The sequence below is a fragment of the Petromyzon marinus genome, chromosome 61 (genome assembly GCF_048934315.1).
Source record: "Petromyzon marinus isolate PM22_M1 ecotype Great Lakes invasive population chromosome 61, UKy_Petmar_22M1.pri1.0, whole genome shotgun sequence".
Taxonomy (NCBI): Eukaryota; Metazoa; Chordata; class Hyperoartia; order Petromyzontiformes; family Petromyzontidae; genus Petromyzon; species Petromyzon marinus.
Window position 1 is genome coordinate 2,214,165 of NC_133727.1, and position 144,179 is coordinate 2,358,343.

A 144,179-nucleotide genomic window follows, 5' to 3' on the forward strand; every position below is an offset into this window, starting at 1 on the left:
ATCCACGAAAATATTTTGTTGTTGAATTTCGTTTTTTAATTACGTTTAGTACAGCTCTATGCAGCAGACGTGAACGTAAGTAAATAATTAAGTTTATTACCTTTGCAAGTCGAAATATTAGTCTTAAAGTTCGACAAAGACGCTCTAGAATCGTTGAGCTCTGACGCGCGCGTGCTCCCTCCGTTGTCCAATTCGTATGTCGTCACAGTGACGTCACGGTGACGCATCAGCCAGCTAAAGCTCCGCCCCCACCGGAAGCGGCTTCCGCCTCCCTCTGAAGCCCCGCCCCTGTTTTTTCTCCCCGCCCCCTGAGCGCGTGGTTCATGGCGGACACAGCCAGCAGCAGGAGGCACTTGGGGCCTGCTCCACCCTCCTCATCCCCCTACCTCCTCACTCATCCCCCTACCTCCTCATCCTCCTAGCTCCTCACTCATCCTCATCCTTTCACCTCCCTCTGGGCCTCTCCTCACCCTCCCTCCTCATCCTCCCTGCAACACAACCCTCCTCCATGCAACACAACCCTCATCCTCCCTGCATCACAACCCTTCTCATCCTCCCTCCGATCTTCCTCATCAACCCTCATCCTTCTAATATCTCCTCCTCAACCCTCGTCGTCTCTCGCCTCGTCCTGCTGAGCGTCACCCACCCTGCAGCCGCTACAGTAGCAGCAGCAGCAGCCGCCGGGTGCTGGGGCCTAGGAAAGTGAGGATGAGGTTAGCATCACCATCACCACCACCATCCTCTCTCTTACGTCACCTCCATCACCCTCATCAGATCGACGATGGTTATCTACGTCATCATCATCATCATCATCTCGGCCTGGTAATTCTCGTTAGAATAGTCATTGTTTTTACCATCATCTTGAACCACCACCATCCTCGCCATCACTAACGTCACGTTAACCATCATCACCATCACTAACATTACTTCAACAATCATCACCATCACTAACATCACCTCAAACATCATCACCATCACTAACATCACCTCAAACATCATCACCAACACTAACATCACCTCAAACAACATCACCATCACTAACGTTACCTCAACAATCATCACCATCACTAACATCACCTAAAACATCACCATCATTAACGTTACCTCAACCATCATCACCATCACTAACATCACCTCAAACAACATCACCATCACTAACGTTACCTCAACCATCATCACCATCACTAACATCACCTCAACAACATCACCATCATTAACGTCACCAACACTAACATCACCTCAACCATCATCACCATCACTAACATCACCTTAACCATCAGCCATCACTAACATCACCTCAACATCACGTCAACCATCATCATCATCACTAACGTCACCTCAACAATCATCACCATCACTAACATCACCTCGACAATCACCATCACTAACGTCACGTCAACAATCATCACCATCACTAACGTCACCTCAGCAAACACCATCACTAACATCACCTCAACAACATCACCAACACTAACATCACCTCAACCATCATCACCATCACTGACATGACCTCAACAATAATCACCATCGCTAACGTCACCTCAACAACCACCATCACTAACATCACCTCAACCATCACTAACATCACCTCAACCATCATCACCATCACTAACATCACCTCAACCATCATCAACATCACTAACGTCACCTCAACAACAACCACCATCACTAACACTACCTCAACCATCATCACCATCACCAACATCACCTCAACCATCATCACCATCACTAACATCACCTCAACCATCATCACCATCACTAACATCACCTCAACCAGCACCATGACTAACGTCACCTCAACCATCATCACCATCAGTAACATCACCTCAACCATCATCACCATCACTAACATCACCTCAACAACATCACTATCACTAAAGTCACCTCAACCATCATCACCATCACTAACGTCACCTCAACCATCTCCATCACTAACATTACCTCATCAACATCACTATCACTAACGTCACGTTAACCATCATCACCATCACTAACATTACCTCAACAATCATCACCATCACTAACATCACCTCAAACATCATCACCATCACTAACATGACCAACACTAACATCACCTCAACAATCATCACCATCACTAACATCACCTCAAACATCATCACCATCACTAACATCACCTCAAACATCATCACCAACACTAACATCACCTCAAACAGCATCACCATCACTAACGTTACCTCAACAATCATCACCATCACTAACATCACCTCAAACATCATCACCATCATTAACGTTACCTCAACCATCACTAACATCACCTCAAACAACATCACCATCACTAACGTTACCTCAACCATCATCACCATCACTAACATCACCTCAACAACATCACCATCATTAACGTCACCAACACTAACATCACCTCAACCATCATCACCATCACTAACATCACCTTAACCATCAGCCATCACTAACATCACCTCAACATCACGTCAACCATCATCATCATCACTAACGTCACCTCAACAATCATCACCATCACTAACGTCACCTCAACCATCATCACCATTACTAACATTACCTCAACAACATCACTATCACTAACGTCACCTCAACCATCATCACCATCACTAACATCACCTCGACAATCACCATCACTAACGTCACGTCAACAATCATCACCATCACTAACGTCACCTCAGCAAACACCATCACTAACATCACCTCAACAACATCACCAACACTAACATCACCTCAACCATCATCACCATCACTGACATGACCTCAACAATAATCACCATCGCTAACGTCACCTCAACAACCACCATCACTAACATCACCACAACCACCATCACTAACATCACCTCAACCATCACTAACATCACCTCAACCATCATCACCATCACTAACATCACCTCAACCATCATCAACATCACTAACGTCACCTCAACAACAACCACCATCACTAACACTACCTCAACCATCATCACCATCACTAACATCACCTCAACCATCATCACCATCACTAACATCACCTCAACCATCATCACCATCACTAACATCACCTCAACCAGCACCATGACTAACGTCACCTCAACCATCATCACCATCAGTAACATCACCTCAACCATCATCACCATCACTAACATCACCTCAACAACATCACTATCACTAAAGTCACCTCAACCATCATCACCATCACTAACGTCACCTCAACCATCTCCATCACTAACATTACCTCAACAACATCACTATCACTAACGTCACCTCAACCATCATCACCATCACTAACATCACCTCAACAACATCACCATCACTAACGTCACCTCAACAATCATCACCATCACTAACATTACCTCAACAACATCACCAAGACTAACATCGCCTCAACCGTCATCACCATCACTAACATCACCTCAACCATCATCACCATCACTGACATGACCGCAACAATAATCACCATCGCTAACGTCACCTCAACAACCACCATCACTAACATCACCACAACCACCATCACTTACATCACCTCAACCATCATCACCATCACTAACATCACCTCAACCATCATCACCATCACTAACGTTACCTCAACCATCATGACCATCACTAACGTTACCTCAACCATCATCACCATCACTAACATCACCTCAACCATCATCACCATCACTAACGTCACCTCAACAACAACCACCATCATTAACATCACCTCAACCATCATCACCATCACTAACATCACCTCAACCATCATCACCATCACTAACATCACCTCAACCATCACCATCACCAACGTCACCTCAACAATCATCACCATCACTAACATCACCTCAATAATGATCACCATCACTAACATTACCTCAACAACCATCACTAACGTCACCATAATCATCACCATCACTAACGTCACCTCAACAATCATCACCATCACTAGCATGACCTCAACCATCATCACCATCACTAACATCACCTCAACAACCATCACCGTCACTAACGTCACCTCAACAACCATCACCGTCACTAACGTCACCTCAACAATCATCACCATCATTAACGTCACCTCAACCATCATCACCATCACTAACGTTACCTCAACAATCATCACCATCACTAAAGTCACCTCAACAACATCACCGTCACTAACGTCATCTCAACAACATCACCGTCACTAACGTTACCTCAACAATCATCACTAACGTCACCTCAACAACCATCACCATCACTAACGTCACCTCAACAACCATCACCGTCACTAACGTCACCTCAACAATCATTACCATCATTAACGTCACCTCAAACATCATCACCATCACTAACGTTACCTCAACAAGCATCACCATCACTAAAGTCACCTCAACAACATCACCGTCACTAACGTCATCTCAACAACATCACCGTCACTAACGTTACCTCAACAATCATCACCATCACTAACGTCACCTCAACAACCATCACCATCACTAACGTCACCTCAACAACCATCACCATCACTAACGTCACCTCAACAATCATCACCATCACTAACATTACCTCAACAACATCACCAACACTAACATCGCCTCAACCGTCATCACCATCACTAACATCACTCAACCATCATCACCATCGCTAACGTCACTTCAACCATCATCACCATCACTAACGTCACCTCAACCATCATCACCATCACTAACGTTACCTCAACCATCATCACCATCACTAACGTCACCTCAACCATCATCACCATCACTGACATGACCTCAACAATAATCACCATCGCTAACGTCACCTCAACAACCACCATCACTAACATCACCACAACCACCATCACTAACATCACCTCAACCATCATCACCATCACTAACATCACCTCAACCATCATCACCATCACTAACATCACCTCAACCATCATCACCATCACTAACGTCACCTCAACAACAACCACCATCACTAACATCACCTCAACCATCATCACCATCACTAACATCACCTCAACCATCTTCACCATCACTAACATCACCTCAACCATCACCAACGTCACCTCAACCATCATCACCATCACTAACGTTAACCATCATCACCATCACTAACGTCACCTCAACCATCATCACCATCACTGACATGACCTCAACAATAATCACCATCGCTAACGTCACCTCAACAACCACCATCACTAACATCACCACAACCACCATCACTAACATCACCTCAACCATCATCACCATCACTAACATCACCTCAACCATCATCACCATCACTAACATCACCTCAACCATCATCACCATCACTAACGTCACCTCAACAACAACCACCATCACTACCTCAACCATCATCACCATCACTAACATCATCTCAACCATCTTCACCATCACTAACATCACCTCAACCATCACCAACGTCACCTCAACAATCATCACCATCACTAACATCACCTCAATCATGATCACCATCACTAACATTACCTCAACAACCATCACTAACGTCACCATAATCATCACCATCACTAACGTCACCTCAACAATCATCACCATCACTAGCATGACCTCAACCACCATCACCGTCACTAACGTCACCTCAACAACCATCACCGTCACTAACGTCACCTCAACAATCATCACCATCATTAACGTCACCTCAACCATCATCACTAACGTTACCTCAACAATCATCACCATCACTAAAGTCACCTCAACAACATCACCGTCACTAACGTCATCTCAACAACATCACCGTCACTAACGTTACCTCAACAAACATCACCATCACTAACGTCACCTCAACAACCATCACCGTCACTAACGTCACCTCAACAACCATCACCGTCACTAACGTCACCTCAACAATCATCACCATCATTAACGTCACCTCAACCATCATCGCCATCACTAACGTTACCTCAACCATCATGACCATCACTAACGTTACCTCAACCATCATCACCATCACTAACATCACCTCAACCATCATCACCATCACTAACATCACCTCAACCATCATCGCCATCACTAACGTTACCTCAACCATCATGACCATCACTAACGTTACCTCAACCATCATCACCATCACTAACATCACCTCAACCATCATCACCATCACTAACGTCACCTCAACAACTACCACCATCACTAACATCACCTCAACCATCATCACCATCACTAACATCACCTCAACCATCATCACCATCACTAACATCACCTCAACCATCATCACCATCACTAACATCACCTCAACCATCACCGTCACCAACGTCACCTCAACAATCATCACCATCACTGACATCACCTCAATCATGATCACCATCACTAACATTACCTCAACAACCATCACTAACGTCACCATAATCATCACCATCACTAACGTCACCTCAACAATCATCACCATCACTAGCATGACCTCAACCATCATCACCATCACTAACATCACCTCAACAACCATCACCGTCACTAACGTCACCTCAACAACCATCACCGTCACTAATGTCACCTCAACAATCATCACCATCATTAACGTCACCTCAACCATCATCACCATCACTAACATTACCTCAACAATATCACCATCACTAACGTCACCTCAACAACCATCACCGTCACTAACGTTACCTCAACAATCATCACCATCACTAGCGTCACCTCAACAACCATCACCATCACTAACGTCACCTCAACAACCATCACTAACGTCACCTCAACAATCATCACCATCACTAACGTCACCTCAACCATCATCACCATCACTAACATCACCTCAACAATCACCATCACTAACGTCACGTCAACAATCATCACCATCACTAACGTCTCCTCAGCAACCACCATCACTAACATCACCTCAACAACATCACCATCACTAACGTCCCCTCAACAATCATCACCATCACTAACATTACCTCAACAACATTACCAACACTAACATCGCCTCAACCGTCATCACCATCACTAACATCACCTCAACCATCATCACCACTGCTAACATCACCTCATTCATGATCACCATCACTAATATTAGCTCAACAACCATCACTAACGTCACCACAATCATCATCACCATCATCACTAACGTCACCTCAACAACCATCACCGTCACTAACGTCACCTCAACAATCATCACCATCATTAACGTCACCTCAACCATCATCACCATCACTAACATTACCTCAACAACATCACCATCACTAACGTCACCTCAACAACCATCACCGTCACTAACGTTACCTCAACAATCATCACCATCACTAGCGTCACCTCAACAACCATCACTAACGTCACCTCAACAACCATCACCATCACTAACGTCACCTCAACAATCATCACCATCACTAACGTCACCTCAACCATCATCACCATCACTAACATCACCTCTACAATCACCATCACTAACGTCACGTCAACAATCATCACCATCACTAACGTCACCTCAGCAACCACCATCACTAACATCACTTCAACAACATCACCATCACTAACGTCACCTCAACAATCATCACCATCACTAACATTACCTCAACAACATTACCAACACTAACATCGCCTCAACCGTCATCACCATCACTAACATCACCTCAACCATCATCACCACTGCTAACATCACCTCATTCATGATCACCATCACTAATATTAGCTCAACAACCATCACTAACGTCACCACAATCATCATCACCATCATCACTAACGTCACCTCAACAACCATCACCGTCACTAACGTCACCTCAACAATCATCACCATCATTAACGTCACCTCAACCATCATCACCATCACTAACATTACCTCAACAACATCACCATCACTAACGTCACCTCAACAACCATCACCGTCACTAACGTTACCTCAACAATCATCACCATCACTAGCGTCACCTCAACAACCATCACTAACGTCACCTCAACAACCATCACCATCACTAACGTCACCTCAACAATCATCACCATCACTAACGTCACCTCAACCATCATCACCATCACTAACATCACCTCTACAATCACCATCACTAACGTCACGTCAACAATCACCATCACTAACGTCACCTCAGCAACCACCATCACTAACATCACTTCAACAACATCACCATCACTAACGTCACCTCAACAATCATCACCATCACTAACATTACCTCAACAACATTACCAACACTAACATCGCCTCAACCGTCATCACCATCACTAACATCACCTCAACCATCATCACCACTGCTAACATCACCTCAATCATGATCACCATCACTAATATTAGCTCAACAACCATCACTAACGTCACCACAATCATCATCACCATCACTAACGTCACCTCAACAATCATCACCATCACTAACGTCACCTCAACCATCATCACCATCACTAACATCACCTCAAACATCACCATCACTAACATTACCTCAACAACATCACCATCACTAACGTCACCTCAACCATCATCACCACTGCTAACATCACCTCAATCATGATCACCATCACTAATATTAGCTCAACAACCATCACTAACGTCACCACAATCATCATCATCATCACTAACGTCACCTCAACAATCATCACCATCACTAACGTCACCTCAACCATCATCACCATCACTAACATCACCTCAAACATCATCACCATCACTAACATTACCTCAACAACATCACCATCACTAACGTCACGTCAACCATCATCATCACTAACATCACCTCAACCATCATGACCATCACTAACGTCACCTCAACCATCATCACCATCACTAACATCACCTCAACAATAATCACCATCGCTAACGTCACCTCAACACCATCACCATCCTTTCACACCATCACCGTCATAAATAACATTAACTTCATAATCGTCACCACAATTACCACCTTCGTTGTTAACACCGCAACCTCCACCATCATCACCACCATCCTCACCAACGTCACCACCACCATCATCTTCATCACCATTACCACCATCAACACCAACGTTATCTCTCTCCACCATCACCATCCTCAATAATATTAACCTCCACCGCCGTCATCACCATCACCACCATCCTCACTAATGTCATCCCCCACCATCATCAGCTACACGATGGTTATCCGTGTCATCATCATCATCATCATCCCGGCCTGGTAATTCTCGTCAGAATCGTCATTGTTTTTACCACCACCACCATCATCACCATCATCGCCATCACAGAACCATTCCAACTCGGCCCAGACACCAACACAAATCGCCGTGTGATGAGCGTTCATCTTTAATGAATTGCTGTGTACTTTTATACAGTACGCAAAATACATTGTTATCACTGCCCTACAGCACTACTGTGATGACATGCAGTACACGCTGCATGTCATCAACCCAACATAGGAACGTTGGGTTACTCGGTCAGTGGCCAGGGTCAACGGCGGCACCACGTGGTGTATTCCGCAAATATGCCCGACTGTGAGGGCGGGCACAAGCCGGCGTGAGTAGGTTAAATGTTGAGTTTTATAAGGGCACCACGGGGTGACCAGCCCCTCCCCACCCAGCCCCTCCCCTCCCACCCCCCACCCAGCCCCACCCTCCCCACCCAGCCCCTCCCCACCCTCCCTACCCAGCCCCTCCCCAACCAGCCCCTCCCCACCCTCTCCTCTCCACCCAGCCCCACCCCTCCCATTTTTGGATGCAGGACGGACGGACACAATAATTCCCTGTGGGCTGGTGTAACCTGGAGGTTCCTTCCAGTATAACCACGACGGCACTATCATAGTAGACGTTATACGCTAGCACCATGACAGTAATGTAGTGATGTGTGTATACTATACTTTAGACAGTCTCACTATTTCAGTATTGTGGTGTAATAATATAATAGCCGTCAACCCCCTTATCAGTGCCCTACCTTATCACAGACCAACTCAGACCTCATTGGTCACTCCCGTGCCCCTTATAAATCTCAACGTTCGTCCTACAAAGTCCCATCACAAGGGAGAAACACAAACAATTATTTTTGTGCCCGTGTAGTGGGTAAATAACTAGGAGAGTTCTCTGAGGCAACACGTTTTTATTTAACAACTAGCGGTAAGTACTCGGCGTTGCCCGGGCGAAAAAGGCAGACACACACATGGACTTGCACACAGACATCGACCCACACACATAGAAACACATCGACTTACACGCACACACACACATACACACAAACATCGACTTTAGACACACACACATGGAGTTACACACATATCGACTCGCACACATACATTGACTCACACACACATCGACTGCATGGACTTACACACACACATGGACCGACGCGCGCACACACAAAGGGGTAACGGCCCCTTACACCTGATATGCTCAGGAGGTAGCCCCTCCGGACTAATACGCCTCTTACTGGCTAACGTACACCTCTCACGAGTGCAACTTGCATCTTCACTTGTATAAGCTTGAGCCGACCCTAACAGGGGTACGGCTCTGCCCTTTGGGCTCTTCTCTTCAGGAGGCTTCTTCAATCTTCAGGTGAGCGACGACTGCCGGGACCGTTCAGAGGTCTGGCTTTCATACAGAGCCGTGGCTTACTCCGCCCTGGCCACACCTTCCATCTCGAACCTTCCAGCAGGACCTGGGGGTGATGTCATCCCCCAGGCCCCTCCTGGGATCTGGGGTCTCCACCTCTGGTCATGCCGTTCCATAGGGGTTATCGTTGGGCCCTGTGGGCCATAGACCCTTAACACTGGGGCTCAGGCCCTTTTCTGCCCCCTATTGGCACGTGTCCGATACCACCGTTTAACAGCATGGGAGATGCACAATAATACCTCTACACCCGTATAGAAACGGCTGTACACCGTATGGACCTGAAAACTAAATTTCCCCGTACAAGCATACGGGGCAAACCTTACGGGTTGACAGGTATGCCACAGTACTGCAGTGCTATTGCGGTACTTGAGAAGTCCTGTAATAGTACTGGCATACATTGATACAATGTAACGTGTTCGATACAGTAATGCCCAGTACTTTTTGTATGCAAATAATTGTATTCTGTGTACAGTATTGCATGCGTACAAATACAAAGGTCCCTCATTTATCCTTCAGCAGACTGTTGGGGCAAGTGCTGTTAAGCGAGTAGCAGCCCCTATGAAGGCCGGCACAGTGGCACACGAGGGTGGTAGGTGCGTGCCCAGCACCACGCCCGCCCGGCCTCCTTTGTCTCCCGAGTGTGCAAAATGTACACACACCGCAACGCACCAGGGTTTTTCTCATTTGAGGCCGAGTCGACCTAGGGGAGCGAACGACAGCACCAGCTCACTGAACGGGTGAGCAAAAGGGCAGCGGAAGAACCTTCCCGTCGGAATTCCTCGCTCGTGCCGGGCGTGCGCAAGCGGAACAGCGCACGGAGTGCACAGTGAAAGCGAGGTAAGGAACGCAAACCCACAACGTCGTGGGGAAACTCGCCGGTATAATAATAATAATAATCGTGACAGTTGCATACCTGTCAACCCCCTTATCAGTGGCCTACCTTATTAAAGACCAATTTAGACCTCATTGGTCACCCCGTGCCCATTATAAATCTCAACGTTCGTCCTACAAAGTCCCATCCCAAGGGAGGAACAAAAATAGACATTTTTCATTTATTTTTGTTCCCGTATTGAAACGGCTGTACGCCGTATGGACCTGAAAACTCAATTTCCCTGGATAAGAATAATGGGGTAACACGTATGGGTTGACAGCTATGCGATTGGCGTTGTATTGCAGCGTTAGCAATTGGAGAAGGTGGTGATGGGGGGGAGACTTGGAGTGGAACCTGAGCTCTCGCTTCTCCCCTTCTGGTATAATAAACCCCCCCAAAGCTGAGGTCTTCCTCTTCACGTCCGCCGTGGGATTGCAGGGCCACGTTGGCGCGACACCTCGTCGTTTTGAAAGACCCAATGCAGAAGGTCCCTGGAGTTTTATCTTCCACGAAGCTGCTCATGGTCCACCCTAAATCGTAGCCTGTGCACAAACCATGGCAGCAGATGGGGATACCTGATGCACAAGTGGAAATGTAAAAACTCTCCAGATCGTACACCGTGTAACGGACCCAATGCGCCGATCCACAAATACGACGGAGACATCACAGCGACGATACACTCCGCTGCTCCTGGTAACGTGGTCTGCCTTGGCCACCCGAATGTGAAATAATAGTTTTTGCTCTGCATCTACATCAGTCGTATGACAAGAAGAAGATTGGTGCGACACGTAGGAGGACACGTGGGAGGACACACAGGTCACGTGGGAGGTCACGCGGGAGGACACAGGTCACGCGGGAGAACATGCGATGGGACGCGCAGGAGGACACGCGTGTCACACGGGACACTCGATACACGCAACGCTTCACTGCCGCCACCTGTCCTCCACGCAGGGCGCCATTGTCTCCCCCCCAGTTCCAATGTTTACACCCTCAAACGCTGAGCTCGATTAAGGCTGAGTCAACCTAGGGGCGACCCTTGACAGTTATTTTCTCACTAGATGCTCTGAACTCTTGTTCGACAGCCCGTGGCCTACAGCCCTGGTGTGTAGCTGCAAGGTAAGGGCCGTGTTTCTGAGTCACGTCTTCAGGTAGCCAACGTGCGCTCCCTGTCGCAGGTGGAACTCGGAGCACAGAGTCAGCTGGCAGCCACCGGGGTGGGTGGCCTCCCAAGTGTCCGGTCCGTCCGTTCACAAGACCGGGTGAATACGCAGTAGCGTGTGCGCTGTTGCACGCTTGGCCACGTGCGGTGCATACTGGTTGTGTACCGCGCGTGTGTACTGCACGTGTAGATTGTGTGTACTGCGCGTGTACTGCGTACGTGTACTCTGCGTGCATGCGTACTGCGCGTGTTACTATCCACACCGACGCTCGCGTGCTGTGTGTTTTGTCCGTTGATTCTCAACCCCAGGGATGACGAAGGTGGCGACGCCGTTCCCTTAGGCTTCGTCGTCGCGCCCCTCTCCCTGCTGGGACGAGCGACGCCGAGCTCCGGGCCAAGAGCGGCGGCCCCACACCGATTTCGAGCTCGGGTCGCGAGGAGCGCGTAAATAATAATGATAATTTCAGCTGTGTAAACGCGACGACCCTGTTGGGTGGTGGAGGGGTCAGACAACGTGTTTTTATTAATGGACATGAACCACAACAACAATAAACGTAAAGTACCACGAACATTCCCCAAATGTCAAAGCACTCGATTTCTTAACACCGATGCACCCTGGCGTTAACGATCAATCACCAGCACCACCCACTCAGTGCCCCCCCCCCTGCTCAGACGCATTTGCATAGCCACACCCACTTTTTACATCGTCACGCCCACCCAGCCACTAGCCCCGTTCAGCTAGCGCTCCATTTGCCATGTCTTAACATCAGCCTCACCCACTGCTCCGGTAGCACTGCCTATGTAAAGAGTTGAGGACGAACCCACAAGATGTTACACCCAGCGCTAAACTCCACATTCTCACAAAAGCAACCGGTGGGGAGAAGGCATGCGGGTGGATACGGGACACTGCCATTACGAACCCGCCGACCAAACTTGGACATTTGTTCGGTTGCCTTGAGCAGGCATCACCATCATTGCGACCAACGCCACCTTCAACCATTGTCACCATCGCCACGGCGAGCGGGTCAGCAGGCGTGCACCAGCGGGGCTCCCAGCGGACCCCCTTCCTCTGCGACCCCGCACCCCTCGTCCCCGCGCCCCCCGGGCCCTAGCGCGCCGACCACGCGGTGCCAGAAGAGCTTGCAGGCGCCCTCCGACCCCGCGGGGGCCACCGTGCGGCCCCGCCGGCCCCGCCGGGCGAACGAGTCTTCCCGGGCGCCGGGCCAGGTGATGTAGGTGCGCGAGCGGGTGGTGCGGCGCATGCGGAAGTAGGCGGACAGCTCGTTGTGAGGGATGTGCTCGAGGAAGAGGAGCACGAGGACGTCCTGGTTCTCCTCGAGACGGAACGCCACCACCTGCACGAGAGGCAGCGTCACTCCAGTGGGAAACAGAGCAGCAATCGTCACCCCAGCTGCCACTGGGGACCCGCTAGGCTCGACCACACAGCGACCCCCTCCCCCACTGACATGCCCGCCAGCAGACCAGGTTACAGCTGCCACTGGGGAACCCCCTAAGCTAGACTTATGGCAATCATCGCTACCGCCCCCACTGACAGTAGACTAATGCCCGCTCGCATCCGGGTGCTGAGTCGCACTGCGCCGCACAGGGACAGCTGTCAACGGGGGTGCCCCTAGGCTAGATCAAAACGGTCATCGCCCTCTACTGGCAGTAGTGAAATGCCCACTCCCATGCCAGGTGCTGAGTAACGCTCTGCAGCACAGGGACAGCTGCCACTTCGGGTGTATCCTTCAAATGTGAGGGCTCTATGAGACGCAGCAGAAGTGGCCTCGTCGGAGTCGCCGCTGCAGAATCTAGCCACATTGAGCTATCGGTGCTCATCTCCCGCTTGCAGCCCTGCAGAGCGGGTGGTGGAAATTCAACATTCCTATGGTGGAGCCCATAGGATGTGTGTGTGGTGATGTTTGGTGGCTGTGTGGTGGTGGTCGCGGTGGTGTTGAGTGGATTGGGTGTTGGTGATGAGTGGGCATTCGAGTGAATGGGTGGTTGGCGGGTGAGTGGTGGTGTTGGGTGGAAGTTGGTGATGAATGTGCGGGTGGCGGTGGGCGGTGGTTGCTGTCCATGACGTCGCCATTGCGCGCACACCTGCAGCTCCTTGGAGTACCACTCGCTGCGCAGGTAGCTCCGCATCACGACGCACAGCGTGCGCCGGCTCGCGTAGATGCCGTACATGATGTTGTCCACGATGTCCTTGCCCGGCACGAAGTCGCGGTGGTGCAGACAGAGGCGCATGCCGGTGCCCTCGAGCTGCGGTAGCAGCTGGCGCGTGACCCACTCTTCGTCGTCGCTGTTGTAGGACACGAACGCGTCGTAACGTATCGGGCCGGGCTGCCGCGCAGGCCTCCCGCGCTCCCCGAGCCAAGCGGCGAGCAGGTGGTACCCGTAGAGCAGGTGGTATCCGTAGAGCAGGTGCCAGCGCCAGAACCTGAAGACGGTGGCGGTGAGCATGACGAGGGCGACGGCGCACGAGCAGCAGGCAAAGAGCAGCGGCCCGGGAGCAGTCGCGGCACAGCCCCGACGCTTGCACGCGGCTCGAGTTTAGCAGGAAGTCGCTCAACCACGCGTTGTCACAGCCGCAGGAGAGGGGGTTGCCCACGACGTCGAGTAGCTGCAGGCGCGGCAGCACCCCGAGCTCGGCGGCAGCGCCCCGAGCTCGGCGGCGGACACCTCGCCGACGCGGTTGTTGCTCACGCGTAGCACCCGCAGGAGGCTCAGGTTGAGCCGGGACAGGAAGGCGACGTCGTCCAGGCGGACGCCGCGCAGGTGCAGCTCGTCGAGGAGCGGCACTGGCCGCAGCAGCGCCGGCTCCACGCCGCACAGCGGATTGGAGCCCAAGTCCAGGTAGCGCAGGTTGGGCGTTGGCAGGAACGTGCCGGCATCCAGCACCGACAGGTAGAGCTCCCCGGCGTGGAGCTCCTGCAGGGTGGCCAGGCCCTCCAGGAAGTTGGATGGGAAGTTGACCATGCCGTCCCTGCGCTGGCTGTTGAGGAAGAGGTGGGTGAGGCTGCGGAGGGGAGCGAACGGCGGGCTGCGGACGGCGCCCGCGGACGCGTAGTGCAGGTAGTTGTTGTTGAACTCCAGGTTGGTAAGGTTGACGAGGCCCTCGAACGCCCGCCGTCCCAGGGGCTGCAGGCCCAGCTTATTGCCGCCCAGGTCGAGGCGGCCCAGGGCGGCGAGGCCGTCGAAGGCGCCGTCCTCCACCTCCGCGATCTGGTTGTCGGCAACGTTGAGCAACAGGAGCGAGGTGAGGTTGGCGAAGTTTCCCGCCGGCAGCTTGGACAGATAATTGCTGCGCAGGTCGAGGGCCTCCAGGAGGCCCAGGTCCTCGGGGAAGATGCCGGCCACGCTCATGAGCCGATTGGCGGACATGAGCAGGCGCCGGAGGCGACGGGAACCGCGCAGGAAGCCCGAGGACACCTCGGTCATTTGGTTCTTGGAAAGGTTCAGGGTCCTCAGTTCCAGCAGCCACCGGAGGTCATCGGCGTGGAGCAAGGAGATCGAATTGAACCCTAGGTCCAAGGTGGCGACGCCGCTGCCTCCGCTCCTGACACTGACGTCGGCGTTCACGAGGTCGCAGCTACCGGCGCCGCCGACGTCGCCAACGGCGTTGTCACTGTCGCCGCCGATGAGGACGCTGGTAGCGGTGGGGCCAGGAGCGGGCAGCGGGGGGGCGAACGCGGAGGCAGGGAACGTGGAGAGGCTGTTGGCGCCCAGGTAGACCTCGCGCAGCGCCGGTAGCCCACCCAGCGCTCCGCGCTCGACCTCCTCCATGCCATTGCTCTGGAGGTCCACTCGGCACAGCCTTGAGCAGCCCTGCGAGATGGTGACAGTCGGTCAGAGGCTTGGGATTATGATGGTGGTGGAGTTGATGGTGGTGGTGGAGATGATGGTGGGGGTGAGAGGGGTGGTGGAGGTGGTGATGGTGGTGGTGAGGGTGGTGGTGGTGGAGATGATGGTGGTGGTGGTGGTAGTTAGGGTGGTGGTGCAGATGATGATGGTGGGGGTGAGAGGGGTGGTTGAGATGATGATGGTGGTGAGGGTGGTGAAGGTGGTGGTGGAGATGATGGTGGTGGTGGTGGGGGTGAGAATGGTGGTGGAGATGATGGTGGTGTTGGTGTTTGTGGTGGAGATGATGGTGGTTGCGGTGATGGTGGGGTTGAGGGAGGTGGTGGTGTTGGTGGTGGAGATTATGGTGGGGGCGAGGGTGATGCTGGTGGTCACGATTTTTATTTTGATGATAGTTGATGGTTTTGGTGGTAGAGATGATGGTAGTGGGGAGCAGTGATACAGTGGTTAGCGCCCTGTGCTACGAACACGGCTACCTGAGTTCGATTACCGCTCACGGCCAACACCAGTGACAATTATCCTAACTGGTCGTGGGCGGCCAGGCGTGGTGCTGGCCACCCACCCCCTCCGTGTGCCGTGCCGGCCTTCACAGCTGCTACTCGCTAACAGCACTTGCCCATCCAGTCTGTTACAGGGATTATGATGGTGGTGGAGTTGATGGTGGTGGTGGAGATGATGGTGGGGGTGAGAGGGGTGGTGGAGGTGATGATGGTGGTGGTGGGGGTGGTGGTGAGGGTGGTGGTGATGGAGATGATGGTGGTGGTAGTGAGGGTGGTGGTGCAGATGATGATGGTGGGGGTGAGAGGGGTGGTTGTGATGATGATGGTGGTGAGGGTGGTGAAGGTGGTGGTGGAGATGATGGTGGTGGTGGTGGTGGGGGTGAGAATGGTGGTGGAGATGATGGTGGTGTTGGTGTTTGTGGTGGAGATGATGGTGGTTGCGGTGATGGTGGGGTTGAGGGAGGTGGTGGTGTTGGTGGTGGAGATTATGGTGGGGGCGAGGGTGATGCTGGTGGTCACGATTTTTATTTTGATGATAGTTGATGGTTTTGGTGGTAGAGATGATGATAGTGGGGAGCAGTGATACAGTGGTTAGCGCCCTGTGCTACGAACATGGCTACCTGAGTTCGATTACCGCTCACGGCCAACACCAGTGACAATTATCCTAACTGGTCGTGGGCGGCCAGGCGTGGTGCTGGCCACCCACCCCCTCGTGTGCCGTGCCTGCCTTCACAGCTGCTACTCGCTAACAGCACTTGCCCATCCAGTCTGTTACAGGCTCCACGAGGGAGGGTGGGGGATCATTGGCGGTAGTGGTGGTGGTAGTGGTGGTAGTGGAGGTGGAAGTGGAGGTGGTAGTGGAGGTGGTAGTGGTGGTAGTGGAGGTGGTGGTAGTGGTGGTGGTAGTGGAGGTGGTAGTGGTGGTAGTGGAGTGTTGTATATATAGGCCTATTTCCAAAAATTAATATTAAAAATACTTCTGCCATTTTTTTAAATAATAATCGATCAAATAAATAAATAAACACCCTCAAACCCGCTACCTCCCACAAGCACCAAGCAGCTGGAGGTCGTAAAAGGCCATTAAATAATAAACTCCGGGGCAAAGGGAGGTTAGCGACTATCTGCAAAATCTCCAGATTGCCAACGGACAGTTCACAAACACATCCAGAATCACAGGCACAGACAGAGCACAGGGCAAACGGACATTATAACTGATATATATTTTTTTTATGGAAAAAGTTGAAGCTTGGCTATAAGAATAAGTCGACATGATAGACTGCAGTCTATATTGGTGGCTTCATTATTACTTATATTATTTCACCCTTATTCAACTCATATTGTTTCTTATTGTATATTTCTATCTATGTAACTTTACCAAAAGAACCACAGTACATGAGTTCCTGCAATCACGAAAACTTAAGTCCAAACTAAGCTATATCTCTGACCTCGAGAATAAAAAGCAACGATCCCCGGATACAGACGGGGGGACGAAATTAATAAACCCTAAAAAAAATACGTGGTGATGACAATGTTAAATCACAAATCTTAGGAAACATAAACCAAATAATATTTGTGCAGTATTAAACCGTGGGTTGTCCAGAAGAGATGAGGCGAAATAGGTCAAACTTACACAAGCGAGAAAAACTGTGTTCCATAGGAAAAGAGCCTCCCAACCGTCTTTGTCTTCCCGCAGCACGGGATAGCAAGGAATGTAACACCCAGAGCGAGGGAAACAACGGTAATCACAGGGAGAGACACAGATGGCTTAATAAATCACACACACACACGGACACACGTACAGAGCCACCCCCCCCTCCCCCCGACAACAGCGAGATCAAAGGAAGTTCCGGTCCTTTGTGAGGAGGCGAGCCAGAGGAAGAAATTTTGGCATAAAAAGAGAGACACTGGCCATACATAGTATCACGGCTACCAGCGGCAGAAGACGGCGACCAACTATCGAAGATGCTCAACCCCCAAAGATAACAGCCAGCCACCGACGCAGGAGATCACCACCGACGCAGAAGAAGACTCCGCAACTCATCCAGGATGACGAGGCTCGCTGGGTAGCGACACGCTACGCCGTGCGAATTCAGCGCCGTCAGAAGAAGTATCGCTCGGAAATCATTCCGCTCTGGGCATCGACTCACAAGAGCCACTGCAGTTCGAGCTAAGCTGACGAGAATTCCAGCATCATCCGTTAGAGAGGGCGGAAAGCGCCAAACGTCGACCAAGCCTGCCATCAACGAACGAAAGCATCGTTTTCTTTGCTTCTTTCGGTAAAGTCACGTAGAATGAGAATAAAATAATAAATTGATAAAATAAAATAACACAATAATATTATCACAACGTTTCGGCCAAAACACAAGCGGCCTTCATCAGTCTCGTCCCTTCACCTGATGAAGGCCGCTTGTGTTGTGGCCGAAACGTCGTGAGAATATTATTGTGTTATTTTATTTTATCAATTTATTATTTTATTCTCATTCTACGTGACTTTACCGAAAGAACCAAAGAAGATGAATCATTGCAGTCACGAAAGCTTTAAATCGAAAGAAAGCATCGTTCATTGCCAGAGAGCCGGAGCAGGACAGAGCACGCCGCAGAGCCACCAGCGCCACCAAGCAAGGGTGTCAGCAGCCAGCGGACAAGCGTTGTGCCGACTCGGCTCATCCAGCAGGGAAAAGAGCCTGACCAGCCGCCCGTGAGCAAGAGTGTCAGCGCCAGTGAGCGCGCCGTGGGTTCGACCCACACGCACACCGACCAGCACCAGCTGGGAACCAAGACAAGAGTGAGGAACTGCTGCCAGCGCACGAGCGACCGAGCATCTCCAGGACGGGCATCGTGCCGACGCAGCTCATCATCCAGCGGCGGAGAGAACCGGCAGCCAACGTCAGACGCCGAGCGATAGAGGGAACCAGCCGTCGTTCGTATACCCTCCCCCACTCACAAACCCACGACGCTCCTGGCGTCTGCTCACACAATAATTTACCAAAGAGACAATCCAACGTACCCACACACTAAGACCAATTATAAAGTGCATGAACCATCAGCTGGCCGTGAAGGCATCGCGGCTTATCAAGTGACAAGAATACGTCGTTTATAAGTACATTAATTTTTTTCTCATTTGTTTTACGTGATTTTACTTCCAATTGCATAAATTACCAATAGATTCATCGATAAAAACTAAACTTTTGAAACCTTCATCACGAATCTACACGCCCACAGAGAGAATATTGTGTTAAACCGGTTTCTTTATCATACAATCTTGTCCACGAATTAATTAAAACTTAGCCAAAGATAAGAATCTCCCGTAGGAGGGCACGCACCCTGTCGCACACCCTTATTCCAAGACATTTAGTTAATTATATAATCTTGCCGATTAATATATTGACGTATACTTTTGCCTTTGGGGTATAATAATTTGCTTTTATCGCCTTCCGTATGAATGTCGTGGCATTAATTTTTAAGGACTTTTATTTGCCGTATATGCTCGTACTACTCTGATGAAGTAATAAATTGTTCTGTTACACAGTTAACAAACGTGATCATTGAGGGTTAAATGTATAGCTCAATAAGGGGAACATCTTCTGGCGTACTGTGTTGACAATTTCTAGCATGAGAATTCGCATATTAGAGTGTTAAGGTTTTGTTTAGAAATAAAAATTGCTTAACACAGAAGTGTTTGAGTGTTTCTTTCCTGAGTTCATGCTTAATAATATTATTTATGAGAACTGTATCCTGCGATGAGATTTGAATTTGGAGACCTGACATACAACACACTAATACATAATAAGTAAATATTAAAGCGAGAATAATTTATTACACCGATTGATAATACGAACCTAGACAACAAAGCCGAGCATAATTTGGCGTACTTACAGCACACTTGCAAAACTTCATACAATTAATTGTATGATCCCGATTTATAATACTACCCTCGTCAGCGAGGCAGGGCCTAATTATCATAACGGCTCGCATTAGCATAATCACATACATTCGCATAAATTAATACGATTATCTCTCGAATTAGCATAAGTATGCGCATAATGACATCAATTAACATAACTTCACATAATTACGCATTTTTCCCAATTTCATTAAATTTTTATTCTTTTAATAAAATTTTCAAGACCCGGCATATACAACAGGAGGTGGTAGTGGAGGTGGTAGTGGTGGTGGTAGTGGTGGTAAAACAACCCCCTACCTCCTCACGTTACCGGACGGGCAACTCTGTCGTGGACAGTGCTGTGGGGGGATGTCCAATTTTGATTGGCTCCTCCCCTCATGGCATATGTGTCCACCACAGGGGCTAAACGGGGGCTCTGGACGGGTGCGAGGGGCTGGTAACCCCTCCACCTTCAATTAATTACCACTAAACCACGAGTTAAACTGAAATATGTAACTAATAAGCTTGTGCCGGAGGCCCCGGGGGGCCAGGCGTCTATGACGTCTCCTGGCCAAACCCCAATTGGCGGAGCCAGGAGATTGAATATCTACCCTCGGGGCTCCTCCAGAAACAATGAAAAGCCACTACGGGTGGCCACGTGGAATGTTGGAACGCTCACTGCGGAGGAGAGGATGCCACTCCTCTGTCGGGAGCTGGACCGGTACCGCCTGGATCTGTGTGGCATTCAGGAGGTCCGGTGGACCGGCTCTGGCTCCTGCCACCATGAGGGGTGGACAGTCCTCTACTCGGGGCAGCAGACTGCCAAACAACAGGGTGTGGCTCTTCTTTTGAACAAAAGAATGAAGGGGGCGTGGGAGCGTGGCGGTGAGGTGTGGGAAGCTGTAAGTCCCAGGCTACTTTGGGCTCGCCTTCCCATCAACCGGAGGCGAGGAATGGTGGTCGTGGTTACTTATGCCCCCACCGAAGATGAACATCCGTGGAAGGATGCAGGCAAAGCCGATGAGTCAGATGCCTTCTATGACCTCCTGTCACAGGTGATGGCTAAAGTGGCCCCTCGGGATAGAGTCATCATGTTGGGTGACTTCAATGCCCGAGTTGGTCATGATACTGGCACCTGGTCTGGAGTGATTGGAGGGCATGGGCCAGATCAGCTCAATAACAACGGTAGGAGGCTGCTAGAATTTTGTGCAGCCCATGGGCTTGTAATTACCAACACGCTGTTCCGGCATCGGCGCGTCCACACAACATCATGGATGCATGCCGGGTCCAAGCAAGAACATCTGTTGGACTACATAGTGACGGACCAGCGGATGCGAGCCCATGTCCTTGACACCAGGACCTACCGTGGAGCTGATCTGCCCTCTGACCATCGACTAGTCATCTGTAAGATGCGCCTGCCATTTTTCCACTCCGGTGGTGGGTGTACACCCAGGACCCCAGTCCAACCTAAAGTGGCCTGGTCTCAGTTATCTGATGAAAGTTGCAAGCGAGAATTTCATCATCGCTTGCGGCTGGGATTGGCATCGTCCCCGACTCCTCCTGATGTCGAGGGTACATGGGCGAGGTTTAGGACTGTGACACATGCAGCTGCAATGGCTGCTTTGGGTACACGGTCCAGACCTCCCCACACTGACCAGGTATGGGAAACTCTCTACTCTCTCCACAACTGCCCCATCACCGATTGGGAGTTGTGGGGGTGGAGTGTCCGATGGTACAAAATACCCAGGCAGGTGCTTAGTTTTGGTGGGGCTGATGGTAAGGCCCCATCTCTTAGTGGCACGCTCCAGTCTCAGCAGCAGCGTCTCCAACTCCTCCTCTGAATGAGCAGCTATTACCAAATCATCAGCATACATAACGTGGTTGAGTAATAGTGAGCCATCCCTTGACCGCACCCGGGCATCGATCAGCCTCCCATTATATCTTTACCAAATGGAGTTTCCCCCGGTACAGTTATTGAAGGGTTCACGAACTACGTGGTCAAAATAGATGTCTCAGCAGCAGCGTCTCCAACATATACACACACACTCTTGTACACACACACTCTTGTACACACACACTCTTGTACACACAACAACAACAACAACCGCCATTCGCCACTAAGTGGCGGTGACGTCACCACGACGCTTGTGCCAGGCTATGTGCACCCTGAGGCCACGTGAAGTGTCGAACGCCCGCTGGCAGGAGGTCACGGGGCAGACCCAGGTGCCACGGGTCGACTGACTGAGATGACTGGCTGATGCACCACCTGTGCCCCCTACTGTGCCAACCTGCTGTGCTTTAGCCACCCGGCGCTCCGCTCGCTGTTGTGAGCGTCGCTCCTCCGCCCTCCGTTGTTGTTGGAGGGCGACTGCCTCCAACTGCCCAGTAGCATCCTTCACGAGCCTCCTCCACAGAGGCCGATCTTGACACCGCTGGTACCAGTCATCGGCAAGTCCACTCAGCTCCACGTCCTCCTGTACCACATCACTCCATCTCTTCTCTAGCCCGTGCCGCGCCCGCTTAGCCCCCTCAATCCGGCCAAACAAAAGCTGTTTCGGCATGCGGTGGCTGGGCATGCGGGCTACATGACCCAGCCATCGCAGCCTTGCCTGCCGGAGGAGCTCACCGATGGGACCCTGCCCAGATCTTTCAAGGATTTGTGAGCTCCTCACACAATCCAGTCTGGTTAAACCCAGGATGGATCGTAGGCAGGTCAGCCTAAATGTTTCTAACCGGCGAAGATGTTCCATTAGGGGGGTCCACGTTTCGCAAGCGTAGAGAAGGGAGGGAATGATCGTGGCCGAGAAGACCTGAAGCTTAGTGCGGAGCGACAGACCAGGTAGCTTCCACACAGCGTTACGCAACCGATGAAAAGATATTTCCGCTCGACTGATTCGGAGTGAGACCTCTGCTGTTAAACTGGAGCCAGTCATAAGCACACTGCCCAGGTATGGGAAACTCTCCACTCTCTCCACAACTGCCCCATCACCGATTGGGAGTTGTAGGGGTGGAGTGTCCGATGGTACAAAATACCCAGGCAGGTGCTTAGTTTTGGTGGGGCTGATGGTAAGGCCCCATCTCTTAGTGGCACGCTCCAGTCTCAGCAGCAGCGTCTCCAACTCCTCCTCTGACTGAGCAGCTATTACCAAGTCATCAGCATACATAACGTGGTTGAGCAATAGGGAGCCATCCCTTGACCGCACCCGGGCATCGATTAGCCTCCCATTATATCTGTACCATATGGAGATTCCCCCGGTACAGCTATTGAAGGCTTCACGAACTACGTGGTCAAAATAGATGTTAAATAATGTGGGAGCCAGAGGACATCCCTGTCGCACCCCAAGGTGTACAGGGAATGGCTCTGACTCCCGGCCACGTAGTTTTACCCGGGCCCGCTCACCATCATGAAGGTCCTTAATGATCGTGAGCAGAGGGTCAGGTACTCCAAAAGCACGAAGAACGACCCAGAGCCCAGGCCTACTGATGGTATCATAGGCCTTGACCAGGTCAATAAAGCATAGATGTAGGTCTTGTTGGAATTCCCTACACCTCTGCTGTAGCAGACGGACAGAAAATATGGCATCTGTGCAGGACCGCCCTTTCCTGAAACCTTTCCTGTACACACACACTCTTGTACACACACACTCTTGTACACACACACTCTTGTACACACACACACTCTTGTACACACACACTCATGTACATACACACTCTTGTACACACACACACTCATGCACACACACACTCATGTACACACACACTCTTGTATACACACACACTCATGTACACACACACTCTTGTACACACATACACACTATTGTACACACACCCACACTCTTGTAAAGTCACCCTCGCAAACACACCCCTGTACACACACTCACCCCTGTACACACACTGTACACACACTCACCCCTGTAAACTCACTGTACACACACTCACCCCTGTACACTCACTGTACACACACTGTACACACACTCACCCCTGTACACTCACTGTACACACACTGTACACACACTCACCCCTGTACACTCACTGTACACACACTGTACACACACTCACCCCTGTACACTCACTGTACACACACTGTACACACACTCACCCCTGTACACTCACTGTACACACACTGTACACTCGCCGCCGCTTCGAGCTGGGTCCTCAGTTCCGTATCCAAACCCTCACCTGACCCCTCCCCTCACCCCTCCCCTCACTCCGCTCGCTCCTCCCCTCACCCCTCCCCTCACCCCGCTCACCCCTCCCCTCACCCACTCACTCACCCACTCACCCCCTCACCCTCTCACTCACCCCCTCACAGTCACCCTCTCTCACTCACCCCTCACACTCAACCCTCACACTGACCCCCTCACACTCACCCCCTGACCCTCTCACACTCACCCCTCACATTCACCCCTCTCACTCACCCCCTCACACTCACTCTCTCACTCATCCCCTCACACTCACCCCCTCACACTCACCCTCTCACCCTCTCACACTCACCATCTCACTCACCCCTCACACTCACCCCCTCTCACTCACCTCCTCACACTCACCCTCTCACACTCACCATCTCACTCACCCCCTCACACTCACCCCTCACCCTCTCACTCACCCCCTCATATTCACCCCCTCACACTCACCCCTCTCACTCACCCCTCACACTCACCCCCTCACACTCACCATTTCACTCACCCCCTCACACTCACCCCCTCACTCACCCCTCACACTCACCCCCTCACACTCACCCTCTCACTCACCCCCTCACATTCACCCCCTCACACTCACCCCTCACACTCACCCCCTCACATTCACCCCCTCACACTCACCCCCTCACACTCACCCTCTCACTCACCCCCTCACACTCACCCCCTCACACTCACCCCCTCACACTCACCCTCACACTCACCCCCTTTCACTCACCCCCTCTCACTCACCCTCTTACTCACCCCTCTCACTCACCCCCTCACTCACCCCTCACACTCACCCCCTCATATTCACCCCCTCTCACTCACCCCCCCTCACTCACCCTCTTACTCACCCCCTCACATTCACCCCCTCACACTCACCCCCTCACACTCACCCTCTTACTCACCCTTCTCACTCACCCCCTCTCACTCACCCCTCTCACTCACCCCCTCACACTCACCCCCTCACTCACCCCTTACGCTCACCCTCTTACTCACCTCTCACACTCACCCCTCTCACTCACCCCTGACACTCACCCCCTCTCACTCACCCCCTCACACTCACCCTCTCACACTCACCATCTCACTCACCCCCTCACATTCACCCCCTCACACTCACCCGCCCTCACTCACCCTCTTACTCACCCCCTCACACTCACCCTCTCACTCACCCCCTCTCACTCACCCTCTTACTCACCCCTCTCACTCACCCCCTCACACTCACCCCCTCACTCACCCCTCACACTCACCCCCTCATATTCACCCCCTCTCACTCACCCCCCTTCACTCACCCTCTTACTCACCCCCTCACATTCACCCCCTCACACTCACCCCCTCACACTCACCCTCTTACTCACCCCTCTCACTCACCCCCTCTCACTCACCCCTCTCACTCACCCCCTCACACTCACCCCCTCACTCACCCCTTACGCTCACCCTCTTACTCACCTCTCACACTCACCCCTCTCACTCACCCCCTCTCACTCACCCTCTTACTCACCCCTCTCACTCACCCCCTCACACTCACCCCCTCACTCACCCCTCACACTCACCCCCTCATATTCACCCCCTCTCACTCACCCCCCTTCACTCACCCTCTTACTCACCCCCTCACATTCACCCCCTCACACTCACCCCCTCACACTCACCCTCTTACTCACCCCTCTCACTCACCCCCTCTCACTCACCCCTCTCACTCACCCCCTCACACTCACCCCCTCACACTCACCCTCTCACTCACCCCTCACACTCACCCCCTCTCACTCACCCCCTCGTTCACCCTCTTACTCACCCCCTCTCACTCACCCCTCACATTCACCCCTCACACTCACCCCCTCTCACTCACCCTCTCACTCACCCCCTCACACTCACCCCCTCACACTCACCCTCTCACTCACCCCTCACACTCACCCCCTTTCACTCACCCTCTCACTCACCCTCTTACTCACCCCTCACACTCACCCCTCTCACTCACCCCCTCACTCACCCCTCACACTCACCCCTCACACTCACCCTCTCACTCACCCCTCACACTCACCCTCTTTCACTCACCTTCTCACTCACCCTCTTACTCACCCCTCTCACTCACCCCCTCTCACTCAACCCTCACACTCACCCCTCACACTCACCCCCTCTCACTCACCCCCTCGCCCCCTCACACTCACCCCCTCTCACTCACCCCCTTGCTCACCCCCCTCACACTCACCCCTCACTCCTCTCACACTCCCTCGCTCACCCCCTCCCTCACCCACCTCGCTCACTCTCTCACACTCACCCCCCTTGCTCACCCCCTCCCTCACCCCCCTTGCTCACCCCCTTACACTCACTCTCTCACCTCACTCTCACCCTCCTCACTCACCACCTCACCTCACTCTCACCCGCTCCCTCCCACTCCCACCCCCTCGTGTGCCAAGGAGCCGTCCATAAATGACGTCACGCAATTTTGAACGATTTTTGACCCCCCCCCCTCGTCACACGGCGTCACAAAAATTCAGCCCCCCCCTCAAATATGACGTCACAAAGCTCTGCCCCCCCCCCCTCAAAAAAATATAAAACATGCTTCAAATCGCTTTAAACTATTGTCATTGTAGTGCATATTTAATGTGCCGCTGCACTCTGATGTTGTAGGAGAAAACATTAAAAAGTATATGTAATTATACCCTTTGGTTCTATTCGGTAAAGTCACGTAGGTAAAAAATAAAACAACAAAAATCACGACGTTTCGGCCACAACACAAGCGGCCTTCATCAGGTGAAGGGACCAGACTGTCTCGAGGACAGCGCTGGAGTGAAACACAGCCAAGCTCAGACCGCGACCTTTAAGCTGTGTGAGAGTAATTAAGGTGCCTTGACACCTTAATTACGTTGTAATTTTTGTTTTATTTTTTACCTACGTGACTTTACCGAATAGAACCAAAGAGTATGGATCTTTGCAGTCACGAAAGCTTCAAATCTATATTTAATTAAGTAGAACGTATTCTTAGCTATTTCGGTAAAGTCACGTTGAAGGGAAACAATAAAATAATAATATATATAAAACAAGAAAAATCTTCACGATGTTTCGACCATAACACAAACGGTCGTCATCAGGTGTGTCGGTTTGCATAAATTTATTTATTTATTTGGATGTCCTAATTAAAAGAGACCTGATGGTTCAATGAGCCACTCTGTCTACAGGAAAGCTACCCATACGGATGCTTATCTGAAACCGGATTCCCACCAACATCCATCATAGAAGAATTTTCTCATCAAGACTCTGTATCATAGAGCCCAATGCATATCCGACCAGGAACACATAGGCAGTGAACTCAAGCAAGTACACCAAGCTCTTAAGGCTAATGGATACTCCGACTATACAATCCGCAAAGCTATCACTCAAACCATGAAGAAGGACCCTATTGAGGAGCCTTTCAAAACCATCACTTTACCATACATTGCGGGGATCACATAAATGAACACAAGATCCAGGTCCATTTCAACACATTACATAAAATCCGTGATCTGGTTCCATCCGTAAAAGATGTGATTCCGGACATACAGTACCCTGGTGTCTACAAACTAAGTTGCCTCTGTGGTAGTAGTTACATTGGAGAAACCAAACGCCATGTCTCGGACCGCATTCGTGAACACAAAGCAGACCTTAAACACGGTAGGACTAACACCTCGGCCGTGGCAGATCATTGTTATAATTCAGTAGGCTCACATGACATTAACTGTTCCAAGACAGAGGTTCTTTGCAAGCCATCTGGCTACCATGAGAGATTCGTTCATGAGGCTATCCACATATACAAGCACAGAGACAATTTCAACCGAGAAGATGGATTCTGGCTTATCAATCATTGGAAAGATTTGATAAACCATTTCAGGTCTTAATTGATTGTTCACGCTTACAGTGGCTTTCAGACAGCATACATTCATTTTTCGTCTCCCCCCTCCTCTTTTCAGAACATAGATGTACTAGTCCTTCTAAATAAACTGCCAAATCACTGTGCGTGACGCCGACGTTTTTTTTAATAAATAAATAAATAAACACACCGTTTAAAAACAAATACATTTTCGCAAACCGACACACCTGATGACGACCGTTTGTGTTATGGTCGAAACATCGTGAGAATTTTTATTGTTTTATGTATATTTTATTATTTTATTGTTTCCCTTCAACGTGACTTTACCGAAAGAGCTAAGGATATGAATTACTGCAGTCACGAAAGCTTTAAATCAAAATTTAAGTAGAACGTGTTATCTATATTTATTTAAAGTCGCACAATTTGATGTGACGTCACATTTATCAAACCACGCCCCCCCCTCGTCACAAATCGTCACAAATGTCTGACACCCCCCCCCCCCAGGTGCGTGAAGTCATTTATGGACGGCCCCAAATGCGTTGTACAGCAATCATAACATCGTACATGAGATGATAGCGGTTGAATTAAAAAGAATGGGGATATGTATTTAAACGTGGTGGTGTAGTTACGGTGATGGGAGAACAAGCGGGAGTGGTTAAGCAGGGATTGGGGAAGTGATAGAGGTTGGGGTTTAGGCCTGGTTGTGGCTGGCGGAGGCAATAGCAGTTGAGGTAGCGATGGGGATGGAGGTTGAGGTGATGGTGATGATAGGGGTCGGGGTAATGATAGAGGTTGGGCTAGTCCTGGTTATGGCTGGGGCAGGGGGAGTGATAGGGGTTGAGGTGATGGTGATAGGGGTTGGGGTGGTCATTGGGGGTTTGGGTAGACCTGGTCTTGACAGAGATAGGGAGGAGTCGGGGTAGTTAAAGGGATAGGCGTTGAGGTGTGATAGGTGTTGGGGTAATGATACGTGTTGCGGTAGGCCTTGTCGTGGCTGGGAGGCTGGGGCAGGGAGTATCAGTAGCTGGATTGGCTAGGGTAGAGAAGATGGGGGTTGTCTTGAGAGGGCAACGGACGCAGTTAGGAGTCAACCCGTAACTGCTGTGTCTGCCCCGTGACCTCCTGCTCCCCCTCCTGCCAGCAGCAGCGATAGCCTCCACGTGGCGAGGACCCGGAGGTCTCTCCCTCTTCCATCTTGCCGAGCGTCCACCCACATGGTCTTCCCGGGGCTCACCCCGAACGAAATACGGAGTTGACCAAGCTTGCATACCCGTCAACCCATGCGGTTTACCCCGTATTCTTGTACGGGGAAATTGAGTTTTCAGGTCCGTACGGCGTATAACCGTTACAATACGGGCAAACATTTATTTTGTCTATTTGTTTGTGTTTTTCCCTTGTAATGGGACTTTGTAGGATGAACGTTGAGATTTATAAGGGGCACGGGGTTATCAATAAGGTCTGAATTGGTCTGTAATAAGGTCGGCACTGATGAGGGGTTGACAGGTGTGTGCTCACCCCGAACAAAATACAGAGTTGACCAAGCTTGGCTGCAAGATCACCTTCCTTGGTTGACACCAAAAAAGGCCGCACCTGGACGTGTCGAGTGTCACTCGTATATGTGAATGGCCTATACAAGCACAGGGACAATTTCAACCGAGAAGATGGATTCTGGCTTAGTAACCATTGGAAAGATGTTTTAAACCATTTCCATTCTTAATTAATTGTATTTTACGTTGACCTTCAGACCGCAGCTTTTTCGCTGGCATTGACTCTTAATCACTCTTAATACCTCTCACATATAACTCCATGTTATACATGGAGTATAACAGCGCCTCGCAGCTGTCTCTCTCCCCCTCCTCTGTTCCGACCATGGATGAACTCGTCCGTCTGAACGTGACCCGTAGCTATCCGTGTTGCTAAAGTTGAGGGTAAGAATCCACCCATTTTTTCGCCATATAGCATTGTGATATATAACGACTTATTGTTGGTAGCTTAGCTGATTGGAGAATATATAGAGTTTATTGATAACATTGAGGTAATTTATATTTTAGTTTTTTATTGGTTCACTATATAGTATTCATTATATATTGTAGTGTATACCCAGTTACTGTGAATAGCCCAGATGTGTAGGCTTTGACTTCAACACAGCCATTTCTGTGACCAGTCACAAGCTAATCACTCAGTTATTTCAATGCTAAATTCTCCTAGTTATTTCAATGCTAAATTCTCCTGGTTGATTTGTACTAGGTGCCTCTGTGAATGTGTATGCTCTGACTTTAACATAGCTATTTCTGTGACCAGTCACAAGCTAATCACTCAGCTATTTCAATGCTAAATTCAATGCTAATTCCTTTGTCAAGGGGTGCCTCTGCGGATGTGTATGCTTTAACTTTAACATAGCTATTTCTGTGACCAGTCACAAGCTAATCACTCAGCTATTTCAATGCTAAATTCTATGCTAATTCCTTTGTCAAGGCGCTTTGTTTCTTCTCACACAGCTTAAAGGTCGCAATCTGAGCGTGGCTTTTTCGCTCCAGCGCTGTCCTCCAGACAATCTCGTCCCTTCACCTGATGAAGTCCGCTTGTGTTGTGGCCGAAACGTCGTGAGAATTTTATTGTGTTATTTTATTTTATCAATTTATTATTTTATTCTCATTCTACCTGACTTTACCGAAAGAACCAAAGAAGATGGATCCTTGCAGTCACGAAAGCTTTAAATCAAAATTTAAGTCGTGAATTATACCGTGGGTGGCAAATATTTCTCGGTGGATAGCAAAGTATTGAGTGATACGTATGAAAATGGTCACGAAATTGTATTTTAATGGGTAAATGCATCACCATGAGCGTGCGTTTATCAAATTGGCATGCAGCTTCACCTTTCCCTTGTGTTAAGGAACTCGGGAAAGTTGTGAGTCGCAGCTGTGCCGTCTGAGCGGGTGACCGAGCAGCGCTACCATTGGCAGCAGTAGTGTCCAAAACCACGCGGTAGCCAAAGTCAGTATCAACAATACATTTATAAACATATTGCAAAAGCAACAACACACAATAACGATGTTAAGCACAATACCGTTCGTTAAGATCTATGTTATATGTAAAAGTAATTATTATAAAAAGTAATTATAAGTATAAATAACCCGGGCGCGCAATTAAGTTTATTATTATTATACAATACTTATCACAGTATTACAGGCAAATGTACAATATTCCATATTTATGAGTTTAACAATATATAGGAATAGGTTTTACCCTTTTAACTGGCACAAAAACCAACACCAATGGAGACTAGGCTCTAAGAAAAGCCGTCTCGGGTGTGGACCAATCAAATTCAAGGACACTGCATATTATTATCAGAGTTGTTTTTTTTGTTTGCATTTTGACTGCTTGTGTTGTGGTTATTGCAGACATGATGCCTTGAATAAAGGTGTCAGTTTTTGTGCCAGTTAAAACGGGTTAAACCTATTCCTATATCTTGTTACTGCCAAAGGTCTCATAATGAGTTTAACAATGTTTATCTTTTTTTTAATTGAACATCATCACATTTTATAACGGGTCTAAGGAATGTATCCCGTTGGTAAGTTAAGGACTTCCCCCGTACATATAATATAAATATTAATAATTACAAATAATTATGAAGTATAAAATGTATAAATAATCCGGGTACAAAATTAGTCCCTCTCCACGGTTCCCCCACAGCAGCAAAGGCGCCGGAGCGCGGTTCCAAAGCGGCGCAGCCACCCCCTCCTGCTGGGACGCGCGCGGCAATGGGACTCTGTGAGCTCCTCCCGCCTCTCCTCGTCGATCTCCTCCTTCGGCCTCTCCTCGTCGCTCTCCTCCTTCGGCCTCTCCTCGTCGCGCTCCTCCTCCGGCCTCTCCTCGTCGCTCTCCTCGTTGCTCGCCCCCTCCTCCGTCTTCACCGTCGCTGGGGCGTCGTCATCTCCCAGCGAGGCAACCCCATGGCTCCCCGAAGCCTCTCCCTCCGCCTTGATGGAGACGACCGAACCCGCGGTATCCCGAGGCCGATCTGCTCCGAATTGGCTCTCTCCCACTCCCTCGATATGAGCATCCAATCCCTTGGCATCCAGAGATGGATCGTTGTCCGCGCTGATTTCCTTTGAGGCAATGGACTGGCTCTGATTGCTCTCACTCTCTCCCACTTCCATGGCGTGCAGAGGCTGACCGCTCTTGGTGTAGGTTTTGAGTGAGGCAAGGGAATGACATTCACTTGCTTCCGTTGCATCAATGGAATCGCCCTCGCACACTTCCAATGTATCAATGGATTCGCCCTCGCACACTCCCATTGTATCAATGGATTCGCCCTCGAACACTTCCAATATATCAATGGAATCGCCCTCGCACACTCTCATTGTATCAATGGAATCGCCCTCGCACACTCCCATTGTATCAATGGAATCGCCCTTGTACACTCCCATTGTATCAATGGAATCGCCCTCGCACACTTCCAATGTATCAATGGATTCGCCCTCGCACACTCCCATTGTATCAATGGATTCGCCCTCGAACACTTCCAATGTATCAATGGAATCTCCCTCGCACACTCTCATTGTATCAATGGAATCGCCCTCGCACACTCCCATTGTATCAATGGAATCGCCCTTGTACACTCCCATTGTATCAATGGAATCGCCCTCGCACACTCCAATTGTATTAACGGATTCGCCCTTGTACACTCCCATTGTATCAATGGATTCTCCCTTGTACACTCCCATTGTATCAATGGATTCACCCTTGTACACTCCCATTGTATTAACGGATTCGCCCTTGTACACTCCCAATGTATCAATGGATTCGCCCTTGTACACTCCCATTGTATCAATGGATTCGTCCTTGTACACTCCCAATGTATCAATGGATTCGCCCTTGTACATTCCCATTGTATCAATGGATTCGCCCTTGTACACTCCCAATGTATCAATGGAATCGTCCTCGCACACTCCCATTGTATCAATGGAAGCGCCCGCGCACACTTCCATTGTATCAATGGAATCGCCCTCGCACTCTCCCATTGTATCAATGGATTCATCCTTGTACACTCCCATTGTATCAATGGATTCGCCCTTGTACACTTCCATTGTATCAACGGAATCGTCCTCGCACACTTCCATTGTATCAATGGAATCACCCTCGGACACTTCCATTGTATCAAAGGAATCGCCCTCGCACACTTCCATTGTATCAATGGAATCGTCCTCGGACACTTGCATTGTATCAAAGGAATCGCCCTCGCACACTTCCATTGAATCAAAGGAATCGCCCTCGCACACTTCCATTGTATCAACGGAATCGCTCTCGTCCACTTCCATTGCCTCAATGGAATCGCTCTCGTCCACTTCCATTGCCTCGATGGAATCGCCCTCGCACACCATTTCCATTGCCTTGATGGAATCGCCGTCCCTCATTTCCATTGCCTTTGTGCTCTCAGTGTTGCTGCTGCTGCCGCTGCTCATGGTGCAATGAATTGAACAGGCACCACTGCAGCTCGTGAGGGAACCAAACATGGAAGATGAAAGGTGACCACAGTCAGGGTCGGCGTTGAACACTAGTGCCACATGATGCTCGGGTGCCGGCGCTGGGGTGGTGTTCATCCACGAGTGCTTGAGAGCACTCGCCGGCGTGCAGCGCGTGTCTGGGTTCCAGCTGCGGACAGAGAGACGAGTTGCCGTGAGACAGAGAGACAAGTAGCCATGAGGACATTCGGCATGAGGGGCGATTTCATCTTTGGCCTCGTTCGTGCGCAAAAAATGCGGTGCAGGTCTCCAATGGCATATCCGAGGCAAAAGACAATGATTTCATGTAATGACGGGATATGGGGTCGAACTAATATTAACTACAATGAAGATGTAGAAGGCACAGAGAGGTCCTCCTGCAATTGTACGTAGATCTGTGGGTCACGTTTTATCTGCCCAATGCATGGTGCCCTTACGTTTATAATAGCTCACGCTGCTTGAGGCAAGTGATGGGACCATGGCAAAGACGTGTACTGCTGGAAGGGCACATATTGAAACTGACTTGGGTTTGCTGAAGAAGTTGGCAGAAACTCAGCTGATGCGACACTTACCAAAGAATGGAGTTGATGAAGTCCAAGAACCCCAAGTCCCTGGACCCCAGAAACTGGTTGAGTGGGCAACGGTGAGTCTTGTGCTTGCGACATGCCCAGTTGAGCCTCCCACATACGTCTGTACCAGGGACAACCAAAACACGACGTGAGTGATTCAGATTATTATTATCGTTTAAAGCTGAAGCGTGTGTTGGAAAATCAATGTCTTTCACTTCGCTGTACAGTCGGCTGAGGGGTGTCACACTGCGACATCACAACTTTACGAATCACCGCGTGCAGATTGCTCACCGAAATACTCGTAACATTTTGGCGAAGCGGTGAGCATCTCGCGCGGAGGTTTGCCCAGAATCTGAAAGCAGATGGAACATTTGTTGTTATGCTACTGGAGGGGTTAAGAAGATACTTCTTCATGTATTGGCTTTATGAGTACATCCTATTGATTAATTCATTAACTATTGAGGAATAAATTGAAGGCGTATAGAGTCGAGCTGTCTATAATGTCACGTGAGCTAAAAGTGGATTCCTGCTCAAATGAACATTGAGGAAGTGCTCATCTCCCGTTTGTAGTCGCCCTGAAACAGCAGTAGAAAAACAATCCACATTCCTGTGACAGGGGTAGGTCCAGCCATATGACAACCACTGTTCACTTCCCAACATAGTGGTACCTAACACGTAGGCTTTCGCGATCAATATTATTCATAATAAATGTTTTTGGGTGAGATCGCGTTATTAATGAATTTGTCGTAACCCTCCACCACCCGACATGGCCAATCAGTAAAAAAAGTGTCACGTTGACAAAAGACAAGTAGTTCACTACCTTAGCCCACCGGTGTGTTGAAGAGTGAATCCACAACATTTACCATTTTTGAGTACGACGTTTTGCTGGTAATTACATCCAGCATCATCGGGCAATTTGGCAATTAAAAAAAATCGTTATTATGAATAGTTGTACTTATCTTATCAACCTGACAGTGATGGTGAGGCGATTCAATCCTCAACCAGGATCTTAACTAATCTCACGTTTACAGCCCTGAGACAGTGGTAAAAAGAGATATCTACATTGCTGTGGCAGGGGTGGGTCCATCCATATGACAACCACTGTTGACTTCCCCCACGTAGTACTAATTTTATCAACCCCAGAGGGATGATGGGCATGGTAACTCTAAACCTTATATTGCCGGCCGGTCACTCTACCGCTGAGCCACCAACGCGAGCTCCAACTGCAACAACAACCCGTCAAAGGCACGGTGCCAATATCCACACACACGGCAGCTACACTGAGCGACTTCGTAGGCCGACGTCACGTTACCTCCGTGATGCCCACGATCTCGTGCAAGTCGCTGTAGCATGGCAGCAGCTGTTGCCCAGTGGACAGCTCTGCGAAGATGCAGCCGGCAGACCACATGTCGAGCGGCGTGCCAACCCGTAGGTTCAGCAGAACCTCGGGGGCCCGGTACCCTTGGGTAGAAAAGAGGTGGTCGACTGCAGAGGAATGAGAAGGAAGGAGTCAATCATTCACCCTTTTACAGCTGTACATCACCCGCTGCAGTCAGCCACTTTTTAAATGCATTAATTCAGCCAACTGGGATCAGGTTGAACATTTTCAAAATGCTACGGAGCCGTGAACCCTGGTTCCTCAAAGTGCACTGTTTGTCTTCATCCAGATGTTGTTGCCACCACGAAATGGCAGCAGACACAGCGTGTGTGTGTGGTCCCGCAATCAAAAGCTACTTTGGGTCGCGTGAAATATTCAGGCAAGCCATGCGAGAGCATTGCCGGGTCAAGGTAGACGAGACCCCCGCTACCGCTAAATGGCTAACATTTATTTTTAACCTGAGACACATTTCAGATAACACGTTCTGTCGGAAGATATAAAAGAACGTTAGTACACTTTGTATCAAGATACGTGAATTGTATATTACCCAGCTCATTCTCGAAGAAACTCAATCCGAAGTCAGCCAGCTTGATTGTCCCCATCTCGTGGTCTTTGACGAGGATGTTAGCCTAAAATAAAACATGAAAACAGCTGCACATTACATTCTGTATTTAACCAGATGAGAGCCCATTGAGATGATCACTGTCTGTGTGGAACTAAGGCTGAAAGTGTCCACACATTAGCTCTGTCCACGTGGCTGTAAATGGAAGGGGGCGTGATAACTCTCGTGAGGATGATCCAACACGAACAGAATTTTAACATGAGGTTATCCATGACAAAGTTCGATAACTGTAAGACACTTCACGTGAATATTGTAATGCTGTAAAACTTTACGGACAATAGGAAAAAGTGGGTTGGGTACAATCGTTTGTTGTATGTCATACAGTTCCCAGGGATCATTGGAGCCACATGAATTAGGATTGTGGATAAGAGAAGCTCAACTGTGGTAGGTGGCTGTGACCAGAACTAAACTGGCTACCACGTGGCACTGGGGGGCCAGAGGTGCATAAGGGCATAGACTGCCTTAAAAATTGAAGGCACAGCCCTGCAATTGCTTGATAGGGCAATTGCTGGCAGAAGAGCCTCGACTGAACGTGGCTCTGGACAGCCCCTCTAGTGGGTGTTTGGCCAACGCTGCCATGCTGACTTGAAAAAGTGAGAGTACCCACATTTTACTCCACACATTCGACAGTGATGGACTCATTCGCATTGCACGGTGCACATAGGAGGGAGGGGGATGAGGGGGGGAAATTAGAAAACTTCCAACTGCCGCACCATGAGAGATCGAATCGAACCAGTGACCTCTTGTTTTACAACCTCTGTGCTCTGATCATTCCACCGCGGCAGCGTCCCTCACTCGGACCTGCCGAGCACAATTCTCAACACTCACCGCCTTGATGTCTGCATGCACCACGCCTTTCTTCTTTAGGAACTTCAGACCTTTCAACACGGACCGGGCGTAGCGCCGGACATTGGCCAGAGGCAAGGCTCCTTTCTTAAACACCTCCCAAAGGCTTCCCTTGCTAAAAACAGCACACACAGCACAGAGTGCCATGTAGTCGCATACACAGCCTCGCTTGCAAAGTCGCTGGCACATCGCGTACACGCACGACGAGGAGTGAAACTCCATGAGGGGGAGGAAAGGCATTGGAGCTGTAGTGATGCCATGCGCACTCGGTGATGGTTTAAATGGCTTAACGATACAGGGCAATGACCACAACGTGCTGCGCAGCAGGAGGATTGGCCCTTCCACGGCTGTGCGCTTTTTTTTCCATCTACGTAACCCTGCAGGCAGCCATATTTTAAAGTAAATTTTGCCAACTTGGTCGGGTTAGTTTTTGGTGACAATATTCAGAACATTACTGAAGTCCATGACCCTGGTCACAGTGTGCTTTATTGTCTTTACAAGTTGTTGCCACGAGACGGCAGCAGCCATGTCGCGTGTGTGATCCCGCGTACAGAACCTACATTCCGTCGCGCGAAATATCGAGACTCTACCACAAGAGGGCATTGCCGGGTCCTCAGAATAGACAGGACCGGCTGTGAAAGGATCAGCGAGACTGGACTGTCACCACGTGCTTTAGTAACCCATAGATGAATGCCAACTCTGAGATCACAACAAAGCAACGCCACGTGGCTTTGTCGATGATCGAGCATGAGGCTCAAGCAGGTGTCAAGCTAGTATTCGTACACAGCCTGTCAACGCGACGGTGTCGGTGGACTCAGTGTTATCCTTACCTCATGTACTCAAGGACCAAGAAATGTTCGAATTCGATGACAAATTCTTCCTCGAACCGGATGATGCTGCTGTTCTTCAGCTGCTTCAGGAAGACGGCCTCACGGTACTTGTTCTGCTTTGTCAAACTGCGCAAAGACATAAACACGAGTAAAAATAAAAACGTCGTCTACGGTGTTATCAGTTAAACCAAATGCTTATCGTGTGCCTTCCTGGTGGAGGCACGCGTGTTAGTGTTGCGGCGACACACAAGAGTTTCTGAATGCAAGTCGTCGCACGGATCGCCACTCGGTCTCACCAAACAGTGTTGTCGGACACCTTCAGTGCAACCTCCTTCATTTCCTTGAGGTCGAAACACCTGAACACTTGGCCATAGGATCCCTCACCCAACATGTTCAAGACCTCGTAGCGATTCTTGATGATCTCGGGCGCCATCTGGTCACGGGAGAGGGGTGCAGAAGAGCATGCAATCAGCGAGTGCAGGTAGCGGTCCGGATGGTTGCCAGTTGACTCTCGTTCCACAGAGTGCTATGGAGAGACTGCAAGGTCCCTATGAAAGCAACGTGGAATTTATGCAACTTTCTTCAATGCCACATGGAGGTTTGTGAGCATTTGTGTGGAGCAAAGAAACACTGATAACATCAATTAACCAGCGCTCAACCAAGTGCTCTCCCCACCTCAACTGACCTGCCAAGGGATCATGGCAGATGGTCAGGAATGATGACGGAGCAGCAATTAATTAAGAAAACGCTTCCAAGAGGGCGTCTACCGGGGGAGATGGAGCGTTGCATCAGATGGCGTGCAGACGTGAGGTGGATTTTATTGCATGTCTGGAATGTGAGAGATGGTGGAGGATTCTGGGGGGCTTAATCCAGGTGCGGATCGATCATGGCTGATCATGGTGATGTTTTTATTAGAACAAGGTGAAGGTGCTGCCTTGCAATTTGTTGCTCATGCCACTGCTGGTGCAAAGACCTGGACCAGAGTGAGCTCTGGAGAGCATCTCCTCTGTAATTTCACTCTGGTTCTCTCATTTTTATCTATTCTGGCCTCTCCCTTCATGTCTGTCTCTTGTCTATCTCCTGCCTCTCATCTCCCGATGTATCTATCTTTCATCTCTTTTTATCTCAATAGATCTCTAAATCGTATCTGTCTCTTATCGAACCACCCTGCGTCTCTATTTTCATCTCCTTTCTGTCATACCACTGTATATCTTTCTCTTGTCTGTACCTCTTATCTACTCATGTCTCTCTAATTGCATATCTTTTCATCACAATAGATCTCTGTCGCGTGTCTATATCTCAGCTAATCTCTGTGCGCCTCTGCATCTCACCAGATGTCTATCTCTTTTGTATCCCTTAGCTCATTTCCGTAAGTCTTTTTCTCTTGTTTGCATCACCTGTTTCATATCCCTTCATCCGTTTTCTCATCTGCATCTCCTCTCATCCCCCTGAGTCTGTCTTTTTTTCCTTATCCCCTTCTCACTGCGTATCTTCCTCTTGTCTCTCTCTCACCTATTGCTTTTATTTGATTTCATCTCGTGTTATTGCACTGTCTTGCACATCGCTAATGTATTATATAATCACGTATATTCACATCTCTTAGACTTATTTTATACTGTTTTTTTTCGGTAAAGTCACGTAGGTAAAAAAATCAATGAAATAAAATAAATGAAAACAACTAAATTTAGTTCTTTTCATTTTTACCGAAAAAACCAAAGAGTATGAATTCTTGCAGTCACGAAAGCTTCAAATCTAGACCTATTTTACTCGCTCTATATCTCTCATATTGCGATATATCTCTTATTCCAATGTTCCTACCTCGACCAATATCTCCTATGTACATCTCCCATTCCCCTCTTGCTTGTATCTCTATTCTATATGACTCTATCTCAAAATCAAAATGTATTGCTTGCTCCATCTCAAACCATTATCTCCACCATCACAAGAACTCAAGAGTTGGTTTAACACGAAGCTGCTACAGCACTCATAGTGAACACCAAAACCCCACTCACCTATTATGTCTATGCAGCAGTTGTGCACACGCGATACACACGCGTGTGAAATACACACGAACATACGATGGACATTAACGTGAGCCGCTACTTACACTAATATTAACATTATTCTTGGTTCTTTCGGTAAAGTCACGTAGAAGGGAAACAATAAAAATATATAACAATAAAATTCTCACGACGTTTCGACTGCAACACAAGCAATCATCATCAGTTGGGAAAACCACAAGAAATTTTGAAAAAATCGAGATATAGATCTAATTTTCTTGCTGTGGTTTTCACACCTGATGATGATTGCTTGTGTTGCAGTCGAAACGTCGTGAGAATTCAATTGTTTCATATTTTTATTATTTTATTGTTTCCCTTCTACGTGGTGACTTTACCGAAAGAACCAAGAATATGAATCCCTGCAGTCACGAAAGCTTTAAATCAAAATTTAATATTAACATTGTTTACCCTTAGAAGAGACAGCTCGCCATCCACGAAAATATTTTGTTGTTGAATTTCGTTTTTTAATTACGTTTAGTACAGCTCTATGCAGCAGACGTGAACGTAAGTAAATAATTAAGTTTATTACCTTTGCAAGTCGAAATATTCGTCTTAAAGTTCGACAAAGACGCTCTAGAATCGTTGAGCTCCGACGCGCGCGTGCTCCCTCCGTTGTCCAATTCGTATGTCGTCACAGTGACGTCACGGTGACGCATCAGCCAGCTAAAGCTCCGCCCCCACCGGAAGCGGCTTCCGCCTCCCTCTGAAGCCCCGCCCCCTTTTTTTCTCCCCGCCCCCTCAGCGCGTGGTTCATGGCGGACACAGCCAGCAGCAGGAGGCACTTGGGGCCTGCTCCACCCTCCTCATCCCCCTGCCTCCTCACTCATCCCCCTACCTCCTCATCCTCCTAGCTCCTCACTCATCCTCATCCTTTCACCTCCCTCTGGGCCTCTCCTCACCCTCCCTCCTCATCCTCCCTGCAACACAACCCTCCTCCATGCAACACAACCCTCATCCTCCCTGCATCACAACCCTCCTCATCCTCCCTCCGATCTTCCTCATCCTCCCTCCGATCTTCCTCATCAACCCTCATCCTTCTAATATCTCCTCCTCAACCCTCGTCGTCTCTCGCCTCGTCCTGCTGAGCGTCACCCACCCTGCAGCCGCTACAGTAGCAGCAGCAGCCGCCGGGTGCTGGGGCCTAGGAAAGTGAGGATGAGGGTAGCATCACCATCACCACCACCATCCTCTCTCTTACGTCACCTCCATCACCCTCATCAGATCGACGATGGTTATCTACGTCGTCATCATCATCATCTCGGCCTGGTAATTCTCGTTAGAATAGTCATTGTTTTTACCATCATCTTGAACCACCACCATCCTCGCCATCACTAACGTCACGTTAACCATCATCACCATCACTAACATTACCTCAACAATCATCACCATCACTAACATCACCTCAAACATCATCACCATCACTAACATGACCAACACTAACATCACCTCAACAATCATCACCATCACTAACATCACCTCAAACATCACCATCACTAACATCTCCTCAAACATCATCACCAACACTAACATCACCTCAAACAACATCACCATCACTAACGTTACCTCAACAATCATCACCATCACTAACATCACCTCAAACATCATCACCATCATTAACGTTACCTCAACCATCATCACCATCACTAACATCACCTCAAACAACATCACCATCACTAACGTTACCTCAACCATCATCACCATCACTAACATCACCTCAACAACATCACCATCATTAACGTCACCAACACTAACATCACCTCAACCATCATCACCATCACTAACATCACCTTAACCATCAGCCATCACTAACATCACCTCAACATCACCTCAACCATCATCACCATCACTAACGTCACCTCAACAATCATCACCATCACTAACGTCACCTCAACCATCATCACCATTACTAACATTACCTCAACAACATCACTATCACTAACGTCACCTCAACCATCATCACCATCACTAACGTCACCTCGACAATCACCATCACTAACGTCACGTCAACAATCATCACCATCACTAACGTCACCTCAGCAAACACCATCACTAACATCACCTCAACAACATCACCAACACTAACATCACCTCAACCATCATCACCATCACTGACATGACCTCAACAATAATCACCATCGCTAACGTCACCTCAACAACCACCATCACTAACATCACCACAACCACCATCACTAACATCACCTCAACCATCATCACCATCACTAACATCACCTCAACCATCATCACCATCACTAACATCACCTCAACCATCATCAACATCACTAACGTCACCTCATCAACATCACTAACGTCACCTCAACAACAACCACCATCACTAACACTACCTCAACCATCATCACCATCACTAACATCACCTCAACCATCATCACCATCACTAACATCACCTCAACCAGCACCATGACTAACGTCACCTCAACCATCATCACCATCACTAACATCACCTCAACCATCATCACCATCCTTAACATCACCTCAACAACATCACTATCACTAAAGTCACCTCAACCATCATCACCATCACTAACGTCACCTCAACCATCTCCATCACTAACATTACCTCAACAACATCACTATCACTAACGTCACCTCAACCATCATCACCATCACTAACATCACCTCAACAACATCACCATCACTAACGTCACCTCAACAATCATCACCATCACTAACATTACCTCAAAAACATCACCAACACTAACATCGCCTCAACCATCATCACCATCACTGACATGACCTCAACAATAATCACCATCGCTAACGTCACCTCAACAACCACCATCACTAACATCACCACAACCACCATCACTTACATCACCTCAACCATCATCACCATCACTAACATCACCTCAACCATCATCACCATCACTAACGTTACCTCAACCATCATGACCATCACTAACGTTACCTCAACCATCATCACCATCACTAACATCACCTCAACCATCATCACCATCACTAACGTCACCTCAACAACAACCACCATCACTAACATCACCTCAACCATCATCACCATCACTAACATCACCTCAACCATCATCACCATCACTAACATCACCTCAACCATCACCATCACCAACGTCACCTCAACAATCATCACCATCACTAACATCACGTCAATCATGATCACCATCACTAACATTACCTCAACAACCATCACTAACGTCACCATAATCATCACCATCACTAACGTCACCTCAACAATCATCACCATCACTAGCATGACCTCAACCATCATCACCATCACTAACATCACCTCAACAACCATCACCGTCACTAACGTCACCTCAACAACCATCACCGTCACTAACGTCACCTCAACAATCATCACCATCATTAACGTCACCTCAACCATCATCACCATCACTAACGTTACCTCAACAATCATCGCCATCACTAAAGTCACCTCAACAACATCACCGTCACTAACGTCATCTCAACAACAGCACCGTCACTAACGTTACCTCAACAATCATCACCATCACTAACGTCACCTCAACAACCATCACTAACGTCACCTCAACAACCATCACCATCACTAACGTCACCTCAACAATCATCACCATCACTAACATTACCTCAACAACATCACCAAAACTAACATCGCCTCAACCGTCATCACCATCACTAACATCACCTCAACCATCATCACCATCGCTAACGTCACTTCAACCATCATCACCATCACTAACGTCACCTCAACCATCATCACCATCACTAACGTTACCTCAACCATCATCACCATCACTAACGTCACCTCAACCATCATCACCATCACTGACATGACCTCAACAATAATCACCATCGCTAACGTCACCTCAACAACCACCATCACTAACATCACCACAACCACCATCACTAACATCACCTCAACCATCATCACCATCACTAACATCACCTCAACCATCATCACCATCACTAACGTTACCTCAACCATCATGACCATCACTAACGTTACCTCAACCATCATCACCATCACTAACATCACCTCAACCATCATCACCATCACTAACGTCACCTCAACAACTACCACCATCACTAACATCACCTCAACCATCATCACCATCACTAACATCACCTCAACCATCATCACTAACATCACCTCAACCATCATCACCATCACTAACATCACCTCAACCATCACCATCACCAACGTCACCTCAACAATCATCACCATCACTAACATCACCTCAATCATGATCACCATCACTAACATTACCTCAACAACCATCACTAACGTCACCATAATCATCACCATCACTAACGTCACCTCAACAATTATCACCATCACTAGCATGACCTCAACCATCATCACCATCACTAACATCACCTCAACAACCATCACCGTCACTAACGTCACCTCAACAACCATCACCGTCACTAACGTCACCTCAACAATCATCACCATCATTAATGTCACCTCAACCATCATCACCATCACTAACATTACCTCAACAACATCACCATCACTAACGTCACCTCAACAACCATCACCGTCACTAACGTTACCTCAACAATGATCACCATCACTAGCGTCACCTCAACAACCATCATCACTAACGTCACCTCAACAACCATCACCATCACTAACGTCACCTCAACAATCATCACCATCACTAACGTCACCTCAACCATCATCACCATCACTAACATCACCTCAACAATCACCATCACTAACGTCACGTCAACAATCATCACCATCACTAACGTCACCTCAGCAACCACCATCACTAACATCACCTCAACAACATCACCATCACTAACGTTACCTCAACAATCATCACCATCACTAACATTACCTCAACAACATTACCAACACTAACATCGCCTCAACCGTCATCACCATCACTAACATCACCTCAACCATCATCACCACTGCTAACATCACCTCAATCATGATCACCATCACTAATATTAGCTCAACAACCATCACTAACGTCACCACAATCATCATCACCATCACTAACGTCACCTCAACAATCATCACCATCACTAACGTCACCTCAACCATCACAAACATCACCTCAAACATCATCACCATCACTAACATTACCTCAACAACATCACCATCACTAACGTCACGTCAACCATCATCACTAACATCACCTCAACCATCATGACCATCACTAACGTCACCTCAACCATCATCACCATCACTAACATCACCTCAACAATAATCACCATCGCTAACGTCACCTCAACACCATCACCATCCTTTCACACCATCACCGTCATAAATAACATTAACTTCATAATCGTCACCACAATTACCACCTTCGTTGTTAACACCGCAACCTCCACCATCATCACCACCATCCTCACCAACGTCACCACCACCATCATCACCATTACCACCATCAACACCAACGTTATCTCTCTCCACCATCACCATCCTCAATAATATTAACCTCCACCGCCGTCATCACCATCACCACCATCCTCACTAACGTCATCCCCCACCATCATCAGCTACACGATGGTTATCCGTGTCATCATCATCATCATCCCGGCCTGGTAATTCTCTTCAGAATCGTCATTGTTTTTACCACCACCACCATCATCACCATCATCGCCATCACAGAACCATTCCAACTCGGCCCAGACACCAACACAAATCGCCGTGTGATGAGCGTTCATCTTTAATGAATTGCTGTGTACTTTTATACAGTACGCAAAATACATTGTTATCACTGCCCTACAGCACTACTGTGATGACATGCAGTACACGCTGCATGTCATCAACCCAACATAGGAACGTTGGGTTACTCGGTCAGTGGCCAGGGTCAACGGCGGCACCACGTGGTGTATTCCGCAAATATGCCCGACTGTGAGGGCGGGCACAAGCCGGCGTGAGTAGGTTAAATGTTGAGTTTTATAAGGGCACCACGGGGTGACCAGCCCCTCCCCACCCAGCCCCACCCCTCCCACCCCCCACCCAGCCCCACCCTCCCCACCCAGCCCCTCCCCACCCTCCCTACCCAGCCCCTCCCCAACCAGCCCCTCCCCACCCTCTCCTCTCCACCCAGCCCCACCCCTCCCATTTTTGGATGCAGGACGGACGGACACAATAATTCCCTGTGGGCTGGTGTAACCTGGAGGTTCCTTCCAGTATAACCACGACGTCACTATCATAGTAGACGTTATACGCTAGCACCATGACAGTAATGTAGTGATGTGTGTATACTATACTTTAGACAGTCTCACTATTTCAGTATTGTGGTGTAATAATATAATAGCCGTCAACCCCCTTATCAGTGCCCTACCTTATCACAGACCAACTCAGACCTCATTGGTCACTCCCGTGCCCCTTATAAATCTCAACGTTCGTCCTACAAAGTCCCATCACAAGGGAGAAACACAAACAATTATTTTTGTGCCCGTGTAGTGGGTAAATAACTAGGAGAGTTCTCTGAGGCAACACGTTTTTATTTAACAACTAGCGGTAAGTACTCGGCGTTGCCCGGGCGAAAAAGGCAGACACACACATGGACTTGCACACAGACATCGACCCACACACATAGAAACACATCGACTTACACGCACACACACACATATGGACTCACACAAACATCGACTTTAGACACACACACATGGAGTTACACACATATCGACTCGCACACATACATTGACTCACACACACATCGACTGCATGGACTTACACACACACATGGACCGACGCGCGCACACACAAAGGGGTAACGGCCCCTTACACCTGATATGCTCAGGAGGTAGCCCCTCCGGACTAATACGCCTCTTACTGGCTAACGTACACCTCTCACGAGTGCAACTTGCATCTTCACTTGTATAAGCTTGAGCCGACCCTAACAGGGGTACGGCTCTGCCCTTTGGGCTCTTCTCTTCAGGAGGCTTCAATCTTCAGGTGAGCGACGACTGCCGGGACCGTTCAGAGGTCCGGCTTTCATACAGAGCCGTGGCTTACTCCGCCCTGGCCACACCTTCCATCTCGAACCTTCCAGCAGGACCTGGGGGTGATGTCATCCCCCAGTCCCCTCCTGGGATCTGGGGTCTCCTCCTCTGGTCGTGCTGTTCCATAGGGGTTATCGTTGGGCCCTGTGGGCCATAGACCCTTAACACTGGGGCTCAGGCCCTTTTCTGCCCCCTATTGGCACGTGTCCGATACCACCGTTTAACAGCATGGGAGATGCACAATAATACCTCTACACCCGTATAGAAACGGCTGTACGCCGTATGGACCTGAAAACTAAATTTCCCCGTACAAGCATACGGGGCAAACCTTACGGGTTGACAGGTATGCCACAGTACTGCAGTGCTATTGCGGTACTTGAGAAGTCCTGTAATAGTACTGGCATACATTGATACAATGTAACGTGTTCGATACAGTAATGCCCAGTACTTTTTGTATGCAAATAATTGTATTCTGTGTACAGTATTGCATGCGTACAAATACAAAGGTCCCTCATTTATCCTTCAGCAGACTGTTGGGGCAAGTGCTGTTAAGCGAGTAGCAGCCCCTATGAAGGCCGGCACAGTGGCACACGAGGGTGGTAGGTGCGTGCCCAGCACCACGCCCGCCCGGCCTCCTTTGTCTCCCGAGTGTGCAAAATGTACACACACCGCAACGCACCAGGGTTTTTCTCATTTGAGGCCGAGTCGACCTAGGGGAGCGAACGACAGCACCAGCTCACTGAACGGGTGAGCAAAAGGGCAGCGGAAGAACCTTCCCGTCGGAATTCCTCGCTCGTGCCGGGCGTGCGCAAGCGGAACAGCGCACGGAGTGCACAGTGAAAGCGAGGTAAGGAACGCAAACCCACAACGTCGTGGGGAAACTCGCCGGTATAATAATAATAATCATGACAGTTGCATACCTGTCAACCCCCTTATCAGTGGCCTACCTTATTAAAGACCAATTTAGACCTCATTGGTCACCCCGTGCCCATTATAAATCTCAACGTTCGTCCTACAAAGTCCCATCCCAAGGGAGGAACAAAAATAGACATTTTTCATTTATTTTTGTTCCCGTATTGAAACGGCTGTACGCCGTATGGACCTGAAAACTCAATTTCCCTGGATAAGAATAATGGGGTAACACGTATGGGTTGACAGCTATGCGATTGGCGTTGTATTGCAGCGTTAGCAATTGGAGAAGGTGGTGATGGGGGGGAGACTTGGAGTGGAACCTGAGCTCTCGCTTCTCCCCTTCTGGTATAATAAACCCCCCCAAAGCTGAGGTCTTCCTCTTCACGTCCGCCGTGGGATTCCAGGGCCACGTTGGCGCGACACCTCGTCGTTTTGAAAGACCCAATGCAGAAGGTCCCTGGAGTTTTATCTTCCACGAAGCTGCTCATGGTCCACCCTAAATCGTAGCCTGTGCACAAACCATGGCAGCAGATGGGGATACCTGATGCACAAGTGGAAATGTAAAAACTCTCCAGATCGTACACCGTGTAACGGACCCAATGCGCCGATCCACAAATACGACGGAGACATCACAGCGACGATACACTCCGCTGCTCCTGGTAACGCGGTCTGCCTTGGCCACCCGAATGTGAAATAATAGTTGTTGCTCTGCATCTACATCAGCCGTATGACAAGAAGAAGATTGGTGCGACACGTAGGAGGACACGTGGGAGGACACACAGGTCACGTGGGAGGTCACGCGGGAGGACACACAGGTCACGCGGGAGAACATGCGATGGGACGCGCAGGAGGACACGCGTGTCACACGGGACACTCGATACACGCATCGCTCCACTGCCGCCACCTGTCCTCCACGCAGGGCGCCATTGTCTCCCCCCCAGTTCCAATGTTTACACCCTCAAACGCTGAGCTCGATTAAGGCTGAGTCAACCTAGGGGCGACCCTTGACAGTTCTTTTCTCACTAGATGCTCTGAACTCTTGTTCGACAGCCCGTGGCCTACAGCCCTGGTGTGTAGCTGCAAGGTAAGGGCCGTGTTTCTGAGTCACGTCTTCAGGTAGCCAACGTGCGCTCCCTGTCGCAGGTGGAACTCGGAGCACAGAGTCAGCTGGCAGCCACCGGGGTGGGTGGCCTCCCAAGTGTCCGGTCCGTCCGTTCACAAGACCGGGTGAATACGCAGTAGAGTGTGCGCTGTTGCACGCTTGGCCACGTGCGGTGCATACTGGTTGTGCACCGCGTGTGTGTACTGCGCGTGTACTGCGTACGTGTACTGTGTACGTGTACTGTGTGTGCGTGCGTACTGCGCGTGTTACTATCCACACCGACGCTCGCGTGCTGTGTGTTTTGTCCGTTGATTCTCAACCCCAGGGATGACGAAGGTGGCGACGCCGTTCCCTTAGGCTTCGTCGTCGCGCCCCTCTCCCTGCTGGGACGAGTGACGCCGAGCTCCGGGCCAAGAGCGGCGGCCCCACACCGATGTCGAGCTCGGGTCGCGAGGAGCGCATAAATAATAATGATAATTTCAGCTGTGTAAACGCGACGACCCTGTTGGGTGGTGGAGGGGTCAGACAATGTGTTTTTATTCATGGACATGAACCACAACAACAATAAACGTAAAGTACCACGAACATTCCCCAAATGTCAAAGCACTCGATTTCTTAACACCGATGCACCCTGGCGTTAACGATCAATCACCAGCACCACCCACTCAGACGCATTTGCATAGCCACACCCACTTTTTACATCGTCACACCCACCCAGCCACTAGCCCCGTTCAGCTAGCGCTCCATTTGCCATGTCTTAACATCAGCCTCACCCACTGCTCCGGTAGCACTGCCTATGTAAAGAGTTGAGGACGAACCCACAAGATGTTACACCCAGCGCTAAACTCCACATTCTCACAAAAGCAACAGGTGGTGGGGAGAAGGCATGCGGGTGGATACGGGACACTGCCATTACGAACCCGCCGACCAAACTTGGACATTTGTTCGGTTGCCTTGAGCAGGCATCACCATCATTGCGACCAACGCCACCTTCAACCATTGTCACCATCGCCACGGCGAGCGGGTCAGCAGGCGTGCACCAGCGGGGCTCCCAGCGGACCCCCTTCCTCTGCGACCCCGCACCCCTCGTCCCCGCGCCCCCCGGGCCCTAGCGCGCCGACCACGCGGTGCCAGAAGAGCTTGCAGGCGCCCTCCGACCCCGCGGGGGCCACCGTGCGGCCCCGCCGGCCCCGCCGGGCGAACGAGTCTTCCCGGGCGCCGGGCCAGGTGATGTAGGTGCGCGAGCGGGTGGTGCGGCGCATGCGGAAGTAGGCGGACAGCTCGTTGTGAGGGATGTGCTCGAGGAAGAGGAGCACGAGGACGTCCTGGTTCTCCTCGAGACGGAACGCCGCCACCTGCACGAGAGGCAGCGTCACTCCAGTGGGAAACAGAGCAGCAATCGTCACCCCAGCTGCCACTGGGGACCCGCTAGGCTCGACCACACAGCGACCCCCTCCCCCACTGACATGCCCGCCAGCAGACCAGGTTACAGCTGCCACTGGGGAACCCGCTAAGCTAGACTTATGGCAATCATCGCTACCGCCCCCACTGACAGTAGACTAATGCCCGCTCGCATCCGGGTGCTGAGTCGCACTGCGCCGCACAGGGACAGCTGTCAACGGGGGTGCCCCTAGGCTAGATCAAAACGGTCATCGCCCTCTACTGGCAGTAGTGAAATGCCCACTCCCATGCCAGGTGCTGAGTAACGCTCTGCAGCACAGGGACAGCTGCCACTTCGGGTGTATCCTTCAAATGTGAGGGCTCTATGAGACGCAGCAGAAGTGGCCTCGTCGGAGTCGCCGCTGCAGAATCTAGCCACATTGAGCTATCGGTGCTCATCTCCCGCTTGCAGCCCTGCAGAGCGGGTGGTGGAAATTCAACATTCCTATGGTGGAGCCCATAGGATGTGTGTGTGGTGATGTTTGGTGGCTGTGTGGTGGTGGTCGCGGTGGTGTTGAGTGGATTGGGTGTTGGTGATGAGTGGGCATTCGAGTGAATGGGTGGTTGGCGGGTGAGTGGTGGTGTTGGGTGGAAGTTGGTGATGAATGTGCGGGTGGCGGTGGGCGGTGGTTGCTGTCCATGACGTCGCCATTGCGCGCACACCTGCAGCTCCTTGGAGTACCACTCGCTGCGCAGGTAGCTCCGCATCACGACGCACAGCGTGCGCCGGCTCGCGTAGATGCCGTCCATGATGTTGTCCACGATGTCCTTGCCCGGCACGAAGTCGCGGTGGTGCAGACAGAGGCGCATGCCGGTGCCCTCGAGCTGCGGTAGCAGCTGGCGCGTGACCCACTCTTCGTCGTCGCTGTTGTAGGACACGAACGCGTCGTAACGTATCGGGCCGGGCTGCCGCGCAGGCCTCCCGCGCTCCCCGAGCCAAGCGGCGAGCAGGTGGTACCCGTAGAGCAGGTGGTATCCGTAGAGCAGGTGCCAGCGCCAGAACCTGAAGATGGTGGCGGTGAGCATGACGAGGGCGACGGCGCACGAGCAGCAGGCAAAGAGCAGCGGCCCGGGAGCAGTCGCGGCACAGCCCCGACGCTTGCACGCGGCTCGAGTTTAGCAGGAAGTCGCTCAACCACGCGTTGTCACAGCCGCAGGAGAGGGGGTTGCCCACGACGTCGAGTAGCTGCAGGCGCGGCAGCACCCCGAGCTCGGCGGCAGCGCCCCGAGCTCGGCGGCGGACACCTCGCCGACGCGGTTGTTGCTCACGCGTAGCACCCGCAGGAGGCTCAGGTTGAGCCGGGACAGGAAGGCGACGTCGTCCAGGCGGACGCCGCGCAGGTGCAGCTCGTCGAGGAGCGGCACTGGCCGCAGCAGCGCCGGCTCCACGCCGCACAGCGGATTGGAGCCCAAGTCCAGGTAGCGCAGGTTGGGCGTTGGCAGGAACGTGCCGGCATCCAGCACCGACAGGTAGAGCTCCCCGGCGTGGAGCTCCTGCAGGGTGGCCAGGCCCTCCAGGAAGTTGGATGGGAAGTTGACCATGCCGTCCCTGCGCTGGCTGTTGAGGAAGAGGTGGGTGAGGCTGCGGAGGGGAGCGAACGGCGGGCTGCGGACGGCGCCCGCGGACGCGTAGTGCAGGTAGTTGTTGTTGAACTCCAGGTTGGTAAGGTTGACGAGGCCCTCGAACGCCCGCCGTCCCAGGGGCTGCAGGCCCAGCTTATTGCCGCCCAGGTCGAGGCGGCCCAGGGCGGCGAGGCCGTCGAAGGCGCCGTCCTCCACCTCCGCGATCTGGTTGTCGGCAACGTTGAGCAACAGGAGCGAGGTGAGGTTGGCGAAGTTTCCCGCCGGCAGCTTGGACAGATAATTGCTGCGCAGGTCGAGGGCCTCCAGGAGGCCCAGGTCCTCGGGGAAGATGCCGGCCACGCTCATGAGCCGATTGGCGGACATGAGCAGGCGCCGGAGGCGACGGGAACCGCGCAGGAAGCCCGAGGACACCTCGGTCATTTGGTTCTTGGAAAGGTTCAGGGTCCTCAGTTCCAGCAGCCACCGGATGTCATCGGCGTGGAGCAAGGAGATCGAATTGAACCCTAGGTCCAAGGTGGCGACGCCGCTGCCGCCGCTCCTGACACTGACGTCGGCGTTCGCGAGGTCGCAGCTACCGGCGCCGCCGACGTCGCCAACGGCGTTGTCACTGTCGCCGCCGATGAGGACGCTGGTAGCGGTGGGGCCGGGAGCGGGCAGCGGGGGGGCGAACGCGGAGACAGGGAACGTGGAGAGGCTGTTGGCGCCCAGGTAGACCTCGCGCAGCGCCGGTAGCCCACCCAGCGCTCCGCGCTCGACCTCCTCCATGCCATTGCTCTGGAGGTCCACTCGGCACAGCCTTGAGCAGCCCTGCGAGATGGTGACAGTCGGTCAGAGGCTTGGGATTATGATGGTGGTGGAGTTGATGGTGGTGGTGGAGATGATGGTGGGGGTGAGAGGGGTGGTGGAGGTGGTGATGGTGGTGGTGAGGGTGGTGGTGGTGGAGATGATGGTGGTGGTGGTGGTAGTTAGGGTGGTGGTGCAGATGATGATGGTGGGGGTGAGAGGGGTGGTTGACATGATGATGGTGGTGAGGGTGGTGAAGGTGGTGGTGGAGATGATGGTGGTGGTGGGGGTGAGAATGGTGGTGGAGATGATGGTGGTGTTGGTGTTTGTGGTGGAGATGATGGTGGTTGCGGTGATGGTGGGGTTGAGGGAGGTGGTGGTGTTGGTGGTGGAGATTATGGTGGGGGCAAGGGTGATGCTGGTGGTCACGATTTATATTTTGATGATAGTTGATGGTTTTGGTGGTAGAGATGATGGTAGTGGGGAGCAGTGATACAGTGGTTAGCGCCCTGTGCTACGAACACGGCTACCTGAGTTCGATTACCGCTCACGGCCAACACCAGTGACAATTATCCTAACTGGTCGTGGGCGGCCAGGCGTGGTGCTGGCCACCCACCCTCTCCGTGTGCCATGCCGGCCTTCACAGCTGCTACTCGCTAACAGCACTTGCCCATCCAGTCTGTTACAGGGATTATGATGGTGGTGGAGTTGATGGTGGTGGTGGAGATGATGGTGGGGGTGAGAGGGGTGGTGGAGGTGATGATGGTGGTGGTGGGGGTGGTGGTGAGGGTGGTGGTGATGGAGATGATGGTGGTGGTAGTGAGGGTGGTGGTGCAGATGATGATGGTGGGGGTGAGAGGGGTGGTTGTGATGATGATGGTGGTGAGGGTGGTGAAGGTGGTGGTGGAGATGATGGTGGTGGTGGTGGTGGGGGTGAGAATGGTGGTGGAGATGATGGTGGTGTTGGTGTTTGTGGTGGAGATGATGGTGGTTGCGGTGATGGTGGGGTTGAGGGAGGTGGTGGTGTTGGTGGTGGAGATTATGGTGGGGGCGAGGGTGATGCTGGTGGTCACGATTTATATTTTGATGATAGTTGATGGTTTTGGTGGTAGAGATGATGGTAGTGGGGAGCAGTGATACAGTGGTTAGCGCCCTGTGCTACGAACATGGCTACCTGAGTTCGATTACCGCTCACGGCCAACACCAGTGACAATTATCCTAACTGGTCGTGGGCGGCCAGGCGTGGTGCTGGCCACCCACCCCCTCGTGTGCCGTGCCTGCCTTCACAGCTGCTACTCGCTAACAGCACTTGCCCATCCAGTCTGTTACAGGCTCCACGAGGGAGGGTGGGGGATCATTGGCGGTAGTGGTGGTGGTAGTGGTGGTAGTGGAGGTGGAAGTGGAGGTGGTAGTGGAGGTGGTAGTGGTGGTAGTGGAGGTGGTGGTAGTGGTGGTGGTAGTGGAGGTGGTAGTGGTGGTAGTGGAGTGTTGTATATATAGGCCTATTTCCAAAAATTAATATTAAAAATACTTCTGCCATTTTTTAAAATAATAATCGATCAAATAAATAAATAAACACCCTCAAACCCGCTACCTCCCACAAGCACCAAGCAGCTGGAGGTCGTAAAAGGCCATTAAATAATAAACTCCGGGGCAAAGGGAGGTTAGCGACTATCTGCAAAATCTCCAGATTGCCAACGGACAGTTCACAAACACATCCAGAATCACAGGCACAGACAGAGCACAGGGCAAACGGACATTATAACTGATATATATTTTTTTTACGGAAAAAGTTGAAGCTTGGCTATAAGAATAAGTCGACATGATAGACTGCAGTCTATATTGGTGGCTTCATTATTACTTATATTATTTCACCCTTATTCAACTCATATTGTTTCTTATTGTATATTTCTATCTATGTAACTTTACCAAAAGAACCACAGTACATGAGTTCCTGCAATCACGAAAACTTAAGTCCAAACTAAGCTATATCTCTGACCTCGAGAATAAAAAGCAACGATCCCCGGATACAGACGGGGGGACGAAATTAATAAACCCTAAAAAAAATACGTGGTGATGACAATGTTAAATCACAAATCTTAGGAAACATAAACCAAATAATATTTGTGCAGTATTAAACCGTGGGTTGTCCAGAAGAGATGAGGCGAAATAGGTCAAACTAACACAAGCGAGAAAAACTGTGTTCCATAGGAAAAGAGCCTCCCAACCGTCTTTGTCTTCCCGCAGCACGGGATAGCAAGGAATGTAACACCCAGAGCGAGGGAAACAACGGTAATCACAGGGAGAGACACAGATGGCTTAATAAATCACACACACACACGGACACACGTACAGAGCCACCCCCCCCCTCCCCCCGACAACAGCGAGATCAAAGGAAGTTCCGGTCCTTTGTGAGGAGGCGAGCCAGAGGAAGAAATTTTGGCATAAAAAGAGAGACACTGGCCATACATAGTATCACGGCTACCAGCGGCAGAAGACGGCGACCAACTATCGAAGATGCTCAACCCCCAAAGATAACAGCCAGCCACCGACGCAGGAGATCACCACCGACGCAGAAGAAGACTCCGCAACTCATCCAGGATGACGAGGCTCGCTGGGTAGCGACACGCTACGCCGTGCGAATTCAGCGCCGTCAGAAGAAGTATCGCTCGGAAATCATTCCGCTCTGGGCATCGACTCACAAGAGCCACTGCAGTTCGAGCTAAGCTGACGAGAATTCCAGCATCATCCGTTAGAGAGGGCGGAAAGCGCCAAACGTCGACCAAGCCTGCCATCAACGAACGAAAGCATCGTTTTCTTTGGTTCTTTCGGTAAAGTCACGTAGAATGAGAATAAAATAATAAATTGATAAAATAACACAATAATATTATCACGACGTTTCGGCCAAAACACAAGCGGCCTTCATCAGTCTCGACCCTTCACCTGATGAAGGCCGCTTGTGTTGTGGCCGAAACGTCGTGAGAATATTATTGTGTTATTTTATTTTATCAATTTATTATTTTATTCTCATTCTACGTGACTTTACCGAAAGAACCAAAGAAGATGAATCATTGCAGTCACGAAAGCTTTAAATCGAAAGAAAGTATCGTTCATTGCCAGAGAGCCGGAGCAGGACAGAGCACACCGCAGAGCCACCAGCGCCACCAAGCAAGGGTGTCAGCAGCCAGCGGACAAGCGTTGTGCCGACTCGGCTCATCCAGCAGGGAAAAGAGCCTGACCAGCCGCCCGTGAGCAAGAGTGTCAGCGCCAGCGAGCGCGCCGTGGGTTCGACCCACACGCACACCGACCAGCACCAGCTGGGAACCAAGACAAGAGTGAGGAACTGCTGCCAGCGCACGAGCGACCGAGCATCTCCAGGACGGGCATCGTGCCGACGCAGCTCATCATCCAGCGGCGGAGAGAACCGGCAGCCAACGTCAGACGCCGAGCGATAGAGGGATCCAGCCGTCGTTCGTATACCCTCCACCACTCACAAACCCACGACGCTCCTGGCGTCTGCTCACACAATAATTTACCAAAGAGACAATCCAACGTACCCACACATTAAGAACAATTACAAAGTGCATGAACCATCAGCTGGCCGTGAAGGCATCGCGGCTCATCGAGTGACAAGAATACGTCGTTTATAAGTACATTAATTTTTTTCTCTTATTTTGTTTTACATGATTTTACTTCCAATTGCATAAATTACCAATAGATTCATCGATACAAACTAAACTTTTGAAACCTTCGTCACGAATCTACACGCCCACAGAGATAATATTTTGTTAAACCGGTTTCTTTATCATACAATCTTGTCCACGAATTAATTAAAACTTAGCCAAAGATAAGAATCTCCCGTAGGAGGGCACGCACCCCGTCTCACACCCTTATTCCAAGACATTTAGTTAATTATATAATCTTGCCGATCAATCTATTGACGTATACTTTTGCCTTTGGGGTATAATAATTTGTTTTTATCGCCTTCCGTATGAATGTCGTGGCATTATTTTTTAAGGACTTTTATTCCTATTTGCCGTATATGCTCGTACTACTCTGATGAAGTAATAAATTGTTCTGTTACCCAGTTAACAAATGTGATCATTGAGGGTTAAATGTATAGATCAATAAGGGGAACATCTTCTGGAGTACTGTGTTGACAATTTCTAGCATGAGAATTCGCATATTAGAGTGTTAAGGTTTTGTTTAGAAATAAAAATTGCTTAACACAGAAGTGTTTGAGTGTTTCTTTCCTGAGTTCATGTATCCTGCGGTGAGATTTGAATTTGGAGACCTGACATACAACACACTAATACATAATAAGTAAATGTTAAAGCGAGAATAATTGTATTATACCGATTGATAATACGAACCTAGACAACAAAGCCGAGCCTAATTTGGCGTACTTACAGCACACTTGCATAACTTCATACAATTAATTGTATGATCCCGATTTATAATACTACCCTCGTCAGCGAGGCAGGGCCTAATTATCATAACGGCTCGCATTAGCATAATCACATACATTCGCATAAATTAATACGATTATCTCTCGAATTAGCATAAGTATGCGCATAATGACATCAATTAACATAACTTCACATAATTACGCATTTTTCCCAATTTCATTTAATTTTTATTCTTTTAATAAAATTTTCAAGACCCGGCATATACAACAGGAGGTGGTAGTGGAGGTGGTAGTGGTGGTGGTAGTGGTTGCAAAACAACCCCCTACCTCCTCGCGTTACCGGACGGGCAACTCTGTCGTGGACAGTGCTGTGGGGGGATGTCCAATTTTGATTGGCTCCTCCCCTCATGGCATATGTGTCCACCACAGGGGCTAAACGGGGGCTCTGGACGGGTGCGAGGGGCTGGTAACCCCTCCACCTTCAATTAATTACCACTAAACCACGAGTTAAACTGAAATATGTAACTAATAAGCTTGTGCCGGAGGCCCCGGGGGGCCAGGCGTCTATGACGTCTCCTGGCCAAACCCCAATTGGCGGAGCCAGGAGAATGAATATCTACCCTCGGGGCTCCTCCAGAAACAATGAAAAGCCACTACGGGTGGCCACGTGGAATGTTGGAACGCTCACTGCGGAGGAGAGGATGCCACTCCTCTGTCGGGAGCTGGACCGGTACCGCCTGGATCTGTGTGGCATTCAGGAGGTCCGGTGGACCGGCTCTGGCTCCTGCCACCATGAGGGGTGGACAGTCCTCTACTCGGGGCAGCAGACTGCCAAACAACAGGGTGTGGCTCTTCTTTTGAACAAAAGAATGAAGGGGGCGTGGGAGCGTGGCGGTGAGGTGTGGGAAGCTGTAAGTCCCAGGCTACTTTGGGCTCGCCTTCCCATCAACCGGAGGCGAGGAATGGTGGTCGTGGTTACTTATGCCCCCACCGAAGATGAACATCCGTGGAAGGATGCAGGCAAAGCCGATGAGTCAGATGCCTTCTATGACCTCCTGTCACAGGTGATGGCTAAAGTGGCCCCTCGGGATAGAGTCATCATGTTGGGTGACTTCAATGCCCGAGTTGGTCATGATACTGGCACCTGGTCTGGAGTGATTGGAGGGCATGGGCCAGATCAGCTCAATAACAACGGTAGGAGGCTGCTAGAATTTTGTGCAGCCCATGGGCTTGTAATTACCAACACGCTGTTCCGGCATCGGCGCGTCCACACAACATCATGGATGCATGCCGGGTCCAAGCAAGAACATCTGTTGGACTACATAGTGACGGACCAGCGGATGCGAGCCCATGTCCTTGACACCAGGACCTACCGTGGAGCTGATCTGCCCTCTGACCATCGACTAGTCATCTGTAAGATGCGCCTGCCATTTTTCCACTCCGGTGGTGGGTGTACACCCAGGACCCCAGTCCAACCTAAAGTGGCCTGGTCTCAGTTATCTGATGAAAGTTGCAAGCGAGAATTTCATCATCGCTTGCGGCTGGGATTGGCATCGTCCCCGACTCCTCCTGATGTCGAGGGTAAATGGGCGAGGTTTAGGACTGTGACACATGCAGCTGCAATGGCTGCTTTGGGTACACGGTCCAGACCTCCCCACACTGACCAGGTATGGGAAACTCTCTACTCTCTCCACAACTGCCCCATCACCGATCGGGAGTTGTGGGGGTGGAGTGTCCGATGGTACAAAATACCCAGGCAGGTGCTTAGTTTTGGTGGGGCTGATGGTTAGGCCCCATCTCTTAGTGGCACGCTCCAGTCTCAGCAGCAGCGTCTCCAACTCCTCCTCTGAATGAGCAGCTATTACCAAATCATCAGCATACATAACGTGGTTGAGTAATAGTGAGCCATCCCTTGACCGCACCCGGGCATCGATCAGCCTCCCATTATATCTTTACCAAATGGAGTTTCCCCCGGTACAGTTATTGAAGGCTTCACGAACTACGTGGTCAAAATAGATGTCTCAGCAGCAGCGTCTCCAACATATACACACACACTCTTGTACACACACACTCTTGTACACACACACTCTTGTACACACACACTCTTGTACACACACACACTCATGTACACACACACTCTTGTACATACATACACACTATTGTACACACACCCACACTCTTGTAAAGTCACCCTCGCAAACACACCCCTGTACACACACTCACCCCTGTACACACACTGTACACACACTCACCCCTGTACACTCACTGTACACACACTCACCCCTGTACACTCACTGTACACACACTGTACACATACTCACCCCTGTACACTCACTGTACACACACTGTACACACACTCACCCCTGTACACTCACTGTACACACACTGTACACTCGCCGCCGCTTCGAGCTGGGTCCTCAGTTCCGTATCCAAACCCTCACCTGACCCCTCCCCTCACCCCTCCCCTCACCCCTCCCCTCACCCCGCTCACCCCTCCCCTCACCCCTCCCCTCACCCCTCACTCTGCTCGCCCCTCCCCTCACCCCTCCCCTCACCCCGCTCACCCCTCCCCTCACTCACTCACTCACCCACTCACCCCCTCACCCTCTCACTCACCCCCTCACAGTCACCCTCTCTCACTCACCCCTCACACTCAACCCTCACACTGACCCCCTCACACTCACCCCCTCACCCTCTCACACTCACCCCTCACATTCACCCCTCTCACTCACCCCCTCACACTCACTCTCTCACTCACCCCTCACACTCACCCCCTCTCACTCACCTCCTCACACTCACCCTCTCACACTCACCATCTCACTCACCCCCTCACACTCACCCCTCACCCTCTCACTCACCCCCTCATATTCACCCCCTCACACTCACCCCTCTCACTCACCCCTCACACTCACCCCCTCACTCACCCCTCACATTCACCCCCTCACACTAACCCCTCTCACTCACCCCTCACACTCACCCCCTCACACTCACCCTTTCACTCACCCCCTCACACTCACCCCTCACCCCTCACCCCCTCACACTCACCCTCTCACTCACCCCCTCACACTCACCCTTTCACTCACCCCCTCACACTCACCCCCTCACTCACCCCTCACCCCTCACACTCACCCCCTCACACTCACCCTCTCACTCACCCCCTCACATTCACCCCCTCACACTCACCCCCTCTCACTCACCCTCTCACACTCACCCCCTCACTCACCCCTTACGCACACCGTCTTACTCACCTCTCACACTCACCCCTCTCACTCACCCCTCACACTCACCCCCTCTCACTCACCCCCTCACACTCACCCTCTCACACTCACCATCTCACTCACCCCCTCACATTCACCCCCTCACACTCACCCCCCCTCACTCACCCTCTTACTCACCCCCTCACACTCACCCTTTCACTCACCCCCTCACACTCACCCTTTCACTCACCCCCTCACATTCACCCCCTCACACTCACCCTCTCTCACTCACCCTCTCTCACTCCCCCCTCACACTCACTCACCCCCTCACCCTCTCACTCACCCCCTCACACTCACCCCTCTCACTCACCCCTCACACTCACCCCCTCACACTCACCCTTTCACTCACCCCCTCACACTCACCCCCTCACTCACCCCTCACCCCTCACACTCACCCCCTCACACTCACCCTCTCACTCACACTCACCCTTTCACTCACCCCCTCACACTCACCCCCTCACTCACCCCTCACCCCTCACACTCACCCCCTCACACTCACCCTCTCACTCACTCCCTCACATTCACCCCCTCACACTCACCCCCTCTCACTCACCCCCTCACACTCACCCCCTCACTCAACCTCTTACTCACCCCCTCACATTCACCCCCTCACACTCACCCCTCTCACTCACCCCCTCACGCTCACCCTCTCACTCACCCCCTCACACTCACCCTCTTACTCACCCCTCACACTCACCCCCTTTCACTCACCCCCTTACGCTCACCCTCTCACTCACCCCCTCACCATCTCACTCACCCCTCACACTCACCCCCTCATACTCACCCCCTCACTCACCCCTCACACTCACCCCCTCATATTCACCCCCTCACACTCACCCCCTCTCACTCACCCCCCCTCACTCACCCTCTTACTCACCCCCTCATATTCACCCCCTCTCACTCACCCCCTCACACTCACTCTCTCACTCACCCCTCACACTCACCCCCTCTCACTCACCTCCTCACACTCACCCTCTCACACTCACCATCTCACTCACCCCCTCACACTCACCCCTCACCCTCTCACTCACCCCCTCATATTCACCCCCTCACACTCACCCCTCTCACTCACCCCTCACACTCACCCCCTCACTCACCCCTCACATTCACCCCCTCACACTAACCCCTCTCACTCACCCCTTTCACTCACCCCCTCACACTCACCCCTCACCCCTCACCCCTCACCCCCTCACACTCACCCTCTCACTCACCCCCTCACACTCACCCTTTCACTCACCCCCTCACACTCACCCCCTCACTCACCCCTCACCCCTCACACTCACCCCCTCACACTCACCCTCTCACTCACCCCCTCACATTCACCCCCTCACTCTCACCCCCTCTCACTCACCCTCTCACACTCACCCCCTCACTCACCCCTTACGCACACCGTCTTACTCACCTCTCACACTCACCCCTCTCACTCACCCCTCACACTCACCCCCTCTCACTCACCCCCTCACACTCACCCTCTCACACTCACCATCTCACTCACCCCCTCACATTCACCCCCTCACACTCACCCCCCCTCACTCACCCTCTTACTCACCCCCTCACACTCACCCTTTCACTCACCCCCTCACACTCACCCTTTAACTCACCCCCTCACATTCACCCCCTCACACTCACCCTCTCTCACTCACCCTCTCTCACTCCCCCCTCACACTCACTCACCCCCTCACCCTCTCACTCACCCCCTCACACTCACCCCTCTCACTCACCCCTCACACTCACCCCCTCACACTCACCCTTTCACTCACCCCCTCACACTCACCCCCTCACTCACCCCTCACCCCTCACACTCACCCCCTCACACTCACCCTCTCACTCACCCCCTCACACTCACCCTTTCACTCACCCCCTCACACTCACCCCCTCACTCACCCCTCACCCCTCACACTCACCCCCTCACACTCACCCTCTCACTCACTCCCTCACATTCACCCCCTCACACTCACCCCCTCTCACTCACCCCCTCACACTCACCCCCTCACTCAACCTCTTACTCACCCCCTCACATTCACCCCCTCACACTCACCCCTCTCACTCACCCCCTCACGCTCACCCTCTCACTCACCCCCTCACACTCACCCTCTTACTCACCCCTCACACTCACCCCCTTTCACTCACCCCCTCACGCTCACCCTCTCACTCACCCCCTCACACTCACCCTCTTACTCACCCCTCACACTCACCCCCTCATACTCACCCCCTCACTCACCCCTCACACTCACCCCCTCATATTCACCCCCTCACACTCACCCCCTCTCACTCACCCCCCCTCACTCACCCTCTTACTCACCCCCTCATATTCACCCCCTCACACTCACCCCCTCACACTCACCCTCTTACTCACCCCTCTCACTCACCCCCTCTCACTCACCCCCTCTCACTCACCCCCTCACACTCACCCTCTCACTCACCCCTCACACTCACCCCCTCTCACTCACCCTCTCACTCACCCCCTCGTTCACCCTCTTACTCACCCCCTCTCACTCACCCCTCACATTCACCCCTCACACTCACCCCCTCTCACTCACCCTCTCACTCACCCCCTCACACTCACCCCCTCACACTCACCCTCTCACTCACCCCTCACACTCACCCCCTTTCACTCACCCTCTCACTCACCCTCTTACTCACCCCTCACACTCACCCCTCTCACTCACCCCCTCACTCACCCCTCACACTCACCCCTCACACTCACCCTCTCACTCACCCCTCACACTCACCCTCTTTCACTCACCTTCTCACTCACCCTCTTACTCACCCCTCTCACTCACCCCCTCTCACTCAACCCTCACACTCACCCCTCACACTCACCCCCTCTCACTCACCCCCTCACCCCCTCACACTCACCCCCTCTCACTCACCCCCTTGCTCACCCCCCTCACACTCACCCCCTCACTCCTCTCACCCTCCCTCGCTCACCCCCTCCCTCACCCACCTCGCTCACTCTCTCACACTCACCCCCCTTGCTCACCCCCTCCCTCACCCCCCTTGCTCACCCCCTTACACTCACTCCCTCACCTCACTCTCACCCTCCTCACTCACCACCTCACCTCACTCTCACCCGCTCCCTCCCACTCCCACCCCCTCGTGTGCCAAGGAGCCGTCCATAAATGACGTCACGCAATTTTGAACGATTTTTGACCCCCCCCCCTCGTCACACGGCGTCACAAAAATTCAGCCCCCCCCTCAAATATGACGTCACAAAGCTCTGTCCCCCCCCTCAAAAAAATATAAAACATGCTTCAAATCGCTTTAAACTATTGTCATTGTAGTGCATATTTAATGTGCCGCTGCACTCTGATGTTGTAGGAGAAAACATTAAAAAGTATATGTAATTATACCCTTTGGTTCTATTCGGTAAAGTCACGTAGGTAAAAAATAAAACAACAAAAATCACGACGTTTCGGCCACAACACAAGCGGCCTTCATCAGGTGAAGGGACCAGACTTTCTCGAGGACAGCGCTGGAGTGAAACACAGCCAAGCTCAGACCGCGACCTTTAAGCTGTGTGAGAGTAATTAAGGTGCCTTGACACCTTAATTACGTTGTAATTTTTGTTTTAGTTTCTACCTACGTGACTTTACCGAATAGAACCAAAGAGTATGGATCCTTGCAGTCACGAAAGCTTCAAATCTATATTTAATTAAGTAGAACGTATTCTTAGCTATTTCGGTAAAGTCACGTTGAAGGGAAACAATAAAATAATAATATATATAAAACAATAAAAATCTTCACGATGTTTCGACCATAACACAAACGGTCGTCATCAGGTGTGTCGGTTTGCATAAATTTATTTATTTATTTGGATGTCCTAATTAAAAAGAGACCTGATGGTTCAATGAGCCACTCTGTCTACAGGAAAGCTACCCATACGGATGCTTATCTGAAACCGGATTCCCACCAACATCCATCACAGAAGAATTTTCTCATCAAGACTCTGTATCATAGAGCCCAATGCATATCCGACCAGGAACACATAGGCAGTGAACTCAAGCAAGTACACCAAGCTCTTAAGGCTAATGGATACTCCGACTATACAATCCGCAAAGCTATCACTCAAACCATGAAGAAGGACCCTCTTGAGGAGCCTTTCAAAACCATCACTTTACCATACATTGCGGGGATCACAAAAAAGACCTCCAAAATCTTAAATGAACACAAGATCCAGGTCCGTTTCAACACATTACGTAAAATCCGTGATCTGGTTCCATCCGTAAAAGATGTGATTCCGGACATACAGTACCCTGGTGTCTACAAACTAAGTTGCCTCTGTGGTAGTAGTTACATTGGAGAAACCAAACGCCATGTCTCGGACCGCATTCGTGAACACAAAGCAGACCTTAAACACGGTAGGACTAACACCTCGGCCGTGGCAGATCATTGTTATAATTCAGTAGGCTCACATGACATTAACTGTTCCAAGACAGAGGTTCTTTGTAAGCCATCTGGCTACCATGAGAGATTCGTTCATGAGGCTATCCACATATACAAGCACAGAGACAATTTCAACCGAGAAGATGGATTCTGGCTTATCAATCATTGGAAAGATTTGATAAACCATTTCAGGTCTTAATTGATTGTTCACGCTTACAGTGGCTTTCAGACAGCATACATTAATTTTTCGTCTCCCCCCTCCTCTTTTCAGAACATAGATGGACTAGTCCTTCTAAATAAACTGCCAAATTGCTGCGCGTGACGCCGACGTTTTTTTTTTATAAATAAATAAATAAACACACCGTTTAAAAACAAATACATTTTCGCAAACCGACACACCTGATGACGACCGTTTGTGTTATGGTCGAAACATCATGAGAATTTGTATTGTTTTATGTATATTTTATTATTTTATTGTTTCCCTTCAACGTGACTTTACCGAAAGAGCTAAGGATATGAATTACTGCAGTCACGAAAGCTTTAAATCAAAATTTAAGTAGAACGTGTTATCTATATTTATTTAAAGTCGCACAATTTGATGTGACGTCACATTTATCAAACCACGCCCCCCCCTCGTCACAAATCGTCACAAATGTCTGACACCCCCCCCCCCCGCCAGGTGCGTGACGTCATTTATGGACGGCCCCAAATGCGTTGTACAGCAATCATAACATCGTACATGAGATGATAGCGGTTGAATTAAAAAGAATGGGGATATGTATTTAAACGTGGTGGTGTAGTTACGGTGATGGGAGAACAAGCGGGAGTGGTTAAGCAGGGATTGGGGAAGTGATAGAGGTTGGGGTTTAGGCCTGGTTGTGGCTGGCGGAGGCAATAGCAGTTGAGGTAGCGATGGGGATGGAGGTTGAGGTGATGGTGATGATAGGGGTCGGGGTAATGATAGGGGTTGGGCTAGTCCTGGTTATGGCTGGGGCAGGGGGAGTGATAGGGGTTGAGGTGATGGTGATAGGGGTTGGGGTGGTCATTGGGGGTTTGGGTAGACCTGGTCTTGACAGAGATAGGGAGGAGTCGGGGTAGTTAAAGGGATAGGCGTTGAGGTGTGATAGGTGTTGGGGTAATGATACGTGTTGCGGTAGGCCTTGTCGTGGCTGGGAGGCTGGGGCAGGGAGTATCAGTAGCTGGATTGGCTAGGGTAGAGAAGATGGGGGTTGTCTTGAGAGGGCAACGGACGCAGTTAGGAGTCAACCCGTAACTGCTGTGTCTGCCCCGTGACCTCCTGCTCCCCCTCCTGCCAGCAGCAGCGATAGCCTCCACGTGGCGGGGACCCGGAGGTCTCTCCCTCTTCCATCTTGCCGAGCGTCCACCCACATGGTCTTCCCGGGGCTCACCCCGAACGAAATACGGAGTTGACCAAGCTTGCATACCCGTCAACCCATGCGGTTTACCCCGTATTCTTGTACGGGGAAATTGAGTTTTCAGGTCTGTACGGCGTATAGCCGTTACAATACGGGCAAACATTTATTTTGTCTCTTTGTTTGTGTTTTTCCCTTGTAATGGGACTTTGTAGGATGAACGTTGAGATTTATAAGGGGCACGGGGTTATCAATAAGGTCTGAATTGGTCTGTAATAAGGTCGGCACTGATGAGGGGTTGACAGGTGTGTGCTCACCCCGAACAAAATACAGAGTTGACCAAGCTTGGCTGCAAGATCACCTTCCTTGGTTGACACCAAAAAAGGCCGCACCTGGACGTGTCGAGTGTCACTCGTATATGTGAATGGCCTATACAAGCACAGGGACAATTTCAACCGAGAAGATGGATTCTGGCTTAGTAACCATTGGAAAGATGTTTTAAACCATTTCCATTCTTAATTAATTGTATTTTACGTTGACCTTCAGACCGCAGCTCTTTCGCTGGCATTGACTCTTAATCACTCTTAATACCTCTCACATATAACTCCATGTTATACATGGAGTATAACAGCGCCTCGCAGCTGTCTCTCTCCCCCTCCTCTGTTCCGACCATGGATTAACTCGTCCGTCTGAACGGGACCCGTAGCTATCCGTGTTGCTAAAGTTGAGGGTAAGAATCCACCCATTTTTTCGCCATATAGCATTGTGATATATAACGACTTATTGTTGGTAGCTTAGCTGATTGGAGAATATATAGAGTTTATTGATAACATTGAGGTAATTTATATTTTAGTTTTTTATTGGTTCACTATATAGTATTAATTATATATTGTAGTGTATACCCAGTTACTGTGAATAGCCCAGATGTGTAGGCTTTGACTTCAACACAGCCATTTCTGTGACCAGTCACAAGCTAATCACTCAGTTATTTCAATGCTAAATTCTCCTAGTTATTTCAATGCTAAATTCTCCTGGTTGATTTGTACTAGATGCCTCTGTGAATGTGTATGCTCTGACTTTAACATAGCTATTTCTGTGACCAGTCACAAGCTAATCACTCAGCTATTTCAATGCTAAATTCAATGCTAATTCCTTTGTCAAGGGGTGCCTCTGCGGATGTGTATGCTTTAACTTTAACATAGCTATTTCTGTGACCAGTCACAAGCTAATCACTCAGCTATTTCAATGCTAAATTCTATGCTAATTCCTTTGTCAAGGCGCTTTGTTTCTTCTCACACAGCTTAAAGGTCGCGATCTGAGCGTGGCTGTTTCGCTCCAGCGCTGTCCTCCAGACAATCTCGTCCCTTCACCTGATGAAGTCCGCTTGTGTTGTGGCCGAAACGTCGTGAGAATTTTATTGTGTTATTTTATTTTATCAATTTATTATTTTATTCTCATTCTACCTGACTTTACCGAAAGAACCAAAGAAGATGAATCCTTGCAGTCACGAAAGCTTTAAATCAAAATTTAAGTCGTGAATTATACCGTGGGTGGCAAATATTTCTCGGTGGATAGCAAAGTATTGAGTGATACGTATGAAAATGGTCACGAAATTGTATTTTAATGGGTAAATGCATCACCATGAGCGTGCGTTTATCAAATTGGCATGCAGCTTCACCTTTCCCTTGTGTTAAGGAACCCGGGAAAGTTGTGAGTCGCAGCTGTGCCGTCTGAGCGGGTGACCGAGCAGCGCTACCATTGGCAGCAGCAGTGTCCAAAACCACGCGGTAGCCAAAGTCAGTATCAACAATACATTTATAAACATATTGCAAAAGCAACAACACACAATAACGATGTTAAGCACAATACCGTTGGTTAAGATCTATGTTATATGTAAAAGTAATTATTATAAAAAGTAATTATAAGTATAAATAACCCGGGCGCGCAATTAAGTTTATTATTATTATACAATACTTATCACAGTATTACAGGCAAATGTACAATATTCCATATTTATGAGTTTAACAATATATAGGAATAGGTTTTACCCTTTTAACTGGCACAAAAACCAACACCAATGGAGACTAGGCTCTAAGAAAAGCCGTCTCGGGTGTGGACCAATCAAATTCAAGGACACTGCATATTATTATCAGAGTTGTTTTTTTTGTTTGCATTTTGACTGCTTGTGTTGTGGTTATTGCAGACATGATGCCTTGAATAAAGGTGTCAGTTTTTGTGCCAGTTAAAAGGGTAAATTCTATTCCTATATCTTGTTACTGGCAAAGGTCTCATAATGAGCTTAACAATGTTTATCTTTTTTTTTAATTGAACATAATTACATTTTATAACGGGTCTAAGGAATGTATCCCATTGGTAAGTTAAGGACTTCCCCCGTACATATAATATAAATATTAATAATTACAAATAATTATGAAGTATAAAATGTATAAATAATCCGGGTACAAAATTAGTCCCTCTCCACGGTTCCCCCACAGCAGCAAAGGCGCCGGAGCGCGGTTCCAAAGCGGCGCAGCCACCCCCTCCTGCTGGGACGCGCGCGGCAATGGGACTCTGTGAGCTCCTTCCGCCTCTCCTCGTCGATCTCCTCCTTCGGCCTCTCCTCGTCGCTCTCCTCCTCCGGCCTCTCCTCGTCGCTCTCCTCCTCCGGCCTCTCCTCGTCGCGCTCCTCCTCCGGCCTCTCCTCGTCGCTGTCCTCCTCCGGCCTCTCCTCGTCGCTGTCCTCCTCCGGCCTCTCCTCGTCGCTCTCCTCGTCGCTCGCCCCCTCCTCCGTCTTCACCGTCGCTGGGGCATCGTCATCTCCCAGCGAGAAAACCCCATGGCTCCCCGAAGCCTCTCCCTCCGCCTTGATGGAGACGGCCGAACCCGCGGTATCCCGAGGCCGATCTGCTCCGAATTGGCTCTCTCCCACTCCCTCGATATGAGCATCCAATCCCTTGGCATCCAGAGATGGATCGTTGTCCGTGCTGATTTCCATTGAGGCAATGGACTGGCTCTGATTGCTCTCACTCTCTCCCACTTCCATGGCGTGCAGAGGCTGACCGCTCTTGGTGTAGGTTTTGAGTGAGGCAAGTGAATGACATTCACTCGCTTCCGTTGCATCAATGGAATCGCCCTCGCACACTTCCAATGTATCAATGGATTCGCCCTCGCACACTCCCATTGTATCAATGGATTCGCCCTCGAACACTTCCAATGTATCAATGGAATCGCCCTCGCACACTCCCATTGTATCAATGGATTCGCCCTCGCACACTCCCATTGTATCAATGGATTCGCCCTCGAACACTTCCAATGTATCAATGGAATCGCCCTCGCACACTCTCATTGTATCAATGGAATCGCCCTCGCACACTCCCATTGTATCAATGGAATCGCCCTTGTACACTCCCATTGTATCAATGGAATCGCCCTCGCACACTCCCATTGTATTAACGGATTCGCCCTTGTACACTCCCATTGTATCAATGGATTCTCCCTTGTACACTCCCATTGTATCAATGGATTCACCCTTGTACACTCCCATTGTATTAACGGATTCGCCCTTGTACACTCCCAATGTATCAATGGATTCGCCCTTGTACACTCCCATTGTATCAATGGATTCGTCCTTGTACACTCCCAATGTATCAATGGATTCGCCCTTGTACATTCCCATTGTATCAATGGATTCGCCCTTGTACACTCCCAATGTATCAATGGAATCGCCCTCGCACACTCCCATTGTGTCAATGGAAGCGCCCGCACACACTTCCATTGTATCAATGGAATCGCCCTCGCACTCTCCCATTGTATCAATGGATTCGTCCTTGTACACTCCCATTGTATCAATGGATTCGCCCTTGTACACTTCCATTGTATCAACGGAATCGTCCTCGCACACTTCCATTGTATCAATGGAATCGCCCTCGGACACTTCCATTGTATCAAAGGAATCGCCCTCGCACACTTCCATTGTATCAATGGAATCGTCCTCGGACACTTGCATTGTATCAAAGGAATCGCCCTCGCACACTTCCATTGAATCAAAGGAATCGCCCTCGCACACTTCCATTGTATCAATGGAATCGCTCTCGTCCACTTCCATTGCCTCAATGGAATCACTCTTGTCCACTTCCATTGCCTCGATGGAATCGCCCTCGCACACCATTTCCATTGCCTTGATGGAATCGCCGTCCCTCATTTCCATTGCCTTTGTGCTCTCAATGTTGCTGCTGCTGCCGCTGCTCATGGTGCAATGAATTGAACAGGCACCACTGCAGCTCGTGAGGGAACCAAACATGGAAGATGAAAGGTGACCACAGTCAGGGTCGGCGTTGAACACTAGTGCCACATGATGCTCGGGTGCCGGCGCTGGGGTGGTGTTCATCCACGAGTGCTTGAGAGCACTCGCCGGCGTGCAGCGCGTGTCTGGGTTCCAGCTGCGGACAGAGAGACGAGTTGCCGTGAGACAGAGAGACAAGTAGCCATGAGGACATTCGGCATGAGGGGCGATTTCATCTTTGGCCTCGTTCGTGCGCAAAAAATGCGGTGCAGGTCTCCAATGGCATATCCGAGGCAAAAGACAATGATTTCATGTAATGACGGGATATGGGGTCGAACTAATATTAACTACAATGAAGATATAGAAGGCACAGAGAGGTCCTCCTGCAATTGTACGTAGATCTGTGGGTCACGTTTTATCTGCCCAATGCATGGTGCCCTTACGTTTATAATAGCTCACGCTGCTTGAGGCAAGTGATGGGACCATGGCAAAGACGTGTACTGCTGGAAGGGCACATATTGAAACTGACTTGGGTTTGCTGAAGAAGTTGGCAGAAACTCAGCTGATGCGACACTTACCAAAGAATGGAGTTGATGAAGTCCAAGAACCCCAAGTCCCTGGACCCCAGAAACTGGTTGAGTGGGCAACGGTGAGTCTTGTGCTTGCGACATGCCCAGTTGAGCCTCCCACATACGTCTGTACCAGGGACAACCAAAACACGACGTGAGTGATTCAGATTATTATTATCGTTTAAAGCTGAAGCGTGTGTTGGAAAATCAATGTCTTTCACTTCGCTGTACAGTTGGCTGAGGGGTGTCACACTGCGACATCACAACTTTACGAATCACCGCGTGCAGATTGCTCACCGAAATACTCGTAACATTTTGGCGAAGCGGTGAGCATCTCGCGCGGAGGTTTGCCCAGAATCTGAAAGCAGATGGAACATTTGTTGTTATGCTACTGGAGGGGTTAAGAAGATACTTCTTCATGTATTGGCTTGATGAGTACATCCTATTGATTAATTCATTAACTATTGAGGAATAAATTGAAGGCGTATAGAGTCGAGCTGTCTATAATGTCACGTGAGCTAAAAGTGGATTCCTGCTCAAATGAACATTGAGGAAGTGCTCATCTCCCGTTTGTAGTCGCCCTGAAACAGCAGTAGAAAAACAATCCACATTCCTGTGACAGGGATAGGTCCAGCCATATGACAACCACTGTTCACTTCCCAACATAGTGGTACCTAACACGTAGGCTTTCGCGATCAATATTATTCATAATAAATGTTTTTGGGTGAGATCGCGTTATTTATAAATTTGTCGTAACCCTCCACCACCCGACATGGCCAATCAGTAAAAAAAGTGTCACGTTGACAAAAGACAAGTAGTTCACTACCTTAGCCCACCGGTGTGTTGAAGAGTGAATCCACAACATTTACCATTTTTGAGTACGACGTTTTGCTGGTAATTACATCCAGCATCATCGGGCAATTTGGCAATTTAAAAAAATCTTTATTATGAATAGTTGTACTTATCTTATCAACCTGAGAGGGATGGAGAGGCGATTCAACCCTCAACCAGGATCTTAACTAATCTCACGTTTACAGCCCTGAGACAGTGGTAAAAAGATATCTACATTGCTGTGGCAGGGGTGGGTCCATCCATATGACAACCACTGTTGACTTCCCCCACGTAGTACTAATTTTATCAACCCCAGAGGGATGATCGGCATGGTAACTCTCAACCTTACATTGCCGGCCGGTCACTCTACCGCTGAGCCACCAACGCGAGCTCCAACTGCAACAACAACCCGTCAAAGGCACGGTGCCAATATCCACACACACGGCAGCTACACTGAGCGACTTCGTAGGCCGACGTCACGTTACCTCCGTGATGCCCACGATCTCGTGCAAGTCGCTGTAGCATGGCAGCAGCTGTTGCCCAGTGGACAGCTCTGCGAAGATGCAGCCGGCAGACCACATGTCGAGCGGCGTGCCAATCCGTAGGTTCAGCAGAACCTCGGGGGCCCGGTACCCTTGGGTAGAAAAGAGGTGGTCGACTGCAGAGGAATGAGAAGGAAGGAGTCAATCATTCACCCTTTTACAGCTGTACATCACCCCCTGCAGTCAGCCACTTTTTAAATGCATTAATTCAGCCAACTGGGATCAGGTTGAACATTTTCAAAATGCTACGGAGCCGTGAACCCTGGTTCCTCAAAGTGCACTGTTTGTCTTCATCCAGATGTTGTTGCCACCACGAAATGGCAGCAGACACAGCGTGTGTGTGTGGTCCCGCAATCAAAAGCTACTTTGGGTCGCGTGAAATATTCAGGCAAGCCAGGCGAGGGCATTGCCGGGTCAAGGTAGACGAGACCCCCGCTACCGCTAAATGGCTAACATTTATTTTTAACCTGAGACACATTTCAGATAACACGTTCTGTCGGAAGATATAAAAGAACGTTAGTACACTTTGTATCAAGATACGTGAATTGTATATTACCCAGCTCATTCTCGAAGAAACTCAATCCGAAGTCAGCCAGCTTGATTGTCCCCATCTCGTGGTCTTTGACGAGGATGTTAGCCTAAAATAAAACATGAAAACAGCTGCACATTACATTCTGTATTTAACCAGATGAGAGCCCATTGAGATGATCACTGTCTGTGTGGAACTAAGGCTGAAAGTGTCCACACATTAGCTCTGTCCACGTGGCTGTAAATGGAAGGGGGCGTGATAACTCTCGTGAGGATGATCCAACACGAACAGAATTTTAACATGAGGTTATCCATGACAAAGTTCGATAACTGTAAGACACTTCGCGTGAATATTGTAATGCTGTAAAACTTTACGGACAATAGGAAAAAGTGGGTTGGGTACAATCGTTTGTTGTATGTCATACAGCTCCCAGGGATCATTGGAGCCACATGAATTAGGATTGTGGATAAGAGAAGCTCAACTGTGGTAGGTGGCTGTGACCAGAACTAAACTGGCTACCACGTGGCACTAGGGGGCCAGAGGTGCATAAGGGCATAGACTGCCTTAAAAATTGAAGGCACAGCCCTGCAATTGCTTGGTAGGGCAATTGCTGGCAGAAGAGCCTCGACTGAACGTGGCTATGGACAGCCCCTCTAGCGGGTGTTTGGCCAACGCTGCCATGCTGACTTGAAAAAGTGAGAGTACCCACATTTTACTCCACACATTCGACAGTGATGGACTCATTCGCATTGCACGGTGCACATAGGAGGGAGGGGGATGAGGGGGGGAAATTAGAAAACTTCCAACTGCCGCACCATGAGAGATCGAATCGAACCAGTGACCTCTTGTTTTACAACCTCTGTGCTCTGATCATTCCACTGCGGCAGCGTCCCTCACTCGGACCTGCCGAGCACAATTCTCAACACTCACCGCCTTGATGTCTGCATGCACCACGCCTTTCTTCTTTAGGAACTTCAGACCTTTCAACACGGACCGGGCGTAGCGCCGGACATTGGCCAGAGGCAAGGCTCCTTTCTTAAACACCTCCCAAAGGCTTCCCTTGCTAAAAACAGCACACACAGCACAGAGTGCCATGTAGTCGCATACACAGCCTCGCTTGCAAAGTCGCTGGCACATCGCGTACACGCACGACGAGGAGTGAAACTCCATGAGGGGGAGGAAAGGCATTGGAGCTGTAGTGATGCCATGCGCACTCGGTGATGGTTTAAATGGCTTAACGATACAGGGCAATGACCACAACGTGCTGCGCAGCAGGAGGATTGGCCCTTCCACGGCTGTGCGCTTTTTTTTCCATCTACGTAACCCTGCAGGCAGCCATATTTTAAAGTAAATTTTGCCAACTTGGTCGGGTTAGTTTTTGGTGACAATATTCAGAACATTACTGAAGTCCATGACCCTGGTCACAGTGTGCTTTATTGTCTTTACAAGTTGTTGCCACGAGACGGCAGCAGCCATGTCGCGTGTGTGATCCCGCGTACAGAACCTACATTCCGTCGCGCGAAATATCGAGACTCTACCACAAGAGGGCATTGCCGGGTCCTCAGAATAGACAGGACCGGCTGTGAAAGGATCAGCGAGACAGGACTGTCACCACGTGCTTAGTAACCCATAGATGAATGCCAACTCTGAGATCACAACAAAGCAACGCCACGTGGCTTTGTCGATGATCGAGCATGAGGCTCAAGCAGGTGTCAAGCTAGTATTCGTACACAGCCTGTCAACGCGACGGTGTCGGTGCACTCAGTGTTATCCTTACCTCATGTACTCAAGGACCAAGAAATGTTCGAATTCGATGACAAATTCTTCCTCGAACCGGATGATGCTGCTGTTCTTCAGCTGCTTCAGGAAGACGGCCTCACGGTACTTGTTCTGCTTTGTCAAACTGCGCAAAGACATAAACACGAGTAAAAATAAAAACGTCGTCTACGGTGTTATCAGTTAAACCAAATGCTTATCGTGTGCCTTCCTGGTGGAGGCACGCGTGTTAGTGTTGCGGCGACACACAAGAGTTTCTGAATGCAAGTCGTCGCACGGATCGCCACTCGGTCTCACCAAACAGTGTTGTCGGACACCTTCAGTGCAACCTCCTTCATTTCCTTGAGGTCGAAACACCTGAACACTTGGCCATAGGATCCCTCACCCAACATGTTCAAGACCTCGTAGCGATTCTTGATGATCTCGGGCGCCATCTGGTCACGGGAGAGGGGTGCAGAAGAGCATGCAATCAGCGAGTGCAGGTAGCGGTCCGGATGGTTGCCAGTTGACTCTCGTTCCACAGAGTGCTATGGAGAGACTGCAAGGTCCCTATGAAAGCAACGTGGAATTTATGCAACTTTCTTCAATGCCACATGGAGGTTTGTGAGCATTTGTGTGGAGCAAAGAAACACTGATGACATCAATTAACCAGCGCTCAACCAAGTGCTCTCCCCACCTCAACTGACCTGCCAAGGGATCATGGCAGATGGTCAGGAATGATGACGGAGCAGCAATTAATTAAGAAAACGCTTCCAAGAGGGCGTCTACCGGGGGAGATGGAGCGTTGCATCAGATGGCGTGCAGACGTGAGGTGGATTTTATTGCATGTCTGGAATGTGAGAGATGGTGGAGGATTCTGGGGGGCTTAATCCAGCTGCGGATAGATTATGGCTGATCATGGTGATGTTTTTATTAGAACAAGGTGAAGGTGCTGCCTTGCAATTTGTTGCTCATGCCACTGCTGGTGCAAAGACCTGGACCAGAGTGAGCTCTGGAGAGCATCTCCTCTGTAATTTCACTCTGGTTCTCTCATTTTTATCTATTCTGGCCTCTCCCTTCATCTCTGTCTCTTGTCTATCTCCTGCCTCTCATCTCCCGATGTATCTATCTTTCATCTCTTTTTATCTCAATTGATCTCTAAATCGTATCTGTCTCTTATCGAACCACCCTGCGCCTCTATTTTCATCTCCTTTCTGTCATACCACTGTATATCTTTCTCTTGACTGTACCTCTTATCTACTTATGTCTCTCTAATTGCATCTCTTTTCATCACAATAGATCTCTGTCGCGTGTCTATATCTCAGCTAATCTCTGTGCGCCTCTGCATCTCACCAGATGTCTATCTCGTTTGTATCCCTTAGCTCATTTCCGTAAGTCTTTTTCTCTTGTTTGCATCACCTGTTTCATATCCCTTCATCCGTTTTCTCATCTGCATCTCCTCTCATCTCCCTGAGTCTGTCTTGTTTTCCTTATCCCCTTCTCATTGCGTATCTTCCTCTTGTCTCTCTCTCACCTATTGCTTTTATTTGATTTCATCTCGTGTTATTGCACTGTCTTGCACATCGCTAAAGTATTATATAATCACGTATATTCACATCTCTTAGACTTATTTTATACTGTTTTTTTCGGTAAAGTCACGTAGGTAAAAAAAATCAATGAAATAAAATAAATGAAAACAACTAAATTTAGTTCTTTTCATTTTTATCGAAAAAACCAAAGAGTATGAATCCTTGCAGTCACGAAAGCTTCAAATCTAGACCTATTTTACTCGCTCTATATCTCTCATATTGCGATATATCTTATTCCAATGTTCCTACCTCGACCAATATCTCCTATGTACATGTCCCATTCCCCTCTTGCTTGTATGTCTATTCTATATGACTCTATCTCAAAATCAAAATGTATTGCTTGCTCCATCTCAAACCATTATCTCCACCATCACAAGAACTCAAGAGTTGGTTTAACACGAAGCTGCTACAGCACTCATAGTGAACACCAAAACCCCACTCACCTATTATGTCTATGCAGCAGTTGTGCACACGCGATACACACGCGTGTGAAATACACACGAACATACGATGGACATTAACGTGAGCCGCTACTTACACTAATATTAACATTATTCTTGGTTCTTTCGGTAAAGTCACGTAGAAGGGAAACAATAAAATAATAAAAATATATAACAATTAAATTCTCACGACGTTTCGACTGCAACACAAGCAATCATCATCAGTTGGGAAAACCACAACAAGAAATTTTGAAAAAATCGAGATATAGATCTAATTTTCTTGCTGTGGTTTTCACACCTGATGATGATTGCTTGTGTTGCAGTCGAAACGTCGTGAGAATTTAATTGTTTCATATTTTTATTATTTTATTGTTTCCCCTCTACGTGGTGACTTTACCGAAAGAACCAAGAATATGAATCCCTGCAGTCACGAAAGCTTTAAATCAAAATTTAATATTAACATTGTTTACCCTTAGAAGAGACAGCTCGCCATCCACGAAAATATTTTGTTGTTGAATTTCGTTTTTTAATTACGTTTAGTACAGCTCTATGCAGCAGACGTGAACGTAAGTAATAATTAAGTTTATTACCTTTGCAAGTCGAAATATTCGTCTTAAAGTTCGACAAAGACGCTCTAGAATCGTTGAGCTCCGACGCGCGCGTGCTCCCTCCGTTGTCCAATTCGTATGTCGTCACAGTGACGTCACGGTGACGCATCAGCCAGCTAAAGCTCCGCCCCCACCGGAAGCGGCATCCGCCTCCCTCTGAAGCCCCGCCCCCTTTTTTATCCCCGCCCCCTGAGCGCGTGGTTCATGGCGGACACAGCCAGCAGCAGGAGGCACTTGGGGCCTGCTCCACCCTCCTCATACTCCGACCTCCTCACTCATCCCCCTACCTCCTCATCCTACCTCCTCACTCATCCTCATCCTTTCACCTCCCTCTGGGCCTCTCCTCACCCTCCCTCCTCATCCTCCCTACAACACAACCCTCCTCCATGCAACACAACCCTCATCCTCCCTGCATCACAACCCTCCTCATCCTCCCTCCGAGCTTCCTCATCAACCCTCATCCTTCTAATATCTCCTCCTCAACCCTCGTCGTCTCTCGCCTCGTCCTGCTGAGCGTCACCCACCCTGCAGCCGCTACAGTAGCAGCAGCAGCCGCCGGGTGCTGGGGCCTAGGAAAGTTAGGATGAGGTTAGCATCACCATCACCACCACCATCCTCTCTCTTACGTCACCTCCATCACCCTCATCAGATCGACGATGGTTATCTACGTCATCATCATCATCATCTCGGCCTGGTAATTCTCGTTAGAATAGTCATTGTTTTTACCATCATCTTGAACCACCACCATCCTCGCCATCACTAACGTCACGTTAACCATCATCACCATCACTAACATTACCTCAACAATCATCACCATCACTAACATCACCTCAAACATCATCACCATCACTAACATGACCAACACTAACATCACCTCAACAATCATCACCATCACTAACATCACCTCAAACATCACCATCACTAACATCTCAAACATCATCACCAACACTAACATCACCTCAAACAACATCACCATCACTAACGTTACCTCAACAATCATCACCATCACTAACATCACCTCAAACATCATCACCATCATTAACGTTACCTCAACCATCATCACCATCACTAACATCACCTCAAACAACATCACCATCACTAACGTTACCTCAACCATCATCACTAACATCACCTCAACAACATCACCATCATTAACGTCACCAACACTAACATCACCTCAACCATCATCACCATCACTAACATCACCTTAACCATCAGCCATCACTAACATCACCTCAACATCACCTCAACCATCATCACCATCACTAACGTCACCTCAACAATCATCACCATCACTAACGTCACCTCAACCATCATCACCATTACTAACATTACCTCAACAACATCACTATCACTAACGTCACCTCAACCATCATCACCATCACTAACGTCACCTCGACAATCACCATCACTAACGTCACGTCAACAATCATCACCATCACTAACATCACCTCAGCAAACACCATCACTAACATCACCTCAACAACATCACCAACACTAACATCACCTCAACCATCATCACCATCACTGACATGACCTCAACAATAATCACCATCGCTAACGTCACCTCAACAACCACCATCACTAACATCACCACAACCACCATCACTAACATCACCTCAACCATCATCACCATCACTAACATCACCTCAACCATCATCACTAACATCACCTCAACCATCATCAACATCACTAACGTCACCTCATCAACATCACTAACGTCACCTCAACAACAACCACCATCACTAACACTACCTCAACCATCATCACCATCACTAACATCACCTCAACCATCATCACCATCACTAACATCACCTCAACCATCATCACCATCACTAACATCACCTCAACCAGCACCATGACTAACGTCACCTCAACCATCATCACCATCACTAACATCACCTCAACCATCATCACCATCCTTAACATCACCTCAACAACATCACTATCACTAAAGTCACCTCAACCATCATCACCATCACTAACGTCACCTCAACCATCTCCATCACTAACATTACCTCAACAACATCACTATCACTAACGTCACCTCAACCATCATCACCATCACTAACATCACCTCAACAACATCACCATCACTAACGTCACCTCAACAATCATCACCATCACTAACATTACCTCAACAACATCACCAACACTAACATCGCCTCAACCATCATCACCATCACTGACATGACCTCAACAATAATCACCATCGCTAACGTCACCTCAACAACCACCATCACTAACATCACCACAACCACCATCACTTACATCACCTCAACCATCATCACCATCACTAACATCACCTCAACCATCATCACCATCACTAACGTTACCTCAACCATCATGACCATCACTAACGTTACCTCAACTATCATCACCATCACTAACATCACCTCAACCATCATCACCATCACTAACGTCACCTCAACAACAACCACCATCACTAACATCACCTCAACCATCATCACCATCACTAACATCACCTCAACCATCATCACCATCACTAACATCACCTCAACCATCACCATCACCAACGTCACCTCAACAATCATCACCTCAATCATGATCACCATCACTAACATTACCTCAACAACCATCACTAACGTCACCATAATCATCACCATCACTAACGTCACCTCAACAATCATCACCATCACTAGCATGACCTCAACCATCATCACCATCACTAACATCACCTCAACAACCATCACCGTCACTAACGTCACCTCAACAACCATCACCGTCACTAACGTCACCTCAACAATCATCACCATCATTAACGTCACCTCAACCATCATCACCATCACTAACGTTACCTCAACAATCATCACCATCACTAAAGTCACCTCAACAACATCACCGTCACTAACGTCATCTCAACAACATCACCGTCACTAACGTTACCTCAACAATCATCACTAACGTCACCTCAACAACCATCACCATCACTAACGTCACCTCAACAACCATCACCATCACTAACGTCACCTCAACAATCATCACCATCACTAACATTACCTCAACAACATCACCAACACTAACATCGCCTCAACCGTCATCACCATCACTAACATCACCTCAACCATCATCACCATCGCTAACGTCACTTCAACCATCATCACCATCACTAACGTCACCTCAACCATCATCACCATCACTAATGTTACCTCAACCATCATCACCATCACTAACGTCACCTCAACCATCATCACCATCACTGACATGACCTCAACAATAATCACCATCGCTAACGTCACCTCAACAACCACCATCACTAACATCACCACAACCACCATCACTAACATCACCTCAACCATCATCACCATCACTAACATCACCTCAACCATCATCACCATCACTAACGTTACCTCAACCATCATGACCATCACTAACGTTACCTCAACCATCATCACCATCACTAACATCACCTCAACCATCATCACCATCACTAACGTCACCTCAACAACTACCACCATCACCAATGTCACCTCAACAATCATCACCATCACTAACATCACCTCAATCATGATCACCATCACTAACATTACCTCAACAACCATCACTAACGTCACCATAATCATCACCATCACTAACGTCACCTCAACAATCATCACCATCACTAGCATGACCTCAACCATCATCACCATCACTAACATCACCTCAACAACCATCACCGTCACTAACGTCACCTCAACAACCATCACCGTCACTAACGTCACCTCAACAATCATCACCATCATTAACGTCACCTCAACCATCATCACCATCACTAACATTACCTCAACAACATCACCATCACTAACGTCACCTCAACAACCATCACCGTCACTAACGTTACCTCAACAATCATCACCATCACTAGCGTCACCTCAACAACCATCATCACTAACGTCACCTCAACAACCATCACCATCACTAACGTCACCTCAGCAACCACCATCACTAACATCACCTCAACAACATCACCATCACTAACGTTACCTCAACAATCATCACTAACATTACCTCAACAACATTACCAACACTAACATCGCCTCAACCGTCATCACCATCACTAACATCACCTCAACCATCATCACCACTGCTAACATCACCTCAATCATGATCACCATCACTAATATTAGCTCAGCAACCATCACTAACGTCACCACAATCATCATCACCATCACTAACGTCACCTCAACAATCATCACCATCACTAACGTCACCTCAACCATCACTAACATCACCTCAAACATCATCACCATCACTAACATTACCTCAACAACATCACCATCACTAACGTCACGTCAACCATCATCACTAACATCACCTCAACCATCATGACCATCACTAACGTCACCTCAACCATCATCACCATCACTAACATCACCTCAACAATAATCACCATCGCTAACGTCACCTCAACACCATCACCATCCTTTCACACCATCACCGTCATAAATAACATTAACTTCATAATCGTCACCACAATTACCACCTTCGTTGTTAACACCGCAACCTCCACCATCATCACCACCATCCTCACCAACGTCACCACCACCATCATCACCATTACCACCATCAACACCAACGTTATCTCTCTCCACCATCACCATCCTCAATAATATTAACCTCCACCGCCGTCATCACCATCACCACCATCCTCACTAACGTCATCCCCCACCATCAGCTACACGATGGTTATCCGTGTCATCATCATCATCATCCCGGCCTGGTAATTCTCGTCAGAATCGTCATTGTTTTTACCACCACCACCATCATCACCATCATCGCCATCACAGAACCATTCCAACTCGGCCCAGACACCAACACAAATCGCCGTGTGATGAGCGTTCATCTTTAATGAATTGCTGTGTACTTTTATACAGTACGCAAAATACATTGTTATCACTGCCCTACAGCACTACTGTGATGACATGCAGTACACGCTGCATGTCATCAACCCAACGTAGGAACGTTGGGTTACTCGGTCAGTGGCCAGGGTCAACGGCGGCATCACGTGGTGTATTCCGCAAATATGCCCGACTGTGAGGGCGGGCACAAGCCGGCGTGAGTAGGTTAAACGTTGAGTTTTATAAGGGCACCACGGGGTGACCAGCCCCTCCCCACCCAGCCCCACCCCTCCCACCCCCCACCCAGCCCCACCCTCCCCACCCAGCCCCTCCCCACCCTCCCTACCCAGCCCCTCCCCAACCAGCCCCTCCCCACCCTCTCCTCTCCACCCAGCCCCACCCCTCCCATTTTTGGATGCAGGACGGACGGACACAATAATTCCCTGTGGGCTGGTGTAAGCTGGAGGTTCCTTCCAGTATAACCACGACGGCACTATCATAGTAGACGTTATACGCTAGCACCATGACAGTAATGTAGTGATGTGTGTATACTATACTTTAGACAGTCTCACTATTTCAGTATTGTGGTGTAATAATATAATAGCCGTCAACCCCCTTATCAGTGCCCTACCTTATCACAGACCAACTCAGACCTCATTGGTCACTCCCGTGCCCCTTATAAATCTCAACGTTCGTCCTACAAAGTCCCATCACAAGGGAGAAACACAAACAATTATTTTTGTGCCCGTGTAGTGGGTAAATAACTAGGAGAGTTCTCTGAGGCAACACGTTTTTATTTAACAACTAACGGTAAGTACCCGGCATTGCCCGGGCGAAAAAGGCAGACACACACATGGACTTGCACACAGACATCGACCCACACACATAGAAACACATCGACTTACACGCACACACACACATGGACTCACACAGACATCGACTTTAGACACACACACATGGAGTTACACACATATCGACTCGCACACATACATTGACTCACACACACATCGACTACATGGACTTACACACACACATGGATCGACGCGCGCACACACAAAGGGGTAACGGCCCCTTACACCCGATATGCTCAGGAGGTAGCCCCTCCGGACTAATACGCCTCTTACTGGCTAACGTACACCTCTCACGAGTGCAACTTGCATCTTCACTTGTATAAGCTTGAGCCGACCCTAACAGGGGTACGGCTCTGCCCTTTGGGCTCTTCTCTTCAGGAGGCTTCTTCAATCTTCAGGTGAGCGACGACTGCCGGGACCGTTCAGAGGTCCGGCTTTCATACAGAGCCGTGGCTTACTACGCCCCGGCCACACCTTCCATCTCGAACCTTCCAGCAGGACCTGGGGGTGATGTCATCCCCCAGCCCCCTCCTGGGATCTGGGGTCTGCACCTCTGGTCATGCTCTGGTCATGCCGTTCCATAGGGGTTATCGTTGGGCCCTGTGGGCCATAGACCCTTAACACTGGGGCTCAGGCCCTTTTCTGCCCCCTATTGGCACGTGTCCGATACCACCGTTTAACAGCATGGGAGATGTACAATAATACCTCTACACCCGTATAGAAACGGCTGTACGCCGTATGGACCTGAAAACTAAATTTCCCTGTACAAGCATACGGGGCAAACCTTACGGGTTGACAGGTATGCCACAGTACTGCAGTGCTATTGCAGTACTTGAGAAGTCCTGTAATAGTACTGGCATACATTGATACAATGTAACGTGTTCGATACAGTAATGCCCAGTACTTTTTGTATGCAAATAATTGTATTCTGTGTACAGTATTGCATGCGTACAAATACAAAGGTCCCTCATTTATCCTTCAGCAGACTGTTGGGGCAAGTGCTGTTAAGCGAGTAGCAGCCCCTATGAAGGCCGGCACAGTGGCACACGAGGGTGGTAGGTGCGTGCCCAGCACCACGCCCGCCCGGCCTTCTTTGTCTCCCGAGTGTGCAAAATGTACACACACCGCAAAGCACCAGGGTTTTTCTCATTTGAGGCCGAGTCGACCTAGGGGAGCGAACGACAGCACCAGCTCACTGAACGGGTGAGCAAAAGGGCAGCGGAAGAACCTTCCCGTCGGAATTCCTCGCTCGTGCCGGGCGTGCGCAAGCGGAACAGCGCACGGAGTGCACAGTGAAAGCGAGGTAAGGAACGCAAACCCACAACGTCGTGGGGAAACTCGCCGGTATAATAATAATAATCGTGACAGTTGCATACCTGTCAACCCCCTTATCAGTGGCCTACCTTATTAAAGACCAATTTAGACCTCATTGGTCACCCCGTGCCCATTATAAATCTCAACGTTCGTCCTACAAAGTCCCATCCCAAGGGCGGAACAAAAATAGACATTTTTCATTTATTTTTGTTCCCGTATTGAAACGGCTGTATGCCGTATGGACCTGAAAACTCAATTTCCCTGGATAAGAATAATGGGGTAACACGTATGGGTTGACAGCTATGCGATTGGCGTTGTATTGCAGCGTTAGCAATTGGAGAAGGTGGTGATGGGGGGGAGACTTGGAGTGGAACCTGAGCTCTCGCTTCTCCCCTTCTGGTATAATAAACCCCCCCAAAGCTGAGGTCTTCCTCTTCACGTCCGCCGTGGGATTGCAGGGCCACGTTGGCGCGACACCTCGTCGTTTTGAAAGACCCAATGCTGAAGGTCCCTGGGGTTTTATCTTCCACGAAGCTGCTCATGGGCCACCCTAAATCGTAGCCTGTGCACAAACCATGGCAGCAGATGGGGATACCTGATGCACAAGTGGAAATGTAAAAACTCTCCAGATCGTACACCGTGTAACGGACCCAATGCGCCGATCCACAAATACGAAGGAGACATCACAGCGACGATACACTCCGCTGCTCCTGGTAACGCGGTCTGCCTTGGCCACCCGAATGTGAAATAATAGTTGTTGCTCTGCATCTACATCAGCCGTATGACAAAAAGAAGATTGGTGCGACACGTAGGAGGACACGTGGGAGGACACACAGGTCACGCGGGAGAACATGCGATGGGACGCGCAGGAGGACACGCGTGTCACACGGGACACTCGATACACGCATCGCTTCACTGCCGCCACCTGTCCTCCACGCAGGGCGCCATTGTCTCCCCCCCAGTTCCAATGTTTACACCCTCAAACGCTGAGCTCGATTAAGGCTGAGTCAACCTAGGGGCGACCCTTGACAGTTCTTTTCTCACTAGATGCTCTGAACTCTTGTTCGACAGCCCGTGGCCTACAGCCCTGGTGTGTAGCTGCAAGGTAAGGGCCGTGTTTCTGAGTCACGTCTTCAGGTAGCCAACGTGCGCTCCCTGTCGCAGGTGGAACTCGGAGCACAGAGTCAGCTGGCAGCCACCGGGGTGGGTGGCCTCCCAAGTGTCCGGTCCGTCCGTTCACAAGACCGGGTGAATACGCAGTAGCGTGTGCGCTGTTGCACGCTTGGCCACGTGCGGTGCATACTGGTTGTGCACCGCGCGTGTGTACTGCACCTGTAGATTGTGTGTACTGCGCGTGTACTGCGTACGTGTACTCTGCGTGCATGCGTACTGCGCGTGTTACTATCCACACCGACGCTCGCGTGCTGTGTGTTTTGTCCGTTGATTCTCAACCCCAGGGATGACGAAGGTGGCGACGCCGTTCTCTTAGATTTCGTCGTCGCGCCCCTCTCCCTGCTGGGATGAGTGACGCCGAGCTCCGGGCCAAGAGCGGCGGCCCCACACCGATGTCGAGCTCGGGTCGCGAGAAGCGCATAAATAATAATGATGCTTTCAGCTGTGTAAACGCGACGACCCTGTTGGGTGGTGGAGGGGTCAGACAATGCGTTTTTATTAATGGACATGAACCACAACAACAATAAACGTAAAGTACCACGAACATTCCCCAAATGTCAAAGCACTCGATTTCTTAACACCGATGCACCCTGGCGTTAACGATCAATCACCAGCACCACCCACTCAGTGCCCCCCCCCTGCTCAGACGCATTTGCATAGCCACACCCACTTTTTACATCGTCACACCCACCCAGCCACTAGCCCCGTTCAGCTAGCGCTCCATTTGCCATGTCTTAACATCAGCCTCACCCACTGCTCCGGTAGCACTGCCTATGTAAAGAGTTGAGGACGAACCCACAAGATGTTACACCCAGCGCTAAACTCCACATTCTCACAAAAGCAACAGGCGGTGGGGAGAAGGCATGCGGGTGGATACGGGACACTGCCATTACGAACCCGCCGACCAAACTTGGACATTTGTTCGGTTGCCTTGAGCAGGCATCACCATCATTGCGACCAACGCCACCTTCAACCATTGTCACCATCGCCACGGCGAGCGGGTCAGCAGGCGTGCACCAGCGGGGCTCCCAGCGGACCCCCTTCCTCTGCGACCCCGCACCCCTCGTCCCCGCGCCCCCCGGGCCCTAGCGCGCCGACCACGCGGTGCCAGAAGAGCTTGCAGGCGCTCTCCGACCCCGCGGGGGCCACCGTGCGGCCCCGCCGGCCCCGCCGGGCGAACAAGTCTTCCCGGGCGCCGGGCCAGGTGATGTAGGTGCGCGAGCGGATGGTGCGGCGCATGCGGAAGTAGGCGGACAGCTCGTTGTGAGGGATGTGCTCGAGGAAGAGGAGCACGAGGACGTCCTGGTTCTCCTCGAGACGGAACGCCGCCACCTGCACGAGAGGCAGCGTCACTCCAGTGGGAAACAGAGCAGCAATCGTCACCCCAGCTGCCACTGGGGACCCGCTAGGCTCGACCACACAGCGACCCCCTCCCCCACTGACAAATGCCCGCCAGCAGACCAGGTTACAGCTGCCACTGGGGAACCCCCTAAGCTAGACTTATGGCAATCATCGCTACCGCCCCCACTGACAGTAGACTAATGCCCGCTCGCATCCGGGTGCTGAGTCGCACTGCACCGCACAGGGACAGCTGTCAACGGGGGTGCCCCTAGGCTAGATCAAAACGGTCATCGCCCTCTACTGGCAGTAGTGAAATGCCCACTCCCATGCCAGGTGCTGAGTAACGCTCTGCAGCACAGGGACAGCTGCCACTTGGGGTGTATCCTTCAAATGTGAGGGCTCTATGAGACGCAGCAGAAGTGGCCTCGTCGGAGTCGCCGCTGCAGAATCTAGCCACATTGAGCTATCGGTGCTCATCTCCCGTTTGCAGCCCTGCAGAGCGGGTGGTGGAAATTCAACATTCCTATGGTGGAGCCCATAGGATGTGTGTGTGGTGATGTTTGGTGGCTGTGTGGTGGTGGTCGCGGTGGTGTTGAGTGGATTGGGTGTTGGTGATGAGTGGGCATTCGAGTGAATGGGTGGTTGGCCGGTGAGTGGTGGTGTTGGGTGGAAGTTGGTGATGAGTGTGCGGGTGGCGGTGGGCGGTGGTTGCCGTCCATGACGTCGCCATTGCTCGCACACCTGCAGCTCCTTGGAGTACCACTCGCTGCGCAGGTAGCTCCGCGTCACGACGCACAGCGTGCGCCGACTCGCGTAGATGCCGTCCATGATGTTGTCCACGATGTCCTTGCCCGGCACGAAGTCGCGGTGGTGCAGACAGAGGCGCATGCCGGTGCCCTCGAGCTGCGGTAGCAGCTGGCGCGTGACGCACTCTTCGTCGTCGCTGTTGTAGGACACGAACGCGTCGTAACGTATCGGGCCGGGCTGCCGCGCAGGCCTCCCGCGCTCCCCGAGCCAAGCGGCGAGCAGGTGGTACCCGTAGAGCAGGTGGTACCCGTAGAGCAGGTGCCAGCGCCAGAACCTGAAGACGGTGGCGGTGAGCATGACGAGGGCGACGGCGCACGAGCAGCAGGCAAAGAGCAGCGGCCCGGAGCGGTCGCGGCACAGCCCCGGCGCTTGCACGCGGCTCGAGTTTAGCAGGAAGTCGCTCAACCACGCGTTGTCACAGCCGCAGGAGAGGGGGTTGCCCACGACGTCGAGCAGCTGCAGGCGCGGCAGCGCCCCGAGCTCGGCGGCAGCGCCCCGAGCTCGGCGGCGGACACCTCGCCGACGCGGTTGTTGCTCACGCGTAGCACCCGCAGGAGGCTCAGGTTGAGCCGGGACAGGAAGGCGACGTCGTCCAGGCGGACGCGCGCAGGTGCAGCTCGTCGAGGAGCGGCACTGGCCGCAGCAGCGCCGGCTCCACGCCGCACAGCGGATTGGAGCCCAAGTCCAGGTAGCGCAGGTTGGGCGTTGGCAGGAACGTGCCGGCATCCAGCACCGACAGGTAGAGCTCCCCGGCGTGGAGCTCCTGCAGGGTGGCCAGGCCCTCCAGGAAGTTGGATGGGAAGTTGACCATGCCGTCCCTGCGCTGGCTGTTGAGGAAGAGGTGGGTGAGGCTGCGGAGGGGAGCGAACGGCGGGCTGCGGACGGCGCCCGCGGACGCGTAGTGCAGGTAGTTGTTGTTGAACTCCAGGTTGGTAAGGTTGACGAGGCCCTCGAACGCCCGCGGTCCCAGGGGCTGCAGGCCCAGCTTATTGCCGCCCAGGTCGAGGCGGCCCAGGGCGGCGAGGCCGTCGAACGCGCCGTCCTCCACCTCCGCGATCTGGTTGTCGGCAACGTTGAGCAACAGGAGCGAGGTGAAGTTAGCGAAGTTTCCCGCCGGCAGCTTGGACAGATAATTGCTGCGCAGGTCGAGGGCCTCCAGGAGGCCCAGGTCCTCGGGGAAGATGCCGGCCACGCTCATGAGCCGATTGGCGGACATGAGCAGGCGCCGGAGGCGACGGGAACCGCGCAGGAAGCCCAAGGACACCTCGGTCATTTGGTTCTTGGAAAGGTTCAGGGTCCTCAGTTCCAGCAGCCACCGGAGGTCATCGGCGTGGAGCAAGGAGATCGAATTGAACCCTAGGTCCAAGGTGGCGACGCCGCTGCCGCCGCTCCTGACACTGACGTCGGCGTTCGCGAGGTCGCAGCTACCGGCGCCGCCGACGTCGCCAACGGCGTTGTCACTGTCGCCGCCGATGACGACGCTGGTAGCGGTGGGGCCGGGAGCGGGCAGCGGGGGGGCGAACGCGGAGGCAGGGAACGTGGAGAGGCTGTTGGCGCCCAGGTAGACCTCGCGCAGCGCCGGTAGCCCACCCAGCGCTCCGCGCTCGACCTCCTCCATGCCATTGCTCTGGAGGTCCACTCGGCACAGCCTTGAGCAGCCCTGCGAGATGGTGACAGTCGGTCAGAGGCTTGGGATTATGATGGTGGTGGAGTTGATGGTGGTGGTGGAGATGATGGTGGGGGTGAGAGGGGTGGTGGAGGTGGTGATGGTGGTGGTGGTGGTGAGGGTGGTGGTGGTGGAGATGATGGTGGTGGTGGTGGTAGGGTGGTGGTGCAGATGATGATGGTGGGGGTGAGAGGGGTGGTTGAGATGATGATGGTGGTGAGGGTGGTGAAGGTGGTGGTGGAGATGGTGGTGGTGGTGGTGGGGGTGAGAATGGTGGTGGAGATGATGGTGGTGTTGGTGTTTGTGGTGGAGATGATGGTGGTTGCGGTGATGGTGGGGTTGAGGGAGGTGGTGGTGTTGGTGGTGGAGAGTATGGTGGGGGCGAGGGTGATGCTGGTGGTCACGATTTTTATTTTGATGATAGTTGATGGTTTTGGTGGTAGAGATGATGGTAGTGGGGAGCAGTGATACAGTGGTTAGCGCCCTGTGCTACGAACACGGCTACCTGAGTTCGATTACCGCTCACGGCCAACACCAGTGACAATTATCCTAACTGGTCGTGGGCGGCCAGGCGTGGTGCTGGCCACCCACCCCCTCCGTGTGCCGTGCCGGCCTTCACAGCTGCTACTCGCTAACAGCACTTGCCCATCCAGTCTGTTACAGGGATTATGATGGTGGTGGAGTTGATTGTGGTGGTGGAGATGATGGTGGGGGTGAGAGGGGTGGTGGAGGTGATGATGGTGGTGGTGGGGGTGGTGGTGAGGGTGGTGGTGGTGGAGATGATGGTGGTGGTAGTGAGGGTGGTGGTGCAGATGATGATGGTGGGGGTGAGAGGGGTGGTTGAGATGATGATGGTGGTGAGGGTGGTGAAGGTGGTGGTGGAGATGATGGTGGTGGTGGTGGTGGGGGTGAGAATGGTGGTGGAGATGATGGTGGTGTTGGTGTTTGTGGTGGAGATGATGGTGGTTGCGGTGATGGTGGGGTTGAGGGAGGTGGTGGTGTTGGTGGTGGAGATTATGGTGGGGGCGAGGGTGATGCTGGTGGTCACGATTTTTATTTTGATGATAGTTGATGGTTTTGGTGGTAGAGATGATGGTAGTGGGGAGCAGTGATACAGTGGTTAGCGCCCTGTGCTACGAACACGGCTACCTGAGTTCGATTACCGCTCACGGCCAACACCAGTGACAATTATCCTAACTGGTCGTGGGCGGCCAGGCGTGGTGCTGGCCACCCACCCCCTCGTGTGCCGTGCCTGCCTTCACAGCTGCTACTCGCTAACAGCACTTGCCCATCCAGTCTGTTACAGGCTCCACGAGGGAGGGTGGGGGATCATTGGCGGTAGTGGTGGTGGTAGTGGTGGTAGTGGAGGTGGAAGTGGAGGTGGTAGTGGAGGTGGTAGTGGTGGTAGTGGTGGTGGTAGTGGAGGTGGTAGTGGTGGTAGTGGAGTGTTGTATATATAGGCCTATTTCCAAAAATTAATATTAAAAATAATTCTGCCATTTTTTTAAATAATAATCGATCAAATAAATAAATAAACACCCTCAAACCCGCTACCTCCCACAAGCACCAAGCAGCTGGAGGTCGTAAAAGGCCATTAAATAATAAACTCCGGGGCAAAGGGAGGTTAGCGACTATCTGCAAAATCTCCAGATTGCCAACGGACAGTTCACAAACACATCCAGAATCACAGGCACAGACAGAGCACAGGGCAAACGGACATTATAACTGATATATATATTTTTTTACGGAAAAAGTTGAAGCTTGGCTATAAGAATAAGTCGACATGATAGACTGCAGTCTATATTGGTGGCTTCATTATTACTTATATTATTTCACCCTTATTCAACTCATTGTTTCTTATTGTATATTTCTATCTATGTAACTTTACCAAAAGAACCACAGTACATGAGTTCCTGCAATCACGAAAACTTAAGTCCAAACTAAGCTAAATCTCTGACCTCGAAAATAAAAAGCAACGATCCCCGGATACAGACGGGGGGACGAAATTAATAAACCCTAAAAAAATACGTGGTGATGACAATGTTAAATCACAAATCTTAGGAAACATAAACCAAATAATATTTGTGCAGTATTAAACCGTGGGTTGTCCAGAAGAGATGAGGCGAAATAGGTCAAACTTACACAAGCGAGATAAACTGTGTTCCATAGGAAAAGAGCCTCCCAACCGTCTTTGTCTTCCCGCAGCACGGGATAGCAAGGAATGTAACACCCAGAGCGAGGGAAACAACGGTAATCACAGGGAGAGACACAGATGGCTTAATAAATCACACACACACACGGACACACGTACAGAGCCCCCCCCCCCCCTCCCCCCGACAACAGCGAGATCAAAGGAAGTTCCGGTCCTTTGTGAGGAGGCGAGCCAGAGGAAGAAATTTTGGCATAAAAAGAGAGACACTGGCCATACATAGTATCACGGCTACCAGCGGCAGAAGACGGTGACCAACTATCGAAGATGCTCAACCCCCAAAGATAACAGCCAGCCACCGACGCAGGAGATCACCACCGACGCAGAAGAAGACTCCGCAACTCATCCAGGATGACGAGACTCGCTGGGTAGCGACACGCTACGCCGTGCGAATTCAGCGCCGTCAGAAGAAGTATCGCTCGGAAATCATTCCGCTCTGGGCATCGACTCACAAGAGCCACTGCAGTTCGAGCTAAGCTGACGAGAATTCCAGCATCATCCGTTAGAGAGGGCGGAAAGCGCCAAACGTCAACCAAGCCTGCCATCAACGAACGAAAGCATCGTTTTCTTTGGTTCTTTCGGTAAAGTCACGTAGAATGAGAATAAAATAATAAATTGATAAAATAAAATAACACAATAATATTCTCACGACGTTTCGGCCAAAACACAAGCGGCCTTCATCAGTCTCGTCCCTTCACCTGATGAAGGCCGCTTGTGTTGTGGCCGAAACGTCGTGAGAATATTATTGTGTTATTTTATTTTATCAATTTATTATTTTATTCTCATTCTACGTGACTTTACCGAAAGAACCAAAGAAGATGAATCATTGCAGTCACGAAAGCTTTAAATCGAAAGAAAGCATCGTTCATTGCCAGAGAGCCGGAGCAGGACAGAGCACGCCGCAGAGCCACCAGCGCCACCAAGCAAGGGTGTCGGCAGCCAGCGGACAAGCGTTGTGCCGACTCGGCTCATCCAGCAGGGAAAAGAGCTTGACCAGCCGCCCGTGAGCAAGAGTGTCAGCGCCAGCGAGCGCGCCGTGGGTTCGACCCACACGCACACCGACCAGCACCAGCTGGGAACCAAGACAAGAGTGAGGAACTGCTGCCAGCGCACGAGCGACCGAGCATCTCCAGGACGGGCATCGTGCCGACGCAGCTCATCATCCAGCGGCGGAGAGAACCGGCAGCCAACGTCAGACGCCGAGCGATAGAGGGATCCAGCCGTCGTTCGTATACCCTCCACCACTCACAAACCCACGACGCTCCTGGCGTCTGCTCACACAATAATTTACCAAAGAGACAATCCAACGTACCCACACATTAAGAACAATTATAAAGTGCATGAACCATCAGCTGGCCGTGAAGGCATCGCGGCTCATCGAGTGACAAGAATACGTCGTTTATAAGTACATTAATTTTTTTCTCTTATTTTGTTTTACGTGATTTTACTTCCAATTGCATAAATTACCAATAGATTCATCGATACAAACTAAACTTTTGAAACCTTCGTCACGAATCTACACGCCCACAGAGATAATATTTTGTTAAACCGGTTTCTTTATCATACAATCTTGTCCACGAATTAATTAAAACTTAGCCAAAGATAAGAATCTCCCGTAGGAGGGCACGCACCCCGTCTCACACCCTTATTCCAAGACATTTAGTTAATTATATAATCTTGCCGATCAATCTATTGACGTATACTTTTGCCTTTGGGGTATAATAATTTGCTTTTATCGCCTTCCGTATGAATGTCGTGGCATTATTTTTTAAGGACTTTTATTCCTATTTGCCGTATATGCTCGTACTACTCTGATGAAGTAATAAATTGTTCTGTTACCCAGTTAACAAACGTGATCATTGAGGGTTAAATGTATAGATCAATAAGGGGAACATCTTCTGGAGTACTGTGTTGACAATTTCTAGCATGAGAATTCGCATATTAGAGTGTTAAGGTTTTGTTTAGAAATAAAAATTGCTTAACACAGAAGTGTTTGAGTGTTTCTTTCCTGAGTTCATGTATCCTGCGGTGAGATTTGAATTTGGAGACCTGACATACAACACACTAATACATAATAAGTAAATGTTAAAGCGAGAATAATTGTATTATACCGATTGATAATACGAACCTAGACAACAAAGCCGAGCCTAATTTGGCGTACTTACAGCACACTTGCATAACTTCATACAATTAATTGTATGATCCCGATTTATAATACTACCCTCGTCAGCGAGGCAGGGCCTAATTATCATAACGGCTCGCATTAGCATAATCAAAAACATTCGCATAAATTAATACGATTATCTCTCGAATTAGCATAAGTATGCGCATAATGACATCAATTAACATAACTTCACATAATTACGCATTTTTCCCAATTTCATTTACTTTTTATTCTTTTAATAAAATTTTCAAGACCCGGCATATACAACAGGAGGTGGTAGTGGAGGTGGTAGTGGTGGTGGTAGTGGTGGTAAAACAACCCCCTACCTCCTCGCGTTACCGGACGGGCAACTCTGTCGTGGACAGTGCTGTGGGGGGATGTCCAATTTTGATTGGCTCCTCCCCTCATGGCATATGTGTCCACCACAGGGGCTAAACGGGGGCTCTGGACGGGTGCGAGGGGCTGGTAACCCCTCCACCTTCAATTAATTACCACTAAACCACGAGTTAAACTGAAATATGTAACTAATAAGCTTGTGCCGGAGGCCCCGGGGGGCCAGGCGTCTATGACGTCTCCTGGCCAAACCCCAATTGGCGGAGCCAGGAGATTGAATATCTACCCTCGGGGCTCCTCCAGAAACAATGAAAAGCCACTACGGGTGGCCACGTGGAATGTTGGAACGCTCACTGCGGAGGAGAGGATGCCACTCCTCTGTCGGGAGCTGGACCGGTACCGCCTGGATCTGTGTGGCATTCAGGAGGTCCGGTGGACCGGCTCTGGCTCCTGCCACCATGAGGGGTGGACAGTCCTCTACTCGGGGCAGCAGACTGCCAAACAACAGGGTGTGGCTCTTCTTTTGAACAAAAGAATGAAGGGGGCGTGGGAGCGTGGCGGTGAGGTGTGGGAAGCTGTAAGTCCCAGGCTACTTTGGGCTCGCCTTCCCATCAACCGGAGGCGAGGAATGGTGGTCGTGGTTACTTATGCCCCCACCGAAGATGAACATCTGTGGAAGGATGCAGGCAAAGCCGATGAGTCAGATGCCTTCTATGACCTCCTGTCACAGGTGCTGGCTAAAGTGGCCCCTCGGGATAGAGTCATCATGTTGGGTGACTTCAATGCCCGAGTTGGTCATGATACTGACACCTGGTCTGGAGTGATTGGAGGGCATGGGCCAGATCAGCTCAATAACAACGGTAGGAGGCTGCTAGAATTTTGTGCAGCCCATGGGCTTGTAATTACCAACACGCTGTTCCGGCATCGGCGCGTCCACACAACATCATGGATGCATGCCGGGTCCAAGCAAGAACATCTGTTGGACTACATAGTGACGGACCAGCGGATGCGAGCCCATGTCCTTGACACCAGGACCTACCGTGGAGCTGATCTGCCCTCTGACCATCGACAAGTCATCTGTAAGATGCGCCTGCCATTTTTCCACTCCGGTGGTGGGTGTACACCCAGGACCCCAGTCCAACCTAAAGTGGCCTGGTCTCAGTTATCTGATGAAAGTTGCAAGCGAGAATTTCATCATCGCTTGCGGCTGGGATTGGCATCGTCCCCGACTCCTCCTGATGTCGAGGGTAAATGGGCGAGGTTTAGGACTGTGACACATGCAGCTGCAATGGCTGCTTTGGGTACACGGTCCAGACCTCCCCACACTGACCAGGTATGGGAAACTCTCTACTCTCTCCACAACTGCCCCATCACCGATTGGGAGTTGTGGGGGTGGAGTGTCCGATGGTACAAAATATCCAGGCAGGTGCTTAGTTTTGGTGGGGCTGATGGTAAGGCCTCATCTCTTAGTGGCACGCTCCAGTCTCAGCAGCAGCGTCTCCAACTCCTCCTCTGAATGAGCAGCTATTACCAAATCATCAGCATACATAACGTGGTTGAGTAATAGTGAGCCATCCCTTGACCGCACCCGGGCATCGATCAGCCTCCCATTATATCTTTACCAAATGGAGTTTCCCCCGGTACAGTTATTGAAGGCTTCACGAACTACGTGGTCAAAATAGATGTCTCAGCAGCAGCGTCTCCAACATACACACACACACTCTTGTACACACACACTCTTGTACACACACACTCTTGTACACACACACACACTCTTGTACACACACACTCATGTACACACACACTCTTGTACACACACACACTCATGCACACACAGTCATATTCACACACACTCTTGTATACACACACACACTCATGTACACACACACTCTTGTACACACATACACACTATTGTACACACACCCACACTCTTGTAAAGTCACCCTCGCAAACACACCCCTGTACACACACTCACCCCTGTACACTCACCCCTGCACACTCACCCCTGTACACACACTCACCCCTGCACACTCACTGTACACACACTCACCCCTGTACACACACTGTACACACACTCACCCCTGTACACTCACTGTACACACACTCACCCCTGTACACTCACTGTACACACTCACCCCTGTACACTCACTGTACACACACTGTACACACACTCACCCCTGTACACTCACTGTACACACAATGTACACACACTCACCCCTGTACACTCACTGTACACACACTGTACACTCGCCGCCGCTTCGAGCTGGGTCCTCAGTTCCGTATCCAAACCCTCACCTGACCCCTCCCCTCACCCCTCCCCTCACTCCGCTCGCTCCTCCCCTCACCCCTCCCCTCACCCCGCTCACCCCTCCCCTCACCCACTCACTCACCCACTCACCCCCTCACCCTCTCACTCACCCCCTCACAGTCACCCTCTCTCACTCACCCCTCACACTCAACCCTCACACTGACCCCCTCACACTCACCCCCTCACCCTCTCACACTCACCCCTCACATTCACCCCTCTCACTCACCCCCTCACACTCACTCTCTCACTCATCCCCTCTCACTCACCCCCTCACACTCACTCTCTCACTCATCCCCTCACACTCACCCCCTCACACTCACCCTCTCACCCTCTCACACTCACCATCTCACTCACCCCTCACACTCACCCCCTCTCACTCACCTCCTCACACTCACCCTCTCACACTCACCATCTCACTCTCCCCCTCACACTCACCCCTCACCCTCTCACTCACCCCCTCATATTCACCCCCTCACACTCACCCCTCTCACTCACCCCTCACACTCACCCCCTCACACTCACCCTTTCACTCACCCCCTCACACTCACCCCCTCACTCACCCCTCACACTCACCCCCTCACACTCCCCCTCTCACTCACCCCCTCACATTCACCCCCTCACACTCACCCCTCACACTCACCCCCTCACATTCACCCCCTCACACTCAGCCCCTCACACTCACCCTCTCACTCACCCCCTCACACTCACCCCCTCACACTCACCCCCTCACACTCACCCTCACACTCACCCCCTTTCACTCACCCCCTCTCACTCACCCTCTTACTCACCCCTCTCACTCACCCCCTCACACTCACCCCCTCACTCACCCCTCACACTCACCCCCTCATATTCACCCCCTCTCACTCACCCCCCCTCACTCACCCTCTTACTCACCCCCTCACATTCACCCCCTCACACTCACCCCCTCACACTCACCCTCTTACTCACCCCTCTCACTCACCCCCTCTCACTCACCCCTCTCACTCACCCCCTCACACTCACCCCCTCACTCACCCCTTACGCTCACCCTCTTATTCACCTCTTACACTCACCCCTCTCACTCACCCCTCACACTCACCCCCTCTCACTCACCCCCTCACACTCACCCTCTCACACTCACCATCTCACTCACCCCCTCACATTCACCCCCTCACACTCACCCACCCTCACTCACCCTCTTACTCACCCCCTCACACTCACCCTCTCACTCACCCCCTCTCACTCACCCTCTTACTCACCCCTCTCACTCACCCCCTCACACTCACCCCCTCACTCACCCCTCACACTCACCCCCTCATATTCACCCCCTCTCACTCACCCCCCCTCACTCACCCTCTTACTCACCCCCTCACATTCACCCCCTCACACTCACCCCCTCACACTCACCCTCTTACTCACCCCTCTCACTCACCCCCTCTCACTCACCCCTCTCACTCACCCCCTCACACTCACCCCCTCACTCACCCCTTACGCTCTCCCTCTTACTCACCTCTCACACTCACCCCTCTCACTCACCCCTCACACTCACCCCCTCTCACTCACCCCCTCACACTCACCCTCTCACACTCACCATCTCACTCACCCCCTCACATTCACCCCCTCACACTCACCCCCCTCACTCACCCTCTTACTCACCCCCTCACACTCACCCTATCACTCACCCCCTCACATTCACCCCCTCACATTCACCCTCTCTCACTCACCCTCTCTCACTCCCCCCTCACAGTCACTCACCCCTCACCCTCTCACTCACCCCCTCACATTCACCCCCTCACACTAACCCCTCTCACTCACCCCTCACACTCACACTCACCCTTTCACTCACCCCCTCACACTCACCCCTCACCCCTCACACTCACCCCCTCACACTCACCCTCTCACTCACCCCCTCACACTCACCCTTTCACTCACCCCCTCACACTCACCCCCTCAATCACCCCCTCACTCACCCCTTACGCACACCCTCTTACCTCTCACACTCACCCCTCTCACTCACCCCTCACACTCACCCCCTCTCACTCACCCCCTCACACTCACCCTCTCACACTCACCATCTCACTCACCCCCTCACATTCACCCCCTCACACTCACCCCCCCTCACTCACCCTCTTACTCACCCCCTCACACTCACCCTTTCACTCACCCCCTCACATTCACCCCCTCACACTCACCCTCTCTCACTCACCCTCTCTCACTCCCCCCTCACACTCACTCACCCCCTCACCCTCTCACTCACCCCCTCACACTCACCCCTCTCACCCCTCACACTCACCCCCGCACACTCACCCTTTCACTCACCCCCTCACACTCACCCCCTCACTCACCCCTCACCCCTCACACTCACCCCCTCACACTCACCCTCTCACTCACCCCCTCACACTCACCCTTTCACTCACCCCCTCACACTCACCCCCTCACTCACCCCTCACCCCTCACACTCACCCCCTCACACTCACCCTCTCACTCACTCCCTCACATTCACCCCCTCACACTCACCCCCTCTCACTCACCCCCTCACACTCACCCCCTCACTCACCCCCTTACTCACCCCCTCACATTCACCCCCTCACACTCACCCCTCTCACTCACCCCCTCACGCTCACCCTCTCACTCACCCCCTCACACTCACCCCCTTTCACTCACCCCCTCAAGCTCACCCTCTCACTCACCCCCTCACACTCACCCTCTTACTCACACTCACCCCCTCACACTCACCCCCTCACTCACCCCTCACACTCACCCCCTCATATTCACCCCCTCACACTCACCCCCTCTCACTCACCCCCCCCTCACTCACCCTCTTACTCACCCCCTCATATTCACCCCCTCACACTCACCCCTTCACACTCACCCTCTTACTCACCCCGCTCACTCACCCCCTCTCACTCACCCCCTCTCACTCACCCCCTCTCACTCACCCCCTCACACTCACCCTCTCACTCACCCCTCACACTCACCCCCTCTCACTCACCCTCTCACTCACCCCCTCGTTCACCCTCTCACTCACCCCCTCTCACTCACCCCTCACATTCACCCCTCACACTCACCCCCTCTCACTCACCCTCTCACTCACCCCCTCACACTCACCCCCTCACACTCACCCTCTCACTCACCCCTCACACTCACCCCCTTTCACTCACCCTCTCACTCACCCTCTTACTCACCCCTCACACTCACCCCTCTTACTCACCCCCTCACTCACCCCTCACACTCACCCCTCACACTCACCCTCTCACTCACCCCTCACACTCACCTTCTTTCACTCACCTTCTCACTCACCCTTTTACTCACACCTCTCACTCACCCCCTCTCACTCAACCCTCACACTCACCCCTCACACTCACCCCCTCTCACTCACCCCCTCTCACTCACCCTCTCATTCACCCCCTCACACTCACCCTCTCACTCACCCCTCACACTCACCCCCTCACCCCCTCACACTCACCCCCTCTCACTCACCCCCTTGCTCACCCCCCTCACACTCACCCCCTCACTCCTCTCACCCTCCCTCGCTCACCCCCTCCCTCACCCACCTCGCTCACTCTCTCACACTCACCCCCCTTGCTCACCCCCTCCCTCACCCCCCTTGCTCACCCCCTTACACTCACTCCCTCACCTCACTCTCACCCTCCTCACTCACCACCTCACCTCACTCTCACCCGCTCCCTCCCACTCCCACCCCCTCGTGTACCAAGGAGCCGTCCATAAATGACGTCACGCAATTTTGAACGATTTTTGACCCCCCCCCTCGTCACACGGCGTCACAAAAATTCAGCCCCCCCTCAAATATGACGTCACAAAGCTCTGCACCCCCCCCCTCAAAAAAATATAAAACATGCTTCAAATCGCTTTAAACTATTGTCATTGTAGTGCGTATTTAATGTGCCGCTGCACTCTGATGTTGTAGGATAAAACATTAAAAAGTATATTTAATTATACCCTTTGGTTCTATTCGGTAAAGTCACGTAGGTAAAAAATAAAACAACAAAAATCACGACGTTTCGGACACAACACAAGCGGCCTTCATCAGGTGAAGGGACCAGACTGTCTCGAGGACAACGCTGGAGTGAAACACAGCCAAGCTCAGACCGCGACCTTTAAGCTGTGTGAGCTGTGTGAGAGTAATTAAGGTGCCTTGACACCTTAATTACGTCGTGATTTTTATTTTATTTTTTACCTACGTGACTTTACCGCATAGAACCAAAGAGTATGGATCCTTGCAGTGACGAAAGCTTCAAATCTATATTTAATTAAGTAGAACGTATTCTTAGCTATTTCGGTAAAGTCACGTTGAAGGGAAACAATAAAATAATAATATATATAAAACAATAAAAATCCTCACGATGTTTCGACCATAACACAAACGGTCGTCATCAGGTGTGTCGGTTTGCATACATTTATTTATTTATTTGGATGTCCTAATTAAAAAGAGACCTGATGGTTCAATGAGCCACTCTGTCTACAGGAAAGCTACCCATACGGATGCTTATCTGAAACCGGATTCCCACCAACATCCATCACAGAAGAATTTTCTCATCAAGACTCTGTATCACAGAGCCCAATGCATATCCGACCAGGAACACATAGGCAGTGAACTCAAGCAAGTACACCAAGCTCTTAAGGCTAATGGATACTCCGACTATATAATCCGCAAAGCTATCACTCAAACCATGAAGAAGGACCCTCTTGAGGAGCCTTTCAAAACCATCACTTTACCATACATTGCGGGGATCACAAAAAAGACCTCCAAAATCATAAATAAACACAAGATCCAGGTCTGTTTCAACACATTACATAAAATCCGTGATCTGGTTCCATTTGTAAAAGATGTGATTCTGGACATACAGTACCCTGGTGTCTACAAACTAAGTTGCCTCTGTGGTAGTAGTTACATTGGAGAAACCAAACGCCATGTCTCGGACCGCATTCGTGAACACAAAGCAGACCTTAAACACGGTAGGACCAACACCTCGGCCGTGGCAGATCATTGTTATAATTCAGTAGGCTCACATGACATTGACTGTTCCAAGACAGAGGTTCTTTGTAAGCCATCTGGCTACCATGAGAGATTCGTTCATGAGGCTATCCACATATACAAGCACAGAGACAATTTCAACCGAGAAGATGGATTCTGGCTTAGCAATCATTGGAAAGATTTGATAAACCATTTCAGGTGTTAATTGATTGTTCACGCTTACAGTGGCTTTCAGACAGCATACATTAATTTTTTGTCTCACCCCTCCTCTTTTCAGAACATAGATGGACTAGTCCTTCTGAATCAACTGCCAAATCGCTGCGCGTGGCGCCGACGTTTTTTTAAATAAATAAATAAATACACCGTTTAAAAACAAATACATTTACGCAAACCGACACACCTGATGACGACCGTTTGTGTTATGGTCGAAACGTCGTGAGAATTTTTAGTGTTTTATATATATTTAATTATTTTATTGTTTCCCTTCAACGTGACTTTACCGAAAGAGCTAAGAATATGAATCACTGCAGTCACGAAAGCTTTAAATCAAAATTTAAGTAGAACGTGTTATCTATATTTATTTAAAGTTGCACAATTTGATGTGACGTCACATTTATCAAACCACGCCCCCCCCTCGTCACAAATCGTCACAAATGTCTGACACCACCCCCCCCCAGGTGCGTGACGTCATTTATGGACGGCCCCAAATGCGTTGTACAGCAATCATAACATCGTACATGAGATGATAGCGGTTGAATTAAAAAGAGTGGGGATATGTATTTAAACGTGGTGGTGTATTTACGGTGATGGGAGAACAAGTGGGAGTGGTTAAGCAGGGATTGGGGAAGTGATAGAGGTTGGGGTTTAGGCCTGGTTGTGGCTGGCGGAGGCAATAGCAGTTGAGGTAGCGATGGGGATGGAGGTTGAGGTGATGGTGATGATAGGGGTCGGGGTAATGATAGGGGTTGGGCTAGTCCTGGTTATGGCTGGGGCAGGGGGAGTGATAGGGGTTGAGGTGATGGTGATCGGGGTTGGGGTGGTCATTGGGGGTTTGGGTAGACCTGGTCTTGACCGAGATAGGGAGGAGTCGGAGTAGTTAAAGGGATAGGCGTTGAGGTGTGATAGGTGTTGGGGTAATGATACGTGTTGCGGTAGGCCTTGTCGTGGCTGGGAGGCTGGGGCAGGGAGTATCAGTAACTGGTTTGGCTAGGGTAGAAAAGATGGGGGTTGTCTTGAGAGGGCAACAGAAGCAGTTTGGAGTCAACCGTAACTGCTGTGTCTGCCCCGTAACCTCCTGCTCCCCCTCCTGCCAGCAGCAGCGATAGCCTCCACGTGGCGGGGACCCGGAGATCTCTCCCTCTTCCATCTTGCCGAGCGTCCACCCACATGGTCTTCCCGGGGCTCACCCTGAACGAAATACGGAGTTGGCCAAGCTTGCATACCCGTCAACCCATGCGGTTTACCCCGTATTCTTGTACGGGGAAATTTAGTTTTCAGGTCCATACGGCGTATAGCCATTACAATACGGGCAAACATTTATTTTGTCTATTTGTTTGTGTTTCTCCCTTGTAATGGGACTTTGTAGGATGAACGTTGATATTTAAAAGGGGCACGGGGCTACCAATAAGGTCTGAATTGGTCTGTAATAAGGTCGGCACTGATGAGCGGTTGACAGGTGTGTGCTCACCCCGAACAAAATACAGAGTTGTCCAAGCTTGGCCGCAAGATCACCTTCCTTGGTTGACACCAAAAAAGGCCGCACCTGGACGTGTCGAGTGTCAGTCGTATATGTGAATGGCCTATACAAGCACAGAGACAATTTCAACCGAGAAGATGGATTCTGGCTTAGTAACCATTGGAAAGATGTTTTAAACCATTTCCATTCTTAATTAATTGTATTTTATGATGACCTTCAGACCGCAGCTCTTTCGCTGGCATTGACTCTTAATACCTCTCACACCACGGTTAATGGTATGGTTTTACAACATGGAGTATAATAGCGCCTCGCAGCTGTCTCTCTCCCCCTCCTCTGTTCCGACCATGGACGAACTCGTCCGTCTGAACGGGGCCCGTAGCTATCCGTGTTGCTAAAGTTGAGGGTAAGAATCCACCCATTTTTTCGCAATATAGCATTGTGATATATAACGACTTATTGTTGGTACCTTAGCTGATTGGAGAATATATAGAGTTTATTGATAACATTGAGGTAATTTATATTTTAGTTTTTTATTGGTTCACTATATAGTATTCATTATATATTGTAGTGTATACCCAGTTACTGTGAATAGCTCAGATGTGTAGGCTTTGACTTCAACATAGCCATTTCTGTGACCAGTCACAAGCTAATCACTCAGTTATTTCAATGCTAAATTCGCCTAGTTATTTCAATGCTAAATTCTCCTGTTTGATTTGTACTAGGTGCCTCTGTGAATGTGTATGCTCTGACTTTAACATAGCTATTTCTGTGACCAGTCACAAGCTAATCACTCAGCTATTTCAATGCTAAATTCAATGCTAATTCCTTTGTCAAGGGGTACCTCTGCGGATGTGTATGCTTTAACTTTAACATAGCTATTTCTGTGACCAGTCACAAGCTAATCACTCAGCTATTTCAATGCTAAATTCTATGCTAATTCCTTTGTCAAGGCGCTTTGTTTATTCTCACACAGCTTAAAGGTCGCGATCTGAGCGAGGCTTTTTCGCTCCAGCGCTGTCCTCCAGACAGTCTGGTCCCTTCACCTGATGAAGGCCGCTTGTGTTGTGGCCAAAACGTCGTGAGAATTTTATTGTGTTATTTTATTTTATCAATTTATTATTTTATTCTCATTCTACCTGACTTTACCGAAAGAACCAAAGAAGATAAATCCTTGCAGTCACGAAAGCTTTAAATCAAAATTTAAGTCGTGAATTATACCGTGGGTGGCAAGTATTTCTCGGTGGATAGCAAAGTATTCAGTGATACGTATGAATATGGTCACGAAATTGTATTTTAATGGGTAAATGCATCACCATGAGCGTGCGTTTATCAAATTGGCATGCAGCTTCACCTATCCCCTGTGTTAAGGAACCCGGGAAAGTTGTGAGTCGCAGCTGTGCCGTCTGAGCGGGTGACCGAGCAGCGCTACCATTGGCAGCAGCAGTGTCCAAAACCACGCGGTAGCCAAAGTTAGTATCAACAATGCATTTATAAACATATTGCAAAAGCAACAACACAATAACGATGTTAAGCACAATACCGTTCGTTAAGATCTATGTTATATGTACACGTAATTATTATAAAAAGTAATTATAAGTATAAATAACCCGGGCGCGCAATTAAGTTTCTTATTATTATACAATACTTATCACAGTATTACAGGCAAATGTACAATATTCCATATTTATGAGTTTAACAATATATAGGAATAGGTTTTACCCTTTTAACTGGCACAAAAACCAACACCAATGGAGACTAGACTCTAAGAAAAGCCGTCTCGGGTGTGGACCAATCAAATTCAAGGACACTGCATATTATTATCATAGTTGTTTTTTTTTGTTTGCATTTTGACTGCTTGTGTTGTGGTTATTGCAGACATGATGCCTTGAATAAAGGTGTCAGTTTTTGTGCCAGTTAAAAGGGTAAAACCTATTCCTATATCTTGTTACTGGCAAAGGAGGTCTCATAATGAGTTTAACAATGTTTATCTTTTTTTAATTGAACATCATCACATTTTATAACGGGTCTGAGGAATGTATCCCGTTCATAAGTTAAGGACTTCCCCCATATATATAATATAAATATTAATAATTACAAATAATTATGAACTATAAAATGTATAAATAATCCGGGTACAAAATTAGTCCCTCTCCACGGTTCCCCCACAGCAGCAAAGGCGCCGGAGCGCGGTTCCAAAGCGGCGCAGCCACCCCCTCCTGCTGGGGCACGCGCGGCAATGGGACTCTGTGAGCTCCTTCCGCCTCTCCTCGTCGCTCTCCTCCTTCGGCCTCTCCTCGTCGCTCTCCTCCTCCGGCCTCTCCTCGTCGCTCTCCTCGTCGCTCGCCCCCTCCTCCGTCTTCACCGTCGCTGGGGCGTCGTCATCTCCCAGCGAGGCAACTCCATGGCTCCCCGAAGCCTCTCCCTCCGCCTTGATGGAGACGGCCGAACCCGCGGTATCCCGAGGCCGATCTGCTCCGAATTGGCTCTCTCCCACTCCCTCGATATGAGCATCCAATCCCTTGGCATCCAGAGATGGATCGTTGTCCGCGCTGATTTCCTTTGAGGCAATGGACTGGCTCTGATTGCTCTCACTCTCTCCCACTTCCATGGCGTGCAGAGGCTGACCGCTCTTGGTGTAGGTTTTGAGTGAGGCAAGGGAATGACATTCACTTGCTTCCGTTGCATCAATGGAATCGCCCTCGCACACTTCCAATGTATCAATGGATTCGCCCTCGCACACTCCCATTGTATCAATGGATTCGCCCTCGAACACTTCCAATGTATCAATGGAATCGCCCTCGCACACTCTCATTGTATCAATGGAATCGCCCTCGCACACTCCCATTGTATCAATGGAATCGCCCTTGTACACTCCCATTGTATCAATGGAATCGCCCTCGCACACTTCCAATGTATCAATGGATTCGCCCTCGCACACTCCCATTGTATCAATGGATTCGCCCTCGAACACTTCCAATGTATCAATGGAATCTCCCTCGCACACTCTCATTGTATCAATGGAATCGCCCTCGCACACTCCCATTATATCAATGGAATCGCCCTTGTACACTCCCATTGTATCAATGGAATCGCCCTCGCACACTCCCATTGTATTAACGGATTCGCCCTTGTACACTCCCATTGTATCAATGGATTCACCCTTGTACACTCCCATTGTATTAACGGATTCGCCCTTGTACACTCCCAATGTATCAATGGATTCGCCCTTGTACACTCCCATTGTATCAATGGATTCGTCCTTGTACACTCCCAATGTATCAATGGATTCGCCCTTGTACATTCCCATTGTATCAATGGATTCGCCCTTGTACACTCCCAATGTATCCATGGAATCGTCCTCGCACACTCCCATTGTATCAATGGAAGCGCCCGCGCACACTTCCATTGTATCAATGGAATCGCCCTCGCACTCTCCCATTGTATCAATGGATTCATCATTGTACACTCCCATTGTATCAATGGATTCGCCCTTGTACACTTCCATTGTATCAACGGAATCGTCCTCGCACACTTCCATTGTATCAATGGAATCGCCCTCGGACACTTCCATTGTATCAAAGGAATCGCCATCGCACACTTCCATTGTATCAATGGAATCGTCCTCGGACACTTGCATTGTATCAAAGGAATCGCCCTCGCACACTTCCATTGAATCAAAGGAATCGCCCTCGCACACTTCCATTGTATCAACGGAATCGCTCTCGTCCACTTCCATTGCCTCAATGGAATCGCTCTCGTCCACTTCCATTGCCTCGATGGAATCGCCCTCGCACACCATTTCCATTGCCTTGATGGAATCGCCGTCCCTCATTTCCATTGCCTTTGTGCTCTCAATGTTGCTGCTGCTGCCGCTGCTCATGGTGCAATGAATTGAACAGGCACCACTGCAGCTCGTGAGGGAACCAAACATGGAAGATGAAAGGTGACCACAGTCAGGGTCGGCGTTGAACACTAGTGCCACATGATGCTCGGGTGCTGGCGCTGGGGTGGTGTTCATCCACGAGTGCTTGAGAGCACTCGCCGGCGTGCAGCGCGTGTCTGGGTTCCAGCTGCGGGCAGAGAGACGAGTAGCCGTGAGACAGAGAGACAAGTAGCCATGAGGACATTCGGCTTTAGGGGCGATTTCATCTTTGGCCTCGTTCGTGCGCAAAAAATGCGGTGCAGGTCTCCAATGGCATATCCGAGGCAAAAAACAATGATTTCATGTAATGACGGGATATGGGGTCGAACTAATATTAACTACAATGAAGATATAGAAGGCACAGAGAGGTCCTCCTGCAATTGTCCGTAGATCTGTAGGTCACGTTTTATCTGCCCAATGCATGGTGCCCTTACGTTTATAATAGCTCACGCTGCTTGAGGCAAGTGATGGGACCATGGCAAAGACGTGTACTGCTGGAAGGGCACATATTGAAACTGACTTGGGTTTGCTGAAGAAGTTGGCGGAAACTCAGCTGATGCGACACTTACCAAAGAATGGAGTTGATGAAGTCCAAGAACCCCAAGTCCCTGGACCCCAGAAACTGGTTGAGTGGGCAACGGTGAGTCTTGTGCTTGCGACATGCCCAGTTGAGCCTCCCACATACGTCTGTACCAGGGACAACCAAAACACGACGTGAGTGATTCAGATTATTATTATCGTTTAAAGCTGAAGCGTGTGTTGGAAAATCAATGTATTTCACTTCGCTGTACAGTCGGCTGAGGGGTGTCACACTGCGACATCACAACTTTACGAATCACCGCGTGCAGTTTGCTTACCGAAATACTCGTAATATTTTGGCGAAGCGATGAGCATCTCGCGCGGAGGTTTGCCCAGAATCTGAAAGCAGATGGAACATTTGTTGTTATGCTACTGGAGGGGTTAAGAGGATACTTCTTCATGTATTTGCTTGATGAGTACATCCTATTGATTCATTCATTAACTATTGAGGAATAAATTGAAGGCGTATAGAGTCGAGCTGTCTATAATGTCACGTGAGCTAAAAGTGGATTCCTGCTCAAATGAACATTGAGGAAGTGCTCATCTGCCGTTTGTAGTCGCCCTAAAACAGCAGTAGAAAAACAATCCACATTCCTGTGACAGGGATAGGTCCAGCCATATGACAACCACTGTTCACTTCCCAACATAGTGGTACCTAACACGTAGGCTTTCGCGATCAATATTATTCATAATAAATGTTTTTGGGTGAGATCGCGTTATTTATAAATGTGTCGTAACCCTCCACCACCAGACATGGCCAATCAGTAAAAAAAGTGTCACGTTGACAAAAGACAAATAGTTCACTACCTTAGCCCACCGGTGTGTTGAAGAGTGAATCCACAACATTTACATTTTTGAGTACGACGTTTTGCTGGTAATTACATCCAGCATCATCGGGCAATTTGGCAATTTAAAAAAATCTTTATTATGAATAGTTTTACGTATCTTATCAACCTGAGAGGGATGGTGAGGCGATTCAACCCTCAACCAGGATCTTAACTAATCTCACGTTTACAGCCCTTAGACAGTGGTAAAAAAGATATCTACATTGCTGTGGCAGGGGTGGGTCCATCCATATGACAACCACTGTTGACTTCCCCCACGTAGTACTCATTTTATCAACCTCAGAGGGATGATGGGCATGGTAACTCTCAACCTTACATTGCCGGCCGGTCACTCTACCGCTGAGCCACCAACGCGAGCTCCAACTGCAACAACAACCCGTCAAAGGCACAGTGCCAATATCCACACACACAGCAGCTACACTGAGCGACTTCGTAGGCCGACGTCACGTTACCTCCGTGATGCCCACGATCTCGTGCAAGTCGCTGTAGCATGGCAGCAGCTTTTGCCCAGTGGACAGCTCTGCGAAGATGCAGCCGGCAGACCACATGTCGAGCGGCGTGCCAACCCGTAGGTTCAGCAGAACCTCGGGGGCCTGGTACCCTTGGGTAGAAAAGAGGTGGTCGACTGCAGAGGAATAAGAGGGAAGGAGTCAATCATTCACCCTTTTACAGCTGTACATCACCCCCTGCAGTCAGCCACTTTTTAAATGCATTAATTCAGCCAACTGGGATCAGGTTGAACATTTTCAAAATGCTACGGAGCCATGAACAATGGTTCCTCAAAGTGCACTGTTTGTCTTCATCCAGATGTTGTTGCCACCACGAAATGGCAGCAGACACAGCGTGTGTGTGTGGTCCCGCAATCAAAAGCTACTTTGGGTCGCGTGAAATATTCGGGCAAGCCATGCGAGGGCATTGCCGGGTCAAGGTAGACGAGACCCCCGCTACCGCTAAATGGCTAACATTTATTTTTAACCTGAGACACATTTCAGATAACACGTTCTGTCGGAAGATATAAAAGAACGTTAGTACACTTTGTATCAAGATACGTGAATTGTATATTACCCTGCTCATTCTCGAAGAAACTCAATCCGAAGTCAGCCAGCTTGATTGTCCCCATCTCGTGGTCTTTGACGAGGATGTTAGCCTAAAATAAAACATGAAAACAGCTGCACATTACATTCTGTATTTAACCAGATGAGAGCCCATTGAGATGATCACTGTCTGTGTGGAACTAAGGCTGAAAGTGTCCACACATTAGCTCTGTCCACGTGGCTGTAAGTGGAAGGGGGCGTGATAACTCTCGTGAGGATGATCCAACACGAACAGAATTTTTACATGAGGTTATCCATGACAAAGTTCGATAACTGTAAGACACTTCGCGTGAATATTGTAATGCTGTAAAACTTTACGGACAATAGGAAAAAGTGGGTTGGGTACAATCGTTTGTTGTGTGTCATACAGCTCCCAGGGATCATTGGAGCCACATGAATTAGGATTGTGGATAAGAGAAGCTCCACTGTGGTAGGTGGCTGTGACCAGAACTAAACTGGCTACCACGTGGCACTGGGGGGCCAGAGGCGCATAAGGGCATAGACTGCTTTAAAAATGAAGGCACAGCCCTGCAATTGCTTGGTAGGGCAATTGCTGGCAGAAGAGCCTCGACTGAAGGTGGCTCTGGACAGCCCCTCTAGCGGGTGTTTGGCCAACGCTGCCATGCTGACTTGAAAAAGTGAGAGTACCCACATTTTACTCCACACATTCGACAGTGATGGACTCATTCGTATTGCACGGTGCACATAGGAGGGAGGGGGATGAGGGGGGGAAATTATAAAACTTCCAACTGCCGCACCATGAGAGATCGAATCGAACCAGTGGCCTCTTGTTTTACAACCTCTGTGCTCTGATCATTCCACCGCGGCAGCGTCCCTCACTCGGATCTGCCGAGCACAATTCTCAACACTCACCGCCTTGATGTCTGCATGCACCACGCCTTTCTTCTTTAGGAACTTCAGACCTTTCAACACGGACCGGGCGTAGCGCCGGACATTGTCCAGAGGCAAGGCACCTTTCTTAAACACCTCCCAAAGGCTCCCCTTGCTAAAAACAGCACACACAGCACAGAGTGCCATGTAGTCGCATACACAGCCTCGCTTGCAAAGTCGCTGGCACATCGCGTACACGCACGACGAGGAGTGAAACTCCATGAGGGGGAGGAAAGGCATTGGAGCTGTAGTGATGCCATGCGCACTCGGTGATGGTTTAAATGGCTTAACGATACAGGGCGATGACCACAACGTGCTGCGCAGCAGGAGGATTGGCCCTTCCACGGCTGTGCGCTTTTTTTCCATCTACGTAACCCTGCAGGCAGCCATATTTTAAAGTAAATTTTGCCAACTTGGTCGGGTTAGTTTTTGGTGACAATATTCAGAACATTACTGAAGTCCATGACCCTGGTCACAGTGTGCTTTATTCTCTTTACAAGTTGTTGCCACGAGACGGCAGCAGCCATGTCGCGTGTGTGATCCCGCGTACAGAACCTACATTCCGTCGCGCGAAATATCGAGACTCTACCACAAGAGGGCATTGCCGGGTCCTCATAATAGACAGGACCGTCTGTGAAAGGATCAGCGAGACTGGACTGTTACCACGTGCTTAGTAACCCATAGATGAATGCCCACTCTGAGATCACAACAAAGCAACGCCACGTGGCTTTGTCGATGATCGAGCATGAGGCTCAAGCAGGTGTCAAGCTAGTATTCGTACACAGCCTGTCAACGCGACGGTGTCAGTGGACTCGGTGTTATCCTTACCTCATGTACTCAAGGACCAAGAAATGTTCGAATTCGATGACAAAATCTTCCTCGAACCGGATGATGCTGCTGTTCTTCAGCTGCTTCAGGAAGACGGCCTCACGGTACTTGTTCTGCTTTGTCAAACTGCGCAAAGACATAAACACGAGTAAAAATAAAAACGTCGTCTACGGTGTTATCAGTTAAACCAAATGCTTATCGTGTGCCTTCCTGGTGGAGGCACGCGTGTTAGTGTTGCGGCGACACACAAGAGTTTATGAATGCAAGTTGTCGCACGGATCGCCACTCGGTCTCACCAAACAGTGTTGTCGGACACCTTCAGTGCAACCTCCTTCATTTCCTTGAGGTCGAAACACCTGAACACTTGGCCATAGGATCCCTCACCCAACATGTTCAAGACCTCGTAGCGATTCTTGATGATCTCGGGCGCCATCTGGTCACGGGAGAGGGGTGCAGAAGAGCATGCAATCAGCGAGTGCAGGTAGCGGTCCGGATGGTTGCCAGTTGACTCTCGTTCCACAGAGTGCTATGGAGAGACTGCAAGGTCCCTATGAAAGCAACGTGGAATTTATGCAACTTTACTCAATGCCACATGGAGGTTTGTGAGCATTTGTGTGGAGCAAAGAAACACTGATGACATCAATTAACCAGCGCTCAACCAAGTGCTCTCCCCACCTCAACTGACCTGCCAAGGGATCATAGCAGATGGTCAGGAATGATGACGGAGCAGCAATTAATTAAGAAAACGCTTCCAAGAGGCCGTCTACCGGGGGAGATGGAGCGTTGCATCAGATGGCGTGCAGACGTGAGGTGGATTTTATTGCATGTCTGGAATGTGAGAGATGGTGGAGGATTCTGGGGGGCTTAATCCAGCTGCAGATCGATCATGGCTGATCATGGTGATGTTTTTATTAGAACAAGGTGAAGGTGCTGCCTTGCAATTTGTTGCTCATGCCACTGCTGGTGCAAAGACCTGGACCAGAGTGAGCTCTGGAGAGCGTCTCCTCTGTAATTTCACTCTGGTTCTCTCATTTTTATCTTTTCTCGCCTCTCCCTTCATCTCTGTCTCTTGTCTATCTCCTGCCTCTCATCTCCCGATGTATCTATCTTTCATCTCTTTTTATCTCAATAGATCTCTAAATCGTATCTGTCTCTTATCGAACCACCATGGTCTCTATTTATTTTCATCTCCTTTCTGTCATACCACTGTATATCTTTCTCTTGTCTGTACCTCTTATCTACTCATGTCTCTCTAATTGCATCTCTTTTCATCGCAATAGATCTCTGTCGCGTGTCTATATCTCAGCTAATCTCTGTGCGCCTCTGCATCTCACCAGATGTCTATCTCGTTTGTATCCCTTAGCTCATTTCCGTAAGTCTTTTTCTCTTGTTTGCATCACCTGTTTCATATCCCTTCATCCGTTTTCTCATCTGCATCTCCTCTCATCTCCCTGAGTCTGTCTTTTTTTTCCTTATCCCCTTCTCACTGCGTATCTTCCTCTTGTCTCTCTCTCACCTATTGCTTTTATTTGATTTCATCTCGTGTTATTGCACTGTCTTGCACATCGCTAATGTATTATATAATCACGTATATTCACATCTCTTAGACTTATTTTATACTGTTTTTTTCGGTAAAGTCACGTAGGTAAAAAAATCAATGAAATAAAAGAATGAAAACAACTAAATTTAGTTATTTTAATTTTTACCGAAAAAACCAAAGAGTATGAATCCTTGCAGTCACGAAAGCTTCAAATCTAGACCTATTTTACTCGCTCTATATCTCTCATATTGCGATATATCTCTTATTCCAATGTTCCTACCTCGACCAATATCTCCTATGTACATCTCCCATTCCCCTCTTGCTTGTATCTCTATTCTATATGACTCTATCTCAAAATCAAAATGTATTGCTTGCTCCATCTCAAACCATTATCTCCACCATCACAAGAACTCAAGAGTTGGTTTAACACGAAGCTGCTACAGCACTCATAGTGAACACCAAAACCCCACTCACCTATTATGTCTATGCAGCAGTTGTGCACACGCGATACACACGCGTGTGAAATACACACGAACATACGATGGACATTAACGTGAGCCGCTACTTACACTAATATTAAGATTATTCTTGGTTCTTGCGGTAAAGTCACGTAGAAGGGAAACAATAAAATAATAAAAATATATAACAATAAAATTCTCACGACGTTTCGACTGCAACACAAGCAATCATCATCAGTTGGGAAAACCACAACAAGAAATTTTGAAAAAATCGAGATATAGATCTAATTTTCTTGCTGTGGTTTTCACACCTGATGATGATTGCTTGTGTTGCAGTCGAAACGTCTTGAGAATTTAATTGTTTAATATTTTTATTATTTTATTGTTTCCCTTCTACGTGGTGACTTTACCGAAAGAACCAAGAATATGAATCCCTGCAGTCACGAAAGCTTTAAATCAAAATTTAATATTAACATTGTTTACCCTTAGAAGAGACAGTTCGCCATCCACGAAAATATTTTTTTGTTGAATTTCGTTTTTTAATTACATTTAGTACAGCTCTATGCAGCAGACGTAAACGTAAGTAAATAATTAAGTTTATTACCTTTGCAAGTCGAAATATTCGTCTTAAAGTTCGACAAAGACGCTCTAGAATCGTTGAGCTCCGACGCGCGCGTGCTCCCTCCGTTGTCCAATTCGTATGTCGTCACAGCGACGTCACGGTGACGCATCAGCCAGCTAAAGCTCCGCCCCCACCGGAAGCGGCATCCGCCTCCCTCTGGAGCCCCGCCCCCTTTTTTCTCCCCGCCCCCTGAGCGCGTGGTTCATGGCGGACACAGCCAGCAGCAGGAGGCACTTGGGGCCTGCTCCACCCTCCTCATACTCCGCCCTCCTCACTCATCCCCCTACCTCCTCATCCTCCTAGCTCCTCACTCATCCTCATCCTTTCACCTCCCTCTGGGCCTCTCCTCACCCTCCCTCCTCATCCTCCCTGCAACACAACCCTCCTCCATGCAACACAACCCTCATCCTCCCTGCAACACAACCCTCCTCATCCTCCCTCCGAGCTTCCTCAACAACCCTCATCCTTCTAATATCTCCTCCTCAACCCTCGTCGTCTCTCGCCTCGTCCTGCTGAGCGTCACCCACCCTGCAGCTGCTACAGTAGCAGCAGCCGCCGGGTGCTGGGGCCTAGGAAAGTGAGGATGAGGTTAGCATCACCATCACCACCACCATCCTCTCTCTTACGTCACCTCCATCACCCTCATCAGATCGACGATGGTTATCTACGTCATCATCATCATCATCTCGACCTGGTAATTCTCGTTAGAATAGTCATTGTTTTTACCATCATCTTGAACCACCACCATCCTCGCCATCACTAACGTCACGTCAACAATCATCACCATCACTAACATCACCTCAAACATCATCACCATCACTAACATGACCAACACTAACATCACCTCAACAGTCATCACCATCACTAACGTCACCTTAACCATCATCACCATCACTAACATTACCTCAACAATCACCACCATCACTAACATCACCTCAAACATCATCACCAACACTAACATCACCTCAACCATCATCACCATCACTAACATCACCTCAACAACATCACCATCATTAACGTCACCAACACTAACATCACCTCAACCATCATAACCATCACTAACATCACCTTAACCATCAGCCATCACTAACATCACCTCAACATCATCTCAACTATCATCACCATCACTAACGTCACCTCAACAATCATCACCATCACTAACGTCACCTCAACCATCATCACCATCACTAACATTACCTCAACAACATCACTATCACTAACGTCACCTCAACCATCATCACCATCACTAACATCACCTCGACAATCACCATCACTAACGTCACGTCAACAATCATCACCATCACTAACGTCACCTCAGCAAACACCATCACTAACATCACCTCAACAACATCACCATCACTAACGTCACCTCAACAATCATCACCATCACTAACATCACCTCAACCATCATCACCATCACTGACATGACCTCAACAATAATCACCATCGCTAACGTCACCTCAACAACCACCATCACTAACATCACCACAACCACCATCACTAACATCACCTCAACCATCATCACCATCACTAACATCACCTCAACCATCATCACCATCACTAACATCACCTCAACTATCATCAACATCACTAACGTCACCTCAACAACAACCACCATCACTAACACTACCTCAACCATCATCACCATCACTAACATCACCTCAACCATCATCACCATCACTAACATCACCTCAACCATCATCACCATCACTAACATCACTTCAACCATCATCATGACTAACGTCACCTCAACCATCATCACCATCACTAACGTCACCTCAACCATCATCACCATCACTAACGTCACCTCAACCATCTCCATCACTAACATTACCTCAACAACATCACTATCACTAACGTCACCTCAACCATCATCACCATCACTAACATCACCTCAACAATCACCATCACTAATGTCACGTCAACAATCATCACCATCACTAACATCACCTCAACAACATCACTAACGTCACCTCAACAATCATCACCATCACTAACATTACCTCAACAACATCACCAACACTAACATCGCCTCAACCGTCATCACTATCACTAACATCACCTCAACCATCATCACCATCACTAACATCACCTCAACCATCATCACCATCACTGACATGACCTCAACAATAATCACCATCGCTAACGTCACCTCAACAACCACCATCACTAACATCACCACAACCACCATCACTAACATCATCTCAACCATCATCACCATCACTAACATCACCTCAACCAACATCACCATCACTAACGTTACCTCAACCATCATGACCATCACTAACGTTACCTCAACCATCATCACCATCACTAACGTCACCTCAACAACAACCACCATCACTAACATCACCTCAACCATCATCACCATCACTAACATCACCTCAACCATCATCACCATCACTAACATCACCTCAACCATCATCACCATCACTAACATCACCTCAACCATCACCATCACCAACGTTACCTCAACAATCATCACCATCACTAACATCACCTCAATCATGATCACCATCGCTAACATTACCTCAACAACCATCACTAACGTCACCATAATCATCACCATCACAAACGTCACCTCAACAATCATCACCATCACTAGCATGACCTCAACCATCATCACCATCACTAACATGACCTCAACAACCATCACCGTCACTAACGTCACCTCAACAACCATCACCGTCACTAACGTCACCTCAACAATCATCACCATCATTAACGTCACCTCAACCATCATCACCATCACTAACATTACCTCAACAACATCACCATCACTAACATCACCTCAACCATCATCACCGTCACTAACTTCACCTCAACAATCATCACCATCATTAACGTCACCTCAACAACCATCACCATCACAAACGTCACCTCAACAACCATCACCATCACTAACGTCACCTCAACAATCATCACCATCACTAACGTCACCTCAACCATCATCACCATCACTAACATTACCTCAACAACATCACTATCACTAACGTCACCTCAACCATCATCACCATCACTAACATCACCTCAACAATCACCATCACTAACGTCACGTCAACAATCATCACCATCACTAACGTCACCTCAGCAACCACCATCACTAACATCACCTCAACAACATCACCATCACTAACGTCACCTCAACAATCATCACCATCACTAACATTACCTCAACCATCATCACCATCACTGACATGACCTCAACAATAATCACCATCGCTAACGTCACCTCAACAACCACCATCACTAACATCACCACAACCACCATCACTAACATCACCTCAACCATCATCACCATCACTAACATCACCTCAACCATCATCACCATCGCTAACATCACCTCAACCATCATCAACATCACTAACGTCACCTCAACAACAACCACCATCACTAACACTACCTCAACCATCATCACCATCACTAACATCACCTCAACCATCATCACCATCACTAACATCACCTCAACCATCATCACCATCACTAACATCACCTCAACCATCACCATGACTAACATCACCTCAACCATCATCACCATCACTAACATCACCTCAACAACATCACTATCACTAAAGTCACCTCATCCATCATCACCATCACTAACGTCACCTCAACTATCTCCATCACTAACATTACCTCAACAACATCACTATTACTAACGTCACCTCAACCATCATCACCATCACTAACATCACCTCAACAATCACCATCACTAATGTCACGTCAACAATCATCACCATCACTAACGTAACCTTAGCAACCACCATCACTAACATCACCTCAACAACATCACCATCACTAACGTCACCTCAACAATCATCACTAACATTACCTCAACAACATCACCAACACTAACATCGCCTCAACCATCATCACCATCACTAACGTTACCTCAACCATCATGACCATCACTAACGTTACCTCAACCATCACCATCACTAACGTCACCTCAACAACAACCACCATCACTAACCTCACCACAACCACCATCACTAACATCACCTCAACCATCATCACCATCACTGACATCACCTCAACCATCATCACCATCACTAACGTTACCTCAACCATCATGACCATCACTAACGTTACCTCAACCATCATCACCATCACTAACATCACCTCAACCATCATCACCATCACTAACATCACCTCAACCATCATCACCATCACTAACATCACCTCAACCATCACCAACGTCACCTGAACAATCATCACCATCACTAACATCACCTCAATCATGATCACCATCACTAACATTACCTCAACAACCATCACTAACGTCACCATAATCATCACCATCACTAACGTCACCTCAACAATCATCACCATCACTAGCATGACCTCAACCATCATCACCATCACTAACATCACCTCAACAACCATCACCGTCACTAACGTCACCTCAACAACCATCACCGTCACTAACGTCACCTCAACAATCATCACCATCATTAACGTCACCTCAACCATCATCACCATCACTAACATTACCTCAACAACATCACCATCACTAACGTCACCTCAACAACCATCACCATCACTAACGTCACCTCAACAACCATCACCATCACTAACGTCACCTCAACCATCATCACCATCACTAACATTACCTCAACAACATCACTATCACTAACGTCACCTCAACCATCATCACCATCACTAACATCACCTCAACAATCACCATCACTAACGTCACGTCAACAATAATCACCATCACTAACGTCACCTCAGCAACCACCATCACTAACATCACCTCAACAACATCACCATCACTAACGTCACCTCAACAATCATCACCATCACTAACATTACCTCAACAACATTACCAACACTAACATCGCCTCAACCGTCATCACCATCACTAACATCACCTCAACCATCATCACCACTACTAACATCACCTCAATCATGATCACCATCACTAATATTATCTCAACAACCATCACTAACGTCACCACAATCATCATCACCATCACTAACATCACCTCAACCATCACCATCACCAACGTTACCTCAACAATCATCACCATCACTAACATCACCTCAACCATCATCACCATCACTAACATCACCTCAACCATCATCAACATCACTAACGTCACCTCAACAACAACCACCATCACTAACACTACCTCAACCATCATCACCATCACTAACATCACCTCAAACATCATCACCATCACTAACATTTCCTCAACAACATCACCATTACTAACGTCACGTCAACCATCATCATCACTAACATCACCTCAACCATAATGACCATCACTAACGTCACCTCAACCATCATCACCATCACTAACATTACCTCAACAACATCACTATCACTAACGCACCTCAACCATCATCACCATCCTTTCACACCATCACCGTCATAAATAACATTAACTTCATAATCGTCATCACAATTACCACCTTCGTTGTTAACACTGCAACCTCCACCATCATCACCACCATCCTCACCAACGTCACCACCACCATCATCTTCATCACCATTACCACCATCAACATCAACGTTATCTCTCTCCACCATCACCATCCTCAATAATATTAACCTCCACCGCCGTCATCACCATCACCACCATCCTCACTAACGTCATCCCCCACCATCATCAGCTACACGATGGTTATCCGTGTCATCATCATCATCCCGGCCTGGTAATTCTCGTCAGAATCGTCATTGTTTTTACCACCACCACCATAATCACCATCATCGCCATCACAGAACCATTCCAACTCGGCCCAGACACCAACACAAATCGCCGTGTGATGAGCGTTCATCTTTAATGAATTGCTGTGTACTTTTATACAGTACGCAAAATACATTGTTATCACTGCCCTACAGCACTACTGTGATGACATGCAGTACACGCTGCATGTCATCAACCCAACGTAGGAACGTTGGGTTACTCGGTCAGTGGCCAGGGTCAATGGCGGCACCACGTGGTGTATTCCGCAAATATGCCCGACTGTGAGGGCGGGCACAAGCCGGCATGAGTAGGTTAAACGTTGAGTTTTATAAGGGCACCACGGGGTGACCAGCCCCTCCCCACCCAGCCTCACCCCTCCCACCCCCCACCCAGCCCCACCCTCCCCACCCTCCCCACCCAGCCCTTCCCCTCCCTCCCTACCCAGCCCCACCCTCCCCACCCTCCCCACTCAGCCCCTCCCCACCCTCCCTACCCAGCCCCTCCCCAACCAGCCCCTCCCCACCCTCTCCTCTCCACCCAGCCCCACCCCTCCCATTTTTGGATGCAGGACGGACGGACACAATAATTCCCTGTGGGCTGGTGTAACCTGGAGGTTCCTTCCAGTATAACCACGACGGCCCTATCATAGTAGACGTTATACGCTAGCACCATGACAGTAATGTAGTGATGTGTGTATACTATACTTTAGACAGTCTCACTATTTTAGTATTGTGGTGTAATAATATAATAGCCGTCAACCCCCTTATCAGTGCCCTACCTTATCACAGACCAACTCAGACCTCATTGGTCACTCCCGTGCCCCTTATAAATCTCAACGTTCGTCCTACAAAGTCCCATCACAAGGGGGAAACACAAACAATTATTTTTGTGCCCGTGTAGTGGGTAAATAACTAGGAGAGTTCTCTGAGGCAACACGTTTTTATTTAACAACTAGCGGTAAGTACCCGGCGTTGCCCGGGCGAAAAAGGCAGACACACGTGGACTTGCACACAGACATCGACCCACACACATAGAAACACATCGACTTACACGCACACACACACATGGACTCACACAGACATCGACTTTAGACACACACACATGGAGTTACACACACATCGACTCACACACATACATTGACTCACACACACATCGACTACATGGACTTACACACACACATGGACCGACGCGCGCACACACAAGGGGGTAACGGCCCCTTACACCCGATATGCTCAGGAGGTAGCCCCTCCGGACTAATACGCCTCTTACTGGCTAACGTACACCTCTCACGAGTGCAACTTGCATCTTCACTTGTATAAGCTTGAGCCGACCCTAACAGGGGTACGGCTCTGCCCTTTGGGCTCTTCTCTTCTGGAGGCTTCTTCAATCTTCAGGTGAGCGACGACTGCCGGGACCGTTCAAAGGTCCGGCTTTCATACAGAGCCGTGGCTTACTCCGCCCCGGCCACACCTTCCATCTCGAACCTTCCAGCAGGACCTGGGGGTGATGTCATCCCCCAGCCCCCTCCTGGGATCTGGGGTCTGCACCTCTGGTCATGCTCTGGTCATGCCGTTCCATAGGGGTTATCGTTGGGCCCTGTGGGCCATAGACCCTTAACACTGGGGCTCAGGCCCTTTTCTGCCCCCTATTGGCACGTGTCCGATACCACCGGCTAACAGCATGGGAGATGCACAATAATACCTCTACACCCGTATAGAAACGGCTGTATGCCGTATGGACCTGAAAACTAAATTTCCCTGTACAAGCATACGGGGTAATCCGTACGGGTTGACAGGTATGTCACAGTACTGCAGTGCTATTGCAGTACTTGAGAAGTCCTGTAATAGTACTGGCATACATTGATACAATGTAACATGTTCGATACAGTAATGCCCAGTACTTTTTGTATGCAAATAATTTATTCTGTGTACAGTATTGCATGCGTACAAATACAAAGGTCCCCCATTTATCCTTAAGCAGGCTGTTGGGGCAGGTGCTGTTAAGCGAGTAGCAGCCCCTATGAAGGCCGGCACAGTGGCACACGAGGGTGGTAGGTGCGTGCCCAGCACCACGCCCGCCCGGCCTCCTTTTTCCCCCGAGTGTACAAAATGTACACACACCGCAACGCACCAGGGTTTTTCCAATTTGAGGCCGAGTCGACCTAGGGGAGCGAACGACAGCACCAGCTCACTGAACGGGTGAGCAAAAGGGCAGTGGAAGAACCTTCCCGTCGGAATTCCTCGCTCGTGCCGGGCGTGCGCAAGCGGAACAGCGCACGGAGTGCACAGTGAAAGCGAGGCAAGGAACGCAAACCCACAACGTCGTGGGGAAACTCGCCGGTATAATAATAATAGTGACAGTTGCATACCTGTCAACCCCCTTATCAGTGGCCTACCTTATTAAAGACCAATTTAGACCTTATTGGTCACCCCGTGCCCATTATAAATCTCAACGTTCGTCCTACAAAGTCCCATCCCAAGGGAGAAACAAAAAATAGACATTTTTCATTTATTTTTGTGCCCGTATTGAAACGGCTGTACGCCGTATGGACCTGAAAACTCAATTTCCCTGGAAAAGAATAATGGGGTAACACGCATGGATTGACAGCTATGCGATTGGCGTTGTATTGCAGCGTTAGCAATTGGAGAAGGTGGTGATGGGGGGGAGACTTGGAGTGGAACCTGAGCTCTCGCTTCTCCCCTTCTGGTATAATAAACCCCCCAAAAGCTGAGGTCTTCCTCTTCACGTCCGCCGTGGGATTGCTGGGCCACGTTGGCGCGAGACCTCGTCGTTGTGAAAGACCCAATGTAGAAGGTCCCTGGGGTTTTATCTTCCACGAAGCTGCTCATGGTCCACCCTAAATCGTAGCCTGTGCACAAACCATGGCAGCAGATGGGGATACCTGATGCACAAGTGGAAATGTAAAAACTCTCCAGATCGTACACCGTGTAACGACCCAATGCGCCGATCCACAAATACGAAGGAGACATCACAGCGACGATACACTCCGCTGCTCCTGGTAACGCGGTCTGCCTTGGCCACCCGAATGTGAAATAATAGTTGTTGCTCTGCATCTACATCAGCCATATGACAAGAAGAAGATTGGTGCGACACGTAGGAGGACACGTGGGAGGACACACAGGTCACGTGGGAGGTCACACGGGTGAATACGCGGGTCATACGGGAGAACATGCGATGGGACGCGTAGGAGGACACGCGTGTCACACGGGACACTCGATACACGCATCGCTTCACTGCCGCCACCTGTCCTCCACGCAGGGCGCCATTGTCTCCCCCCCAGTTCCAATGTTTACACCCTCAAACGCTGAGCTCGATTAAGGCTGAGTCAACCTAGGGGCGACCCTTGACAGTTCTTTTCTCACTAGATGCTCTGAACTCTTGTTCGACAGCCCGTGGCCTACAGCCCTGGTGTGTAGCTGCAAGGTAAGGGCCGTGTTTCTGAGTCACGTCTTCAGGTAGCCAACGTGCGCTCCCTGTCGCAGGTGGAACTCGGAGCACAGAGTCAGCTGGCAGCCACCGGGGTGGGTGGCCTCCCAAGTGTCCGGTCCATCCGTTCACAAGACCGGGTGAATACGCAGTAGCGTGTGCGCTGTTGCACGCTTGGCCACGTGCGGTGCATACTGGTTGTGCACCGCGCGTGTGTACTGCACGTGTAGATTGTGTGTACTGCGCGTGCATGCGTACGTGTACTCTGCGTGCATGCATACTGCGCGTGTTACTATCCACACCGACGCTCGCGTGCTGTGTGTTTTGTCCATTGATTCTCAACCCCAGGGATGACGAAGGTGGCGACGCCGTTCCCTAAGGCTTCGTCGTCGCGCCCCTCTCCCTGCTGGGACGAGCGACGCCGAGCTCCGGGCCAAAAGCGGTGGCCCCACACCGATGTCGAGCTCGGGTTCGCGAGGAGCGCATAAATAATAATGATAATTTCAGCTGTGTAAACGCGACGACCCTGTTGGGTGGTGGAGGGGTCAGACAATGTGTTTTTATTCATGGACATGGACCACAACAATAATAAACGTTAAGTATCACGAACATTCCCTAAATGTCAAAGCACTCGATTTCTTAACACCAATGCACCCTGGCGTTAACGATCAATCACCAGCACCACCCACTCAGTGCCCCCCCCCCCTGCTCAGATGCATTTGCATAGCCACACCCACTTTTTATATCGTCAGGCCCACCCAGCCACTAGCCCCGTTCAGCTAGCGCTCCATTTGCCATGTCTTAACATCAGCCTCACCCACTGCTCCGGTAGCACTGCCTAAAGAGTTGAGGACGAACCCACAAGATGTTACACCCAGCACTAAACTCCACATTCTCACAAAAGCAACAGGCGGTGGGGAGAAGGCATGCGGGTGGATACGGGACACTGCCATTACGAACCCGCCGACCAAACTTGGACATTTGTTCGGTTGCCTTGAGCAGGCATCACCATCATTGCGACCAACGCCACCTTCAACCATTGTCACCATCGCCACGGCGAGCGGGTCAGCAGGCGTGCACCAGCGGGGCTCCCAGCGGACCCCCTTCCTCTGCGACCCCGTACCCCTCGTCCCCGCGCCCCCCGGGCCCTAGCGCGCCGACCACGCGGTGCCAGAAGAGCTTGCAGGCGCCCTCCGACCCCGCGGGGGTCACCGAGCGGCCCCGCCGGCCCCGCCGGGCGAACGAGTCTTCCCGGGCGCCGGGCCAGGTGATGTAGGTGCGCGAGCGGATGGTGCGGCGCATGCGGAAGTAGGCGGACAGCTCGTTGTGAGGGATGTGCTCGAGGAAGAGGAGCACGAGGACGTCCTGGTTCTCCTCGAAGAGACGGAACGCCGCCACCTGCACGAGAGGCAGGGTCACTCCAGTGGGAAACAGAGCAGCAATCGTCACCCCAGCTGCCACTGGTGACCCGCTAGGCTCGACCACACAGCGACCCCCTCCCCCACTGACAAATGCCCGCCAGCAGACCAGGTTACAGCTGCCACTGGGGAACCCCCTAAGCTAGACTTATGGCAATCATCGCTACTGCCCCCACTGACAGTAGACTAATGCCCGCTCGCATCTGGGTGCTGAGTCGTACTGCGCCGCACAGGGACAGCTGTCAACGGGGGTGCCCCTAGGCTTGATCAAGACGGTCATCGCCCTCTACTGGCAGTAGTGAAATGCCTGCTCCCATGCCAGGTGCTGAGGAATGCTCTGCAGCACAGGGACAGCTGCCACTTCGGGTGTATCCTTCAAATGTGAGGGCTCTATGAGACGCAGCAGAAGTGGCCTCGTCGGAGTCGCCGCCGCAGAATCGAGCCACATTGAGCTATCGGTGCTCATCTCCCGCTTGCAGCCCTGCAGACCGGGTGGTGTAAATTCAACATTCCTATGGTGGAGCCCATGATTGGGTGTGTGGTGATGTTTGGTGGCTGGGTGGCGGTGGTCGCGGTGGTGTTGAGTGGATTGGGTGTTGGTGATGAGTGGGCATTCGAGTGAATGGGTGGTTGGCGGGTGAGTGGTGGTGTTGGGTGGAAGTTGGTGATGAATGTGCGGGTGGCGGTGAGCGGTGGTTGCCGTCCATGACGTCGCCATTGCGCGCACACCTGCAGCTCCTTGGAGTACCACTCGCTGCGCAGGTAGCTCCGCGTCACGACGCACAGCGTGCGCCGGCTCGTGTAGATGCCGTCCATGATGTTGTCCACGATGTCCTTGCCCGGCACGAAGTCGCGGTGGTGCAGACAGAGGCGCATGCCGGCGCCCTCGAGTTGCGGTAGCAGCTGGCGCGTGACCCACTCTTCGTCGTCGCTGTTGTAGGACACGAACGCGTCGTAGCGTATCGGGCCGGGCTGCCGCGCGGGCTTCCCGCGCTCCCCGAGCCAAGCGGCGAGCAGGTGATACCCGTAGAGCAGGTGCCAGCGCCAGAACCTGAAGACGGTGGCGGTGAGCATGACGAGGGCGACGGCGCACGAGCAGCAGGCGAAGAGCAGCGGCCCGGAGCGGTCGCGGCACTGGCTCGCGTCGAAACGCACGAAGAGCTCGCCGCGCCGGGACAGCGGGAACCCGCAGCGGACGTGCCACAGCCCCGGCGCTTGCACGCGGCTCGAGTTTAGCAGGAAGTCGCGCAGCCATGCGTTGTCACAGCCGCAGGAGAGGGGGTTGCCCACGACGTCGAGCAGCTGCAGGCGCGGCAGCGCCCCGAGCTCGGCGGAGGACACCTCGCCGACGCGGTTGTTGCTCACGCGTAGCACCCGCAGGAGGCTCAGGTTGAGCCGGGACAGGAAGGTGACGTCGTCCAGGCGGACGCCGCGCAGGTGCAGCTCGTCGAGGAGCGGCACTGGCCGCAGCAGCGCCGGCTCCACGCCGCACAGCGGGTTGGAGCCCAAGTCCAGGTAGCGCAGGTTTGGCGTCGGCAGGAACGTGCCAGCGTCCAGCACCGACAGGTAGAGCTCCCCGGCGTGGAGCTCCTGCAGGGTGGCCAGGCCCTCCAGGAAGTTGGATGGGAAGTTGACCATGCCGTCCCTGCGCTGGCTGTTGAGGAAGAGGTGGGTGAGGCTGCGGAGGGGAGCGAACGGCGGGCTGTGGACGGCGCCCGCGGACGCGTAGTGCAGGTAGTTGTTGTTGAACTCCAGGTTGGTGAGGTTGACGAGGCCCTCGAACGCCCGCGGTCCCAGGGGCTGCAGGCCCAGCTTATTGCCGCCCAGGTCGAGGCGGCCTAGGGCGGCGAGGCCGTCGAACGCGCCGTCCTCCGCCTCCGTGATCTGGTTGTCGGCAACGTTGAGCAACAGGAGCGAGGTGAGGTTGGCGAAGTTTCCCGCCGGCAGCTTGGACAGATAATTGCTGCGCAGGTCAAGGGCCTCCAGGAGGCCCAGGTCCTCGGGGAAGATGCCGGCCACGCTCATGAGCCGATTGGCGGACATGAGCAGGCGCCGGAGGTGACGGGGACCGCGCAGGAAGCCCGAGGACACCTCGGTGATTTGGTTCTTGGAAAGGTTCAGGGTCCTCAGTTCCAGCAGCCACCGGAGGTCATCGGCGTGGAGCAAGGAGATCGAATTGGAGCCGAGATCCAAGGTGGCGACGCCGCTGCCGCCGCTGCCGCCGCTGCCGCCGCTGCCACCGCTGCCGCCGCTCCTGACACTAATGTCGGCGTTCGCGACATCGCAGCTACCGGCGTCGCAGACGTCGCCAACGGCGTTGTCACTGTCGCCGCCGATGAGGACGCTGGCAGCAGTGGCGGCAGGAGCGGGCAGCGGGGGGGCGAACGCGGAGGCAGGGAACGTGGAGAGGCTGTTGGCGCCCAGGTAGACCTCGCGCAATGCCGGTAGCCCACCCAGCGCCCCGCGCTCGACTTCCTCCATGCTATTGCTCTGGAGGTCCACTCGGCACAGCCTTGAGCAGCCCTGCGAGATGGTGACAGTCGGTCAGAGGCTTGGGATTATGTGGTGGAGTTGATGGTGGTGGTGGAGATGATGGTGGGGGTGAGAGTGGTGGTGGAGATGATGATGGTGGTGGTGGTGGAGATGATGGTGGTGGTGAGGGTGGTGGTGGAGATGATGATGGTGGGGGTGAGAGGGGTGGTTGAGATGATGATGATGGTGCTGAGGGTGGTGAAGGTGGTGGTGGAGATGATGGTGGTGGTAGTGGAGATGATGGTGGTGGGGGTGAGAATGGTGGTGGAGATGATGGTGGTGTTTGTGGTGGAGATGATGGTGGTTGCGGTGATGGTGGGGTTGAGGAAGGTGGTGGTGTTGGTGGTGGAGATTATGGTGGGGGCGAGGGTGATGCTGGTGGTCACAATTTTTATTTTGATGATAGTTGATGGTTTTAGTGGTAGAGATGATGGTAGTGGGGAGCAGTGATACAGTGGTTAGCGCCCTGCGCTACGAACACGGCTACCTGAGTTCGATTACCGCTCACGGCCAACACCAGTGACAATTATCCTAACTGGTCGTGGGCGGCCAGGCGTGGTGCTGGCCACCCACCCCCTCGTGTGCTGTGCCGGCCTTCACAGCTGCTACTCGCTAACAGCACTTGCCCATCCAGTCTGTTACAGGCTCCACGAGGGAGGGTGGGGGATCATTGGCGGTAGTGGTGGTGGTAGTGGTGGTAGTGGAGGTGGAAGTGGAGGTGGTAGTGGAGGTGGTATTGATGGTAGTGGTGGTGGTAGTAGAGGTGGTAGTGGTGGTAGTGGAGGTGGTGGCAGTGGTGGTTGTAGTGGTGATAGTGGTGGTGGTAGTGGAGGTGGTAGTGGAGGTAGTGGTGGTAGTGGAGTGTTGTATATATAGGCCTATTTCCAAAAATTAATATTAAAAATAATTCTGCCATTTTTAATAATAATAATAATCGATTAAATAAATAAACACCCTCAAACCCGCTACCTCCCACAAGCACCAAGCAGCTGGAGGTCGTAAAAGGCCATTAAATAATAAACTCCGGGGCAAAGGGAGGTTAGCGACTATCTGCAAAATCTCCAGATTGCCAACAGATAGTTCACAAACAAATATCCAGAATCACAGGCACAGATACAGAGCACAGGGCAAACGGACATTAGAACTGATATATATTTTTTTACGGAAAAAGTTGAAGCTTGGCTATAAGAATAAGTCGCCATGATAGACTGCAGTCTATATTAGTGGCTTCATTATTACTTATATTATGTCACCCTTATTCAACTCATTGTTTCTTATTGTATATTTCTATCTATGTAATGAGTTCCTGCAATCACAAAAACTTAAGTACAAACTAAGCTATATCTCTGACCTCGAGAATAAAAAGCACCGATCCCCGGATACAGACGGGGGGACTAAATTAATAAACCCCCCAAAAATACGTGGTGATGACAATGTTAAATCACAAATCTTAGGAAACAAACCAAATAATATTTGTGCAGTATTAAACCGAGGGTTATCCAAGATAAACTGTGTTCCATAGGAAAAGAGCCTCCCAACCGTCTTTGTCTTCCCGCAGCACGAGATAGCAAGGAATGTAACACCCAGAGCGAGGGAAACGACGGTAATCACAGGGAGAGACACAGATGGCTTAATAAAAGACACACACACACGGACACACGTACAGCCCCCCCACAACAGCGACATCAAAGGAAGTTCCGGTCCTTTGTGAGGAGGCGAGCCAGAGGAAGAAATGTTGGCATAAAAAGAGAGACACTGGCCATACATAGTATCACGACTACCTGCGGCAGAAGACGGCGACCAACTTTCGAAGATGCTCAACCCCCAAAGATAACAGCCAGCCACCGACGCAGGAGATCACCACCGACGTAGAAGAAGACTCCGCAACTCATCCAGGATGACGAGGCTCACTGGGTAGCGACACGCTACGCCGTGCGAATTCAGCGCCGTCAGAAGAAGTATCGCTCGAAAATTATTCCGCTCTGGGCATCGACTCACAAGAGCCACTGCAGTTCGAGCTAAGCTGACGAGAATTCCAGCATCATCCGTCAGAGAGGGCGGAAAGCGCCAAACGTCAACCAAGCCTGCCATCAACGAACGAAAGCATCGTTCATTGCCAGAGAGCCGGAGCAGGACAGAGCACGCCGCAGAGCCACCAGCGCCACCAAGCAAGGGTGTCAGCAGCCAGCGGACAAGCGTTGTGCCGACTTGGCTCCTCCAGCAGGGAAAAGAGCCTGACCAGCCGCCCGTGAGCAAGAGTGTCAGCGCCAGCGAGCGCGCCGTGGGTTCGACCCACACGCACACCGACCAGCACCAGCTGGGAACCAAGACAAGAGTGAGGAACTGCTGCCAGCGCACGAGCGACCGAGCATCTCCAGGACGGGCATCGTGCCGACGCAGCTCATCATCCAGTGGCGGAGAGAGCCGGCAGCAAACGTCAGACGCCGAGCGATAGAGGGAACAAGCCGTCGTTCGTATACCCTCCCCCACTGACAAACCCACGACGCTCCTGGCGTCTGCTCACAGAGGAGGTAGTGGTGGTAGTGGTAGTAGTGGTGGACACGGGGGGTGGCGGGCGGGGCGATCGTGACCCCCCACGGCCACTCTCGCCCCACGAATGGAAGGTGGGGGCATGTGATCCCCCCATCCCACACTCCACCGCTGCTTGCAGGCCTAGTGGCCCACTCCCGGTGGTGGTGGTGGTGACGTTGACGATGGTGGCGATGCCTGCTCAAGTGCGACCGAACAAACATCGGGGGAGCCATCTGAGTGGACCGCCCACCCCCCCCCCCCCCCCATCGAGACTCCACCACCGTCGCCGCGCTGTGACGGGTGATCCGCGAGCTGTGGTAGGAAGAAGAGGAGGAAGAAGAGGAGGAGGAAGAAGAATAAAGCCATTTCTTTTTACCCTGAAGGTGCCGTTGCCCAGCCTCGTGAGCCCATTGCCTCTGAGCGAGAGCGAGCGCAGGCCCGGGAACGCGGCGCACAGCTCCGCCACCACCGCCGCCGTCAGCTGCGCGCCCATCGCGTTGCCGTCCAACTCCACGGCGCGCAGGTCGACGCCGCTTAGGCTCCGCAAGAAGCCCACGGCCGTGCGCTCGACGGCCGCCGCCGTTCCCTGGCCGAGGCCCAGCAAGCGGAGGCCGTCGAGGCGCCGCGGGTCGGCCAGCGGCACGAGGGCCACGTGGGGCCGCGCCAGGCAGCGATGGAGCAGCAGCGTGCTGAGATTGCGCGCCGATGCGTCCGTGAAGTTCACGAGCGCCAGCGGGTTGCCCGACACGTCCAGGAGTCTCAGCAACGGCGGCAGCGGCGGCGGCCGCGTGCCGCCGCCGCCGCCGACGATCAGCGAGGGCAGAAGGTTGTCGGCGAGGAGGAGGTCGCGCAGGATCGGGCAGCAGGAGGCGAAGGGCAGCGTGGCCGCGTCGAGGGAGGTCAGCGCGTTGCCGCTGAGGTTGACCGACACGAGCGAGGGGAGGTCGGAGAAGGCGGATGCCGAGATGAAAGTGATGAGGTTGTAGTCCAGGCGCACGTACTGGTGTAGCAGGAGGGGGGGGGGGAAAGAGGAACCATTGGGATGATGATGATGATGATTGCGTAGTATCAAGACACTTTTTTCAGGAGGGGTCCTGCTAGGTTTTTTTTTTGTAGTAGGGGAGGGGGGGGGGTGACGTTGCCGTTACTGCTGATGTGCGGTGATCACCGCGCCACGGTGCATAGTCCTGCAGTCACGAAAGCTTTAAATCGAAAAATGCCTAGGAGATGTTAACTCCATCGCCTGGTCTACAGGAGGTCGTGGGTTCGATCCAGACCCCTGACGCCTGCTGTTTATTTGGAGTTTTCGTGTCTCTCTCCGTGGTGAGATGTTAACTACCTCCCTTGGTATACAGGAGGTCGTGGGTTTGATCCCGAACCTGACGCCTGCTGTATCCGTGTCCTCCAGTTTTTCCCTCCACATTTAGACTCAACATCACGCTTTAAGATGTATTTTGGCTTGCCATAATATCCACGTGGTGAAAATCCACTTCGCTGAGCTGTCATTTGTGATAGGCAGCTCGCTTCTGACAAAGAGCAACATCGCTCAGCAGGCCTTACCTTGCTAAAGTAAAAGATGTTTTAGTTTATTTTACAGTTTGAAGGGGTTTCATCAGTATTGGCGATGTGATTTTGGCCGATACCAGTTCCACAGTGTGTTTGGGTTAAGCTATGGGAGGACACTGGAGCACCCAGAGGAAACCCATGCAGAGCAGGGGGAGAACATACAAACTCCACACTCGCTCACAAAGACAAAGATCCCCCGTATAGCCTGGGCAGATTGTTGGGGTCAAGTGCTGTTAGCGAACAGCACCTATGAAGACCGATACAGCACACGAGGGGGTGGGTGGCCAGCACCACGACCGGGCCATCTTTGTCTCCCCGGTGGCGATGTTTACTACACACCGCACCGGGTACTCATTTGAGGCTGAGTCGACCTAGGTAGGGGAGGCCCAGGACCGGTTCGGATAATCGTCACCGGTGTTGACCGTGAGCGGGAATCGAACTCTGGTCGCCTGGGTTCGTAATGCAGTGTAGCGCTAATTGCCACCATATACATATATTTAGTACACCCCACCATCACTCGTATCTCTTCTACCATAGGGGCAGTCCATGAATGACGTCACGCACCTAGGGGCGGGGGGGGGTCAGACATTTGTGACGAGGGGGGGGGAGGTTGAGAAATGTGACGTCACATCAAAATGCGCAACTTTAAATAAATATAGACAACACGTTCTACTTAATTAAATTGACTTTTTCATAAATGTTTTCTCATGCAACATCAGAGTGCAGCGGCACATTAAATACGCACTACAATGACAATAGTTTAAAGCGATTTGAAGCATGTTTTTTTTTTGGGGGGGGGAGGGGGGGCAGAGCTTTGTGACGTCATTTTTGAGGGGGGGTCTGACTTTTTGTGACGCCGTGTGACGAGGGGGGGTGGTCAAAAAACGTCCAAAATCGCGTGACGTCATTTATGGACGGCCCCATAGTTACCCTCACCATGAACTTCACTCTTTGATGACCTCACTCAGGGCGAGGACTCTGACACTGTGATCAACCACCAAAAACTGCAGGTCACAACAACAACAACAAGGCACAGATCTCCCGAGTAGCCTTCAACAGACTGTCGGGGCAAGTGCTGCTGGGACAGTCCCAGGTGTTACGTGTTGACTGCTGTGCCAGGCTAGGTGCAGGAGGAGGTCACGGGACAGACCCAGGTGTTTTGTGTTGACTGGCTGAGATGACTGGCAGATGCACCACCTGTGCTACCCACTGTGCCAAACGTCTGGATCACAGTCATCACCACCATCACAATCATCACCACCATCATCACCTCTACCACCATCACAATCATCACCACCATCATCACCACTATCACCACCTCTACCACCATTAACATCACCATCATCACCATCATCACCATCATCACCAACATCACCACCATCACCACCTCTACCACCATCACAATCATCTTCACCTCGAACCCCATCACCATCACAATCATCACCACCATCACAATCATCACCACCTCTACCACCATCAACATCACAATCATCACCACCATCACCACCATCACAATCATCACCACCATCACAACCATTAACATCACAATCACCACAATCATCACAATCATCACCACCATCACAATCATCACCACCATCACCACCATCAACACCATCAACATCACAATCATCACCACCATCACCACCATCACAATCATCACCACCTCTACCACCATCAACATCACAATCATCACCACCATCACCACCATCACAATCATCACCACCATCACCACCTCTACCACCATCACAATCATCACCACCATCACAATCATCACCACCTCTACCACCATCAACATCACAATCATCACCACCACCATCACCACCATCACAATCATCACCACCATCACCACCTCTATCACAATCACCACCACCATCACCACCATTACAATCATCACCACCATCACCACAGTCATCACCACCATCACTACCACAATCATCACCACCATTACAATCATCACCACCATCACCACCATCACAATCATCACCACCATCACCACCATCATCACCTCTAACACCATTAACATCACAATCATCACCACCATCACCACCTCTACCACCATTAACATCACAATCATCACCATCATCACCATCATCATCACCATCACCACCATCACCACCATCAACATCACAATCATCACCACCATCACCACCATCACCACCATCACACCCCCTCCCCCCCCCCCCCCCAGTGAAACGCCCCCTACCCCCTCCCACACGACCCACCCAGCAGCGCCTCACCTGGAGCGACACGACCCCCCCCCCCCAGGTACCCCCCTCCCCCCCACACCTCTCCCCGTGACCCCCCCTCCCCTCCAAATCCCATTCCCCCCCACACCCACTCCCTCCCCAGTGACCCCCCTCCCCCCACACGCCTCCCCCCTAGTGACTCCCTCCCCCCCCCAGTGACCCCCTCCCCCCCAGTGACCCCCCCCAGTGACCCCCTCCCCCCCACACCCCCTCCTCCCCCACATTCCCTCCCCCCCAGTGACCCCCCCGCTCACCTGCAGCGACTCGAGGCCGGGACCCAGCACGCCGTGGGCCAGGGCCTCCAGGCGGTTGTGCGCCAGGTTGAGGTCGCGCAGGAGGCCGAGGCCGGCGAAGGCGCCTTGCTCGACGCGTCGGACCTCGTTGCGAGTGGCGTTGAGCGCGCGGAGGCTCGGCAGCTGCGCGAGGTCGGCGCGCGTCACCCGCCACAGGCGGTTGTCCGAAACGTCGAGCTCGCTGGCGCCCCTTGGCAGACCAAGGGGGATCGAGCTGAGGTTGCGATTGTAGCAGAAAACCTTCAAGACGCCTCCGCCGCCGCCGCCGCTGCTGCTGTTGTGGATTTCGCAGTCGCGGTAGCTGTAGGGCGATGCGGGGCGCGGCAGCAGCAGCAGCAAGGGCAGCAGCAGCAGCAGCAGCCGCTGCAGCAGCAGCAGCAAGGGCAGCAGATGCGGGGAAAGCGCACGAGACCCCATTGTAGTTATGAGGGGGGTGCGTTTTAGGATGAGAAGGTCAAATTTATGGGTAGGATTCGGGTTCAAAGTTAGAGTTTAGGGTTGTGATTTGGCTTAGAGGTTAGGGTTTGGGGTTAGGGGTTGGGTTTGGGGTTAGGGGTTTGGGTTAAGGTTTAGTGGTTCGGGTTCAAAACGAGGGTTTAGGGTTAGGCTGCTGCTGCGGCTGCTAATGATGAAGCTTCATGCTTCTATTGCTGCTGCTGATGCTTCCTTCTTCTGATGATGCTTCCTGTTTGTGTGTTGATGCTGCTGCTGATGATGCTGCTGCTGCTGATGATGCTGCTGCTGCTGCTTTAATATTGACTTCTAGTGTACGTACCTTGAACTTCTTTCGCACCGTACCTCGCCAACCGCGCTAATCGGAGGTACGGGGGAAGAACAACAAACGTCAACAACATCAACAACAACAAGAAGAAGGATTGGTTCTCAAGACATGAGCTTGTAAATCTACATGATGATGATTATTATTATTTAAAAGGGACAAAGCTCCCACTGCGTTTCCGAATAGCGGAAGGAAGAGCGCCTTCCAGACGGCCGCTAGCGAATGCGCTTCTCCGTTGCTGCTGCTGCTTCTTCTGTACTGCTTCTCTGATGCCTGCGTTGTCTCTGTTACTCTCCTGCTGCTGCTGCTGCTTCTGTACTGCTTCTCTGATGCCTGCGTTGTCTCTGTTACTCTCCTGCTGCTGTTGGTGCTGCTGATGCTGCTGCTGCTGGTGCTGCTGCTGGTGGTAGTTCTTCTTCTGCCTCTCTGTGTGTTTTCTATTCCTTTAGCGGCTTCTTCTCTACCCCCCCACACACACCGCGGGTCTCGCCCTCGCCCCGGTTGCGTGAGACTGCGGCTATCCACACAAAGAGGGGCGACGCTTTGGGCAAGTCGTCGCGAGAGGGGGGGAGCAGGTGTCAGAGTATCATTGTGAGAGCGGTTTGTGTGGGTGTGTGTGCGTGCGGTGTTGTGTGTTTGTATTTGACCTTAAGAGTGTGAGTCAGGTTAACACGTAGGAGGCTTTCGCCACCAATATTAATTGACAATAAAGTTTTTTTTTGGGGTGAGATCGCGTTATCTATAAATGTGTCGTAACCCTCCACAACTCGACACGGCCAATCGGTAAAAACAAAAAATACGTGTCACGTTTGACAAAAGACAAAATAGTTCACGACTTTAGCCCGCCGCTGTGTTGAAGAGCGAATCCACAACATTTACAATTTCTTGAGTACTGTGACGTTTCGCTGGTAATTACATCCCCAGCATCATCGGGCAATTCGCCAGAATGGTGAAGCCCTCCACGTGCTTCCGGTCTGTGTCTGTGTGGCCACCCACGCCCCCGTGTGCTCGCTAACAGCACTTGCCCCTAGGGCGAGCCCAGAACCGGTTCTGGGCTCGCCCTAGGTAGACTCAGCCTCAAAATGAGCACCTGGTGCGGTGTGTAGTAAACGTCGTCACTAGGGAGACAAAGGCGGCCGGGCGCGGTACTCGCCACCGGCATTTTGATAGGTGCTGCTCGCTAACAGCACTTGCCCCAACAGTCTGTTGAGGCTATACGGGGGGGGGGGGGTCTTTGTGAGAGCATGGGAGGTGGTTGACATTATGACTGGAATGTGTGTACAGTACATTGACTTGCGGTTTATAATGAATAGATTTTATTGTGTGTGTGTGTGTTCTATGTGAGTGTGTATGTTTGTATGATTGTGTGTGTGTGATGGGGCAGTTCGGAAAAACAACCTCCTACATACTCGTTGGTGCCGGACGGCAATGCTGTGGTGAGCAGTGCCGTGGGGGGAATGGCAAAATTTAGATTGGCCATTCCCCTCATGGCGTTTGTAGCCCCCACAACGGCCAAATGGGGGCTCTGGACGGGTGCGAGGGGCTGGTAACCCCTCCACCTTCAAATAAATTACCACTAAATCACGGAATAAAAATCGAATTAATGGCCACGTGGAATGTTCGAATACTCACTGCAGAGGAGAGGCTGTCGAGAGCAGGACCGGTACCTCCTGGATCTCTGCGGTATTCAGGAGGTCCGGTGGACCGGCTCTGGCTCCTGCCACCATGAGGGGTGGACAGTCCTCTTCTCGGGACAGGAGACTACCAAACAAAAGGGAGTGGTTCTTCTTCTGACCTAAAAGAATGAAGGGGGCGTGGGAGTGTGGCGGTTATGTGTGGGAAGCTGTAAGCCCCAGGCTACGTTGGGCTCGCCTTCCCATCAACCAGAGGCGAGGAGTGGTAGTCGTGGTTACTTATGTCCCCACTGAAGACGAACATCCGTGGAGGGATGCAGATGTAGGGGTGTTGTGGGAAGGAGACACAGTGCGGGAAGGTAACACACAATCACACCATGGTGGCTACAACCACGTCCGCTATAGCCCCACCCTCAGTGGTGTATGGGTATAAAGGGCGGGGAGCCAGAGAGCTCGGGGCAGTGTGTTGGGGCCAAGAATGAAGAACCAGTGAAGAAGGAAGGCCGGCTAGATAGACCCTGGGACTTCCCTGACCGCTGTTCTTTTGAGGGCCGGCAAGGTAAGCCAGTGGTGTGGCCCCAGAGCCTCAGAGCTGGAGCCCTTTTAAGGGTCGGTCTGGTTGGTGGGGTGCCGTGATCTGTGCTTGACCAGAGCCAGATCAGATAGCCTCCTCTAGCGCCTGTAGCGGAGGAACTGGGAGCACAGTGGTTAGGCTAGATAGCCTAGGGGGTGTCCCAGCGTGTGTACGGGTGAAGGGGCCGTTACCCCTTCCAGTGTAACCCTTGTTAAGCTTGAATAAACAGTGCTGCCTCTACTCCACGGTCTCCGTGTCCCGTGAACCCACTACAACTGGTGTCAGGAGTGGTCTTTATAATGGACACAAGACGGACAAACCGCTCGCAAGAACCTGGGGAGGAAGACGACTCTGCTCGGGCAGCTGGGACAGCGCCAGCGGACTTGGCCGACGATCCCGAAATGCCACAGGCGTCCCAACAGCCGTTAGGGGACGGGTTACGGGCGGCTCACTCCCTTCTTGCCGAGCTGCTGTACGCCGCGGCATCCACGCTGGAAGAAATTAACCGCGCTGGGCTGGGGGTGCCGATGCGGCATGGCGAAGAACGCCGGTCAACGGCCGTTCCCGCCAGCACACGGCTGCCAGAATTTGGATTCGCCGCCATGGCGGTGTCTACTACGGAGATTCGAGGGCTACAGCACCACGTGGACAGCGAGGGCCAATCACCGGCCGTAACGTCATCACCGATGACGAAAACGGCGGGAACGACGCGCAGCGGCTGTTGGAAACGGAGCCATCATTCCAACAGTGCTTGCCTGTGTTAAAAGAATTTGTGTCCGACGGGGGCGACTGGGGGGCCTTTGAACGTCACTTCCTCCCTCATCAAGAGATGTCCGAGTGGACGGACAACGAGGCGCTGCGTGCCTTGCCGGCCACGTTGGACGATGACGCTCTCGCCACCCTCATCATGGCTCCCAAGTCGGCGCGCGCTACACTGCAGGCGGTGCTCCGAGTCCTCGCCACTGTCTACGGGCCGCCATCAGACTGTCGCCAACTGTTCCACGAGCGGCGCAGGGGCCAGAAAGAGTCGCCGCTTGCGTACTGCACGGCTCTCCTGGCCCTTGCAAAAGCGGCTTTCCCGCGCATGGACTGCGAGGGGGTGGACGCAATGGTTACGGAAAAACTTCTGGCGCTGGCTCAGGACCTGCAGATCATTGTCATCGCAGCGGACGACGCGGATATGTGTTCCTTGCGGGCAGCAAGGAACATACACGCGCATCTGCTGTCACAACGCTGACCACCTCTCGTCTCCAACGGTGCAGCTGCGGTGTGCGCTGGGACGTCAACCATCCCCTCGTCCGAGGAGATCTTCGCTGCGGGTCGCCCTGCAGAGTGGAGATCCGGAGGGAGGCCGGCTCGAACGACATCGATCCACCAGGAGCAACCCAAGATGGCGGGTGCACTCGTCACCTGCTACAACTGTGGCCTCAAGGGCCACGTCGCTTCGGGATGCCGGGCACCGCGACAGCGACCGCCAGGACCCCGGCCGCACGGCGCTCCAGCCTACAAGCCTTCGCATCAAACTCCGGCAAGTCGCGGCATCCCACATGCTCGGTCTGTGCACACACCTGTCACTATCTCACGTGCTTCGATGTACGGATCTCGTGGCATGGCCGCCGGTTCGTCAGGTTGCGGCGGGGTCGAGAGGGCGCCCGGGCCGGGTCAGTGGTCTGAATTGGCTCACCGAGTTGCTGCTGCGTCAGCGGGTTCGTCCGTTGTTGCGGGTCGTATCGATGGGGTTGAGGTGCGTGTCCTTGTCGATACGAGGGCATCGGCAATGATTGTGTCGGATTTTATCTATAATATCCTCCCCGTTCAGAGCCGCCCCTTGCTGCCAGTCGACGTTCCGTGTTACACAGCAAACGGGTGTTCGTTGGGTATCATAGGCCAAATCCGAGCACAAATTTGCATTGGGGATATCAAATTATCTGGGCCAATATTAGTCTCGTCCTCGCTGGCGGTTCCATGCTTGTTGGGGACAGACTTTTTGGCCAAAATGCCGATTAAAATATTAATTGACCAGGGATGCATTGAGCTCCCTTCGGGCCGACGTATAACGTTCCTGCCTTCCCCCGTCACCTCAAGGACGGCCTGCGCGACGATACAGGCATTCATCAATCATACTGTGCGTGTGCCACCGGGCGCGAAAATGCTCGTACCTCTTCGGTTGCGTCGACCTTTCGCGCTAGGTGTTTCGGACCACGGCGTTCTGTTAGGGCCCTCAAAGGCTGGGGAAACAAGCTGGATTTGGTGGCCGCTCAAACGATTGTGAAGGGGAGCGATGACCCGTTCATCATGGTCCTTAATGTCGGAGTGCAGACGGCTGTGCTTACTCAGGGGACCGTGCTTGCACACGCGACGCCGGTACCCATAGAAGAAACGGTTATGGGACATGTGGGGACCAACCCTCCAACTCGGCCACCTTCCATTGAGGACGATAGTTGGATGGACGCACTGTGTTCAGGAACGAACGATCTATCAGACTCCCAGCGTGCCGGATTACGGAACCTTTTGATTGAATTCGCTGGCGTCTTTAGCAATCACAAATATGATATTGGGTGCACGAATTTGCTGCGACACCACATCGACACGGGTGCAAATGCCCCGGTACGTCAGAATCCTTTTCGGTTGAGCCCTGCCAAAAAGAATCATGTTAAAACGGCTGTGGACGACATGTTGGCTGCGGAAATTATATCTCCTTCCACCAGTCCGTTGGGGGCACCCATAGTGCTTGTGAAAAAGCACGATGGGTCCTTGAGATTTTGTGTGGATTTTCGTCGCCTAAATAAAATCTCGGTGGCCGATGCATATCCACTCCCCCTAATGGACGAATCTCTGGATGCTCTAGCAGGGGCACGATTTTTCTCTACATTGGACTTGTTATCAGGATTCTGGCAACTTCCATTGGATGACGGGTCCAGACCAAAGACTGCATTCCGTACACCACACGGCCTATTTCAATTTAACCAGTTCCCTATGGGATTACACTCCGCTCCGGCGACATTTCAGTGCCTTATGGAACTGGTTTTTGCTGGCTTACAATGGGACGTTTGTCTGATCTATCTGGACGATGTAATTGTATTTAGCAAAACGTTTGATGAACACCTTTTGAGATTGCGCGCCGTGTTCCTCAAAATGCGCGCTGCAAATTTAAAATTCAAACCACAGAAGTGCCACTTGCTCCAAGAATCCGTGCGGTATTTAGGGCACATCATCAGCCGATCGGGCATATCCACCGATCCCGCAAAAACGCAGTGTGTCAGCTCCTGGCCGACCCCACCTCGGTGGCTGAGGTCAGGAGTTTCATTGGGTTCGCATCTTATTACCGGCGGTTCGTTGCGGACTTCGTGACCATTGCTAAACCTTTACATGCCCTGACGGCAAAGGGAGTGAAATTTCACTGGGGCCAGGTCGAGGTCGCTTTCCGTTCCCTTCGCGACGCCCTTGTGGGGGCCCCACCATTGAGCTACCCCAATTTTTCCCAACCCTTCCTGCTCGATACAGACGCCAGCAATACGGGTATTGGTGGCGGGCTCTCACAGGTTGTCGGTGGTGTGGAGCGCGTTGTGGCCTACGGCAGAAGGGTCTTGTCTCCGGCAGAGCAGAGAAACTGCGTCACCCGTCGGGAGCTGTTAGCCATTGTGTTTTTTATACAACAATATTGGCCATATCTGTACGGCCGGCACTTCACCGTCCGTACGGACCATGCGGCATTGCAATATGCCTTGCGGGTGGAACAGCCTTCGGGGCAATTGTCTCGATGGATAAGAAGGCTCAACTAATCGAGTCTCTCACCTTTCTGAAGAGATGCCGCGACTCTAAGGTAATACCAACCGCATTTACACTAACCTCTGCTGTTGCAACTTCTCTCAATGCAAAACGAATTCTAGCTAGAACTAGCTTCGCTCTTATCTCGGAAAAAATCAGACTTACACGCACCAAACTCGATCAGTTAGACAAGACACTCTACAAATAACACTTAAAATTGACAGCAACAATGTCTACATCGGATTGGGAAAATGTAGACAATATGACTATCTCTTCGGCTGCCACTATGTCGAACAAATGTAGGGACAATTTGATTTCCAAATTCAATCACCTCTCCAGCAAAAAATCGGATCCACACACCGAAAAGATAGACGTCAACAAAGTCGTAATTAATCGCAGTAACAGTTCCATTTCTGATGGTCTGAAATCCGTTTTAGCTAAAGGTCTAAACTTTGCTGTCACACCGAGACACTTACCGGTTAATTATATCATTGCCCATGTCGACGTTGCACTCAAGGGCTTGAGTCACATCTCTGCAGACGTAGCAAGATCTGAAATCGCTGCAACCCTCAAAAACGCTAAGTTGCCACCCAGCAACATCAGCAAAGACGAACGTTTTGAATGATCTCAATTAAAAAATAGGGATGATATTGTCGTCCTCTCAGCCGACAAAGGCAATGCCACTGTCATCATGGACAAAACAGAATATAACAACAAAATTCAAGAACTACTCAACGATGGCAGCTACACAAAAATAAAAAGAGATCCCACCAACAGCCTGGTCACCAAAACGAACAAAATAATCTCTGATTCAACAGCATTAATTGATGAGATCAAACAGTTCTCGTTGAAGCCCTCTGCTGCCAGACCACCAAGATTATATGGCCTTCCAAAGATACACAAAGAAGATACACCCCTTTGTCCCATCGTCTCTACTATCAGCTCCCCCACCTACAAACTGGCACGTTTTCTTGCTGATATACTGCGACCTTTCACTGGAAAAACCACCTCTGCGGTACTAAATTCTACTCACCTGGTATCGACAATCAAAGGCATTTCCCTGTCCCCAAACGACCTGCTTGTCAGTTTTGATGTGGTGTCCTTGTTCACCAAAGTCCCGGTACCTGACACCATCGCTATCATTGAAGACCTGGTTCATCAAGGACTGCATACTGATGTACCCCCCCTGGTGAGACATTGCTTAACCAACACTTACTTCACCTGGAATGGAACTTTCTACAAACAAACTGAGGGCACCCCAATGGGCTCCCCCCTATCTCCGGTTGTAGCCAACGTATTCATGGAAAAATTTGAAACTGACGCCATCCAGACTGCCACTCTACGCCCGACCTTATGGAAGAGGTACGTTGATGACACCTTTGTCATCTGGCCACATGGCCAGCCTGCTCTAGACCAATTCCACGACCACATCAATTCCATACACCCAGCCATCAGATTTACCATGGAGGTCGAAAAAGATGGCAAACTACCCTTTTTGGATGTCTTAATTAAAAGAAGACATGATGGTTCAATGAGCCACTCTGTCTACAGGAAAGCTACCCATACATATGCTTACTTGAAACCGGATTCCCACCACCATCCATCTCAGAAGAACTCCCTCATCAAGACTCTATACCATAGAGCCCAATGCATTTCCGACCAGGAACACATTACCAGTGAACTCAAGCACGTACACCAGGCTCTCAGGGCTAATGGCTACTCCGACTACACAATCCGCAAAGCCATCACTCCAGTCATGAAGAAGGATCCTCTTGTGGAGCCACTCAAAACCATCACCTTACCCTACATTGCAGGGGTCACTAAAAAGATCTCCAAAATCCTGAACAAACACAAGATTCAGGTCCGATTCAACACAGTACATAAAATCCGTGATTTAGTTCCATCTGTAAAAGATGCTGTTCCAGACATACAGTACCCGGGCGTTTACAAACTAAAGTGCCTCTGTGGTAGTAGCTACATCGGACCGCATCCGCGAACACAAAGCAGACTTGAAACACGGTAGGACGAACTCCTCTGCCGTGGCAGATCACTGTTATAATTCAGTGGGCTCACATGACATTGACTTCTCCAAGACGGAGGTTCTTTGCAAACCAACCGGCTACCATGAGAGATTCGTTCATGAGGCCATTCACATATACAAGCACAGAGACAATTTCAACCGAGAAGATGGATTCAGGCTTAGTAACCACTGGAAAGATGTTTTAAATCATTTCTGTTCTTAATTAATTGTATTTTTACGATGACCTTCAGACCGCAGCTCTTTCGCCAGCATTGCCTCTTAATGCCTCTCACACCACGGTTAATGGTATAGTTTTACAATATGGAGCATACTAGGGCCTCGCAGCTGTCTCTCTCCCCCTCCTCTGTTCCGACCATGGACGAACTCGTCCGTCTGAACGGGGCCCGTAGCTATCCGTGGTGCTGAAATTTGAGGGTAAGAATCCACCCATTTTTTCGCCATATAGCATTGTGATATATAACGACTTATTGTTGGTAGCTTAGCTGATTGGAGAATATAGAGTTTATTGATAACATGAAGGTAATTTATATTTTAGTTTCTATTGGTTCACTATATAGTACTGTGATTAGCTCAGATGTGTAGTCATTTCTGTGACCAGTCACTAGCTAATCACTCAGTTGTTTCAATGCTAAATTCTCCTGTTTGATTTGTACTAAGGGCCTCGGTGAATGTGTATGCTCTGACTTTAACGTAGCTATTTCTGCAGCAGGTACAAGCTCTATTTCTGCAGCAGGTACAAGCTAATCACTCACCTATCTCAATGCTAAATTCTATGCCAATTCCATTGTCAAGATGTGTATGCCTTAACTTAGCTATTTCAATGCTAAATTCTATGCTAATCCCTTTAACAATGGGTGCCTCTGCGGGTGTGTATGCTTTAACTTTTAACATAGCTATTTCTGTGACCAGTCACAAGCTAATCATTCAGCCATTTCAATGCTAAATTATATGCTAATTCCTTTGTCAAGGCGCTTTGTTCCTCTCACACAGCTTAAAGGCCGTATCTGAACGTGGCTCTCTCACTACAGCGCTGTCCTACCAGACAGTCTCGCCCCTTCACCTGATGAAGGCCGCTTGTGTTGTGGCCGAAACGTCGTGAGAATATTATTGTGTTATTTTATTTTATCAATTTATTATTTTATTATCATTCTACGTGACTTTACCGAAAGAACCAAAGAAGGTAAAATACTTTACTCGATGGCCTATGGCATGGCCCCTTGCCAACCAGTCAGCCGCAGCCATCGCCGAGGCCTTTGTCCAGGGCTATGTCCTCGACAAAGGTGCTCCCGAACGGCTGCTGACTGACCAAGGGAAGAACTTCTCTGGCGTCCTTCTG

At 50.6% G+C, this 144,179-nt stretch overlaps 9 protein-coding genes, 1 long non-coding RNA gene and 1 pseudogene across 11 annotated transcripts in view; 1 reads left to right on the top strand and 10 right to left on the bottom strand.

Annotated features, from left to right (window-relative positions):
* Nucleotides 1-12,962: 12,962 nt before the first annotated feature.
* Nucleotides 12,963-14,923, bottom strand: LOC142906048 (toll-like receptor 13). The gene is made up of 2 exons (XM_076053448.1): nucleotides 14,561-14,923; nucleotides 12,963-13,812 (listed from the first exon to the last, which is right to left on the bottom strand). Exons 1-2 carry the CDS (start codon nucleotides 14,921-14,923, stop codon nucleotides 13,483-13,485), a joined length of 693 nt encoding a protein of 230 aa, XP_075909563.1. The 3' UTR covers nucleotides 12,963-13,482.
* Nucleotides 14,924-15,028: 105 nt separating this feature from the next.
* On the bottom strand, nucleotides 15,029-24,889 carry LOC142906047 (uncharacterized). The gene is made up of 2 exons (XM_076053447.1): nucleotides 24,804-24,889; nucleotides 15,029-16,288 (listed from the first exon to the last, which is right to left on the bottom strand). Exon 2 carries the CDS (start codon nucleotides 16,244-16,246, stop codon nucleotides 15,029-15,031), a length of 1,218 nt encoding a protein of 405 aa, XP_075909562.1. The 5' UTR covers nucleotides 16,247-16,288; nucleotides 24,804-24,889.
* Nucleotides 24,890-33,761: 8,872 nt separating this feature from the next.
* LOC142906049 (dual specificity tyrosine-phosphorylation-regulated kinase 2-like) lies at nucleotides 33,762-41,361 on the bottom strand. Its single transcript, XM_076053450.1, has 8 exons — nucleotides 41,065-41,361; nucleotides 38,772-38,908; nucleotides 38,476-38,601; nucleotides 37,628-37,760; nucleotides 36,725-36,806; nucleotides 35,091-36,284; nucleotides 34,803-34,920; nucleotides 33,762-34,381 (listed from the first exon to the last, which is right to left on the bottom strand). The coding sequence occupies exons 2-6, from the start codon at nucleotides 38,906-38,908 to the stop codon at nucleotides 36,103-36,105; spliced, it is 660 nt and encodes a 219-aa protein (XP_075909565.1). The 5' UTR covers nucleotides 41,065-41,361; the 3' UTR covers nucleotides 33,762-34,381; nucleotides 34,803-34,920; nucleotides 35,091-36,102.
* An 8,651-nt stretch (nucleotides 41,362-50,012) lies between these two features.
* On the bottom strand, nucleotides 50,013-60,153 carry LOC116955658 (toll-like receptor 13; annotated as a pseudogene).
* A 7,696-nt stretch (nucleotides 60,154-67,849) lies between these two features.
* LOC142906045 (uncharacterized) lies at nucleotides 67,850-71,925 on the bottom strand. Its single transcript, XM_076053446.1, has 3 exons — nucleotides 71,871-71,925; nucleotides 71,583-71,700; nucleotides 67,850-71,161 (listed from the first exon to the last, which is right to left on the bottom strand). The coding sequence occupies exons 1-3, from the start codon at nucleotides 71,905-71,907 to the stop codon at nucleotides 69,190-69,192; spliced, it is 2,127 nt and encodes a 708-aa protein (XP_075909561.1). The 5' UTR covers nucleotides 71,908-71,925; the 3' UTR covers nucleotides 67,850-69,189.
* Nucleotides 71,926-72,477: 552 nt separating this feature from the next.
* On the bottom strand, nucleotides 72,478-77,955 carry LOC142906050 (dual specificity tyrosine-phosphorylation-regulated kinase 2-like). Its single transcript, XM_076053451.1, has 6 exons — nucleotides 77,850-77,955; nucleotides 75,549-75,685; nucleotides 75,253-75,378; nucleotides 74,406-74,538; nucleotides 73,503-73,584; nucleotides 72,478-73,062 (listed from the first exon to the last, which is right to left on the bottom strand). The coding sequence occupies exons 2-6, from the start codon at nucleotides 75,683-75,685 to the stop codon at nucleotides 72,881-72,883; spliced, it is 660 nt and encodes a 219-aa protein (XP_075909566.1). The 5' UTR covers nucleotides 77,850-77,955; the 3' UTR covers nucleotides 72,478-72,880.
* Nucleotides 77,956-78,367: 412 nt separating this feature from the next.
* LOC142906051 (uncharacterized) lies at nucleotides 78,368-86,587 on the top strand. The gene is made up of 2 exons (XR_012930037.1): nucleotides 78,368-78,455; nucleotides 84,712-86,587. It is a non-coding gene; the product is annotated as an uncharacterized LOC142906051 (long non-coding RNA).
* Nucleotides 86,588-88,651: 2,064 nt separating this feature from the next.
* LOC116955659 (podocan-like) lies at nucleotides 88,652-96,863 on the bottom strand. The gene is made up of 2 exons (XM_032976873.2): nucleotides 96,779-96,863; nucleotides 88,652-89,851 (listed from the first exon to the last, which is right to left on the bottom strand). Exon 2 carries the CDS (start codon nucleotides 89,807-89,809, stop codon nucleotides 88,751-88,753), a length of 1,059 nt encoding a protein of 352 aa, XP_032832764.2. The 5' UTR covers nucleotides 89,810-89,851; nucleotides 96,779-96,863; the 3' UTR covers nucleotides 88,652-88,750.
* An 8,151-nt stretch (nucleotides 96,864-105,014) lies between these two features.
* On the bottom strand, nucleotides 105,015-108,161 carry LOC142906052 (uncharacterized). The gene is made up of 2 exons (XM_076053452.1): nucleotides 108,034-108,161; nucleotides 105,015-107,612 (listed from the first exon to the last, which is right to left on the bottom strand). The coding sequence occupies exon 2, from the start codon at nucleotides 107,558-107,560 to the stop codon at nucleotides 105,683-105,685; it is 1,878 nt and encodes a 625-aa protein (XP_075909567.1). The 5' UTR covers nucleotides 107,561-107,612; nucleotides 108,034-108,161; the 3' UTR covers nucleotides 105,015-105,682.
* A 3,413-nt stretch (nucleotides 108,162-111,574) lies between these two features.
* LOC142906001 (uncharacterized) lies at nucleotides 111,575-114,386 on the bottom strand. The gene is made up of 3 exons (XM_076053369.1): nucleotides 114,304-114,386; nucleotides 111,998-112,134; nucleotides 111,575-111,827 (listed from the first exon to the last, which is right to left on the bottom strand). The coding sequence occupies exons 2-3, from the start codon at nucleotides 112,132-112,134 to the stop codon at nucleotides 111,698-111,700; spliced, it is 267 nt and encodes an 88-aa protein (XP_075909484.1). The 5' UTR covers nucleotides 114,304-114,386; the 3' UTR covers nucleotides 111,575-111,697.
* A 9,612-nt stretch (nucleotides 114,387-123,998) lies between these two features.
* LOC116955774 (uncharacterized) overlaps nucleotides 123,999-144,179 on the bottom strand; it is a 22,811-nt gene continuing 2,630 nt past the window's right edge. The window contains exons 1-5 of one of the 2 annotated variants that reach the window (XM_076053453.1): nucleotides 136,459-136,989; nucleotides 134,010-134,859; nucleotides 130,320-130,943; nucleotides 125,609-127,402; nucleotides 123,999-124,859 (exon numbers count right to left, since the gene is read on the bottom strand). In XM_076053453.1, the coding sequence (XP_075909568.1) occupies nucleotides 124,527-124,859; nucleotides 125,609-127,402; nucleotides 130,320-130,943; nucleotides 134,010-134,465 (3,207 nt within the window). In that variant the 5' untranslated portion in view covers nucleotides 134,466-134,859; nucleotides 136,459-136,989 and the 3' untranslated portion in view covers nucleotides 123,999-124,526. Of the gene's footprint in view, nucleotides 124,860-125,608; nucleotides 127,403-130,319; nucleotides 130,944-134,009; nucleotides 134,860-136,458; nucleotides 136,990-144,179 lie in introns of those variants that run through there. The other variant, XM_076053454.1, reaches the window with a different exon arrangement.

Excerpts from the sequence above, each read along its gene's own strand:
- LOC142906047 (XM_076053447.1), bottom strand. The coding sequence starts at position 16,246 with ATGGAGGAGGTCGAGCGCGGAGCGCTGGGTGGGCTACCGGCGCTGCGC.
- LOC142906001 (XM_076053369.1), bottom strand. The coding sequence starts at position 112,134 with ATGGCGCCCGAGATCATCAAGAATCGCTACGAGGTCTTGAACATGTTG. Across the intron at positions 111,828-111,997 it reads GTGTCCGACAACACTGTTTG|TTTGACAAAGCAGAACAAGT; the intron begins GTGAGACCGAGT and ends GTCTTTGCGCAG.
- LOC142906045 (XM_076053446.1), bottom strand. The coding sequence starts at position 71,907 with ATGCTCACCGCTTCGCCAAAATGTTACGAGTATTTCG. Across the intron at positions 71,701-71,870 it reads AAAATGTTACGAGTATTTCG|ACGTATGTGGGAGGCTCAAC; the intron begins GTGAGCAATCTG and ends TCCCTGGTACAG. Across the intron at positions 71,162-71,582 it reads TTCATCAACTCCATTCTTTG|CTGGAACCCAGACACGCGCT; the intron begins GTAAGTGTCGCA and ends CTCTGTCCGCAG.
- LOC116955659 (XM_032976873.2), bottom strand. The coding sequence starts at position 89,809 with ATGGAGGAGGTCGAGCGCGGAGCGCTGGGTGGGCTACCGGCGCTGCGC.
- LOC142906049 (XM_076053450.1), bottom strand. The coding sequence starts at position 38,908 with ATGGCGCCCGAGATCATCAAGAATCGCTACGAGGTCTTGAACATGTTG. Across the intron at positions 37,761-38,475 it reads TTGGTCCTTGAGTACATGAG|CAAGGGAAGCCTTTGGGAGG; the intron begins GTAAGGATAACA and ends TGCTGTTTTTAG. Across the intron at positions 36,285-36,724 it reads TTTCTTCGAGAATGAGCTGG|TCGACCACCTCTTTTCTACC; the intron begins GTAATATACAAT and ends ATTCCTCTGCAG.
- LOC142906048 (XM_076053448.1), bottom strand. The coding sequence starts at position 14,923 with ATGCTCACCGCCACCGTCTTCAGGTTCTGGCGCTGGCACCTGCTCTAC. Across the intron at positions 13,813-14,560 it reads GGTACTCCAAGGAGCTGCAG|GTGGTGGCGTTCCGTCTCGA; the intron begins GTGTGCGCGCAA and ends CCTCTCGTGCAG.
- LOC142906050 (XM_076053451.1), bottom strand. The coding sequence starts at position 75,685 with ATGGCGCCCGAGATCATCAAGAATCGCTACGAGGTCTTGAACATGTTG. Across the intron at positions 73,585-74,405 it reads TGCATGCAGACATCAAGGCG|GCTAACATCCTCGTCAAAGA; the intron begins GTGAGTGTTGAG and ends GTTTTATTTTAG. Across the intron at positions 73,063-73,502 it reads TTTCTTCGAGAATGAGCTGG|TCGACCACCTCTTTTCTACC; the intron begins GTAATATACAAT and ends ATTCCTCTGCAG.
- LOC142906052 (XM_076053452.1), bottom strand. The coding sequence starts at position 107,560 with ATGAACACCACCCCAGCGCCAGCACCCGAGCATCATGTGGCACTAGTG.